The 129,431-nt window shown below is 42.3% G+C and overlaps 7 protein-coding genes and 1 pseudogene across 16 annotated transcripts in view; 4 read left to right on the top strand and 4 right to left on the bottom strand.

Annotated features, from left to right (window-relative positions):
- Nucleotides 1–1,307: 1,307 nt before the first annotated feature.
- On the bottom strand, nucleotides 1,308–4,005 carry mRpL14 (mitochondrial ribosomal protein L14). The gene is made up of 3 exons (XM_022843344.2): nucleotides 3,840–4,005; nucleotides 3,462–3,564; nucleotides 1,308–1,950 (listed from the first exon to the last, which is right to left on the bottom strand). The coding sequence occupies exons 1-3, from the start codon at nucleotides 3,878–3,880 to the stop codon at nucleotides 1,678–1,680; spliced, it is 417 nt and encodes a 138-aa protein (XP_022699079.1). The 5' UTR covers nucleotides 3,881–4,005; the 3' UTR covers nucleotides 1,308–1,677.
- A 3,908-nt stretch (nucleotides 4,006–7,913) lies between these two features.
- Nucleotides 7,914–13,972, bottom strand: LOC111266143 (importin subunit alpha-3). 4 transcript variants are annotated; one of them, XM_022843342.2, is made up of 2 exons: nucleotides 12,390–13,547; nucleotides 7,914–11,485 (listed from the first exon to the last, which is right to left on the bottom strand). In XM_022843342.2, the coding sequence occupies exon 2, from the start codon at nucleotides 11,372–11,374 to the stop codon at nucleotides 9,764–9,766; it is 1,611 nt and encodes a 536-aa protein (XP_022699077.1). In that variant the 5' UTR covers nucleotides 11,375–11,485; nucleotides 12,390–13,547; the 3' UTR covers nucleotides 7,914–9,763. The 4 variants fall into 4 exon arrangements, 3 of the variants coding, with proteins under 3 accessions (XP_022699077.1, XP_086826920.1, XP_022699076.2); XM_086970794.1 differs by having other exon boundaries at nucleotides 12,719–13,547; XM_022843341.2 differs by lacking the exon at nucleotides 12,390–13,547 and adding an exon at nucleotides 11,711–11,742.
- A 349-nt stretch (nucleotides 13,973–14,321) lies between these two features.
- Nucleotides 14,322–18,702, top strand: l(3)72Dn (UTP4 small subunit processome component l(3)72Dn). The gene is made up of 4 exons (XM_022843343.2): nucleotides 14,322–14,868; nucleotides 15,769–15,950; nucleotides 16,457–16,773; nucleotides 17,171–18,702. The coding sequence occupies exons 1-4, from the start codon at nucleotides 14,612–14,614 to the stop codon at nucleotides 18,305–18,307; spliced, it is 1,893 nt and encodes a 630-aa protein (XP_022699078.1). The 5' UTR covers nucleotides 14,322–14,611; the 3' UTR covers nucleotides 18,308–18,702.
- A 7,397-nt stretch (nucleotides 18,703–26,099) lies between these two features.
- Nucleotides 26,100–79,704, top strand: LOC111266141 (uncharacterized). 2 transcript variants are annotated; one of them, XM_022843339.2, is made up of 14 exons: nucleotides 26,100–32,116; nucleotides 52,302–52,473; nucleotides 58,487–58,810; nucleotides 60,004–60,993; nucleotides 61,302–61,497; nucleotides 62,876–63,035; nucleotides 63,227–63,395; nucleotides 63,824–64,101; nucleotides 65,362–65,615; nucleotides 65,879–66,457; nucleotides 66,865–67,097; nucleotides 67,265–67,555; nucleotides 67,894–68,712; nucleotides 78,920–79,704. In XM_022843339.2, exons 1-13 carry the CDS (start codon nucleotides 32,084–32,086, stop codon nucleotides 68,067–68,069), a joined length of 3,855 nt encoding a protein of 1,284 aa, XP_022699074.1. In that variant the 5' UTR covers nucleotides 26,100–32,083; the 3' UTR covers nucleotides 68,070–68,712; nucleotides 78,920–79,704. The 2 variants fall into 2 exon arrangements, with proteins under 2 accessions (XP_022699074.1, XP_022699073.1); XM_022843338.2 differs by having other exon boundaries at nucleotides 70,103–79,704.
- Nucleotides 79,705–87,614: 7,910 nt separating this feature from the next.
- On the top strand, nucleotides 87,615–88,895 carry LOC111266142 (putative histone H1.6). Its single transcript, XM_022843340.2, has one exon. The coding sequence runs from the start codon at nucleotides 87,713–87,715 to the stop codon at nucleotides 88,319–88,321; it is 609 nt and encodes a 202-aa protein (XP_022699075.1). The 5' UTR covers nucleotides 87,615–87,712; the 3' UTR covers nucleotides 88,322–88,895.
- A 1,478-nt stretch (nucleotides 88,896–90,373) lies between these two features.
- On the bottom strand, nucleotides 90,374–100,326 carry LOC111266139 (cytoplasmic aconitate hydratase). The gene is made up of 7 exons (XM_086970796.1): nucleotides 99,156–100,326; nucleotides 96,339–96,504; nucleotides 95,806–95,956; nucleotides 93,888–95,559; nucleotides 93,167–93,414; nucleotides 92,724–92,941; nucleotides 90,374–91,490 (listed from the first exon to the last, which is right to left on the bottom strand). The coding sequence occupies exons 1-7, from the start codon at nucleotides 99,263–99,265 to the stop codon at nucleotides 91,359–91,361; spliced, it is 2,697 nt and encodes an 898-aa protein (XP_086826922.1). The 5' UTR covers nucleotides 99,266–100,326; the 3' UTR covers nucleotides 90,374–91,358.
- Nucleotides 100,327–102,476: 2,150 nt separating this feature from the next.
- Nucleotides 102,477–104,255, bottom strand: LOC111266140 (ATP-dependent RNA helicase DDX19A pseudogene; annotated as a pseudogene).
- A 700-nt stretch (nucleotides 104,256–104,955) lies between these two features.
- Nucleotides 104,956–129,431, top strand: part of RhoGAPp190 (Rho GTPase-activating protein 190) — a 59,804-nt gene continuing 35,328 nt past the window's right edge. For 2 of the 6 annotated variants that reach the window (XM_022843333.2, XM_022843332.2), the window contains exons 1-2: nucleotides 104,960–108,658; nucleotides 125,202–125,574. In XM_022843333.2, coding sequence (XP_022699068.1) covers nucleotides 125,422–125,574 — 153 coding nt within the window. In that variant the 5' untranslated portion in view covers nucleotides 104,960–108,658; nucleotides 125,202–125,421. Of the gene's footprint in view, nucleotides 108,659–123,403; nucleotides 123,489–125,201; nucleotides 125,575–129,431 lie in introns of all 6 variants that reach the window. The other 4 variants (XM_022843329.2, XM_086970795.1, XM_022843328.2 and 1 more) reach the window with 4 other exon arrangements.

Below are 129,431 nucleotides of genomic sequence, written 5' to 3'. Positions count from 1 at the left end.
ATATAACTAAATAATTTTTAGATGACTTTTAGATTGATTAAGGGCTTCTATATTATCAGTCTTATTGTAGTATCCAAGGAGCTAGGGTAAAATCTTAAATGTTGTTTGATATCCACATTGTTCGGCACGATTATCTACATTGCGTGGAAAAATGAGTGGGTATCATATTATTTTAACTGTTGATGCATTCAATGTGTCAAATGAAAGTTTTAGTCTTATTAAAATGTTTCTAGTTCTTTGGTCATCGAGGTTTTAATGGTGAGCCTCCTCAACGTTAACAATCTGTTACACAAACGTCATATCCATGCTGTTGTGATGGGTAATGGGTGACGGTGGAGGAATAATGAAATGCAATCATACCAGATACTCACGGTGCTCTTTTTCTTTCCAACAAATGACTTATATAAATTCAGCGATAAACAGTTGACACTGATCGGTTCCTTTCGCACTCCAGCTTTTTTTTTTATAAAAAGCTCGTTTTTTATGCTATCATCGACCAAATATTTGACTTCGTAAAGACTAAACTCTTGACGCTCGTGCGGCTTTCGTAGTAACACGTGACACGACATTAACTATTATCCTCATGATAACATGAAAGGCCTTTGGAAATACACGATATTTAATATATCGATATTGTGTTGTGTGCTCGGAAATCTTTAGTAGGCGCCGTATATCGTATGCATAAGTTCAATTCCGGAGCCTAGAAACTCAAGAGCCATTAATATTGATATAATTAATCCAATTACGTTTGGAAAAATTATGTTCATTAAATTACTGCAATGATATTTAGTTACTCGTTGAGAAGCAAAAGGAATTATGCAACAGCGCCTGGATTTTTTCGAGATCGCTATTCTGTTACAACGAGCATTCATATTTTGAATCGTGTGGTATTATATCATTTTCTATAAAGGTCATCGATAAATATATATATATATATATATATATATATATATATAAATCATATCTTATTTTTGAGCTTTTTGTTGCTAAGATAAGGTTAATCTCCAGGCTCTACATTTTAATGTAATGTGTTTCTAATATATTTCAATTCTTTTTTTTATTCAATTTTTTTTTTAATTTTATTCAATTCTTTTCCAAGCTAGAAACCAAAGTAGACAAATAATCTACTTTAAAAAAAAAAAGACCTCTTAGTTATCGTTCGCTATTCTCCGTCCAAATATGGACAAACTATATCTCGATTTGTGCAAATAATCACAAAGCAAAATTATTATTCGTAAAGAAAATTAAAGAAAAACGCTTTTTGCTACTGCTTTCATGCTAATAACAGCAGCTAAGAGCCCACGTAATTATTTCCACCGTAGCGAGAAGCATTAATTTATTATATTTATTATAAAAAAAAGGTATCAGGCAAGGCTGAAGGATACGATCCTAGTGAACTTCAAATTTCGTGTAATAAAGAGTTTTCAAGCAATTAACCTAAATATTTTAATAAACTACTAGATAAATACACTATGCGATACTCCATTTTACGCAATACAGCTTGCTTTCCTCTGGAATACATTTACAAAGAATCATGTACTTGGGCACAACCCTATTCTGTGTGTCAACGTAAAATACTACTTTTATAAGCTAAGACGACAAATATATTTAAATCAAATTGGTAGTTTATGGATTTCGCCCAGAATACTCTGAAACGCTTACAAATCAGACAATATTTCATACGAATCGAGTGGCGATAGAAATTAACTTATTGAAATCGTCTTTTTTTGCGCGTAGACACATAGGCAAAGGCGCCAGAATCCGGTTGCCCAATGGATTGCCCGTGTCGTCTATCAGAACGACGTTATTCGAGTCAAAACGAGGTCGCATCACTTCTTGTTTCTTCCACTTTGCTCCGACGAGAATGCCCTTTTTCATTTCCCCCTTGATAGCAAGAAGAACCCTGTCGCCCAGCTGAGCTTTACCAACATTATTGTATACGTGGATTACCTGAAACAAGCAAGAACAGCATTCAAATCGAGAGTCACATAAGCGCTCAGTACTATTCAATATCGACTACGAAAGGTATTATAGTACTAAGCTGTTACAAGCGAGTTCGACGGACTTTAATTTAAACTTTTTTTTTACTACGCATCGATCGCAGACGAAATTTGGCTGGTAAATACTCCAGTCTTCTAAAAACTTGTGAGTAGAAACCGGCCAAGTTTACCCAACGAAAAATAAGTTCAAAAGAACACACATTCTATAGTTTTGAAAATCAATGCTCAGTGGTTAAGTTTCTGCTTCCTGAAGGGCACGGCATTGCGGAAATTAGAAGGTATTAGGCAAGGAGGCCTTAAACAAAAGGATAATACGTAAATAGTGCACACGATTCAAAAATTGAGCTTGTTATGTTGGAGACCACGAAGAAGGTGACCAGAAGTTGTGACCTGAAAGACCAAAACGCATTACCATGATCGAGCAAGCTTTTCACGAAAGCAGAACTTGGAGCGTAAGGGTACTCTACACCAAAAATATTATTTAATAGTAAAGATGTAACGTGCTACAGAAGTATGACCCAAATATTGGTAATGTGTAAGCTGAGTAGAAAATAAGTCCGCCGCGAATTGACTTCAGACCAGTTGGAAATGCTTATGATGTACCCACGTATAATTTCCGGGAATTTAATAGACGAAAAACGGTCGCCATAAGCGAGGCACGGTCAAATTCCTACCGTCAGCCAAAGAAGGACCAGGCGAGAGAATAACGTCGCCTTAGCCCGATATCTCGACCTTCTCAAGAGATTCATAGACCGTTTGCATGGTAATCAAACGAGCGAAATCTGATTACTTGATCGCAACCTCATTGCTATGCCTCAATTATTTTTTAGGTTGAGTGAAAGAATATCTAACGTTGACCTTAACCTAGATCCATGTAATTACAGGGTTTCCTTACCTCAAAATGGATAACTGATGGGAACATAACCCACTCTATTTATTTCAAGAGTCGTATTTTGCGAGAATTTATATACGAAAACTTACATGACAGGTATATGGCTGCCCAGATATTCAATTTCAAAGTCTGCCGAGTTCGTTTATAACAACTTAATATCATAAAACAAAGAAAAGCAAAATATCGTCTGTTTTTGATAAGCGTGTGTGTACAAGCTGAATGTTATATTTCACCGTTGTATTTTTCGCTTACATTTATCGTATAGCCTGTATATTTTCTCGTATGAAATTATCTATAAAGATCAATTCTCTATCGATTATATATATAGAGCCTCTATAGAACCAATAGTCGACGTAAAATTTATATGATCAACGTCCATCAACTATCGAAACCTATCCTTTTGATAGACATCGACCGATAGCAACCAATTTGATTGTATTCATTCCAAGGAAAAATAATACACTAAATATAGTTTCAAGCCATACACTCGCTACTAGACAAAAACATCTTGAATTACACACAAAAATACTATGTGCAAGAAACGTCTATTCTCTGCGATAAATACCAACCTTTGGAGGTTTACCCTCTAACATGGCTTCCTTGCCCAACTTCGAATTGTCAACTACACGTAGTCGACACATTTTCTGAATATGTTGCAAACAGCTTGTGGTGCTGTAAGAAATATTTAGACGAACAATTTGAATAGAGATTCTCTTTACAAAAGAAGTCTAACTTTTCCTGTAGGTGTGTACCCGGTCACTATGGGTGAGTCAGGGGTATGATATGTCGTTGCTGATTTAGCACAACAGTTCAAAATCACTAGTGTATGTATGATAAAAAAAATTAGCGATAATTTACCGGCGACCGGTTACGACTGATCGTCACAATAAATACGGTTCATCACATTAATACGAAAGTACTAATATTTGATTATCCTATGTACGAACCTGAATGCTTGCCGGTGCATGGCTCCCAATATTGCTGACATTATAACATGTAATAATACTCACTATTGATGTAGTTATATTCTAAAATACAACAATAAAAAAGTTGAAACAGTCTTATCTCACTATGCGCGATGTAAACATCCTAACATGTAAACAATAAATTGTCCGGGATGAATGAACGGATTTTTGTCTTGCATCTTTACGGCGGGCACTCCTAAAATCAACTCGAGAAAATTACGTAACTATTTAATTATAGGTTTTGTAAAATAACAGTGCAAGTCAGTTTGGCACAGATTAGAAGTCACCTTTAGCAGAACAACTACGCTATATATAGCTGGGATAGCTGTCCCATGTCTGCTTAAGTATGACCCTAAATCCGCTTAAGACCGCAATCCGACCTCGTTCAATCTTTGAAAATAACTTCTAATGATGTTCGTTTTTCTTTACTACACCACGCTTCTCGTGCGGTATGGGTGCCGAAAAAGTGTTGACCGCTTTTAAGCGATTATTTTTTTATTTTAAAATAATTACTAAATTAAACATGCGCCATTTTTATCGATGATTTTCTGCAGTTCTTCTAGTAACACCATAATCTCATTATTGTAGACCACTATCTTCGTAGTTTGTAGAGGAAAAAGTGCAACGAGTAATTTCTACATCCCTCTATTGAGACTAAATTAACACCACTAAGTTGCTTCTACAGAGACCGAAGCAAATGATAGTCTGATGGTGCAAAATTTGGGTTATGCAGCAGATGCATTAAAATTTCGCATATAAATGCTTTTAATTTTTGCCAGGTAGCTAACTGTAGGTGTTCCAGTGCGAATCATGGTGGCGCTTCTTTTGTTCAACAATTACAGTCGATTTTTCCAAATGACCAGAGCATTGCCACAAATTGTAAAGTACATTTCTTTTCGGCTGTTTATTTTCACATGGTTATTGTATATAGTTTCGTATTAATCAGCCGTGATCAACCGCTTCAGAAATGGCGCGATTTCATTACGTATTTATAGAGTTTCGCAAGTGGAAAGTGAATGATTTCTTGACTTCGAAACATGTAGTTCCTTTTTTCAGGCAGCTTTTTTTATGTAATTAGAACTGTTTAATGGTGGGTGTTTAGTTTCTTGGTGATACCACGGCTACTTAGTCATCGGTCTTACTCAACTTTCGCAATATTTTAATGAATTTTTTTCGTAATCGGTTGACTACCACAAGGAGCATCCTTCACACGGAGATTTCCAGAACAAAAACGACGAAAAAAAAGAACTATCTTGACACCGTTTCTTTTGATATGCATCCTGATCATAAACAGCACCATTTTTTTTTGTGCGCCTATGTATGCGTAATGAAATTAAAAAATATAGCGAATTTTTGCAAAACATTCACTTTTTTAAGGCTCTCCACCTTAGTTTAAATAAGGACATTCCAACATATTTATTACAACCAAATATTCGTTTTTAAATGATATCTACGATTCGACGGAGCTTAGATTATTTGAGGTAAATGACTTTTTCGTCACCTAGATAAAAAACGGTTAATACTTCTTCAGTAAACTAATACATGATGCCCTAAATAACATTATTCGTAATTGACAGTTGTTAATTCTTTTTACGTTGGTGGCGTCCCTTGGCGTTTACGACATGAATATACCGGAGATAACAAATACAAAAAATTATTTTTTTCTATTATTAGCTATTAATATCTGACCTATTTATTGCAATCAGAGCATCGACGATGGACTAAAAATAAAGAGAACATTCAATTACTGAATGGCGGGGGACTAACAACCAGGTTGAGTACTCATTATCATACCTATAATACGTGGTCGTAAAAATAAAATTTCGTGTACATTCATTATGGTGGTTTCAAGTAATTACTTACGAAAGCTACAAAAATTTGTCGAATACATTTGTCGAATGGACAATTCAGATATTTTGAAGTATACCCGGATCAAATAGCCGTTAGTCTGCTAATCTAAAAAACCTAAACCTATCTATTAGAAAACAAGCATAAAAAAATTTTTCACCGATATAGACTATGTAAATCAACACCATTTTTCATTCCATAGCTAGTTCTGTATTGGTCATTTTTGAATTTATTTATTAGTTATATTTCGTTATTACGTTAGACAAAAATATCATCCTTCTTATATATGTTTTCTGTACATTTTCATATTTGTTTTTATTTGTGTGTCATCGACCGTCCGTGGATCGACAATCTGTACTTGACACCAGCAAAACCTCTCTTGTGTGTCTTACTACATTTCACAAATGGTCTCCTAGTTTGTAATGTTTTATTATCCATTATTTTTTCTGACACAATTTGCTCCTTTGTTTTCGGTTTGCTTCCGGCTATCGATATCGGTCGTCTCGATGAATGCATAGGCAAAGCAGAGACTGATACATTGGCATCAAGTTTTTCTATATATATATATATATATATATAACCCCACCCCGTCCAACATGACGTTGGCGTCCTCTTCTAGACAAACGGCAAGAATGAACTACAATTATAGCGATGATAACATACATAAAAATAAGCTGCCTTAATTGCTCAGAATCGGAGCAAGAAACTTCAAGCATAAATCCACACTTAGCATTAAACATAAAATATTTTGGCCTATCCTTAGATCTCCGCCGTACTTTGCATTGAAACGGAGAAACAGGTCATCAAAACTTTGCCGTACAAACGGAGACAGCTTTGCTCTTACCTTAAGATTTTTGCTGGTTACTGGCCCCTTGGAGGAAAACCGTCAAATGTAATGAAGAACACGTCACAGTTGTTTCTCCCTTTCTTATACCTATAGCAATATCCGTACATTTTTTCGTGTTTGTGAGTGGTTGTTGTCGTCGTATTTGATAAATAACATACACCATCCCGAATGGGGCGAATATCGTGATTACGGCATGTGACGCACATTTCTTGACGAACTATTTCAACCCTTCAAAAACCTGTCCTATTGGACTTCTGGTTGTCGTCATGTCACCACTGTTTAGCAGATGTTTAATAAATAGCCGAGCATCTCACAGGCATCACGGATTCATGTTTAAAAAGTGCAATAATTTTACGATATGATTAAATAATAGCCGCGTCTACGAATAGCGTGCTTCTTTTGTCAGGTTCTACAATTTCGTGCTTTAAACGTTGTTCGATTATTTATCAGTACACATGCCCCAGTTGCCCTGCTCCATATTTGCCCCCTATTTCAATACATTCACAGTAATTACGATCGTTTGTGTCAAGCACGTCATACAGCATATTATACAGAACATAGTTATGTGTGTATTTGACTCTTGACATTATTTACGATCTATTGTGTCACGTACTTATATATATCGGCATTATAGTAATCATTCTTACATGTATATTTAACTATAACAATATATAGTAATACGACCAATATAAACAAGTGGATAATGCGATATGTGCTATTAACCTATTTTTGTTTTTCCGCTTCTACTACATCCATATCTGTCTTGTTACAAATGTATTTACAAATCTGTTACGGATGTTATCTAAATTCGAAATTTAAAAGCAAGCGAGCATTTGCTTTTAGGCCTTTTTTCTGAATAATCTGCATTTGCTTAAGTTTGGCTGTTCACTGCCTCTCACTTGAGCACTATATCATTCAGTCTGCACTCGCTTTATATAGCTGTATCACCTTCGTTTAGTTATTCCAAAAGCTATTCAACGTTATAGACTTTAATTCCTTGCTCTATAAAATATGCTAACCCGAGCTTCTTAGAGGGTCGCTTGCCTTTTGTTTTTCTACACCAGCCTTGTATTTGCTAACAGTCGTCATACGCTTGGTCTTTCATAACGCAGGAGTTTACGCTAGTGAGAAATTTTGCACGTTCGCCGGGGGCTGTATTTTCTATTTGTTTACGTGTCTATAGACCGGTCACAAGGAAACTGAACGGACATTTATAAACCAAAGAGGATATAACGCTTCTTAGAACTCAATTATCCTTTATGAGTTTGTTGTTCATCGATCTATCGTCATATCGCCACTTACAACTATATAATTACACGCACATATATAATTATAATAATCGTAATAATAGTTCTACAATATACATTGAACTCCACAATAATCATCGATTTTTTATTTCTCGTCGAAAACTTTAAAACACCTGTTTTATCTGTCAGACTTAAAAAACATGTTTCCATTTTGTAACTCAATAACATTCTCTGATGAAGCTCCCGATTGCTGGATCTTATTTAGAACAGTCACTTTTTTCATATTCCACTTTTACGGGCAAAATCTGCCATAACGCCATTACGTTCGTTGTTTACGTTGCATTTTTTTTGCATTTGTTTTTGTGGAGGCGTGATACATTATTTTCATTTTAATGTTATTATCAAAAGTTCTAAGACAGAGCACACGGTTAGAGGGAGAAAGAGAAAACACATTTCGTTCCATCACTAAAGAGGGTTTTCATGAGAGACGATTTATAAGAAAACATTGAAAAACAACTTGTTCTCGTTTATTTCACCATAAACAACTTATAAGGACGCTTCCTCAAGGAATACCAACGTTTTCGTGAATTTTTTGTCAGGATAAACTTTCAACCCCACGGCTTGCAGTAAACTGTTGGTATTTTCGGAGTGGGGATGGGGAGGGGGAGGGGGCAGAGCGGGAGTTTAGTGCCACAACACATTGATACTACTTGTGTTCTGTTTCTAGCCAACTAACAATGCACAATCAGTCAAGTTCTTCAAAAAAAAAAATGGACAATTAAGTTAGTTTTACAAAGTGGCAGGGACGTAACGGATTTTGCGCACAAGCCCATATCTATCCAACAAAATTATTTATTCGCAATATGTTTTGACACAAGAGATTCACAAAGATGGTCGTACGTGCCAGCTTTGTTTTCATTGTGTCCGCATATGTGAACAGAGGTCTGACTAAATAAAAGTAACCTATTAGCACTGGGTACGCGCTTCGCACCTCTCGTTAACAAATCATTCGCGAAATTAAGCACAGCAAAATGCCCCCACGGAAAGGCACAACACAAGGCTAGATGCTGAGTTAACTGCAATGAATGGACAGACGTATGGCGTGCTTTTCACGGCCAAAAGTGGCATATTGCCACACCGCAACAGCGTTTTAGTATTCATCCAGGTCGGTATCGTGGATCGCTTGACAGCTTTGTTCATAGCTTTCTTGATCCAAGTCCTAGCTAAATTCGAATTTCTGCTTTAGGCAGTGTTGAGCAGTGATTAGTGTTTCACGAAAGCAAATTCAAGAACTGTAATCACCACGCAGTCTCCGTCGCCGAACGGCCGCTGCTAATACTAACGAAAGATGTGGGGCGTACGCACCATCACAGTCGCGGCAAGATTTGTCTTTACTGTTTTTTTTTATGTATACAATCGTGCAAAAACGAGAAAACCATATCTCAAATCATGTGCAGCTAAGCTAAGGCTTCTAGAGCTGAGCGATTCCCATTGCGTCTTCACCTAAATCTTCCAATTTTTCTTCACAGACACCGATTTTTGTACTCGCATTGTATTGGTTTATATTCATCGTTACAATCTAGTGTCTAATTAGCGATCACAGGTCCACACTATTTTATTGCTTCATTTATTACCGTACAATGTATTTTTAGGTCACAATTCTGGAGGGGAAAATGATTACTCTGTCTGGTGGTTGTTATTTATATGTCAGTTAATTGCCGCGGGGATTAATTATCGGTCTGTTACCAGATTCAAGGAGGCTGCACATTTATCTATACAAGATTTACGATAACCAGCTTCTTGCGAATCGTATCCGCTTCCAGTCGTCAGCTATGACAGCCCAGTATTCCCTGCCTAAAGCCTAAATGAGGAATGAATAATTGGTTACGACCGAAGTCGCCCATGTTAACAGTCGCGTGTCAGGAACTGGCGCGATGACCGTGACAGCTGCGGGTTGTACCTAGCTAAAACTGGAAACCTTGCTGAGGCATATTCGTATTCGGCTCAAACTGATAGCCCTCCTGTCCAACCTCGGGCATCAGGTTCTGATCCTCGTCTGCTTCATCTGAGAAGTACTGGTCGATAATGTCGTATGCCAATTTGTAGATCTCTTCATTGTCCGAGTTCTGTAGCTCTTCGATCTTGTCGAGACCGCCGCACTCTTCGATCTGGAAAACAACTGCGGAATAATTCGGTTCCGCACCGTTTGGCTGCCGGCTCAGCCGAAGTAGATTGGTTAGGGCGTCAAGGACAACTTGCAAAACTTGTGGGTCACTAACAACTAGCAGATTACACAGGGGCGCTACGACCCCGTGCTCGATCAGAGATTCGACTTGTTCTCGTGAGCCAGAAATGGTCAGATTAGACACAGCCCATGCGGCCTCTTTCTGCGTTAGAAAATCACCAGCCGACAAATGATGCAGGATAAGTGGCAGCAAACCCATGTCAAGTACGGCCTGGACCTGGTGTTGATTACCGGCGGTGATATTCGACAGAAACCAGACAGCCTCTTTGTTAATCTTCTCTTTCGGGTGTTTGAGTAGATCATGGAAATAGTTAAGGGCACCAGCATTGAGTAGGACCTGCGTTTGTTCGTCAGTTCCCGTAGCAATATTGCCAATGGCGCGGAGTGCTGCTGTCTGAACTTTGACCTCTTTGTGAGCAAGGTGCGGAACAAGGTTTTGAACGAGGCCATGGTCGATGACCATCTGTATGACATCATTGCCAGCATCTGTCAGATACGAGATAGCCCATACCGTGTCGACAAGGATGTTCGTATCTGAATGATGAATTAACATTGCAATTGCTGGCAACAGCTCGAGCACCGTTGGCACTGGCGGTGGTGGCTCCTTGTTTCGGCAGAGGTTGACCAATACCCAGGTAACGTTACGCAGGAACGACAACGACGTTTCCGCATTGATAAACCGCAGCAATGGCTGTACAACGCCTAACGTGATGCAGTAATCACGTAACTGGGGCCCATCTCCGATGATGTTCCCTAGTGCCCATACCGCTTGCTCGCAAACGTTGCCGTGCGGGCTATTGAGAAGATCGAGAAACAACGGTACAGCGCCGACTTCGACCACGGCTCGAGTCTGTTCCGAAGTTCCGGAAGCTATGTTGGTTAGGGCCCACGCAGCCTCAAATTGCAGGGTTGGCTGCTCGTTCTGGCCTAGACAGTGAACAAGTATAGGAAGGACTCCTGTACGGATCAGCTCGTCGATGGGCGGATTTCTATCGGACGACAAAAGTTTTCTCGCCGCCTGAACTGCAGCTAACTGAATGTTTGGATCGGTGGACCGCGCATCAGTGACAATAGCCTCCAAACGTTTAGCGGCATCCACGCCTTCGGTACCGAGGGCACCAACTTCGTCTGTGTCATCTTCGTCACTGGCCCCTGGCACCATTTCCGGAACGTTCCGACGTTTCAAAAGAGATTCCTCGCGCTTGTTTTTACGCAGTTCAACCGTCACTTCGTTGCGCCGGCGGCGCATTTCCTCTGTGTCCTTGCCTCTGTTTTTGTAGACCCCCAGACGGCCCGACTTGTTGGCATCGTCGTTTTTCTGCGACGACATTTTGATTTGTTGGGAACGCTCCTCACTTCTGATGCGAGTACGATGAACAATACGAAAACTGCCAAACTTGGTAGTACACACTGGTGGGGTTACTACTTTGATAAGGCGCACCTGCAACACAAAGCAATAGGGTGACATAATTAAAGTGATTAAGTTTGTTTACTGGATTGTGGAACAACATGGTAGAAGGTCTAGTAATTCAATGATCTTATCGTTTTATTATAGCCATTTTAAGGTTATTTAGTCGTTAATATATCACCTAACTGTGCTGCCGAGACGCCTTTAGGTGTCTCGTATATCTACTATGTATATCTCATATCAGATATGTGTACCTACTATTTTAATGCAGTAAAGACGCTTGTTTCCACACGAAATGTCCCGATGCATAATCTTTGATTGTTATTCCACTCTTACAGGATAGTAGAAGCGTGTTGTTTGTAAATAGGATACCGTAAATAAAACTGGTACGCTAACATGTGGACTATTCTTGGCATCGATTTTCATTGCTGTTAAATTATGATATTGCCTTTCTATAATTGTTTTGTGCAAGGAGAAGGATCAATTATTAGACCTAAATCAAATAAACATTTTGCAGTGTGATCACGAGTTGCTAAATACCTAGATGAAGCAAATGACTACAAGCAGATAAATGTGGTTCTAATTATCTTGAAAGCTGCGTATCGGACTTGAGAAGTGATGGATTTGTGCTCAGTAGCCTGCACCCACTTTAGATTCACTCCATCCTCAACAAAGCACACTTGCCCTTATCAATCCGAAATCGTGGCTTAATATTACCTGTGAGTAGAATTGTCATCAGCAATATGCTTTAGAAGAGATCGGATTCAAATGCAAGTCATCTTTCCTTAGTCTGAGGCTTCTAGCCATTGTATTTTCTTCAACTCGGAGATATATCCTTCATCGACAGAACGCATGATATACTATAAACTTTCGGACAGCCCACATACATGCTACACGAGAGCCATAGTCATTCACTACCAACAGCCAACACACCTACCTTGAGTTAATGTTAAATCGCGATTTCAGTTAACACAAAACCAGCTGGTTTCAGTTGCGAATAATGATATCGCCGGTTAGCGTTCGGAGGTTAGAAAGCGCGGAGATCGCTAACGATCCCTGCTACCGCTAGCGGGAACAGCTTTCTCAAATCCCGTGCCAATTAAAATAGTCACAGTCTTGCAACGCCGATAGTGAACGATCTAATTTTTCTGGATTTCAGTAGAGTTCAACACGGTATAGCACGGCACGACACAGCAAAGCTCAACACGGCTAGCTAATCGACGTCCCGTCAAGCAAATAGCTTAAAATTAGCCAAGAAGTGCCTACCGGCGAGCGTGAAGAGGTCCTCGCTGCCTCGGGCTCTAGTTGCCTATGCCACGGGCGGCAACAAGATATCAATCGCGTAACGTTCCAACGCCAAACGAACGAGGGGAGATTCAGGTTTAAGTCAAACTGCTGTTGCGTTTGTTGTTCGCTGCTTCTGCTGCGAGCGTAGACGACAATCCACCAGTGAGGCTGTTATATACACACGGACAGACGGCCAGACGCACGACAAACAGACAGCTTTTTCTCGCCACCGATTAACGAACTTTGCATTTATATTGCTAATAATCGAGGCTGTAAAGTGGTAATACGATATTTCCCGTACCGCTGTTGCGGCTGCCTTAGCAGGAGTCTGACTTACTAGCGAACCGTAGTTGTACGTGCAGCTGTATGTCCGACACGAGGAACTTGTCTGAACATTTGTCTGTTGATGACAACTTCTCAGTAGTTGTCGATAGTCCGTTGATTAATCAACAGAGCTACAAACAGACCGGTAACTACACGGCTTTCAGTGTCGGAAGTCACTACACAAAGTGCTGTTGTGGCCGATCGACATCAGCACCACTTGCACAATTAGAAAAATCGACACTATACGACCCTGGGTGGATAGAGATAACCCACAGCATACCATCAAACATCGGCAACAAGACCACAAACAATCACAGATACCAGAATCTCTCGTCTTGCTGTCGATTGGCCACCGATACCAAAGCTGCTGGTAGTTAGGAGGTATTTAGCTGAAGTCCGTATGTCTATCCATCCACCGAAATGCTGGTATCGTCTGCTAACATCGAGGTCTGGCGGCCTACAGAGAAACTTTCCAGCCAGTGAAAACAGCGACTGCTTCTGCTGCTGTTGCGTCGTTGTCGTTTTACTAACGCCGAATTTGACAGACGAACTAACTGACTACACTCAAGCGGTTGTTTCTTTCCCCTCTAAGAAATTTTCACATGGTGGCTGTCACTTGTTGCGTATTGGTTTTTACGAACCTACACTGTAGATAATCGGATACGCAAAGAAAACTCAGCAGCGGCGATATACATAGGACTAAGGTTAGGGGGCAGTCCGCGGAAAGCAGAGTATCAGCAACACTGGGTCGATAGAATCATTCTCTTTTGGGAAATAACGAAAGGACAGTAAGAAGAAGCATATGCTCATTCGTCATATAAATTAAATGAATACAAGCAAATAGTGTGATAACTTTGGCTGTGTGGTTGTTGACCTTAATAGAAAAAAAAACTAGCAATTTTGTCGATTTTTTGGTTGCCAGTGTACGAGTACTTCGGTGGCACGGTTGTAGTCATACATTAAGGATATAAATCATGTGGTGCAGGTGTTTTGCAAAAACTAATCGCTGAATTTTTTTATTCATGTATTTAAGTGTATATAAATATAGCGAAGAGCTTTATCTTAATTTGTCACCAACGGCTGGCCTTTATTCGTATCTAATATATCACACCCTTATGTAAGGCTAAAGCAGCCTTGATGAGTTTTAGCTCCATAGCATTAACTCCGAAAGGTGGAGTGGAAGGCGTCCATTGCGTTAAACGTTTGTTTAAAAACATTATTTCTGGGAGAGGGTTTTTGCGAGCACGAACATTCGCGTACTATCGGCTATTATTTTTGTCTGCGCTGCACGTGTTTGACCGCGGCAGTGGCCGCCAAGAATATCGAAAGAGGCGCGGTCTTTTCTCAATAATTTTTAAATAAGAAATTTCTCCATATTCCCGCGAAGTATGCAAATGCATTGATTCCCATAGACCCCTCTTCGCTGTATCGCACTAATTAACTACGTTTCAAATGATCAACTACACGTCTAGTAGTAGTACAAGTACTTGTTGTCAGGGTGGTGCTATCGTCTTGCGACATCGTGCGTGACATATCCTGTAGACTGTAATGATAATGTTGCACCGAATTCGAGTGTACAACCCGAGCCCGGTGGCAGCCAAGTGTATGACAGGAACACCGGGCAAAATTGCCCTTGGCCGTGATGACGGCTCTATCGAAGTCTGGTCGACCAGGAACTCACTTTTTTGCATAGCTCAATTTGACTCGCCCTTCAAGTGTGTGGAAGCGCTGGCATTCGCTAAGAGCGTTCATGAGGAGAAACAGCTGACGTTATTCTCAACGGGAATCGATGGAAGAATAATCAGGTCAGCCTTGATTTGCTTTATTTTTTCTATAATTGTCGTCATTTATTATTAGACACTTTCGTTCCAAAGTATTGCTGCGTCTCTACGACAGCATTTTTACGCCGAAAGATGGGTGTTACCTATTGTGAAATTAGTTATGTAGTACTACTCGTATTTTAATAAATACTGTACTGTATTATATTATAAATAAAAATAGTTTCACTAGGTGATTTAATAACATTTAATATTTTGGTCCGTAGCAATGCGGCAGTATATCTAAAAATTAAGATTGTAACGCATGCGTTGTCCTCCTTGTTTTAAACGTTCCTTTATTCCTTAATAATAGCTCAGTTGTAAAATATAAATACAGTAAAAAATTATTCGAACACCTTTTGTTTCTCTATGCTTATTAACCATTAACAAGTAGTTATGCTCAGCGTGAACTTTGCCAACTGTACGTTGTCTGAAAAAATAAACTGTTTTCATGAAATAATCAATAAATAATTTTTCTCCAAATCGGAGACCTATTTTGATTTACTGTAAGGTCGCCAGGGTGGACCGCATGAACAGATATAGGTAATACATTTTTTTGTTTTTCTCAGCGTCGCTCAAGTAACGAGGTAACCTTTTGGTTAAGGGTTTTGGACACCTTTGTTGTTTTTGTTAAACAAACCATCCAAAACATTAACAAAAGAAGTAATTATAAAGTGTAAAGTTAGCCACGATCCTGTTTATTTGTTTTTATACCAGTATTAGCCAATTTCAATTTTTAAGATCGATTCATCAATTGTAATTGTAACTGTAATTGTAAGCTTATTTCTAAATAGGAGCAGCCAAAAAACATACGATTTGTTCGATGAAGCTAAAATAAAATTCACCCGAACTTTAGAATGAAGCGTAAAGATTTTTCTCAATTTGTAGGTATAATGGACAAGGAAAGGTAGAGGAAGCCTTAATGATTTCCGGATCTCCCATCTGGTGCCTGGCTACATCTCCCTCTGGTAAACGGCTTGCTGCTGGATCAGAGGATGGGTACGTCCACATCATTGACACAACTCAACACGTAATGGTGTCTACAAGAAGGCTTCAACAAAAGATAGTCGGTGAGTTGACCTTCTGATATTTTATTATTTCATAACTAATTAGATTAGTTTGAACGGGAAAAATATACACATCAACTCGGCTTTTTAGCCTGTTCGCATTATTTACTCAGGTGGGTTTTTATGCAAATAGAGTCATCATAAATAACCGGTTCTTCAGATACCGGAAATAATAACCTGTAACAGTGTAAAACTGGGGAAGGTCTGGAAGGACTAATCTACATTCATGGTAAAGTTATAGTCCTTGCCTTTTCATTCAGGCATTAATTCTTATTGATATTATTAACTACTATAAGCTCTTCAATGGATTCGATTATAAAACCACAATTTCACACATCCAATATTGGAGTGTGCCGCGATCTGTCATTGAAAAATTGGAGAAAGAAATATTTTATGAAACTAAATACAGATCACATTGAAAAAGATAATTCGGTGATGATTTTTTTAGATGAATACGTGTCATGATCTGTGTTTGTATGTTTCATGTTTGATTCTCGACCTAAACACAGGCCGCATTCTATCGTGTCATTGGTTTCCTTGCGAGGAAAAACTTGTGACTGGATCTCTAGACTCGCTGAAAATTTGGGACGTCGAAAAGGAGCGCGCTATCGAGAATATGACATTATCACGGGTCAACCGCAAGGATCCGTCGCTTGTCTTCAGTGTTGTCGTTGTTGAAGAGGGACGCACTATTGTTTCAGGCGATTCTTGCGGACGGATCATCTTTTGGGACTCGCACACAGGCAGCCAGATCCAGAATTTCAAACTGCATGCGTCTGATGTATTGACTATGCACGCATTTGATGATGAGGTTTTCGCAGCGGGGGTAAGTTTCAGAAAAAAACCTCTAAATGTGCGTGAAATATCCCAGGTTTTATTGTTGTTGTTGTGTTACAAATGTATACATTATTAGGTATGTTTTTCTGGAAATGCGTAGAAAAAAAATCCTACCCAACTTCTGGATATATTGCTTTATTTTAAATCCTAATGAGAAAGGCCTAGCGGGCTTTGTGATATCTGATCTATTAATATGACAGATTACCAATTAATTAAAAGATACCAAAAAAAAGTATCTACAGAAAATAGGCTCATTCACTTCACAGCTTCATGTTTGCTCTTAATTTTTGTTTGTATCATTTTCGCTGGAGTCTCTGCATGGCACTGGACAAGGAAGACAATTTAATTAGGCAGTGTGTGTCTGGTATCGTGTTTTGTCTGTTTAGGTCGATCCCGTCATTTTTCGACTGTACCGCAGTGAAAACCGCTGGCTACACGAAAAGATCATCCAATCCCATACACATGACATCCGTGCCCTGTGGCTTCAGGATGATCGCCTTTTTTCGGTCGGCGTTGACGCTCAACTTGGTGTTATTCATCTGTCATCGCCCAACAAACACTTCCAGCGAATCCTTCCGCCAAGTTTTTCCCGTAATGTAGAGTGTGACGATAATCTGCTACTGTTCAACTACGGTACCCATGTTGAGCTGTGGACAACACAACCTGGAGAAAAACTCAAACTGCTTGTAAAGCTCAAGGCATCCATAAGTTCGCCATTTCGCGTGGTGCACATTTGCAGGACCTCATTTGCGGTAGCAAGCGCCACAAAAGTGATGATCTACAAGCTATCACTATCCCGTGACAACCGTCTGGAGGGCTGCGAGAAGATCTATTCGAACGAGCTACCAGATGATGTCGCCGTTCGGAGTCTCCTGCTTAGTTCATCGGGCAGGAGGCTCTTTATCGCTTTGCAGGACGGTCGCCTGATTTTAGCCAACGTTGCTGAAGAGACAATTGACACTAGAGCGCGTCTAACGGGAGCATCTGTGACGTGCTGCGCTGCAGGGCCGCAATTCGTCGCTTTTGGCGATTCGCTTGGAAACGTCACACTCTATGATCACGATCTAAAGCTCAAATGCAGTTTACCGAAACACTCGACCGCTGTCCCACTTGCAATGCATTTCGAAAATGATCGATTGTACGTTGGTTATGACGATCTAATTTTCTATGAGTTCTGTACAAGAGCAGAAAAATACGCGGCCTGGAGTGAGAACTGTCTCAAGGATCAAAACTTCGAAGCGCGAGTCACCCAGATCCGTAAAGGCATGCTGAGCTCCGACGGGCTTCGCGACATTGTATTAACTCCATCAAGCGACGTCCTGCTAGGATTCGAGGCAAAGGTGTGCCTAGCTAAGAAGGCGCTTCTGCCTACTGATTGTAAACAAGGCGTCGCCGTTAGTCCGGATTTTTCTAACGCGGTTAGGCTTTGGCGCCATTATGATGACGTAGCCGTCTGCGAAATTAGCGGAAATCAGCTCGCATTGAATTTACCACCAATTCTTAAAAAGAAACGATTTGTTTAAGTATCCGAATCATTTGGACTCCGTGGTATGGTGCCTGTCAGTTCTGTACATATTTTTTCTGTGGGATAAATCTAGAATATTTGAGCGTTATATATTTGCTTTGGGTTATGAGAATGTCACAGGATTATGTGCGGATCGCTGTGTGATGCGAGTTTAAATAATCAACCCTCAGCCGTTAAGCGTAAACAACGATATGAGAATTCAATTAATTTCTCATTGTGCTAACCATGTCATACGTTGTCGATAACGGAAATATGTGCGGTGCAACGGCGAAGAAGGGGGTTAGTGTAAGATAAAATTTCACGTTGTAGGTACATACAGTGTCACGCTATTGGTCTATAGGTAGGTTTATCAAATAAAGTTAATAATTGTTGGTTAGAACCGGTACAGCTTCATTAGTTTGTTCTATTTCAGTAAATAGTGAATGGGGTAGCTAAATATTTTAGTAGCTAATAAAAAATACCGGACCGTTAAATCAACGAGATCGATATTCAATCTTTGGAGACTGTTGGAGAAACTTGATCGTTTGCCATTTTATGTCGTTCCCCAATCATTAGCAGTTCTCCTATTTATAAAGCTGTTAAAACTTTTTTTTTTATAAAACCGGTATTTTTTAACTCTGTAATCTTTATCATGTGATCCAAGGTACCTTATTTACTATATCTTTTTAAGGGTGTTCCGCTCTGGATTTATAAAGTTAGCGAAGCCGATACAAAGTGGTCAAAGATTCTTCTGCCAACAACGGATTTTAGTCCTCCTCCTCCTGCTAGCCTTCATAACACAACCAGCTAGTTTGATTTTATTTACTAACATATTTTCAAAATTGTATGAGGCATCCCCGTCTCAAGTCATCTCGTAATAGACAATTTTTTCCTCTAAACAACGTTATCTCCCTTAGAGTTGTTAGTTGCGATAAATCTCAAAGCCCATAAGCATATATCACGTTGAAAAATAGCTCCAAACGCCGCAGTGTCGAATGGGTCACCCACGCATTAGTTGATGATAGCGCATGTCGACAACAGGTGTTGTTTAGAGGGGGCCGTCACACAGTCTTCTTTAAACTTACATGGTATTCGTTATAAATAATTGATTTAGATGCTTCCGTAGATGCCGCATCAAATGTGGCCACTGCGGTTCGTTCTTCTTTCCAAGATCATTCCAAAGGTAAATGTCTCTAGCAATGGTTGCTAAGCACGAGTATGTATCAGGATAACCATATAATGTCACCGATGTTGCAGAGGTAAGAACTTCGCTGTATGAGGACGGAGGTAGCCGGGATTTGAACCTAGCCATAAACAGAGACTTTGATCCTCTAGTGAAAATCCTAATCGAAATTAAAAAAAAAACAGAAAGCAACAAATATAGTAATTTGTTCTCTTATTAGGGTACTTTAGATTGCTCATATTGGGCCCCTTTACGCCTGAGAGGTCCTTAAGACACTACTGCAGCAGTACTAGCAAGACCTGCTGTGAAAGGATTAATAAGAGCGCCAAATCACCCAATTTACCATTGAGCGTCGTAAACTACTTTGACTATACATAGCTATAACCTGTTTAAGTATTGAAAGCCAGAAAAAAGTACCGGTCCGTTTGTGCTACACTAAAAATAATCACACCCACGAATCGAGATATTTTGACCGCGTTGCCAATCGTGCTTGAGTCAACTTCCAGACAAGCTTCTCCAAATGTGTATTGGTTCTATTTCATTTGCCATTTAATAGTGTCACCAAAATGCGATTTCCAAGGTAAGGGGTTAGCACGACAACGCGACAGCGTCTTTAGTAAACTTTCATTAGCGTACATTCATAAACCTGCGCATCGCAAATAGAATATTAGATTATAAAAGGCATAGCCCTTAAGGCTTATGTGCGTTTATGGCAGTTTGTTGTGTCCTTTGAACGTTTCAGTATAGCTTTTTGTTTTGTTTGATCGTGGCGAAGTGATATACTAAATACATTATAGACAAATAAGAAATGCATATCTCGACGTACCGCTAAATCGCTCTAAGTATCATGTGTTTGGATTGTGTGTGTGTGTGTGTCAACTATACGCGCCTCTACCTACTATACACATAGCATCGCACCGACGGCGGTCGTTTTAGAGCTTTTGGGCTGGGGCGAACCTTAACACGGGTCGGGCGTCGGATTTAGCAGCGATCCGTCGTTAAATATACCGAGTTACTCTCACTACTGGCGCTGTTGCTGAAGCTGGTCTATGTTCTCGTCGAGGCTGTGGTTGTCGACATAAGTTAAATGATGCTTTATCCGGCATCGCCTGTTTACCAAAGCAGTTCATTTAAAAAGGAAATCCCCTCTGATGCGCATCTTTCCCCATATATCAAAGCGTAAGTCGGAAATTGCCATCACCCGAATCATCGTTGCTGGTCAGCGGCTTACATGCTCTGTTTTTTTACCTTTGCTGCTTTGCAAGTACTACCGCGACGAGAGCAGTAGTGCCCGCTAGCTATCTTTGAGGCAACCGCGTGGCCCACAGTCAGTCAGAACAAACAGGCATCTGAACGACCGTACAGCATGATGCTGTACTGTCGTTCGAAAATTCCCTTTAAGCGTGTAGCGGCTCAGCGTGTGTCCTCCAGCTCGCAGCTAATAGGGAAGAGTCGTCATCGAACGCTTGTTTTTGCTGCTGTTACTGCTGCAGTTTTAGTCAGCCTAATTGAATCTTAGGAATGACCGTGTAAGCGGCAATTCAGCAATACAGGCCGCTAAGCATGGGTCTGAGGTTAGTGCTGTTGCATTTGCCGCTGACGCTGGCGTTGTCACCATAACCCAGCGCCAGCTTTACCGACCCGAACACTATAAGGCCTTTATCCTTCATTCGGTTTCATATACGGCTAAACCACTTTCGACAGCGGTCATTGAGTCTTGTTTGAGTTGGCAGGCCATTCTTACAAAAATAACTTTTGTTTATGACGTGTCTCACCTATGATTAGGGAAAACAGAAGCACCTCGTACGAAATATTTGAATGTACGTCAAATATCTAAGTTTATAAAATGTCATATGAACGCACGAAACGGCATTGTGCATACATCGTTTAATCGGCGACATAATTATGTACGCCCCTTGTTCTACGAAATGAGTGAGTTTCAAGCTAAAGAATAAACGAGAAGTAAGCGAGCCAGTTCTTTGATATCATAAAAAGTATATATTTTATGGCACTTAATTTTTCAATCCAAGTCTATGTGAATCTCAATAATTAAGCTTTTATCTAGAAAGTAACTTATATAACACTGGTTCTTTACAACAAACCCTTGGTTTTTTATAATTGAGGAGGAATAAAATAGGGAATAAAAACTATCGACTTAAAGCAAACTCACGCTACGACCTCTTTAATACAGCCTCTTTAAAAACAACTATCATTATTACAGATGATCATCTGTGTTCCACTTGATACGCAACACAATGAAGGTTTACGAAGAAAATACAACTTCATTCATCAAGGCCCCCCATATACGCACTACCAACCTCCAAGGACATTATATTCCACACAAAATACTTTTGGCTCATTGCCAAATCATCGACTATTGTAGTTCTGTTCTAAAAGATATCACGGCGCTCTCTCTGAAACATGACACAAAGCGGAGCGTGACGAAAAATCAAAATAGAACCTGATTCGTGACATAAAAGTTTTTTTCTTGTAAAAATTCTTTTAGTCTCTATTAAGCCATATCTTTCAAGCGTGCAAATGCATCTGTACGCAGATGGAAGGCCTTACTTCAATGCACCAACTTAGGCGTAATTAAGCGTTGTTAAGGCACGGCCGAATAAGGATAGACAATAAGGAAAAAATTATTTTCTACTAAGTGAACATTGCACATTGCAATTAAAAAGCGGCAGAGGACCGTATGAATACAAGCGGCCATTGTACTGCCATACAAATCTACATGAAATGTCTAAGTTTCCTACTGCAGATGTTTAAAGTAACTACCTCTGCTTGATACACACTGCTAAAAACGGAGGTTTATTGACTCACAGTCTTCGACAAACGCTTCGTTTGGTATTGTGGTTCATTTTTGGTCAATTGTGATTTCTAAATCTTTCAGTATCATTGGTTTTCTGGCATAGATTATTTTTAAAGTATTACCACGAGAAAAAGCGTATTTGGTGTCAGGTCTGGGGAACGGGGATGAAATTCTATGGGACGTGCCCGTATAACCCATTTATTTGAAAGATTTTCATCGAAACATTCTTTTACATCACGATGACAGGGCACAAATGCTTCACATAATCGTGATGAATCGTAAATCGCATACATAGGCTGGTGGTTTTCGCGATATATATATATATATATATATATATATATATATATATATATAAAGGACTAGAAATCGCTGCTTCAGGCGATGCGTACTACACAATATATGTGAATAAAGAAAGTAATTTTTGAATTTGTCTTGTTCACTCACGCCGAATCTTTTTCATTAGCTACTATGACCTTATCCGTTGATGCATTTTCTGCAACTAATCGCCTTTAACTCGAAAGGTACAGATGTTAGAAGCGTTTAAACCCAGGCTTCAAACTTCGACAGTCTTTGCACCGATTCACCATCTTCTTCACCTGAGGGTATTCACCAAAGCCGACATGATAGCGCTTTTGTACCCGCTGTACAGGTTTTCCAATGTCTGCGTGCCCACTTGTACCCCTAGAGGTATACATCCGAGTGGCAGGACACAATCGCGACTCCAGCCTGGGCTTGCGCGATGCCTGACAGCGGTGTGACGCACAAACCCGTTGACGAGTACGAAACCAGTAACATCTGCTTCTAAATCAAATCTAACGATGATATCGCTTGAACGAGAGTTCGACCAGTGCAGTCTTTTGACACCCACGACCTTGACGTTTTGCAACTAGACAAGCTAACGCGACTCCTTTGTTCCCCGCCACATTAGTGTACGGAAACTGGCCGCTGTTAGCGCTAGGACACCCAGTTTGGAAACGACCTTGCACATAACAGCAGACACAGAGGCTTGATCTACTACGCATGCTGGCTGACCTTATCGATCGACCTTCTGTCACGTATTGATACACTAGCCACGTGCAAGCCTTGCAAGGTTCATGATTATCTCTATAGGTACTCTACTGTGTGGACCAGTAGTTTCCGTGAAAGCCGCTCGAATGAATGAGTTTTGAGCTCCTCGTGCGTGTTCCATCACAATCCCCTGAATAAGTATTCGGCTGGGAAGGCTATGGGATGGTCCATAACCAAGCCCAAGGAAGTATATGAAGTATATGGAGCATACCATCTTGTGGCTTTGTCGTCGGCAGGAACTCGAAACATTTATATTGATTTCGGCAATCGGAAGAGTCGAAACCGTTTATTGTAAGGCAAATCGGCTTGCACTTGACATTGCCTACCGACGGCATCGTACCTGGTGAAGTAATTCGTGGGGCTATTTATGCGTCCAAAGCACAGATTTTAGGGTTTGTCGGGCCCAATACAGCGAAGCGAAGTTAGTGAATCGATGAACATTTTGGCCTGACGTATTAGTCCGTCGCCGAGTTTCGGCCCTGCTAGAAGTCTGGGCATGCGCCATTGCGCAAGTCCAAATGAGAGGTTTGAAGATATATACCATTTTTTAACAATACTTCACGTAGTTAGTATGGTACACCGATTACTAATGCTTGAGGATGCTTTGCCATTTCAGCCGCAATGCATCGATTCGTGTCAAGCAAGAGGACCAATTGACCCGTGCTTCGAGGCATCTGCGTGCTTAATTCGAAGAGCCCTAATGTAACAAATATCTATCGCACTTTACGCGGGATTAACACCATCAAATCGTACCTGTGTATACGATGTTTTTGTTCCTTACCTTCTGTGGTACTTGGCCAAAGCCAGTACTCGTTCTTTGGTAAGCGACCTTTCCTAACAGATTCATCCGCCATGAATTCCAAACGACCCCGACTGAGTTACAAAAGAAAATTACCGTCGCTACAGCAAAAATGTTAATTAGATGTCCTGACGTTACCATCTTTTGGATGTTTACCAAGAAAACTCTCAGCTCGAGTTTCATCCCCGGCTAATCTAATAGAGTTTGCTTGAAACCCACAAAATCGCTGAAATCTCATCACGAAGTCGCGAAAAAACCGTTCTGGCAAAAGCTTTCGTACAACTTTACGTTAAAGCTATCCCATACATCCCTTTTATGGAGTCGAACCAAGGTTGGGTTATTTATTAAAATGCGAATTTATTCGCAGTTATTTAAACTACTAGATGAGACTTTCAATCAGTCAGTTGTTCTGCCTACTAACTCTTTTACGGCTGCATCCATAACGGCTATCTTCCTACCGCTGCTACCAATCTATATAAGCCGGCCAATCTTTTCGCCATTGATAGGAAGGAAAGAGCATTTATGTAACGTTGCGATAGCTGCGACAACCAAGCCTCTAGTTGAAAGAGACCAGGTGTCGCTGTTCGAAGTCCCGCCAACAAGACGTACTACACAACTCACTGAGCAAAAAAAAAGTCACGTGCGTATTTATATATACGTGCGTTGGTGAAATGTTTAACGTGTTTGTTAAACTAAGGGTTTAAATACCGGTGTGAACATTATATATAATATGTATTAGTAATACTAGCAGTAGTACAGACTTCGTGTTGATACGGTATCTGAATCACTTGGTGGTGATTGTGAGGAGCCCCTTTGCACCCGAGCCATGAGCGCACGAAAACTTGCATGACTGACCATTGCGAAATCCCGAAAATCTTGAATTTTCTTTGTTGCTGGCTATATCGATACATCCACGTTGCGACATTGGCGCACTTTACCAATGGAGAATTCATCGGCACCCGTATGAGGGCCAGCCAATTATCAGCTTGTGAAATATGCAATTCGGTCTACGATTTCACCTTCACCACGATCCTACCGCTGCTACTTTTATTACAATAAGCGCAACATTGTCTAACGAGAACCCACCCTTATCTAACTAAGAGTGCATTTGTCGCTGCCATCCGGTTATCTGTCGACCGGTTCAGCGGGTTGTCGTCGGCTCGGATCAGTTTTTAGCATCAAGAGCGATCGAAGAAGCAGAGTAACGACGACACACAGCAAGAAGCAGCGCTGCTTGCTGTTAGTCTGAGCGTCTACTCACTAGCAGACAGCGTTAGAAAGACCAACAAAACAGCTGCTTGCCGGACAGTCGAAACACATACGGACATACACTTGGAGCGAGAGACCCAGATATTCGCACGTCGATACAGCGGGCAGCCGGCAGTTACAGCGCTCACGCACGCGCGCGCGCGCACACATACACACACCCATAGCCATAGTGGCAATGGCCTGTACATCCAGTCGCTTACAAGCCCGATGTATATTGACTGAGCGTCCATAGCCGTTCCCATTATGGTGTAGCAGTAGCAATGCGTTTAGCTAGAAAATTTAGGAACACAGGTGGTGTAGCTTCGAAACCGGCAGTTGACATAGTTCGTTTCGCGATGACGGCAGCTAGCCGTTTTACGCAGTGCTTTACTATGCTAGTGCTGGGCAGAAAAGCCGACAAGTTTATCTGACCGCGTGTAGGCATCATCTCTTTTAGATGAACAGGTATGAAGGCGGCGGCGGCGATGGGCGCAGCTGCAGTGGCGGCACTCGAGCCAAGCGGCAGTAGTTGAAGCATCAAGCAAGCTGCCCCTCTACCCACCGATAGCAGTGCCACTCTCAGACAGAAACTCATACCCTTACCATCGCTGTGGTTAGTGGCCGCCACTGTTGCAGCCGTTGCTAGCACCAGCGTAGCAGACACCGACAACGATCACCGCGGGTCAAGTTAGCAGACAAACAGACAGGCAGGCAGGCAGGCAAGTAGTCAGTCGAGGAGGATAGAACTTGTCGTCGGCGGCAGCGGTAGCTGCTGCTGCTCATCATTTGGGGCTCTGCTACGGCTGTTTGGGCCACAGCGGCGAAGATCTGCACAGCAGCGCCCACAGATCATTTTGATACATTCAGCACAGCACACACTCGCTTGGAACGGAGAACGCACAACGACGAGACGGAGCCAATAACAACTAATAGCAACAGCATTAGAAAGTGCTGCTGTTCGTCGTCGTCGTCGTCGTCGTGGTGGTGGTGGTGGTGATGTTGGTCGTAGTGCTGACGATGATGTGGATACTGTCTGGCTAGCAACGACTGACTATTGACTGCTCGTCCGGCAACAACAGCAATCGTCGATGACGACGACGAAGCAGCTAATAGTTGGCCTTTAGAGAAGACAAGTCAGTTTGTGCTGATATCGCATGCAGATGCTGGCCGTAACTGGTTTACGTGCAACACTGAGCGCTAGTGAACTGGCCATTGGACAACGGCAGTAACAACAACAGCGACGACTACTACAACAACAACGGCGACAACAACAACGACAACAACAACAACAACAACGACGACGACGACGACGACGACGACGACGACGACGACGACGACAACAACAACAACAACAACAACAACGGCAATAAAAGTAGAACTGGTCGTAAATAGGAATCGTTGCAGCTGAGCTAGCCATTGATCGTTGTTATACAACGAGAACTACGACAAATACTGCTACAACTACGGGCATTCGAAAACTCGACAACACAGTCATATAGCAGTAGGTAACGAACTGACCGCGGACGGAATCACATAGCTCTAGGCTCGCTGTGTGTCGACAGGGTGGAAAAAATCGACTAGTCGGAAGAATTGTGATATAGTGATCAGCAAGGGGTGGCAGGGGTGTGCACCTCAGGAGATGGAGCGAACAGCAGCATGAAACGTAGCTGCCACTTAGTGAGGCGTGGGGGAAGTGGTGCACTGTCCGATAGTCGAGTCAACCAGGGCCGCCGTTATTTGACAGTAACAGCAAAAGGAAACAACAACAACAACATCATCAGCAGACGCAGCAGTAAAGGCCTTTGTCAGGTGCTTTTTCATTGTGGTCATGTCGTGATCGTGCTCGCGTAACAAATGCTCATCGATGATAGATCACAAGGCGAGATAGAACCGATAGACAACAAAGGCAGTGACGACGAAGGCGAGCCTGAGCGAAACGGCCATCACGAAAACAAACGGCAGGACAAGTCCACAAAGAAACAGCGGTCACAACAAGCGCAGGCACAACTGTGCGCGCCGCTTTGCTGCAAATGCAGTTTATATTTAATCAATAGGCAATTATTGCAAGGTAGATTTACTACAGGTGATTGTGTTGCTATTGAGTTATAGCGTTAAAACGCCACACGGCGGCCCCATAGCATGGTGACGACAAATCCGGCAGCGAAAAGAATAGCGCGCATCAAAACAAGAGTACGAATTGTCGAAACAGAGCCGTAACACGGCAGCAACGGCACAAATCGAAACGAGCGGTCAGGGGCAGCAAACGATTGCGGGGCAATTCGGGCCGCCGAGAAAAGCATCAGCACATCAAAACAAGCCTCGGTGGAAGGAACGGCTACACGAGTGATCGGAGCTGAATAGAGAGAGATGTCTAACAGGCATCTGCGAATATCAGTACTGAGTGTATTATCATTGACTGGAACGAACCGCAGCTTTTCGATGCCAACGGGTGGCGTTTCGAGTTCTAGTCGAATTCGATAATTCTCGTAGTCAAGGGGTTCGGAACGTCATCGCTCTATCGAGCAGTAGTGCTCGTGATTCACGCGACAAATTGTCACAGACAAACGATTCGGTTTGACCATCGACGACAAGCATTCCTAGAAAATGCTTGCCTCCACACGAGACAGTGAGGAAGAGGCTTGCTTGTGTCGGTCTCAGACTGACATATGCATTTGACGATTTTGCACGGCGCGTCCGAAGTCGTTCAAATAGCTACTAAGCAAAAAGACGACGTTATTAAATAGCCAGTGAAAATAAACCTGTTGGCCGGCAAACGCTAAGCGAACGGCGGGGGTCACACAACATACGTGAGCGGTTGTTGCTGCCGTTGTTATTGTTATGGTTGTTGTTCAAGTTCGTTTTCTTTACACTGCAGCACTTCCACACTGCGAATAATAAGCTCTATGAAGACACCGTAATAATGTACCGATAATTATTGGTACTTTTACTAAAACGGAGATTGGATGTTCCACCTGTGTCCGATCTTGCCGGCGACCCGCTACTGTGATAGCTACAGCGAATCTATCAGGAAAAGCTGCCTCTTCGTTGACAGATAGCGGTCTTTTCAGACTATCCGAGTTAGTCTGACAGTGAATTTTTCTTTCGTAGCTTCCACCGTCGTCGTTGTCAGTATAAAGGTGATTTATTCACGCGGAATATAGTATGTGTTATATAGTCCGGTGAAGTATTTTCGTGTGAGCCCGCAGCAACCGGCCGGTGCACCAAAATTGTTGGTACTACGAACGCAGCTTTGGGATCGCATAGACAAGGTCCGTTTGATACTAAATGCCCTCATCGTGTCTGTTGTGACAACGGCGAACAGTGCAGAAGCGGCTGATCTTTCCTTACCACAGACACACAAATAATACGAAAACGCCAGCGTGTCTTGAAGCCTCGACTGAATTTCGTGGTAATTTAAAAATCATTGTTTACTGTACAAAGTGGCCATCCAGACATACGAGAGTCGTCGAATATTGTATTTTGTGCAATCTCGTCGTCGCTCAATAGTCTCTCGCGGGGTAGCATTACTTTTTATATAGGGAACGACGAAATGAGCTTAAGGCGAACATAGCGAGGGCAGACTGTATTCGTGTGTGGCTATGCTGCTACTAAAAATCACTCGTAAAACGCTGTCTTCCACATCCAACCAGCAATAGGAGGCCAGAAGCCAATACGCGTCTCTTATTAGTCCTGAAGAAGCTGCGGTAGAAGCACCAGCAGTAGTACAGCGCGCACGTCATATCCACGAGTATTACAAGCATAGACAGGGCCCCCTGCCAGGGCCAATGAACAAAAAACAAATCTGCTCCCCATGTTCTCTTATGCGAGAACGTAGCCTAGACCATTTCGGAACTTCTAATCTAAATTAAAGACAGTCTCGTGGTTCAGGTCTGTTACGGGCAATCTCCGTTGCCTAACGACGACTTGGTAGCTCTCGTCAGAATGGCACTGCTTTCTCCAGATCGGCTACGCTTTCATTTGCCAACGGGCATCGACAGAAAGGTATAGAAAGAAAGTAATAACAGAGAAGGCTTAAGAAATCGACAAACGCTGCAGAGTTCAGGGTGTCACGAGAACGCGAGCGCACGTTATTCACTGCGAAGCCTGGCTACGGTACGTTGTAGCGGGCACAGAGTGTATGGATAGCAGCCACTTTAGAAACGCGTTGGTAGGTGGCAACTGAGAAAAGCGAAGACGACAGAAGACGGCGCAAAAACGAGTATAGTACGACACCGGAAGAAACCGCTTGCTCACGTCCTAGACAGACGTGGTAGCAACGGAGAGCTGGATAATTTAGATCAGCCGGCGGATGTAACTATAGCACTGTCATAAGTTGCACCAAAATCATTAGCTATCATTTTTGGGTCTATTTTCGCCGTAGAACAAGCGGGTTTATGAGCTATCTCGGATCATTCACCTTGCCTTCTATAGCCACAAGCAACCTGAGCTTTCTGTGAGATACCGTTAAAGGAACGTGTCATCGAACCAGACGAGCTGAATAAATATGCACAACGGTGTCAGCAGCGTGGAAGCGTAGCCTAGAAAAACCTGAGAAGACGTCCATAGCTCTAGGCACGGTCCTCAATGGCAGACGTTTCCAGATGCTTTAGAAGTTGACCTTGTTTCTTGTCGCTTCTTACCGAGCTATTGCATGCCACAATTGCTGTTTGGAAGAAAGAGTGCATAACTTAATTCAATGGAGTGATACGTCGAGAAATAGTTTACTTAATGTAAAAATAATCGCTAACATCACGACCCCTGTACCATTCGTGCAGCCGCCATTTTAACTAATTAAATTCACGCTAAAACAAGTCCGTCTTCCTTGTTTATATAGCGCTGTTTGGTTTTCGCTAAGCAGTCCGCCTGAGAATTGGTTGCCTTTGCGACCACTGATGTTTTTCCAAGGAGCCACTTGAAGTTTTGCCGGGGACAATCCCATCACAGTCAACAACTGTGACAAAGCGCGACGAGCAGAAATAGAAGACAAGGGGTCTTCTTGTCGAGGCAGTAACAAGATTGTATAGTCGAAATATCTGCGCCGTTTTCGCTGTGTTTTTCGCCAATACCGAGCATTGTAAATTACGCTCCGAGCGATATACGAACTCTTTGATTCTATGAGGTGCCTTGCGCTGCCGCTTGCAATGGAACGCGTGCTACAGTCTTAACAATTTGCAGCAACAGCTATGCGTATTAGATGATCTGCGATGTGATGAAGGGAGAAGATCGACTTTATACCGCCATCAGAATCTTCACTGCGACTCCAACTCCATCTTGTCCTACGGATTCACCGCGGCTGAGAGCTGCCAACACCATTGTGCGCGCAGGACAACATCAGTCGCCACGGGAAAAGCAAGGACCAGTGGAGTGAGGCTCATTGTCTACTTAACCAGAGGGCTAATGCCAGAGAAAACAAAGGAAATCATTCACAAAGAGTTACAGTCCACTCCCGCAATCACCGGTTTACCCCTTCACATCGCTAGTGGACCACACTCACTCAGGGGCTTACCCGTCTGCACAGTGATCTGCGCCTATATCAGAATACGTAGTGTGTGGGTGCTCGGCAACAAGCTGGCTTTCACTACAGAGCGCGTCTGGTAATATCTATTCGTTGATATAATATAGCAAAAAAAAACATAACAAGACGTAATTTTCTTCCCAGTTTTCTCGTACACGTAACCTGTAGTATCTGTTGTGATACACTGAAAGATGCGTTTGGGTTCAGGTGTTTTTCTGATGCAAGGTTAAAACCGAGCCCACGCAAAAAGCATACTTGAAGCTCGAAAAAGAGAAATATCCCAGCTGTACTAGCCGCAGAGACTAGAAGCCGTAAGCTGAAGTTGAAAAGGGAAGGCGAAGAATAAGCCTAAGCTGTTTCTCTGGGTGACTTGTCGACCAGCACTTCTGATACAGTGTGTTGGTTGACGTCGAATCGTATCCTTCTGACTGGCTGGTTATAAGAGACCTTGGCAGGTATGCACCATACGCAGGATCCATACAACGCAGGGCGCAAACACATCAACGTAAATCCACCTTTCCACTACTTCACATCAAAGTGTCTATGCTGAAAATATATGGCTTAGGGTCGTGTTTACCATTTGGTTTTCGTGCCTCTGATTAATCGACGCCAGCAATTTTCTGGATCAACTGATATCTGTGCCCCTTGTGCCCATCATCAATTCGTATGTTCATAATAATTGCCAATGACAAGTGAAGTACACGAAGTCTGTGAATAAGCAAACCAATGTGCGAGTATTTAAGAAAAAGAATAAGAAGAAGCAAAAGGATGTCATACGCGAAGTAAAACCTTTCGAAGGACAGAAGAAGTCCAGTCTACTTTGTTTCGTGAATTTGTGCAACAAGTATACGCCATACTGATGGATAGCGGAATAAAGTCAACCGAGTATTTGTCGCCCGAATCGTGACCGCCTCTGGGCTTTAGTGTTATATCTACTGCTGCTTCAACTATTTGTATAACATTTTTCATTAATGAGAATAATACCCATAATAATAATAGTTTTGCAAGAACGGAGTTAACAATTCGATCGAAAAGGGATTACAGAACGTGGGGCCCTCCCTGGTCGGAGGTAGGGTCACGCATATAAAGTTCGAGTGCAATTGTTCCGAGCATTAGCTACTTTTCAGTCACCGTCAATAACAGCCATCAGAACTCGAAGCACACAAGATGTGGGGCTCGGAAAAACATATCCTTGATGAGGTGAGTATCGTGGGTGTATTTTTCTAACTATTTTTTTGAGCTTTCGTGTTTGAGCTACGGTGAGACATATCTCAACCCGTTTCTCCTATTCGGCCTGTCATGAAACGATTAGGTGGTAGGGTTAGTTATTGAAGACACTTTTTCAACTAGCGGCTGAAAAAGTGTTTCAACGATTTTTATTTAAAATACTTCAAAATTCTGTCATAGAAAACACTTGCAAAGAAAATCAAGTCTAGGTCCGAATCTACGTTACCTGACGCACTCTTGAGATTAGCAGACAAAGAGGCCTTTGCTGTATTATAACCGTGATAGGTTGATCAGGCATCAGCGCAAGGGCAGTGACCTGAAATAGCAGAGACATGAACGTATTATTTTTTTTTGCTTATAATTTCCAGAAGGCTTTTTTAATTTGCCCCTGTCTTTAGAGTCGATAAAAGTGTTCTGTTGTTCTCCATCAAAGCTTCAATTTTTACCGGACATTTGTTGCAGTAATTCAGTCAGATGGCCAATAGAGGACTTAGATTTACACGTCTTAGCCATTCGATTGCGATGCCTATGTCCATTGGTTACAATTGCCCAGCAAGAACATTGCAGAAGGGTGACATTGACTATGCCAATATTGTTTTCAAAATTCTATCTTATTGTTTATACAAAAACGCGTGTCGAAAATGATTGAAGGTAAAACTTCGGTAACATTGTCTTATTTAAAAGTAGAATGAAGAGAGCAGAATTTAAAAGTTTTTCGGTAAAATACACTACTAATTTTGACAACAGCGACTTAATTATATCAGAGGCGGTTTAAACAAAACTTAACGAAAAACAAACGAGAAAATAAAGTAGGCTTATTTAACGTATGGGCACTTTTCATCTGCTATAGTCTGCTCTGCACGTTCATTTAAGTATAGCAGTTACCCCCTGGATTAGTTTTATCGAATAAATTCATTAGATACGAGGCTGAATACGAACGAACCAAATGTTCGAAGTGTTTTGACCGATCTACCGTGATCAGATCATAGTGTATGTTATTATTTATATTATTTACAAGTGTTGCTACAAATGTATTTACAAGTGATTATAAAACGCAGTAAAATATGGATTAAGAGGATGCGTAAAACTATCGGAGTATAGCGAATGGCTACACCATCTAAAAGACTTGCGCTTTGACTCTGACCATTATTAGGTCATCAGATAGTTGCATACAGTCTACCATAGACCGCAAGTGTATAATAACAAAGCAATTAATCTGAAGTTTCTGAGGAGCAGGCCATTGGGACTGGGATAAGCTGAAACTTTTTGGTAGACGTCTTTCTCTGTCAACGATTGCGTACAACAATACACAAAAAGCATTCAAGCGTTTTATATAACCGCTACATGATACATGTTTAGATTCTTCATTAGACAAGTCTACTATTATTATCATAACAAGAAGATATCTTTAGGCCTACTTGTTGTTACTAAAGTTGCCGCCGGCAACGCACGGCGATCGATGTGATGTAGAAATCAGTAATGAGGTCGTTCTCCTTAAAACACGGAAGTAACCATGTCATACCCTCACGGGCCGTTTTCCACGGCTCCTACACATAGTCTATAACTTCTTGCCTAGAATGCACTATCGTGCTATGCCCACTTACTGTATCGTACGGGACAGCCTTGTTTTCTGCTGCTGCGGCCGCTGCAACTACTGGTTGGGCCGCTTCTGCAAGCATATTTACAATGTTAGCTGGACATCTTTCGAATGTTTTCACACGCTTTCAATACGCAGTAATACGACTAGTATCAGGGCATTCATTCATTGCGTCCATGAAGGTTTACCCGGTCAGGAATGAACATTATGCTCTATTAGGTTGGTTGACATGGCCAAACAACTAAAACGCGCCTCTTAGGAAACGCTACTGACGGCGAATAGGACAACAGTCCAAGCTGTTGCCCACGGGCTAAGTAGTACCTGATAGATGTTGTAATGCGCAGTGCCGATCAAGTATGCCAATAAAAAGAGGGTGCGCCGAACAACGTATTATTCGAATGCGTCTGCTTTTGTTTCTATCGTTCTAATTGCCTGTCTGTGTAATCTAATACGTTGGGCCCGATTGCCGGCCGCTCATTCCGCTCGGACCTTCTGCGTCTAAGCAAATAGACCTACATGGACCGGTCAGTACAGTGGTAGATCGCGATCGCAGTTCAATTGGAATTTGAAACAATGAAAACAGTACTAATGTGAGCAGGCACGTTCACCTGTTCGTCCACCAATGCCCCTAGTTCGCTACTTTACGTCTACAGGCACCAAACCCACGGCTAATATAGGGGCAGCGTGAATTGATTGATATTAATTGGAGGTAGGAAGAGTGGCTGCGACAACACGAGCGGCCGTATGAAGTATTTCGGTGAGCGGTGACGGCGTCGTCGACAATATCGGTAACGGCGGTTCACCGCGCGAAAACAAAAGTTGTGGGGAGGACTGTTCCTGAATGGTGGGACTATGTGTTCTGTCTATCTGTCCTCCTCATACAGGGTAGATACGCCTCTATGGTTAACGCAGAAAAGTCTAACCTATCAATGTGGTGAATCCTACTCTGCGTTTCGTTATCGCAACGAACTTTGTTTTTTTTTCCCTGAATAAGGTCGTCAACTACTTTTAGGGAATACAGTTTTCTTGTACGCTACGTGTGCATGTCTTTAACAGGCGTATCGAGTATCCATAGGTAAGGTTTCTTATTAAAAGCTAACCTGTAATGTTTTGGTCTCTCTTAGAAGGATTTTCAATAGCGCTAACTTAATGTTAATCTACAGTAGTATCAGTGGTACAGCCAATGTATGATCTCTGTTATATAATTCCAAATCCACCAGCTCCTGCTCTCAGTAGATTCATGCAAATTGTTAGTATTGCCTCACAAGACAAGGCTGTATTGTTAGGTGCAGTAGGTTGTCATAGGACCGGCCGTTAGACGGGTGGTCTCATACTCTCGACACCGTGCTGTTGCTTCGACGAACTAAGGTCTGGTGTCGTGCAAGGATAATTGTACATATCGTTATTTATGTGCATTTGAGCTCGCTCATGGACTAAACTCAATTTCCGATGACATCATACAACTTGGGCGCCTCTCCGTCAGTGGACTGTCCGTTACGCGCGAGCGTGGCGTATATAATACATATAGAGGGAAAAAGAGCGTACCATACAGCGCTTTCAAAGAGAACTGATGCTGGACTGCAGGTTTGCAATAAAAAGTGAATTTTCCACTTTAACGTCGAAGTGTGTAAACTATTGCTATTTAGTATCCTTTCAAAGCCTGCCACAGAACCTGTATTCCATGCTGTTACCTATCCTATGCCGCAACAGTAGCCTGCCGACTATTACTAATGCGTCGCATATACCGTTGTAAAAATCCACAGAAAAGGCCATCCTGAAAAGTATGAATGAGCGATATTTGCGATCTATTGTACCAGTCCTAATTACAAGAAAATAAAGCAGAAGCAACAGGACAATGAAAAAAAGACTTCAGTCGAAGAAGCATCGACGATGGCCGGCGTACCCGTTAGAGGACTGGCCGCTTCATTTCTGCGAGCTATTTCCTGTCATTGGAATAAGAGTGCGTCATAACACCATAATAGAAGTGTAGTCTAAAGTAGAAGACAGAATGTTGATGTCGGCTCTATTTTCTGCAGCTTCTGCTCTGTATATAGACGCTTCAGATGAAGGCTTCCGAGTACGAGATGAATATAAGCATATATAAATGATTTATTCACTGATTACGGCGTTAGCCGTCGTGACTATTTCGATAGCAATATTATCCAAGCGTATTTGTACCTCGTCGTCATAAACGCCACTACGCTGAGCCCCGATTGCTTACTGTACGCCGTTGTTATACATTTATTTTGCGTTTTGTTATTGTTGTTAGCTATTGGGATGTAAACATTGCATTGTCCTTTCGCCTATAGCGCGACAATCGTCACAGTATAGTGGCAGTTAATCGTATAGATAGGCTATTGCCTGTAACGGATTTCTATCCTAAACATTAATTAACACAGAGAAAAGTAGGTAGTTTCCAACCGGGCAGCGGTTTCTCTATCTCGTTAATTATAAGCTGTATTCTCGCAATAGCCTTGCGCGCTGTTTGTTCATCACATCGTCAATTGACAGATAAACAGGAAGACAACCGTAGCTGACCGTCTTTAGCGACCTTATTGCCGTTTATAGCTGGTGGTTCGATTGCTGTAACTAATCGTCTATTGTAAATACGATAAACATATTTGCCATTTGGAAATTATTCTAGTGGTGACTGTTCGCTAGGTTGCCGTCTGCAAGCCAAATGGCTGATTGCTTAGTTCACTGCGAAAGCAGCAACTATTCTGCTAGAAGTACCCCTCGCCCTCGACCACCAGCCATTGGCCTGTTTGCGTTAACGTGCGACAGTGGCGGAATTTTTCAAAACGCTCACACTCATTCGCAAGTGGCTTAATTGCTGAACATTCGAGCAGTTCAAACTAACATAAATAGAATATCTCCAATGTACCGAATGTTTCTTTTTATGCATATACACTAACGAATAGTCCCAGGCAGTAGCCTAACTACAGTTGTTTACATCTGCCATCGACCACTATCGCCTACAGTCATTACCACATGAGCATTCACCGTCGGCTGCGCAGCGCATTTCCATGTTATCTCCTGGTAACAAAATTACCGTGTTAATACTATCTGTTGCGCAGGAGGCTTTTCAAACGTGCTTTCCATCGTGGAGAGGTTTGGATGCAGCATATTCTGCGGGAACTGCAAATGCTTCAGTCGTCACTGCGATTTTTGCCTGTGCTATTGTTGTGCTTGCTGTTATCAAGTGTAATGTCGCTTTGGCTTTTGGTGCTGCGGTTTTAAAAAAATGGCCAGCCGGCCAATACTTATGCCGGTCAACAACGAGCCGTGAGTACTGGGTGGTTCGTATGCTGGGGTGTGCCACGACCGATCGGCGTTATTGCGCTGTTCGGCGCGAGACGACGGCCGAAGGATTATACGGAGTGACTCTAGACGAAGGAGTCATGAGGTTCGTGGGAGTGGCTGTCTGTGTGCTGCTTGTCAGTCTGTGGTGCCGGCGCCATTGCTGATCGATGGGAGAGCACCAGAGGGAAGCGCCAGCGAACACAGCACTAGCAAAGCACACTTAGTGGCACAGTGACATCGAGTCGCACTCGTGGTACTGACGGCTTCGTGGGTGCCGTTAAGGAGGCAATTGCCATGACGCTGACGGCTTACTAAACGCCTATCAGGGTACGCATACTGGAAGCTGCTGTACCGTGCCGCTATATTAAGAGCAAATAACTCTATATATTGGTGGTCATTTTAGTAGGATGTACAGTGCAGATATTCGAGCGACGACTTCAATCGATGGCGCCGTTTATCAGGTGTGCTGCGCAGGGCTATGGGGTGCCACCGCAGGACATTTTCACAATGATACGAGTCGCTGAAAATGTCATTGCAGAGGCAACAAAACGGCATGGGACAGGATCTATAATAAAAACCTAGATTTTGATAAATATGTAGGTTTACGAAGGATTCTTGAAGACCATATCGAAGTATTACCTTGACATTCAGAACCAAGACATCTGTACGAGTCTTCAGATGATTCAAGTGATTGAGCTTCATCCATAGCTCAGTACCATCAAGCAGTGAATCACTGCATAGCACATGTGACATAATTGACAACTAGACACTGCTCAGCGTCTAAATGATCGTACAAATCCGAGCGTGAACACGCTTTGTTTCGTGCCGGGAGCCAGCCAGAACGGAATGCCGTATAGCCGTATATAGAACTGGACGTAGAACTCAGGAGACATTAAGGATTATAGCTTGCTATAAAGGAATACTCGACGTTGTGCAGTGAACACCTGGATGTAACGAGGTTATCGCTTACGATCCTTTAATGAAAGTATCCCTATGGAGATTGGCGTTCATCGTAGCTCATTTAGTCGAATTCGAAGCTTTGTTTATTCGAATCAAAGAGCAGCTGATTATTTGATTAAGACGCCCATAGTAACGTACCAGTTAGCTTCGATTTTGTACAAACTGAAACAGAGATTTCGGATCATTGTTGGGCCATAGCTAGCAAATCTCTAAAATGATAACTTTAATTGGCATTATTTTAATAATATTTGAAGTAATATCCATGCATGACGTTATAAAGTAATATTTGTGAAATGCATTGATGTCACAACGCAACGTTTACTTTATTAAATGCTGCTACCAAAGCTACCTGAGACTTATCTTGTGTATACTTATATATGTCTCGTAAAATTGAGTAGAAACAGGCGACGACTAGATGTATAAGGCGAATATTTGACATGTTTTTCTTAGCATAGCGGGTGCGCAAATAATACCTCATGAGCAAAAACTATGGGCACGTTAATGCGGTTCGATGAGCTTAGCGGTTTTCACGAAGTTTCACTTCATTTGCTGTCAATGGTGGCATCTCGAATATCGCTTCGTTATAATAGATTACCGTATTTATATATTTATATTAACAGATACTAGAAATAACTAGCCTAGCTATCTACGCAGTTGTCGTGTGCATAACCCAAATGGAAGCTAGTACGAAAACTAGTGTTAGTGAAAATTTACGCAATTTAAGCATAGCTACTATAGAGAAAATATTGAACATCGTTGCCAATGCAACAAATTTAAGTGTTATATCATCTTCACTTATATAATGTGGTAAGTTATAATTTTGTCTTCTGTGAATGTCGCTATATTCCCATCAAGGTATAATCTCGCTTGTGATCGGTAGTTGCGGAAGTAGTTGCGACTTGGTACAGCCGGCCGTCGATTGATTCTCACGGAGTCGGTTGTACCAGTCGCCATTAACATGAACAACAACGCTAACGGCGGCTCGACTTTTATAACCGCTGAATGGCAGCAGGAAGACAGAATTCGCGTTTGAATTAGGCGGTAGCTGCGTCCAAAAGACGGCGCATTCGAAAACACTCATTAATGTTTTATGCGCGTATTGTGGAATTAGCTGTGGCCGTAATTTCCGAAACGACGGGAGTACTTCATTCCGGTAAACCTCGGTGCCAAAAATTTTAGTAACGAAAGAGAGACAAGAAAAGTAAACGCACATTTTGCAGAACGTAAACCACCGGGAGAGCGTTGGATGCCATGAGTACAAACATGGTATACTTATGTATCTAATTCATACAAGCATGTGTCTATACACTGGATATCAACCGACAGATCATAGCAGTTGAGAACAAAGCCAGCGAGGCAAGAAACGATGCCGACTTGACCGTGAAGTAATCGTGGGCGCGGTGTGTTTGCTGCTGCTAAACAGGCTGCGGGGTGGTACAGTCGAGTCACGAGTCATGCCAATGGGCAGGCAGTTCAAACATTTTAGTCGTGAGTTGTTCTACAATGGCTTGTGGTGCTGCTATTATTGGCGACTGCGATCTTGCCAATTCAATAAGTATCGGTCCCCCAAAAGAAAACCTCAACAAAGACAACAACAACAACAATAACAGGTACCACTAATAACAGGCAACCACTTGTATCGCAAGAATGGGCGACGTGGCAAAATAAAAATGGGGTTAAATACAGGCTGGTCAGCAACACAAGCTTTGCATCCCGGGCGCACGTCGATACCGGACGGTGGTAGGCGGTATGAACACGAGTTCTCACAACTTCGTTGCTGTTGGTTTAATAAATGTTATGACGAAATGGCCAGGATTAGCTTGATTAGTATGTGGACAGGCGGTAAATGCTGAATGGCGATTGCGAGAAGTGGAAAAATATAAGGATTAGAGTGGAGATGTAAAGATGAACGAATCTTGCCTAGAGCAGTGAGTGGGAGCCTTACATCCTTAGTCTGCGGCAAATTTAGTAGTATTTTGAATGGATAAGTTCGAACTGCATCGAACTCTATACAAGACATATATTAATAGATAAATGACTTATATGTGGTAAAGTCCATATAAATTGAGTATGCAATCTGGAGTTGCTCGGTAATGACTGGCGCTGCGGTGCGATCTACATCAAAAATTAATATCTCATATATAGCAGAACCTAGCAAGAGGTCATAATCTTATGATTTCTTCTTTCCGAATTATGGCGCCGATCGATGGAATCTGGCAACCCTCCTGGGCTTTTTTGAATAATAAATTTGACTCATATTCTCATCGCAATCCATCAAAAGCATGTTCAATCGCCTAAGTTGACCATGACAACCTTTTTTTTTTTTTTCACAAGCCTATTATGCGTGAGTTTATCGCGAAATTTTCTACTAAAAGATTCGCCGATTTCAATATCAACATACCCTGCCACACCTTCGGGAACATCGCATTCGGGGCCGCCATCTGTCGTCCTACTTTAGGTCAGAACTAATATTTTTGGCCGATAACTCGAAGCAGTGCACCATAGACAGATTAGAGACATTACATAATTTTATCATACAGCTGACCAAACAGATGTTGGAATTTGCGTGCGATGAATATAGATATATATATATATATATATATACTTGTAGGTCTCTCTGCACGGTCAGCTCACTAGAACGTTGGTCCATAGGCAACTAACTTACATAGGTACCTATATTAAGGGCTTTTTAGAAGAACTGAGAGGCTTTGTATATTACTTCTGTATATCTGGCGAGTGTTAAAACTAGTGGTAATAGGTTAGCCAGGCAGCACCTGACAAAAAAAACTGATCTATTAAGGCCGGGATAGCCAATTCGTGGAAGTAGATGATCCTGGCAGATACGGGTCGTAGACAGAGCGGGGTATGGTACCTCTGTAAATCTAATTGTTTACGCCATTCTATCCAGCCAGCCTGTAACGCTATTTTATTATTATTATTTTAGTTAATAAATATCCAAAAATAGCACAAATAAAACGATGTGAAAAATGCTTTATGGTTTTGTCCACTTTAGTGGACATTTGGTGGACGCGCACGGTATACCTATCGAAAAACGATTAGTTTGTCCTAGCTCCCAGCCCCAATACTAATGGCTGGATACATAAATGGACATAACGTTCGCTAATAAAGGATGGTGCAAATTGAAGATTGGTATCTGTTCGCTGTGCTACGCATTAAGTGATACATGTATCTGAAACACCTTTGAAGAGGCACAGGAATACGCAGGAAAGAAAGCACAGGAAAGAATTTCATGGAAGGCTGTCAGATTTCGCTTTTTTCCTAGGCTGCTCCTAGAGGCGCTTGAGTTGAGTTCTACAGGCGAAAGAAATCCACAGAGTCAGTTTATTTTGGGTTAGTATTTGAGTTTTTGCTGCCGGGAGACTTCCGAAGAGATCTATCCAAGGTCATATTCGGGGTCATGTTAAACCTGGCTGTTCAAGTTAAATAAAGGGAAAGCACCCTTTTTTACGTGCATTATAAGGTCGCGAAACAGAAAATAGAGCAGTCATCTCTGCTAAATCCGTACTGTCTCCCTTATTTCCGTGCAATTTTGGTCGACTAGGGGAACTTAAATACGACATGGATACTCCGACGATTATTCGCTATTTGTCGAATTCTCACGGAAATTGTCGGCTAAAGTTCTCACAGTAATTCGTAACGTCATTGGCTATTTGATACAAATATCAGATCGTGTCATTTTTTACTCTTAATGATTCTTGGACCACGAATAGTTTAGCCAAAGGTCAGCGAGTTGTTGTTTTGACTCGAACTCCTCAACAACTGAAGTGCGCACTCGTGCGAAACAACATTATTTAACTAGGTAAGTTAAAGAGAAGGAACGGATGTCATTTTCTACTGTCAGACATTTTCCAGATCTGTTCGTCTATAAATATCATACATTTCTGCCTACCTACAGCAAAGTTCGCGGAAAGTTCTGTAGCACTCAAACTATACGTATTATCAATTTCGAACCAGCTCGTTTTTAATTAACAGATTTCTCAGAGATCGAACATCCAATACAAGATATCTGTCGAATACGATACCCATTCTGCTACAGGTTCCGCATTTCTTATGCGTTGACCATACATTAGTCGGTCAATCAAGTCACGTGCGACTGACACGTAGAAAACCGTCTAACCAGGGCTTTATGACACCATGATCCAGAACGTCTTCTCCGGAGGCTTTTTGTACTTACTTACTCATCCTCTATAGTAAACTACATAAAGAAAAGCTTCTTAGTAGTACTTAATTTCGTCCACTTGTCTCTTGTTCTCTCAACGTTTTTGGCTCTGCTGCATCATTTTGGTTGCGCAGCGCACATCAGTAGTTGCATTAGCCCTGTCACCGTCCATGGCTCACGCTCTGTGGCGGACGTTTAATGCGTCGTGATACATGAACACACGTTCATGTTCGCACGATACTATCGCTAGAATATCTTGTAATACTCAGGTGAAACGTATGTTCCTAAGTGTCGAGTCTTGGTTAGGTCTGTCGCTTGTTATGCTTGCCCGCCCCGGCTGTTTGACGTTGCAACTTGAAAACAGTTCGCCTGGCTGATGCGCCGTTCATATACAGTAGTATGATCGTACTACAGAAGAATGGCGGCGCTAGCGGTATGAACAAGAGCATTGGTTGATTTTTTTGTAGCCTATCATCTGCCCCTTTTTAACACTTTCCATCTATTCTTTTGCTTGCTATGAGCTCAATTCTATTGCAGCCATAGTATGAGCAGTACGCTACAGCAAGCTATTCCATGACAATGGCGTATCAGTGTCGTATTGCGCCACGATAGGTAACACCGCTTATTGATGAACGGCCCTAGACCATGCTCGGTGGACGAAATTGGTAACAGATAAAGGATAGAGCGACACTGGTGGTAGTCAACACTCTTGCGGGTGGTACTATTGGAGCGTGACCGTGGACACAACGCGATGGCAGAGTCGCCTGGGCAAAACTAGCTCTCCAAGTATCCATTCTCTAGCGGTACAGGCTTGTGAGAGAAGTCACAGAAGAAGCGAACGCTGTTGCTGCTGATGGCTAAAACAAAAAGAAGATAAGCATAATGGACCAAGTGGCGCGTGCAAGCAGCGACTCTCAGTCGTGTTCTCGAGAGTAGTGACCGGACAGCAGATTGAGGGTACTACGGATGTATAGATTAGCAAGCGATCACCGACTCCAATCCTGGCGGTATTTGTCTTTGTCTGGGCGTCATCGTTGTCACTGTTTTCGCTACATATATTGATCTGCTACAGTATGCATTATTTTACAGAGCCAGATCGATTTCGTTTCATCGAATTTTGGCTGTTGACGCGAAGCTCCAAGCCCTGGATGAGGCCAAAATGAGTGAGAGACAATCACACACTTTGACCATTCATTGTCGTTTGCTTGGCTGCCTTGTCGTTCATACGAACAAATCATCGTGGGGCCTATAAAAGAGCAAATAGTAAAGTATAGGGCGAAAGAGATCAATAACAAAAAATGTCTTCATTCATCTTTGTAGATAAACGAAAGGTCGCACTTTGAAAATAGCTACCATTACAATTTGGGATAAATACCCATAAAATAATAGTGTAGTGCATAAGACAAACGTTTCTGTGTATTTTTATCATTCCAAGATGTCAAGAAAAACTACAGTGAGAATGGATTAGTTTATTATGCAGCTAACGGAACGTAGATGCTTGTTAGTCAATTTAAACCCTATTTCTAGCTATTTTTCTCCCATTTCTTCTAGCTATTTTATATCCTATTCATCTACCAGCCTACCAACAGGGTACTTGACACTTGGTAGCAATTAACCTAACACGAAACGGCTCCGGAGAGTGTATATCCCTCGGAAGTAAAGGACAAGGTCACCTTGCGATTGGTGCTGACGACACAAACACGTAAGGGCCATCGTTTCCCTTGAAGCGTGTCCTGTTATAAGCATCATTTTGCTCAGCGTCTTCCTTTCGTCGCGTTACGCTTACTACTATTACTAGAGACCACTGTTCTAGTACTTCATATGATCTGTCGTATGTGTGTGACTGTTTAATTAATTAGGTATCTCAAACATATAACCGCTGCACCACAACCCCTGTCAAAATTCGTTGTTATTATTATGTTGGTACATGGTGCGACGGAACAACGTTTGTCACTTTCTAGTGCCAGATACACCCTAAACTGTGTTATTTATACTAATCCACTATTTATATATACGTCGAAATTGCGAGCTCTGATGATCCTTCATTCAACCTGTTCGCTGGTTCTATTCAAACGCTAAAAGAAACAAGTCCGCATTTGTTGACCCGTTTCGCTAATAGCGCCACACGACGACAGCGGCCATATACTTAAGAGGAACGTTGAGTAACCTGTTTGTCCTAAGTAAAAAAAAAACCTAAGCCTTGTAGAGTACGTGATCAGCCGCCGCCGGCGGCTTGTGTTCAGTCAGAAAGCCTCTGCTGGCAATCATATCGTTTCTCATCTTACTTTACCTCGTCCACGTTTGTTTTTCAGTGCAGCAGTCAATCAGCAATCATTTCTACTAGATGGCCCTGTAATAAACCTTTATTGGACTGGTTTCTGCTTTTTAGACCAATAAACATAGAATGTACACTTTTTCATTGATCCCATGCTGCATATATAACGAGACATTCATTTGAATGGGGAAATAAGCTTAACTAGTGAGGCCTCATACGTGTAGTGGATTTAATGAATAACGCGTCGCACAGGTTCCCGTATGTTCGACGACTAAGCATCATAGATGGACACTACTGGTCGAATGTCAGGGAAAAAGGGCAGCTGAACCAGGATGTCTATTAGCTGGCGATTATTGTAACGTCTGTAGACTGTGTTGCTTTGATTAAAACGACTGTCTGTACCAAAATTCGGCTGTCTCTTGTAAAAGACTCATAAGCTGGTTGAGGACCAGCGTAATTCATCTGCTATCCAGACTAGAGAACCGTGAGCTGGGCGGCTAATCATCTTAAAGGAACATCTAGCGTACTTGGAGGGTCACTTCTTTGTTCGATGTGTATGATGCACCAAACACACATATACATTATCATTCTCGACAGTGATAACAGATCTGAAAATGTATTGAGCTGTATAGAAAAACGTTTGTTGAATTGCTTCTAGAGCACAACTAAACAATAATACGTTTTAAAAAGACAGTAATTTTTCGTACACTTCCTTTCTACGCACATATCTGTATATTACATAGGCGAAATGCAGAACAGTGATCGCTTGACCTGTTGCGCATTAGCATTTTCTCAACCAGCTTGTAACCAGTGTTGTAAACACTTCATTCCGGTTTTGAAGGGGTCCTAGGCAATGTTTACAATGGTATTTCTCTTTTATTTTATTTATTGGAAGCAGCCTGCTGTTCTGTTCAAACAGATGAAATAAAAATCCTCTGGGAATAAGATCTGCCGCTAATCAACGATGTCACTGAAACAAAGCCTTCGACCTAGGGGCTGCGTGGATCGCATCTGGCCTGAGGACCATCTTCCAGTAGCAACGATATAAATAACAGACAAAGCATACGGACAAGTCCCTAAACCACTCCAGTTGATATGCGAAAAGGAGTCCGTGATGCTATTACACCAGGTACCGGAAACACCCGTGGTCAAACAGGTCCAAGCTAAAAATACGACCCGGAGCTGGCAGGTGACAGTAATCGCCAACACTTACACCGCAGTACACCGAATAACATAAATAACAACACGAATTTCGCCGGTTGCTACTGGGGTGTTTTGCTTAAGACAAAAATATTTTGTTCGAGGTATGGAAGACGTCGGATTCTAGCCAAACAGAAAAACGATGTTCTACTAATTAATGAAATCCGGGGACTGCTTTATTGCTGTCAGATAGAGCTCATTGCAGGTTGTCGGTTTACTTTGCATCGGCAGATTAACTATTAATTAGTCCGTTCTCGAGTAGTTATTATGTGGCTATGGCGAATGACCAGTAGGGAAGGAAAGTGGGCTTCAAACAAGGTTGGATAGACGTACTTGCATCCCACTGCGTTCGACATTTGCCTATAGGATACTGTAGCCAGTGTTACAAAGACCAAAAGCTTGGATATGTGTGAAGCGACCTTTGCTTAGGAGAGAAATATATAGCTCTTAATTATCATTGACTAGATAACTGTATAATGTTTCGTACCATATGTTCATAACGACTGCATAATTAGCACATGGGCGTAGCCGTCTGCGTCTCCATCGTGTTTCAGCGGAAGTAACAGCATCCCAGACGAACGAATATTGTAGACGAAAATAGATCGTTGCTGACGGAGCTTGCTTTGAGCACAATAACGTCACGTTCACTGCGAACTACGAAGCCACCCGTCACTCAGCGAATTGCTCGCCAAAAAAACTAATTAGTCAGACAAATCGATTTACATCAGTCAGTGACACCGACTATCGGACTCACTAGACCCTCTGATATATTCTTCACTCTGCTGGATAGCCCAGCGGAACAGATAAAACACTCCAAAGTCACCTAGCAACGTTAAATTGTAATAATGGGAGATCTATGGTACACACAATGCATTAAAATGGGATATCTAGGGAGATATCGTATGAAGGTCTGGCTTCTATGTGCCAGTGGATCAGGCTCCGAGGGCCCTTTGAAATTTGGCCAAACATTAGTTTTGCTGGGCATTTGGTATTTTGCTAGTAGCGAATGTGTTCGTGTTGCTGCGACATGTCATTGGGGAGACTAGAAATCATTATGTGGTTAACGGTTTGTGTATGTTTAGTGACTGTGCTAGCAGCCAACCTTTAGAAGTTCTTGTTTCCATTTAAGGGTTTTGGTTACACATAGACCGTAGTCTAAAGCAGCGTCTAATTCTGGCTCGTCGTTAGATGATGGATTGCAATTCCTATTGCTGCTTTACCAGTTGTTGTTACCACTGCCTATAGATCGAGCTCGTTCCGCATTCGGTGGAAGGACAACGACTTCGTTGCTTTTTTACCGGAACTCTAGTTGATGACAACTATAAATTATCTCATTTTGTTTCGACTTTACAGTGCTAGGTAAGGACGATTGCATTTAATTTGATCTGATGATTTAGCGACCACAGTTCGAGCCTCAGGCGACTACTCCAAACAGGTAGATCTGGTCGTATAGATGGTTTCGTGGTTTGCTTTCGTGCGGCGTTCGTCGTCAGGTTTAATGGTTACGCTGGGAAAACCGAGAGAAAAGGATTAGCATGATGGTTCTAGCTGGATAGAAAACAACCGTTTTCATTCTCTTTGTACCTGTTGTTTCCTCTTCCACGCCTCTGCGTAATATTGTCAGCTGTTCACCAGAACTGCTACTGTTTGGTATTCTGTTAGGTTGACTTGTGTTTAGATATTGGTTTTAATGTTCTCAGTTGGTATCGTTTTGCAGCACTCTGGCCGTGTGCACGACCAGATAGACATACGGAGAAAGTCGAAGTTGTGCTTCGTGTTCGGCAAATGGGTGCATACGCGACAGAATTCAGAAGTGCGCGCACGACAGCATGATCAATAGGCGGAATAGTTCTACCGGTTGGCAACAGTCGAAAGACGGTGTGGCAAGTCACAATTATGTCAATGCTTCGCGTAACTAAGAGGCTTCGAGTACGATTTGATAATGCGACACATCTGTTGAAGCCACTTCCAACAGTGAGCGAATTTGGCAAGGTTATCTGACCCAGTTTGTAAAACCTATATGTAGGTAGTAAACAGTAATATGAATACTGCATATTGTGTACAATAACATAGAATTAACGATGAACTTGTTTATGATACGATGGCAAGAAAAGCGTTCAGCTTACGGCTGTCCACAAACAGAACTTTTTTGTATTGGGCCTTGCCCACAATGAATACTGTGTTCTTGTATAATGGAAAGGCCCGCTGGTTTGCAAAACGACTTTGTCAATAAGACAAACCAATGTGGTTATTTGAAGTTAAATCGAGAAAAATGTATAATATTTCGGTCCGTTTATGTCAGCTTACTACTATGAATTTGCCGCTTCATCTTACTCGCTTCACTTCCTGTCCCGCAAGGGGTTTCTCCGAATAAAATTCATGACCATCCTTCATTCATTTACGATGCTTCTTGTACAGACTCTTACCTATACTTCAGAGTAATTAACCGCCTAACAACTCAGTATATATATATATATATATATATATTCGGTACGGTTGGATAATGCAGAAAAAACTGAATGAAATTCTATCTACCAGTGCGCAATTTGTGCGGTAGTAGTAGCAGCAGCAGCAACAGTATGAAATTTCAATAGCAATTAATATTGTTATTGATATCTCCTGGACACCTCTATATTGACGGAAACGGGATAGTGAGCGTTTTGTTGAAGGCCATCGAAGATTTCATTTATCCTCTTCTAACTTCTCCACAGTTGATTCGTCTGCTTCTCTCTGATGTTATAGCCGGCAAACACACGCCGGTTAAGCCAAGCAGCCGGGATTCTGTAATCATCAAGTAGTAATAACAAAAATGGCTATAATAGTAGTGGTCGCCGCTGCAACGGTACCAATCAGTAGCAAGAAATTTGGCAGCCGCGATCATCTCGCTACGACATCTTAGCCAAGAGGTTGAGAAGCAGCTATTACTGTTACTTGTTGGCCACTGCTCCTGCTAGGGCTGCTGTAAACATCGTTAAGTGTATCTGTTCGGTTTATGTATGCTTGAAAGCGAAACGAACGGTGCTTAACATAACTATGGCCGCGTCAACGTTAGCTGAAAGTGAAGGTCTGCTACGAGGTCCCGGCGTTGTCCCGTCCGAATAAAATCCTTCCCGAAATAACTCCACCAGCGCTATTCGCCCAGCAGTGCCGTTGGACTCCGCCAGCTGGGGGTGAACGAAGCCTTCGCGCAAGCAGCACCAAGTATCGTTGATCTTCCGCTTGTTTTCCAAAAGCGCTGGGTGAATCGCTAGTGTGCCCGAAAGGCAACCTTGTACAGTGGCAATCATGGCCGACGGGCATGTGCATAATCGTTATCCCCCTTTCTACAGGTCCGCCAATTGGTCAGACGACTTTAAAGACGTACCACGTCAAAATTTGCCAAAAAGATGCGAGATAACTACCACCTCTCGTTGGACTTGTAGAAGGAGGGGCTAATGGACTGGCAACTGTTACCGTCATGATTATCACCGTGCTAACCACTGAAATCCAAGGAGCAAACGGCGAGAAGAGGAATGACTGGCCTTAATTTGTTGCCTTGGTCTATGACGACAGTCTGCCAATGCTGCCGGTATCGCTGTAGCTGTCGTGGCTCTACTTGCTCCTTCCGTCGCTCTCTTCGAACCGAAATATTAATTGGATTAGGAATTGAGTGGATAGACTGAAATATAGCTAACAAGCTGCTGCATACATACATACATGCATGCATGCATGCATGCGATATGCTGCAGACACTGAACGAGCTAGCTAATTGCATAGGCGGACGAACTGTTCGATTCTTGCAGAATCAGGCTAGATGTTAATGGATATTAATAATATGTAAGGCCATATGCGTATGTAAACTACGGAAGTATGGATGCTGATAGAGCCAGATGCAATCAATTGCCATAGAAAAGTGATACTAGTCTATGGAAAGTTACACTAGAAGCGACTTTCTCAGGTCGTAATTTTAACGAATATCCTCCAGTGTTCTACTCCTAGGGACTGAGGCATTAATTTAATTTTAGGAAGTTATCGTTGTTTCGATAGTTCCATAGCCGATTTATTTATTTATGGACAGAGGACAACCGGGTCGTTTCCCTTGAGCTACCACCCTCCGCAACAATCAAAACTTACCTAAAACTATTATATCTTACTATTACGGTGCACTAAGCACTGCCGAGCTTCGTTATCTCGTCAATCGGTTGAGGGAAGATACGTATGCGTATGTATTTCCGGAACGTATACTACTTGAATTTGCCAAGTCGCAAGTCGATAATAACTTACATTATTACATATACTCTACATGATTTTGTGCAGCCCCATCTAGCGTGCTACCGGAAAATCTTAGCTAATTCATTTAACACGACTGGATGAATTAAGCACCACGGGGCACGGGAATTTTAAAGGATTGTGGATTTTACATCTGGAACCGTTGTTAGGCATTGCATCTATCAGGCTGAGAGGAATTATCCTTAGCTATTTGCAGATAGGCCGAAAACGACGGAATATAGGGGCAAGCGAAGGTCGCTAGCTGGGTAAGACCGGAAAAAGATACGTATATAACAGCTTCCGTTTGCCGAAACACTGTTTTCAAATTAGCGGTAAATCGTTACGTACGTGTTACGGTTCTAACCAGGAAAAAAACGTTGGCAAAAAAACGTTTTATTTGAAAGTGCTACCACTGTTACTTAGCTAGATTTGCTAAAAGAGATAACTGGATTGAGGGTAAAGTATCAGTCTATTTCCGTCGCTAGATTTTAAGAGAGTTGGGCTTAGTGTTGACTGACAGTGGATTGCATCTGTGCCGATATGGCATCTTTGAAGCAGGGGCTGTCGCGAACTACGACGGTTGGATTTTCGGAGTCGTTTCCTGATTTAATAACAGTATGATGTGACATAATAGATGGAAGCACATAAAAATCGGAGGTGAAAAATAGATCTGAGGGTGCCTCGATATGACTGTCCCATCGCTTCCGCAAAGCGGCGAAGTAATCTAGTTCGATTCATTTTGCGGAGTGATGTAGCCTTCACGCATTGGTTCTAGCATCTTCGTTTAGAGCAGTAAGTCTTTCCTATAGAAAAATCATATCAAACATTTTTGTACTCCTATATTCGCATACGTGTTCTACATCTTTGAATCGATAATTGTTGAGTTATTAAGTCTTTAAGAAAGGCCTTTCTTATATAGAAGACGACTGAACAAGCTGCCATAGGGCAGGCCGTGGCTCAGAATCAACTTGAACTTATCCATAACCTTTATTACACTACAGCAGAGTTCATAAAGGTAGATTATAAAAAAAAACACACACACACAGGCACAAGTGAAACATGAACATCAGTGCAACATTATTTGTGATGTTACGTGTATTTAAAGCTGTGGTCTGCTTCAAGTGGTTCTCATCTGGCCGGCTTCTTATTTAGCCTTTATTAGGCCGGCCCCAATTAGCTGCAGCGCTTCGGAGTGGCTTCGTTGAGAAGCTTGGTTGTGAAATGCGTTTTCTTTTTTCTAGGCCGGTCCTTCGTGTTCAATAGCGGCTAACATGCATGTGTCTAGTACAGCAGTCTAGTACAACTTGCCCTAGTTCTAGCGGTGACTCTAAGATGATGCGTTTGCCAAAATTCCCAGGGTACGCCGGTTCGAGACCAATGGTCAACTAAAATATTTTTATATAATATCATAGGGTAGAAAACGACTGCGCGAGCCAACCGGCTCAGCATTACTAGCTAAACAAAACACAACACTAGCATTGTATCACTGCCATCCAGTTATAGTTAATCCGTCTCTCTGAGAAGAGCTCTTCTAGTAACAGATGCCTCTGCAAAAACCTATCTCAATAATGTCATCTTGACTACTCCCAGGGCCCTCCGAGTGGGTTGTCTCATTTTTGGCCCTTCAATTTTGCTCTTCAATTGTATTCGATTATACTCTACCAAACCGAATTAGCTGACGACTCTGAGATTGTACTTCGTGATTTTCGACTGCTGTCTAACTCGGCGACATCCGGCGATCGTCGTGTTGGCTGTCAGAAGGCTGTAATCTCATATATTAGCTTCTTTTAGCGACAGCCACGAACCATACAAACGAAGCTCAGAGGAAGATCTGTCTGCCAAGAGAATTTAATAATGTTTGCCGCTCAATGTTGTGTATAGCAGTTGTAGATCGAGACGCAAACGCCGCCATGTCCTGGCATCTCAATAGAGGACGTTGGCTTTGTAAACGGAGGTTCGCCTTGCCTTACTGGGTCGCGAACAATAGGCCGAAGTTAGCAGTTTGTGTTTTCAATGCGCCACATTTGATTTTTCCACCACGCCGTCTAGGGAATGCCACCAATATTAGTTAGGGAGTTTCTTAGTTCACTAAATACATGTTCAGCTGTGTGTGAGTAACGTGTATTTTCTGTGAATGAACAGGCAGCTAGCTGCATTATATACGCTCCTACCTCGCGATGCAATCCAAATTGCACTAGATTTAGCACAATGGAAACTCGACATTGTGATACCCTTGCTGTGCCGAGTGTCGGGCCCCTAATAATTACCACAATAGGCATTTGTGAGGCAAAATTTCCCCCATTACGTATATAAAATTGCACAAATTACATAAATGTACATATATTGTCTAGCTAGCCAACACATTACGAATTAACGAGAGACGCTGTTGTTACAGCCAGCGCTGGTTCAGTCGATATTTCTGAACGACCCCGGCCAGTTAGAGAGCGAATTGGCCTCGTCGCCACATCCTGACGGACCGAATTGGCACGATGAACAGCGGCGAACCTTGGTGCACGCAGCGGCTTTCTGCGGTAATGTCCACATCACACGGATGTTGCTCCAAAAAGGTAAGCGACAACAAAAAGATATTGAGAGAGGGGAGGGGGGGGGGCAACACAGCTCAAGCGTGATGCCATCAAATGACTCAAACTGAGCTCCTGAATAAACGTAGCGATGCTTGCGCTGGTGCGGTCGGGGTTCAATTGCCTGAGAAAAAGTTAGTACAAAAGAGCAGCAGCGGAGGATTCTATAGATGACGCAGTTCCTTTTCGTTGATTATACCTGTGACGTAGTCTGTATAGCATATTATAGTCGTGTAATTATAGATACGCTTCCACTGTAGATAGGGTAACTGCCCGTAGATGATCAAGGCTTTGCTTTTTAGTCCAGATTGGCTTAACCCGACCGTCATGGTGCCATAATAATCTTATCTACGTGTCAATTATAACAGCCAATTGATAAGTCCTAGCGGTCGCCGTAGTCCTCAAGGGGTACGCGTATCAGTAACCCGTACGAATGATAATGAATAATGAAACAACGCTGGGGCAAAGCGAACGTCTTTGGGTTCGCGTCGATTGAGTTGTACGTGCGTGGTCTAATTCTAAAGAGATTAGGGTAATAGCCGACCGCAAGCACAGTACAGGAAACAGTCTCTGCCGGACGGATGAGTAGAAAAGCGTGTTACGCTCCAACCAGTATACCGCAACACTTGTCGCCTTCTTCTGGATGTTAGTTTGATGCGGCTTTTGGATAATACACCAAATTATTCTGTTCATACAAGAACCGAAGCCTGTGAAGTGACGTAAACGCAGCCCGCGTAAACGGGAAGTCGTTACTTACGATTCGTTGGTGCAATCTAGTGCATCTAGACGAAATTATTTCCGTTAACCCGTTTTGCAGCGCTCTGCCGACCCATCGATTAGCATTTTGTGGGTCATAGCTATTGACTTGAAACGGAAACAACACAAACAGAATATCTGCCAGCCTTCCGAACAGCTCCAATGTCGGCGTAATCATAGACTCCTTAATCATTTCTATAGTCAGCTTTATGACACATAGGCACTTTCTAGGCGTTTTACGTACTCTATTCGTCAATGTTGACGCTAGCCCCAACAAGGGAGCACTTCTTATTTGATCAGTACACACTGCGTGTACACACAGCGTATAGCTATCAACCATAATTATGCAGCCATCTTGCTCGTACAGGTATGTAATAGTTCCAGTCCAGCTATACCAATAGTATCGTATCAACCAACGCAACAGAATCAGCACTAGTGCCTTCACCCGTATGGCCATTTACGACACTCCATCTGATATTCTACTTAATAGCACTACGTAATAGTATTTAATAAGTATGTACAGGTATAGATATTTGTCTGTCATGCGGTTATGTACGTACGAATGTTAGGCACAATGAAACGCCATTAATCGTTCAGATCATTCCAGTGTCGTACATAAACGAACCGCCTCTATTGGACACGCACGTATTTATGGTACTATTAGTTGTGTTCCGTACATTTGTTCGTGAGCAGTGCGACGACATAGTAGTAAAACACTTAGCAAGGACACTTGTTTATTGGGCTGAGGTGTGAAGTCGAAGTGGAACGGGGAGTGGTGGAGTATAGGAGAGAAAAAAACTCTCTCTGCAAAACTCTCTACTTATATCAATATCTAGCCGCTTGTTTATTATATTGTTTTTGTTCCCAGTCCGTTTGTAGGATAGATCTCATGTTTTCATGTCTCAAAGTCATGCTTACACATAGATAATAGTATTCTACTGCTGCTGATCAGTTCCTTAACGTTTACTCATGATTAAGCGTCACGCGGGCACTATTCGTATGTAAGGCATAGTACTATGGGGCACATAGACTGAAAGTATTTAGTCAGTTATTGATTTCGAGATTTTGATCGTTTTTATCGTTACGAGTAGCACGGCGTAAACTTGAATGTCTCGGTGCGTTTCTGAGAGGTCAATCGTACCAGACCATTGCATAGGTAAAATTGCTAACTGGGTATTGTTCTGTTGGAATTTCTGCCACCAATAATGTCCAGCACGCATTGACTTCGCAGGTCTGACATAATCAAAGGCAGTCCTTTTTTTTTTTTCTATGAAAAAAGTTCTGATCTTACCGATATTTTTGTTCTATGTTAATTATGAGCATAATTTAAACTTGTCGAAGGTATACATTTCACTGGTCGAAGAGATATTCCGCCATTGGTACGCTCTTCAGCAAATATCCGGAAAAACCTCGTTCGATTCATCATTAACATTTGGTTAAGGTTAAAGCAAGCATACTATTGTGCATATCAGTCACGCACATCGGCTCCAGCAAGCCCGTGACGGTTTTTCCTAATTAAAATCTAGTGTTTGGCCTAACTCAGATCTGCTTACGCGAAGAGTTTCGATGTCGTATATCGACACTAACAAAGTTTTAGCCCATAATTAGTGGAAGGACACGGCACGGAGTTTGCCTGCGTACTTCGTGGAAATTCTGTGCTTAGATTACTTTTTTTTTATTTCCAGATTTGCATGAACCCAACTAATAGCCACTCTTGTATACCCATTGTGTGCCGCCTTATACCACATTCACTCTGATGTATGTACGTACGTACAAAACATGGACATTGCAAAAACCCCTTTTGATCGTTCGATTGAACTTGTGTTTGGCTCCATACAACCGCATTTTAGTTAAAGCTGCACTAACTTTTTTACGTACACCACGTGCGGCGTCCGAAGCCCCTTTCATTTTCCCGGCAGTAGCCGGCAGAGATCGCCAAGTGCCGAAAGACTTCTGACGCGCCCTCTTGTTCAACCAGTCCTTCGATGGGTGCCCCATTGATTATATTATCATACAATATATATATATATATATATATATATATAGAAAGAAAGAGGCAGAGAGAGTTTTCGTCCACGAGAACGTAAAACGCATACATATATAGATAAATATTGCACTAAATATCTTACAAGTTACACGATAGTTGATGATCCGATAGAAAGCGCTAACTGGCCGCCAGTTCAATGATCACACGACGGCTTGAGCAACGATTGCCATATTTTTCTTGTTTTCACAATGGAATTCACTCAGTAGCGGTCCGGGGTAGCGCCAGTAAGCGAGCCCTTGTGGAGAGCTGATGGTGTTATCTAATAGATATGTCTAACAAAACACATGAGAAGACCGAAATGCCGCTTAGTGGGTAAGTACTATATAGGAAAAAGTAATTTTCCATGGATTATCGTTATCTAATTTTTAATCTAGTCTATTCATCGGGGCTGGTGTTCTGTGTCGTTTATATAACGAGGTTTATTTTTAATGCGGCTAGTTGATGTAGGCCTATTTGGTGTCGGTCGATAACCACGGGTTCGAATCACTAAACATAGATAAAACGTTGACTGAAAGCGGATTTGAAGCCAGAAAAGAAAAAGCCAATTATCTGTATTCATTTGAACGCCTGGCCCGGTCGTTTTCAATTAATTTTTTTTTCGTCCTAGCCCTCTTAGGTATACATACAATGGGAACAATGCATCTATCCCCTCACTACCATATGCTGGCCGTCTGAGGACAAGGTTTGCGCGATCTCCCTTCACCTTTCCCAAGCATTTCCCACTGAAGAATATCATGTCTGAGTACATTCTGCTCTTCCGTTCGTCACAGGCTGTACTGCCTTTTTGAAAAGGTCGTGGCAGGTAATACTCTGGTTAAATGATAGGTCGTGTGCCCCTTTCCGTTGTACGCAATGTTCAGCGGCGCTCCACCGTTCTTTGGAGATAGGATGTTGCCTTATTGTCGGTCTCTGCCGATTGGTGTGTACCGTAGCGAAGCATGCACTGGCATTTACTGAGAGGGACAGTTTATGACAATGAATATAGTATTGGACAAGGTCAACACGTCGAGCATCAACAATACTTCGTGAATCTCAACCTTATCACTGAGTTATCAGCACACGCGATCTTATCAAAACGTGCTTTCAAAATTACTTCCGCCGAAAAACAGCTTATCGAGTCTCGACGTAAAATGCATAAAACAGGGATAATAAAAAAACATACTTGGGTATCCTAATGTGAAATGACTTTTCTAATCTGCATCACAAAACCACGCCTGTCAAAGGGTGAAAAATGTAGCGCTCAGCTTGAGGCATGCACCATATTTCATAGACTGTTCTATCATTATAAGGAAAACACAATAGAAGGTTGAAGAATATGTGAAATCCAACGATCTTGTTGGCATAAAAAATTTGAAAAAAACAAAATTTATTTACTGGTGCCGGCTTGCAGAATGAATTGAAATAATGATTCTTCTCGTCTCGGCTATCCTCTCTGTGTGACCAAGCTCCCAGAATCAGCTGTTCAGCATAGCGTGCAAGATTTACCTCATTACAAAGGATCCGCTTAAATGTTCGCAGCCTAATTTCTCCCTTGATACAGATATGTCCGTGTTGCCCTGGCAAATAGGAATTGCAAAAATAAATATCAATATAACTAATTGTGTATGTTTATAGCTACGACCGCTTATCTTGGCTTGCCACACCTAGCACATTAACTATCTACTCAGTTATTTAATAAATAAATCAAAATAATGATGTAAAATCCTTTAGTTATTTTTTAATCAAACTGCTCCGGGATTCACAGCTAGTCACCTTGTCATCTGCCTTCATATTCACATACCTCAATCACCTAAGCGATAAGCTGCTCATCGGCAAAAACCTTTGTTCATATAAACAACGAGCTAGATTCGATCCGTACAGTCCTGTGGGCCTATGGCCCTGCTTTTCAATAGCATCTCACTAATACAATAGACAACAAACTAATAGGCAATGGGTCACAGCAGCAGCAGCAGCTTGTCTCGTCTCGGCCTTTTTAGCTAGAACAAACCTCGTGAACTGCATGGAGCAGATGTTGTCATGGAAGATCGTATCGCCATGTTTAAACACCGCCGTGTGTGTAGATCTCTAGCAACAGCAGCAGAAGCAGGAACCGCGCGCATTATATAAGCGGTCGGTTGACGTCGAGACCGGGTGTCTTCTATTTGATGCGTGCTTACTTTGGCCTTGTTGTAAGAATCTCGAACATATAGTTGGCAAGCTTAGACACACACTCACGCTGTCATCGTAATGGCTCTGCTATTGGCTATAGGATTTTATTTGGTTTCCTCCCTCCCGGTCTTTCAGCCTTTCGTGCTTACTAGCCTAGTGTTATGTCTTTAGCAACCTTGACATTACAAACTACCTCTTCCTCAGACGTACGCTAACGTATCCAGCTGGATGTATGCGATGCCGTTCTGTCGACACCGTACGGCTCGGTCGAGCCAATGTTATCTATCCAGAGGCCTAGATTTTTCGAGCTTGATGGTTCAGTTACTTCCCAGAGCGGCTCCCGCGTAGGTAAAGAAACAACCGCCCGTGGTGGGTTAATAACAACTGGGGTTATTAGGATATATAATACGTGCATTAGTTGATATTGTCGAGCTTTGCTTGCGGTGCGATAACGAGGTCAATTGGTACATCGAACACTTCTTACAAGCAACCCCCAATACAATAAAAATCAAAATAAGATGATGCAAAAAGAAATGATCGCAGAGTATTTCGACCTTTAATTCCGGCGCATTCTGTCAAGCAATCATGCAGAGGGTTGGTAGTTCACGACCCATAAGATGGCACTATATAAAAGATTCGTGGGTTTTCCGTCAGTTTTTGTATTTATCGCTGGTTTTTATGTAGCAGAAAATGGCGCGCGTTGATATAACAGTACACAACATAGACCGATACGAGTAGAGTTAACTGGTAGAGAAATCTTCGTTACATGAGAACCGCTACGGCGACAGCTATATATATATACATAATGGAGTGATGAAAAAGAACAGCAATTGTACACAATTCAGTCTTGTTCCTTTAGTTACAAGATTAATAACCTAAATATAGATCTATTTGGCTGTGCAATGTAATATAAAAAGCACAAGCAACATTCACTGCTAATCTGAATTTCGTTTCATTTTCGTGTGCTTAACTTCGTCTTCCATGCTGGCCGTTACCGCTGCCGTTTTATGTACGATTCTTGCTTGGGTCTGCACAACTAATTTCTAGGTGCGCGGGTCAATGCGAAGGACGTATTTTGGATTACGCCCCTACACCGAGTCTGCTGTCGTGAAGAAGTCCCGGGTGCGCGTGAGGAGGAGGCTCTCAAGCCAGACCTGATGCAAGGCCTTGATGTTGACAGACCCTTACCGCCTAATCGGCGAATTCTTTCAGGAGGAAACTTTCCTAGTCCGTATAAGGAGCCCCAACCCCTTGTGACGATCAGTCATTTTACCAATGGGGCAACATCGGTATCGACACCAATTTCTGCGTCAAACGTTGTCGCTGGATCATCTACTGCCGTCATCAACGGCAACGCTAGTTATAATCATGGTAAGAACGCACTGCGGTGATTTGCTCATGACTTGGCAGTTTCATTCCTCCTAAATATCTGAGGTGTGTAGATGGAGACATTTCAACATTTAAAGAAAACGAGAATAAGAAAGGCCGATTAATAATAATAATATCAGGGATCCTTTGATTAAAGAAACTTAGACAGGTCCCAACTTAAGATCTAGATAACTCCGCAGCGACAAGGGAACTTGCTGATAGAGACAGGAGATAAGTTAGGGTAACTTCAAGCGTTTGTCCGCGGTATAACGATTAGAAAAGACTACTCACATGCAGTACATTTGGGGTACATTAAAAAGTATTACATTTCTTTTCCACGTCCAACCATGTTTGTAGCGTTAGGTTTCCGTGCTTGCAGACCAAGAATAAATTTTAGCTGACAAAGCTTGGTCTGAAAGGTAGAGAAACCTCAAAAAATTCAGCATTCTTCGCAGCACCTTCGCTGACAATTGCTTTACTTACTTACGTTCGATGTGAGCTATTTAATGATTGGCTTGACGTCGCAAGCACTCCAAAGACGGGGTCGAAAAATAACGTATTTTAAAACCGAGCACTTGTGTGCCTTTCAGGTCATGTCAGTTCTTTGGCATTGACTTGGCCTCTCGGTCCTGTAGTTTGATAAGGCTAACAGCTGACGGTGGGCAAAGCTACTCAAAATATCAAATGGCCTTCATTTGCTAGCTACGACGTACGTTCCTTGCCCAGTACGCCACCGGAAATTGACTATGCCTTAGAATTGCATATGTGGGTACACTTTGCATGGGACTTGTTGGCTGAAGATATGTGAGCAGACTTGTAATATACCTAAGCGTGATCGCTTGTAAACGCCCGTCGTTCGTATAAAGTGTACTAACGTAATTATATGGGAGAAAAGGTCTTTCAGCTTGTATGCGGTTACAGACTCGATGTAAGTCCTGCCAGAAAGGCAAATATGTAGGGGTGAATACAAGGAGTTATTTAGTGCTTTACAACGAATAATATCAGTGCTATAATTACTAAGCGTTATGCTCTTAAAAAGATGTCGTTGTTTTACTAACTGTCGAAATACAAAAACTGTAATCCAGTCGACATGTCGTGAGCTATACAATAGCATCTTGAGATAGAGATATTCGACCTGGTATTTGATAGAAAGGTAACTTAAAGAAATTGTATCGGTGTTCAAATTTGTCCGCCAGATCAAGCCTTGCTCGATTGGATTCTGGGTAATGTACCTGACCAGTGCGGAGTGAACACTTCAGTTGATCCACACAACCCACTGCTGAACGCCGGGGCAATGCTTACGACTTTGTCGTCAGCGTCCTCACTGCCGCCGAACGGGCGAACAGATCTCGGAGTTACAACCAACCCACCAATGTCATCTTCATGGTCAGCAACGAAAAGCAACGGCAGCAATGAATGGTATAATAATTGCGGCTTACCGAATTCGTCACGCAACGAAAATTCGATCGTCGGTCTAGTTCGTTGTAATTCACACTCGTTCCAGTCGCATCCCTTAGCATCGGCCACCACCTTCCAAACGCTCAATTTGGCCGGTCTTGACGACGAGGAAGACTGGCCCGATTACGGCGAAACGTGCCGAGTACTGCTCGAGGCTGGTGCCGACGTTAGCGCTAGAGATAAACTGTGGCAAACACCTCTTCATGTGGCGGCAGCAAACAACGCATTGACATGCGCCCAAGCGATTCTCGCTCACCAGGAACGGCGACAGGCCGCCACGAACGGGTCAGCTCATTTGAAATTTAACTTTCTCGACATATCGGACAAGTTCGGTCGGACGTGCCTACACCACGCCGTATTCAACGGACACGTGCAAATGGCGAAACTTCTGCTCGATCACGGCGCCAGCCCGGATATTCTCGATAAGAAACAGCGGCGTCCCGCACACTATGCAGCCTTTCTTGGGCACGCCGATCTTCTACGCCTGCTTGCGCAACATGGCGCCCAACTTGAGGTGTTCGACCAGGATCGGCTCACGCCGTTACATGCGGCCTGCGCCGGGGGACGGCCTGGCGCAGTTCAAGCGCTGTTGGCAATGGGGGCTCGCCTCGACGTGCCCGACGGCCGAGGTAACACGGGTTTACATATATGTTCGCTCAATGGGAAGTCCGAAGTTGCATCGTGCTTAATCGCGGCCAGAGCGCCCGTATCAGCCAAAAACGCGCTAGGTAAGTTTGGCTATTCTGTTCTTGAGGTACGTGAGCGAAGATGTGCTTATAATCGGCTGATTTGAAATTCCGACCAGCTGGGTAGCTTTCTCAGCAAATGTATAAGTGGTCAAATCGTGCAGACCTATTGGTTTGTACATTATCATGTGGAAATGCAAAGTTCTTCGCAGTATCTTCGATTGGTTTCTTCTTATTTACGTCGTATTTGTCAGCATCTCTAATGTGAACACTGTTTTGCTATGTTCTCGGCTTGAGCTCGCCTAATTTCGTCTGTGTTGCACGGCTTTTCTGTTTGCCCTACATTACAGGCTATACGCCACTTCATTACGCAGCAGCCTCCACTCACGGAGGGACGTGCGTTGAGCTGTTGCTGGCGATGGGCGCTTTAGTCAATGCCAAAAGCGGATCCGGACGAACGCCACTTCACATGAGTGCCATCCACGGGAGGGTCACAAGGGCCCAAAACCTCATTAATGCCGGAGCTCAACTCAACACGGCTGATCGGTGAGAGACGAGGGACATCTCGAAATAGTTTTAGCATTTGGAACAGGAATGGGCATTCAGAACGAGGTCGTGCCCATAAACTTATCTATGTGAAATTAAATTTTCGGTATTTCTATACGTGTAAAAAGTACGGTTAAGCCAGGCGTTTGATTGTAAACGATTCTCATATTTTTTAACGAAAGAGTCGTTGCTAAAAGGTCATTAGATGGTGTGTAAAGCTCGTGGAATAAAAACAGTCCAATAGCTTGTTATCCTTCATGGCTTGTTGTATCCATCAGTCCAATATCCTTGTTATCTAATCGGTCCACATTTACGCTCACGCACAGACGACCTTTAGCCGTTTATCTATGCATATTTAGTGTTCTGCGTTTTTTTTTTACCTCAATGTTATTACTAGAGCCGATTTGCTCAAATCGCTCGACAAAATCTGACAACGACCGACGACTAAGAAATAAACAGAGAATGGCTAAAGCGACATTATAAATCAGTCCGGTCGCCACGACCGTGGCAAGCTACTGGATATATTTATGCGTGGTTATTTTCTTCGGAACAGCGCATGACCTTATAACAAAGGTAGCCAGAGTTACACTGACTGTTTGACGTCAGCAACTCATCTATGACAGGCTGCCTGACATCAAGGCACGGTTTTGGTGTCGTCCCATAGTCAACAATTATCAGCCGCGCGTGATTTAGGCCGATTTGCTCCAGCCAAATGGTAGACAGGTGAATGTTTCAAACTTTACACCTGCCCCAGCAACACAGACAAGTGCTCAAAGCATAAAAGAAGGTTTGTCTATTCCCGCTTCTATGTCAATAGACAAACACGTTATCATTACACTATCACAGTAACTATCAGACTACACTGTATCGTTTCAGGAAAAAAACTCATACCCTCGTAGCGTTGCTGCACTACTTTTAGCAGTTGTTGTTTATTTCTTTCTAGTTATTTCCACCTTTGGCGGTTAGAGCACACAAAAGATACCCACTCGTAGCATTAACATGACTTATTTAATTGCTAAAACCGTGCTTTATAGGTATTTAACATTAACTATATGCTGACGTTGATCATGAAACAGAATAGAAAAAAAAAAAGGTAGAAACCTAGAAGTTATGGAAGTGAATTATACGAACCACGACCACATATGCTGTTAGCATATAGGCGGTTTAGCTTCGCTGGGACGTTGAGTCTATACTGAACTGGTTAATCGAGAAAAGCTCGTCAATACAACTTATGCAAACAGTATGAGATTTTTATGGAAGTTTGCAAATAAATCACTCGTTAACGAACTCTATTGGGTCTGCTCATAATACTGCAGCTATTGCCATTGATCTGCTATTGATTTTGTGGTATTTTTGCGTTCAATATCGTTTCATACAGACATGGTCTTACCACGTTACACATCGCCGCTCGGTACGGCCACGAGTTGCTGGTCCAATGCCTTTTAAATCGGGGTGCTCAGGCGAGTCACACGGCTCGTGACGGAAGCAGTGCGCTGCATCTGGCAGCGCTTTATGGTCATTCCGGCGTTTGCCATAAGGTATGACATATCTATGTAGGTCAATTATTGTCCTAACACTAATTAATTAGGTATAGTTAAAATGTGAACAGGAACAGCTGAAAGGGAAGAGAACTTGTCTTCTTCTAAAATTAGTTTTTAGTTGTTGGAATAGCTTCTAGTAGTATGTTGGAAACAGATTCTGAGTGTGGCCTGCTTTTTGCATCTTTCAGCTGGTGGCCGGAGGTGCCGATATTTTGGGACGAGACAACGCAGGCCGGACGGCAATCCACTGCGCGGCATTTGCCGGAAACCTGGAGCTGGTTTCCGAATTTTATAACTTCCTCGGGGAGCAAAAGGTCACTAAAAGTCTGTCCTATGATGTCATAGTCGACTCGAACGGTTAGTTTTATTAGCGTGTTAATATGAAAATGAATGATATTGAAAAATCGTTGCAATTCAAAAATATTCCTTTTTCTTTATTCGTTTTTACATAATGGTGAATTCGATTAAAAGATGTAGGGCACTGTACATTTTCTATTTAGAGATTTCTTCACTTTTATTATGAAATTATCAAATATTTTTTAGCAGTGTTTTATTCTCTATATGTATGTATGTGTATATATATATATATATATATATATATATATATATATATATATAGGACAAAAGTTTTTCAAAAAAAATAATCATAAATAGTCACTTAACAGATAGGTTTTATCTTACATATGTTAGGTTAGCAGAAGATGTACAAGCGACTGCGATGAAGACCTTTCAATTGTTCCAATAAGCATTACAAAATTTTTCAATTATTAATCTATCTTGTCCAGGACGCACCCCTCTACATTACGCCGTGGCAAATCGGCAACAGCATCGTGATGTTAACTTACTGGCATATCTCAGCCACCGTTCGCCTCTCGACGCTGGACGTCCCGATGTGGACGGGCGCACTCCGCTCCATCTAGCCTGCGCCCTCCAGGACGATCTATACGTTAACTTTTTTCTTGGACTGCTCAAAGCTGACGAATGGTGTAAACTTCTAGACGTCTCAGGTGCAGGCCCACTTCATTATGCGGCCCACGCCGGAAACGACATGGCGCTCAAGACGGTACGTTCATGTCATCTTTTAGATCTCGAATTCAAAGTAGCAGTAGCAGATCTTCTACTAAAAAAATGCTACTAACATGCATAGGAACGCTAATTGAGTTTGCACTGTCGCAAAAACAATGCTAACTTACGAAGATGTGTTCAGCGCACTTTGCGCTCCGACACCCGCATAGAAGATGCAATAGCACGAGAACAGGGGCTAATATAGGTGACATCACTTGACCGTTGCCATTATTTTAAAGTATCGAATTTGTTCGTATATGCTCACAGTCGTTTTCTAATTTTAATATTACAGATTTTAAGCTAGATTTTATGCTAACCTTGCCCACCCGGAGAATATCGTTTCGCCATTTATTCCTTCAAGGAACGAAAGAGCAGATACAGTAATTTGGGTGTGTCACAGTTAGTAACGTTCTTACGTAGTAAGCACAATCATTTGGATGCGATGAACTCAGAACTTTAGGATTAAAAAACTCTCGAAGGATAGAGCCAAAAAACGAGTTATGTAATATATACAAGCATATATGTTTGGCAATTGATGTGGGTGAGCGCCCTAGGAGAGGCTCAAGTACAGGTAGGTCTGTCTATATTCTCTATAACGGTCATATATAAGTGGTCACGGAAAAGTGTATTAACAAGCTGTAGCAGCTATGGGTGCTAAGGATTAGCAAACGGATAATCTCTCCCGCTATGCCTCCCATATGACTATAACATAGATAAATACACCAGCGCTCATTTCGATATCACAGGACTGCAGGATATCCCTTTTTGCACTGCTGCTTCCATAATACCTCATCGGGTTACATGACTCCTGTGTGGAAGGTAGCAAACGAAGGACGAAGGCAGATTTCAGATATTTTTCTTCAGGTGCCTCTAGTATCGACGACCATTACGCATTTTGCTTCATCAAGTTTCATTCACTATTCGAAAGTGGTCTCCGGAAAATGCTATTATGCTAACTGATACGGTCGTTCATGAACAAAAGGAAATCTGCGGTTTACATTAAATGTGGGTGCATCGAACTTCTAGAACTTCAAACTTTCGGTTCCTATTGGTGCTTTCGATTTGAGCGGGTATTCGATCTGTCGACAAAAGCAAATGCCGTAATCCGTTCGCGTGACATGGTCCGATATTTGTCAAGTACTTCGTCAAGGACATCCAGGATGTTTCATAATGCTTGCTCTCTCAGTTGTCCTGTTTCCCAGGTGCTTTCCCAAGACGATAATATTATGTGCTTTTTATTTTCTTTTTGTCATTGTAGATTCTTTCCCAACTATCGAATGATGATATTCGTACAATCATAGGTTGCCCTCCCATGGCTCCGACACAAAGGCTTTCGCCCGTGGAGTTAGCAGCTCGCAGTGGTCATCTTGAGTGTCTTCGCTTGCTCCTGGAATACGCTAGCCAGTGCGAGGAGGATAATGATGAACACGGTCGAGGGTCAGCTGCGCAGTCCTCAGCGTCGTCCGCTCAAAGGCCGGATCTTGCTCTAATAATTGCTGCTAGACACAATCGGTAGGAAGTTGTTGCAACAGTATGACCAGAAGAACAGAGCAACTGAGTAGGAAATTCTATAGTGCTCAGCCGCACATGCATAATTAGATTAAATAGGTGGTAGTTTCAGGCTGAGAAGAGATGAACTAGCATCACCAAGCTGCTTTAACAATGGTAATCATTATTGCTCGGATTAAGACACGCGTTTATTCCCGGCATTAGTAATATTAAAACATGATTGTGAATGGAACTACTGTACAATTTGAATGCGACTGTTTCCTCAGGGAGGATTGCCTGTTATATCTGCTCAACTGCGGCCTGTACGATGTGAACGTTAGCGATCGACGGGGTCGCACTCCGCTAATGCACGCGGCTATGCGGTCGTCAAGTCAAACAATTCGCGCCCTATTAGAGCAAGGCGCCGATGTTCGGATGCGTGACAACCGGGGCCTTGGTGTACTTCACTATGCGTTCAACAATCCGGAAGCGACTCGCGAGTTGTTGGAATCCGGGGCTCCGATCCTCACTAAGGTAAAGGTGCCGTGCAAGAGTCCACTTCACCTGGCCGCACTTACTGGCAATGCAAAGGTTTTGCAAGCTCTGGCTGAGGCTCTACAGGCAGAACTAGCCACAGACTCGATGACGGCCAGCGTGACCGCTGCCAACGGTTTGTCTTTCGGTGGGCGTCGGTCGCTCTTGGCATTACGAGACCCTCAGGGTTATTCAGTTCTTCATTATGCCTGTTATTCAGGAAATCGCGAGTGTGTCACATTATTGTTGCGTCTGGCTGAGGAGGAGATGAGCGAGGACGCAGAGATGCACGTCGCCCCGCGAGCACACTTCAGTGAACTTCACTGTGCAGCGTGAGTACATTGTTTGTTGTATTGCTGGGTCGACGGTTTTCAGTGCCACGTAGGCACTGCATCTTATTTGTGGTAGACTTTCTTAACGATCACTCGGTCTTCCCAGAAAAGTCTTTTATTGAAGTGATTCGAAATAAGTTGATCTTATCCTGTTAGAAAACTCAGCTACATCCCTGTTCTTATTCTAGAAATTCTAGAAAAAAATATTTGTTCATCGGACGAAAAGTTAGGGATCAACTCTATAAAAAATAATATCGGGTAGTAAACATCCAAATGAAAGTGTTGTACTTGATACCTATAATTAAGTATGTCTAGATACCAGCTTGGTTAATATATGTAAGTATCATCTTAATAAAAGCAGCAGAAGAAATAAAACTAGGTAAGTTCTTTCGAACGTGTCACTACAGGGGCCACCTTAACGGTGTATCATTATTGGAATCATTGATCAAACTGCTCGGAGGGCAGTCGGTCCATGCCCGAGACGCCAGAGGACGCACTGCATTACATGTGGCTGCTATTCGGGGAGTGTCGAGGAACTGCGACGCCCTAATAGCACGCGGTGCCCGTGTCGACGAACGAGATAACCTTGCCTGTACACCGTTGATACTCGCTGCCCAAAATGGACAGTGTAATGTAATCGGTAAGTTCCTCTGGCCGTCGAGGCAACCCTTTATATATCAGTACATTAAACATTGCTCACGAAGTATGAAGCTTATAGATCAATTCAAATGAAACTAAGCAATAGAGTAGCGTGATTGAAAAACCTTCTCTGTTGCTAACAAGTAAGAACTGGGTATTTTTTCACAGAACTTTTGTTATCCCGGGGTGCTGACCCGTTAGCCCAGGACTGTAAAGGCGCAACGGCGCTTCATCGGGCTTGCTTGGCTCATCAAGAAGCCGTAGTGCAATTGTTACTTGATAGACCCCACACGATAACCGCTTTGATACAGGCCGATTCAGCTGGTCTTGGCACGCTAGTCAATTTGGCAGATAATGAGGGCCGGACGCCCTTGCATCTGGCCGCTCGCAACGGCCTTGTGTCCGCCACCCAGCTGCTCATTCAGAATGGGGCTGACGTTACAGCCAAGGATCGATTCGGTAAGAGCATTTCGTTTGCAGTAAACAAAAGTACAGCTATCGACTGCGGGCACATATCAAATGGTAATAAAAATATTCCTCGAATAATTGTATACCCTATTATTATAACTCCTTGTAACTCCTTACACGCCAGCTGTACGCTTGCCAACCCGCTATCATATTTTTTAACCTATTATTTATCACAATGTCAACGGTGGATCATTGCCAGTAGATATTTTTGTAAAACAATTATTGTGTTCTTATTTGAAAATAATTAATGTATACACCCCATTTTCTCTGCGTTTTATGGGTTCAATTTACAACACTTTCTTGTGCCTGCGTACCTTGCGATTTCCTAGGCCACACACCGGCATTGTGCTGCGCGACTAACGCTCAAGTTGCACGTTGTCTTAAGCTCATCCTCGACGTATCACCTTTGGCCTTTGCTGCCGGGACGGTTACGGGGCCCTCGGCCTGTCCAGATATGCCCAGTCCACCACTCAGTGAGGAGGAAGAGGAGAATTTTACCCACTAGTCGCAAAAAGCAAACACTTTAAAAACAGGATCAGCGTCTTTAATCAGCGTTATATGTATAATTTTCTTCAAGGACAACATTATAGACTATTCATCACGACGACAATTGCCCACAATCTATCGACTGCAACCTAAACAGAATCCTCCCTGGAAAACGGAACCAAGGGTACGGCGTTATAAATGAGCAAAATTGTACCTAAAACATTGACACGTATAACCGGCGCAATCTTAAGCATCCAGGGCTGTGCACGTCTCGAGACGAACTTCCCGCTGTTTTGCTTTGAATGTAATCGATGGGCCAAGGGTGCGTCGATTCAGATTTCTGGATATTTTTTCATTGATAACAGTGAGAATAATAAAAATAGCAAGAGAAATAAAGCAAAACCTAAAAAAACGATTTTATAAAACGGGCCACATTTTTAACAAGAAATGATTTGTGGTTACTGGTTTAAATATCATAGATTGATCGGTGACCGAGTTTCGAGTGGGGAAACTGTTTAACACAAACGGCTTCGGGTCCAGAGCCCTCAGGAAGCTATGCGTAATCAGTCAAATGAACGAATTACTGTAACATGTACGTGGGAACGTGTGTCGCGTGTTACCATGGCCCTTCTGAGTTCCGAGGCGCTCTTAATCTACTAAAGGTCTGTTCTTTTTAATGATGCACAGGAAATTCATCAGCGCAATGCTGAGCGGACGAGTGTAAAAAGGTGATAATGTTTTTCTTGTCAGTCGAGTGTGAAATGCTTCTTATGTGTTAAACAATCAGATGCGTTTTTCAATTGCGTATCGGATGATCGCTACCACTTCACTGCTTCTACAGCTGGCATAGTATGTCCATGATGTATAAGTTAGGAACGCGTCGACTTTGCCTGGCTATACAGAAGCTCAGTACTGATCCACCTAGCAGCTACTACGATTATCCTTATACACCATGGACACCCACGTAACCATTGAATCTATCAAATAATAGCCTCGTATGCCAGTCCGTCCCGCATAAGCAACGAAACAAATACACACACATCTCTACATAAACAGAAGAAAAATCGAACAAGCCATTCAACTTCTCGAGACGGCTACAAAAGTTACCCCCTTTTTCATAGAACCATTGATCCTGGGTGGAAAATGGCGCGATCCGTCGTGACCTCGGCGCGATTACGCAAAATTTACTATGACAGTGCACCAAGGAACGATACACGAACACTGACGGCTGTTACCGAATTCGTATTTAATAAGGTCGGCGTTGTTTAATACGGTCCTTATTATTAGCGTAGACGACGCCTGTGACGCTTATTATTAACTTGTTCAATGGATCTACCCGCGCCAAATGACAACGACAGCAGCTGTGAGTGCTGCAGTAATGTTGACGTCAAAAATGTCTCTCTTACGATAACGAACGAAAAATGCTCCTAAAAAGTCTAATAAACAATAGATGTTACAGCAAAGGGGATGAGCACCAAAAAAGAAAGTTTCCGTCTTGTCACAACTGCACGTTCGTTGTTAAGTCGTACAGACGGGCAGGTGGCGACCGAGATAGTTTGCATCTGTGAAGCCACTTGTGACGACACATCCTTAAACTTATGCATGTACATGCACTAACTAAGGTTATACGATTACTGTGTATATCATAATTATTTCACTATAACTGTGGTGTCTATATATATATATATATATATATATATATATATATATGTAGAATCAATCGTATAACTGATTCTAATCATAATGAGCCAAACACTGTAGTGTTATGATAAAACAGTTAAAGTGTGGGGGTAGCAAGAGGTCAGGGTGTTCGAAATGTGATTCAGAGGATGCCGATCGTTTCTTTTTTGTAAGTTATCTACGAGCATATTCCACCTGTGATGGACTGCGGTGGGTGTCTATGGTGGACACTGCCTAGACGACCCACTCGACTTTCGCTTTATGAACGAGAATAACGCATGTATAGGTTTTGCCCTTTGACAAACACTTTTGACGAAGAACTTGAAAGTATTCATTGATATGCCCTTCCTTGTTGCAATCATGTGATTCAAGGAGATGTCGCGGCAAATGTACGGCAAGCGGCGGCCGAAACACCGCGCATTGCAATCGTTCGTGCTCGACGGAAACGACCGGTGGACCACTCACTTATCAAAGCGTATTTATGGCCTCGAAGCCAAGGGGTGAGAACCGGTTAGGAGCCCTTCGCGTAAGGACGCTATCGAGGACAGCAAAAACGAGAGTGTTAAAAAAAACTGATCATCAACTGCAATTACATCGACTACAACAGCATCAAACTAGGTTGAGATTAATGAGAACAGCTAAAAGCAACGCTGCGAAAATATAACGGTGTCATGACAGAATATAACGACGTAAACACGAGAAGACCGTCCAAACGTTGCCTTGCCTTGCCTTGATCAGGGTTCTGATCTCCAACTACAGTTTTAGTTTACATAATATAGGGAATTTATTTTAAATACATTCATCCATATACTTAGATAACGTATTACTATTATCATACATATATCTAACTATATCTGTATTGGGTCATTTGTTGTGTGCGAATGAAGTAATGATGATAACGAGAACTAATCTCGCTACAAATACGAGCAGAACTACTATCACTAGTTTTAATTAAATATTATTGTTTTCGATTAACTATCATACATTTAGGTAGCAATCGGATCACGCGACCCAGTCTCGTCTTGCCATTATTTGATATCTTACGTGTTATCTATGATATAATTAGAACGACGGCAAGATCCGAATCGTTACTGAAATGGCGCTGCCGCAATTGATGAAACAGAATCATGATAATTACGGTAAAAGCTTGGAAAAACAAAGCAGATACGACTAATCTGTAGACAGACAGGTGGGCACATCTGCGGCCTTTAGAAAAATCAAAGGGGCATCGTATTGAGTTGTAGTGGAAGGTTTTCCGTTGTCCAAAAGTCAGTATCGAAATGATTCTATAACAACTCTATCTGTTAAGAACATTGCTGAGCAAGACACATAACGAGGGGGCAATAATGATTATAATCGTATGCTGTTCTGCATGATCGAGATGTTAGGAAGAATACGAGCGACTGTAGACAGAACTTGAATGCTACCGCCGGATAACGTTCCGCGCAATTTAAATGAAGCAAATAACAAACACAAAGCATTGACGAGTATCGAATAATAACAGATAGTAATTATAGACCGCGATCAGGTCCGCCAGCGCGTGAGCCTGGCGAATATCCACACTGAGATGTTTGATTGGCTATTTGAATTCTGCACCGTACGTCTAGTCGTCTGCTTTCGCAATATACTGCCCTTTCACTTTCTCTACGAATAGGATAGGACTGTATGTATTTGTAAACAATGGAACCCTGTTTACTTGTTTTTTTAGCCAATCTTAAATCGAAAACGACGAAATTTCACGCAGTAATAGAGATACTCATGCATAGTAATCACTGTTTGAGGGGAGCGAATATAAAAGAAAAAGATAGACAAGAATTCAATAGTGAGAAACAAAATTCCTAAACGATAATCTACAATCATGTTTGCCATCGTAATTCAATACGAGCTCGTCCCTGTCCGTTACCTATTCCCACAGTCGTATAGAGATTTCAAATAATTACCTACATCATTAAAGAAGCCACACTGTTTCGGACCTTTTTTGGTTTAGGGATCTAGGACAACGATGATGAACGACTGATGTTGATAAAAAAAAATATAACTTGGCTTTTGTCGGAAGCCATATTGATCATCTACATAAAAAGGAAAAACAACAAGCAGACAGACGACCAGAAGGCGCCTAAAGAACAGTGGATTGATGGTGATGACATCGTCGAACGTATCGGTGTCTTGCTGTTCGATGGTAGCACAATTATAGCACAATTGATTATTACCATTGATATATATATATATATATATATATATATATATATATATAATCGAATATGACTAAATATAAATAAAAGAAAAAGACTATATATTAATATTACATTAACAATATTAGTGATAATTGAATGAAGAAGGATTACAGATTGCAAAGAACGCAAAGATCGGAGGAAACGTTTACAAACCTTTTAACATAAACAAAACTCAAAAATAGGCCGTAACGATGAAGTCACTGGACCAGTGTTAACCGTTGGACGTGGAAGAGATATGAACCGCAACCTGAACGTATAATTATCTATAGTAACATTTGCTTTAGGGACAAGAAACTGGGCCTGTGATTTCGGGTCAAGTAATCAGGCAATCACGTATCATGTGTGCATATATATATGGTCGTATGCTTTACCTGTATGTCTTTGTCCGCGGTACTTGATATGAGGCTTAGTAACGAAACTATTGCCTGCGGTCGAAGACCTGTTTCAGTCGTACAATGTGGAATCCTGGCGTCCTGTGTGTGGTAAGGTCAAGTTAGGTGGAAATTTTCTATCATATAGGGTTGAAGTGAGCGAAATTGCTAGAATCAGCCTGCAGTGAACTCCGGTAGCCGATTAAGTCTGACTAACAGTTCGACGTTTTAGGAGAAGGACCAAAAATAAGATATTTCTAGATCTAGGTGATGCGACGAAGAATATCATTAATCAAGTAATAACACATCGAACTAACAGGGGTAGACATAACAACAGTGGCTGACAACATCTTAGATCTCTAAAGAATTCTGGTAAATCTAGTTAACGAATTCTGTCTCAGATGAACGAAGTCGACTAGAGTGTAATAGACAGCTTCGAACACAGCCTTCACCAATATGGTCAAACGAAAAAGGAAGACAAAGTATATATATATAAGAAGAAATGGTCTTATTCAAAATTCTTTCGGATTTTCTTGCGGCTAAACGGAACGAATGATGACGGGGTGGGTACGCGAAGCCGGACAATAACCACAAACAAACGCTATTCTTTGCTTTTTGTGCTTATGTCAGTTGAAACGATCTGACATAATACTGATGCATAGGATATGCATGACCGCGAGGTTAAACGATTTATTCAGCTTTCCGTTACTACCTTAACATTGTACATCACGAAAAACCTATAAATTCCGGACGTAAATATTAGCAGTGCGAATGTATATATATATATAAATATATATATATATATATATATATATATATATATAATTTGTCTTTAAAGGGTCTGGTGAAAGATTTAAAGCGAACGAATGCGCTACCATTGTCATCACACATACTATAACCTGAAAAAGTAAGCGATGCAGTCGATTCTCGGTGCTGTGAGCTCAGATTTACTGCGCTAGATCTCAATGTGCCTCTACTATATACAACCGCAGAATCACGACCCTATATTTCATAGCTTTAGCATAGGGGTTGGCGGATCTTAAACCAGGAATATGGGAAATGCGTTTACGGGTGGAGTTGACGAAACAGAATTTGGTGGAAGGGCTGAGGAAAAACCTGGCCTAAAAAAGCTTTAGATACTTCACCGCTCTGCTTCGACCGTTTTATGAGGGCATACGACTACGAGAATAAACCGTTTACGTATATGCCCTGATTCTCGGCGTCACCTCTGACCAACCTAACCAAACTGTGGATCCAATATTTAGCTCATTATAGTAATATATAAGCAATGAGAATGACACTTATACCATTAAAATTCGTACGTCCATTGATTGAATTTGAGATAGAGCCGGATAAAGAGAAGTTTTTCAAATCCAACTTAAATTGACGCTAAGTTGAAAACTTAAGTCAGTCGGTTCGATTTGTTGAATCAGTTTGTCAAGCTGGTTCGCTAACTATGGCTGACCACCACAGTACATCGCGTCGGTAAAAAAGAGAGCGGCTGAGGTTGGCTGGCGATCAGAATAGATATACACCACAAAGGCTTATCTATGTGGGCGCGCCATCATCCTGGTGACTTGGTTGAAATCAGATGAGCATCATTCAGGACGTCGCTCATGTCCCCATCGAGATGAGTGTACGATTTCCTGCACGCAGGCGACATTTTGGTGGTCAAGAAAAAATACTAATGCAGAATAAACAGAGTTGTAAGCTAGTCTTGTGTTACAGTTAGCACGTTAGGTATGTGTGTTTTTTTGAGTAGTCGTCGCATTCCTTGAACAGGAGACACTAAATAATGGATCTATAGTAAACATGCATATACATACACTCCGTCAAAGTGACGCTATTCTAATCTCTCAGCGTAACAGTTGACCGTGAAGCAACATGTAGAAGAACACTAACCACACAATGTGAAGAAGTACATTGATAAAATGCTATCAAAAATGATTTAAAAAAATTATAATATTTTATTATTATATATCCTCTAAACAGACATACACACACGCTTTTACACGAGCATTTATAATCAGTGTATCCATTAATAACATCCGTATATCGTATGAACGATGGCAAGACTGATTAATAGAAGCCAATAGTTTATCGCCGATCCCCATTATTTGGCCCCAACAATATCATGCTCTGGCTGGACGTAAGTGGGGTCTGTTAGAGTTCAGGGGTCACGATCTGTTAGGTCCAGCAGTGGCCTGGCGGAACGAATTATGTCTGTGTTACAGTACCACGGATACGAACCGAAATCAAAGAAAAAAACATGATGTTGACTGTTGATCAGGGCTCGCGCTCGTGAGCAACACTAATAAATCTGTTTCGCATATATAATAATAGAAGAGACCCGGATGCAGTGTCAATGTCTCGGACGAACCCCGGAAAGAAATTTTAGCACTGGCGTCTAGTGGATGTTTTGGTTCGATCATTCTTCTCTAATGAGGATGTTCACAAAAAAGAGAAATAAACGCCTACAACGATGAAAAGATATCGACCGATATTTAATGGTCAACACAGAACAATCGATTGAACGGGCAAATTCGACCAGCGTACTCGAGTGTGCGTATTTTATGGCCGATTGCTTTCAATCAGTCAATTCTTTGGCGTGGAAAGCTTCTGTGATCTGCACGGTGCAATGTCTTTCTACACGAATATAATTATCTATCAATAAACTAGTTATTCCTATTGCTCCTCGAATTTTTTTACTATGATAAAGGTTATCATTCGTATTATCACAAACAACATTACTCTTCGCGTGACTGTATTACGTGCTCCGCAGTATTTTCAGCAGTGCCTCACCCGTGGCCATACAAGACTCTAGCACCCATTCCTATCGCGATGGCTTTGTATTAAAAAAAACCGTAACAAAAATGACGATGCATAAGGAAGAACCACTCTGAATTAGCAGTAGCGGCGACGACGACAACAACAACAACAACAATTACTACTACAAGTACAACAACACAGAAAAAAAATCCAAACGAATCAGACAGCTGACTGCTAAATATCTGTTCGAGTGGCCATTTGCAATTGTCAGATTATTCATTACTGTATATTAATACGATTATATATATACTTCTTATAAACACGACCGTTGGTGATTAAGTGTGGACACACGTACGTAGCCTAAAATAAGCATTTAATAAACGATACCTTGGAAAACAGACGACACTGTTTTGGGAGAGCGAATACTGGGATAGCTTATGACGCCGTCCGACACTTGAACCTACCGGCGATGGCCAGGTCGCGGACCTCGATCGGAAAGTACTTCTGTTTTCCTACTACAGTGTCCCAAAGTTCGATAGAAAGGAGTGATTCAATCATGCGAAACAACCATGTCGGAGCAACGTGCATATGGAATGCATATTGTATCATGAAGCGTGCTAGTACGCAAAGGTTTGATGAACGGGACGGACACGAGCCTATCCTATACCCACGTGTCAACAAACAATAGACTAATGGCAAGCAAGAGTATCAAAACACGACTGGTTAAACAGTAACGACACATACACACACACACATATTAGACCCATGTAAGATTTTCTGTTGTGCTGCAACCTATATATATATATATATAAGGTAGTACCAGAGGTTTTTGCATGATGTTAATCGTTAACGTGCTCTGTTCCGTTTCTGGGAAACGAGGAAAAAAGGCTTGCAGTATTTAACGGACGCATACACTCTCCACGGCAAAGCAAAACAAACAAAAGTGGTAACGCGTACGATCACCTATAAACCCCAAGTTGAGACTGATGTAAAATATCGTTAAACTAGCTAAGATGGCTTGATTTTGATAAGTTCCACGAAAGCATCTCATATAATGTAATAGTGTACATATTATATCGGACAGACTTTCTATGATCATTGGTTTCTGTTGTACTAACTATTTCTGAGTGCTAACTCATTGTGGTAAGTTGATCTGAGCTAGATTCATAGCTCGACAGATCATTCATTCTGCTTACATTGTGGTGCCGTTTTACTTTTTTAGGCTGTTATAATAATGAGTTCAAGATTCACCTGCCATAGCACGGTAAGCTAGATCAGATCATTCAAACAAGTTCAATCTTCCATTTTCTCCAAAATGAATGGTCCTCAATGATTGTGTCTCTAGTGCTTGATGGATAGAAAAGCCATGCTACGCCTTGAATGAGCTGAAAACATAAAAATAGAAACAAACTCTGCTAAATCTACCGATGCAGTCCAGGCCTCCATAAGATCCGCACTCGACGAGCGCTACCCAGTTGACAATCGCACGCCTTTAGACACGTATTCAGGATTATGGACTCATATAGCTACATACTTGAAACGCCGTAGTAACATATAATGATTACTATATGACCGCTGTACGTCGATTGTACGTTGTTGGGTATTTGTATTGAGACATCCTTGGCGAAACATCCGTGGCAAAGGAAAAACCACACCTCGTGCTCATCTACGTAACATTGATATTCTTACTAGCATGATCGCGATGTTCAAATAATGCGCCTTTTGTGTGTATGTTCCATATTGACGGGCAACGTTTGATGTCTTTAGCTTAGTCCTTTCACCGCTGTCAAGCATATATGCATAGGGCCAGCATATATCACACAATTTCAACGCCGTTTATTTCGATTATAGCATGGCGTGATAATTGTGTGTGACGTAAAGTAATTATATATAATATATATATACACATTTATGCAACTTGAGGTAGAATACCTTTGGACAGGTCAAATTAGGAAATGCATTAGGGATGGATGAGGTAATAGACAAGTTAAGAAAGTAAGTAAGTGAGTTATATGGTAAGTTGATGCAGAGTCCGTAAAAAGGTGCCAACGAAAAAAACTTACGCATGCGCATGTTTGACACGAACAGAAAAAAAGGAGGTGAAAACCGGCCTTTCTCGTGAGAACGTGTTTCCATTAGGAGTCAATTAAGCATTGTTTGGCGGTGGGCTTTAAACACGAACGATCAGTCATGTTACGACGGACACAAACGGGAATCAACCAATACACACAGTTAAATATCGTCACCAGCAGAAAGCTTATAACGGAAAAAAACGACAGCGAAAACGAGATTTACTAAAAAAAAACCTCAAATCGAAAACGGACTTATTAATAAACACTGACAAAACACTAAAAACTGTAGAGGGCAACGATTGCATCGAACTCGGCGGACGCGAGAATGGAGATCATTCACGATATAGACATGCAGAATTACATGATAATAGCCGGACATCCTTCTTCTAAGGAGTGATACGATGGGGTTATGTTAGTCTGTCAAGCTGCTTATTGTACCACATAAGACCTCTTACCATAACTAGGTTTCTTCCCTGGCCGACAGTTAATTCTAGTCAAATTCTAAAGTTTTAGGACGACTTGAAAAGAAGTTATTTATGACAAAATACGGAAGTTCCAACCGAATAGTTTGCAATGAGCTGAATTGTATTGGTATAAAGTCAGGTGCGATTCAGAGTATTCTCAACTTTTTATGGCTAGGCATCGGCGTAGTCTTTCCTCTTTGTGCTGTTTCTGTCCAGCGAGATTGTGGCCGTTCGATAATCCAGTAGCGCGACATTTGTTCTTTGGGGACCGCAAACAAACTTTGATGTTGGCAAATGCTTTAAATCTTCCACGTTTGTCAACAAGCAGATACATGCACGGATTCTTATTCACCGAGACATATGTTTACAAATGTCTAAACGTAACCAACGTTCGAACGATATGAAATGGTCACAGATATCAACAAAGCACAAAGAGGTCCTTTCAGCTAATAGCTAGAATTCGGACTCTCTTGGATTATTAGGAATCTTGGAAATTAGTTTTTGAGCAAATTATTTATATATAATTACACACATATGTTCTATGGGCAAGTCCTACGTTGTTGTGCTGCTACCATCGTTATCTAAATGCACATGTGCGCGCGGGACCTCTCGAACGTTTTGCCCCAAATGACGGCGTCCCTACCGTCTGATAGTACCAAGACTAACTGGATTTTCTGTAAGGGCCTATGCACTGGTGATTTGTGTGATTGGCCAAAATGAGAACGACGTATCCGTTTCCGTCTATGCATGCCTCTTCAAAATCAACACATTTTCGTTAGTTTATGGTTGCAGGTGTGGGTATCTGTGTGGGTTTGTGTGCAAAAAGAATCCGATCGGCCCCGGCGACAATAGCAAACGCAGAGGAGAGCCAGTACTAGAATGTAACAGCAGCGTTAAGGCAGCTGAATGAGCAGTGATGTTGAGAGACCACTGAAAAATCATTGGACATTAGATGCTGACCGGGCAAAAGATTCTATTGGCTTCAATTCCGCAAGTATTTATCGATCGAGGAAAATGCGCAAGAACATTTTAAAAACGAAATATATAATAATTATCTAGCGCCTCGCTGCAATACTGCTTCTATATATAGTCGATTAAACCGCAAAGTATCTCTAAAAAGTGATGGGCAACAATTACGTGCTAAGTAAATGTTGACGAGCAACCTATTATGATGTAGATACGTACTGACGGTGCAAAGACAATTACTATTTTGACAAAGATTTCATTTAAACCCTTTATTTGTACCTAATGACTCATGCATGCACGTCAATTGTTACAGTATCATTCGCATATACGTCCAATGTGTAGTGGCACTAAAGAAGCCGAAAGATTATGCTCAAGGAATGGGGCACGTCGAAGTCTAACCCCCCACATCTGAGGAATGGTGACAACAACTCACAGAAAAGGAGACGCGAGTCACCGGAAGGCAATCAGCGACAACAACTGCAATTCAGGCTTTCGAATTAGACCGTATTCGTTTTTTTAATAGAGGCTGGTCCCTTTTGGACCAGCCATCGTCGCTGCAACCGACACTCGGAAACAACGAGCTCTTTCTGTAGTGTCTTTTTAGTTGCGTATAGAGCTAAGAGGAGCAGCTTTATCTACATAAACTTGACAAAGTAAAAACAAACGAACACACACAGACACATCACGACCACGCAAGAGGTAATACGCATAAGTATATGAAATAAGAAGGTCGCTACCTATCACGGAAAACAGAAGACGTCGAACAATAAAATTTCTGCAAAGATGACTACGGTTCACGGGTGAATGTATATCACCGTAAACAGAGACAGCATTAGGGGAAAACCTTATGGAACTACGGTGACGATTAAGTTCCACAGAATATACATGCAAACAGCAACAGATACTCAGGAGAAGAGAAAATGGACAATGCAAGCAAGATGGGCACTATGTTGGTGGATTCCGTTATTGTAGCAATGGGAGTAACGAGAAGCCGATGATCGGTCACAGCGATGCAGTAGACCTGATAGACGAGACAATTGTACTTGAGCATTCAATGAATAAAATTTAATTGATGAAATTAAATAAGCAGACGAAAAATTGTGGACTCATTTATATATTCTTAGCTTGAAATACGAACAATTAATTGAACGCTAAAATGTATATGAACGAAAAGCTTAACTCTTAGAAGGATATTATTAGTGGCCTAAGTTTGATCTAGATTTGGTCTTCATCAATCAATAGTAACGGATTAATTAAATGAATTTATACCGTTTGGAGCAAATGATCGGGATTAGCCATAAAATGCCAATCGATCGACTATTTATTTCACTGTTAATCGAAATATTTATCCCAATGTGTTGTTATATATATAGGTCGGTAAAATTGAGAAAATCGATGGCTTGATTGTTTATTGTGTGTTTGTTATTTGCTATTTAGTTCATGTCCTATGTTTATTATCTTCTGCGATGTGTTCGTAGGAAAAGTTAGTTTAACTTATTTTAAAATAGGTATTGCATGATTTTACCCTAATGTCATCGATAGTTGAACCTAGTATAACTGTGACCCCATTGAGAATTGCTTATTTTGGCCAGATGGTCAGGCTAAGCAAAGCACGTACACATCGTGTAAACGTGGCATCATAATCGCAACGTTTGAATCCTTAAATGAAACTCAGAGAAAATCAGAGGGGCAAATGAAGTAAGCCGGGTACGCTGTTTTTGGTTATTCCCATGACGATATATCCCACTTATATTCGTTTTTTACTTATTTTTTCTTACGACAGCTTTTAATTCCTCTGCGCAATAGAAACGGCCGACCGCTGCAAATGAAGCTCGCAACAATATACACTGAATCATCAATACGATAACTGTTACCAGCTAACGTGTTTATATTTCTATATAAGTGTGCTTTTCAAACTTACACTATTAGAACTGTTTTGTATAATAAGTATAATGTTCCCTGGCCTTTCTAATGCGATACTTTCTGTTTGTACGAACATATTTCACACTAGTAGTGACAATTTTCGTCTAAGAAAATGTCCATTATAGCACTTGTAAGGCATTACGAAGCTTGGCCATGACTCGTTCAATCAGAGCTGCTTTGCCCAGCTACCGACATGATTGGCCCAGTGGCTAATTTATTTTTCGTTGGCGATCCCGCTGTTGTTAATTAGCCGTTCCCTTAGCCAGACATCATTATACAGATAGTTTTGCTACGAAAATAAAGGTCTCGAACGGCTTTTCGGCCTTCGTAATAGCTACTGCTCGATCCATGCTTAAAACTCCATAGACATAGCTCATATTGGGTTGTTCAAAATTCCACTACGAACATAGCACGTTTTCTGGGTGATATTGGACATGCCTGATTCTTCAAATAGGCCCGAAGAAGTCTTAAAATTGAAATATTTTTAAGTAAGCGATTAAGTCAGGTCGAAACGTTTATGGCTTGAGCGAACTACGCAGTTAAACTTGATTGCGCATATGTTTGTGGCAAATAGGACGTTGTTTGCAAACTAAAACATTTTGGATTAATAAGAATACAAAACGGTGCTTAAATGAATGAAATCCATGAGGTAGTTATGCTAAAATTTGTATGGCAGGTTTCATACAGCAGTCCCCGTGATAAATTAGTAGGTAGCGTATTTGCCTGCCAATGTTAGGGACACGTTGTGGTCTAGGTTCGAACCCCGGCATAGACGGACTGCATTACATGCAGCCCTCTGTCTGACGCAATGCCTATCTAACGGCGATACCTGACGTCAAACTCGAAACACCGGGATTTCATACAACAGGTAAGCCAGCTCCCGACAAGATGGCTGCCATGGCAAAGCTGTGTTCCCCGCCTCGATTTTTTTTTAATTAAGACCCCTTAACTAAAACAATTTATAAGTGCTCCGTGTTGCCTATTGCTCTATGATCCTTTCCAAATGTATTGAAGTAAGCTTTACAGAACTTCCTGGCAGAATAGGGAAGTTTAGTTTGCGAGACACGCCCAAAAGTTAACTACAACACCATTCTTTAAATAGTGAGAAATTCAACATGGCTACTAACTCGAGTTTTTTTTTAATTTAGGACACATACAGTCGTACACAATGCATCTACTTTAGGAAAGATCAATAGACTTAATTCTATGCGAAATTGGCCTCAACCTTAAGAAACGCAAAATTTAAACGTAAACGACCGTCCTGGCACTGTTCAGCTGTTCCTGGGAAAGGCTTTTACTAATATTGTTATCGTGTATGGTCTATTACCTCCTATCTGCTGATCCGAAAAATGGAAGTTCGCCATCGAAAGAAACTTTTGGGAACTCACGATATGTGTGATGATAAGTTATCGTTGGGGCCCCTCAGACTGACCTTGAAACGAGGCGTCAAGGTCAACTGGTTACAGTGAGATGAGAGTACCGGCATGTCCAGATCGTCGCGGACACAAGCTTTGCCACTTTGCGCAGAGCTAAAGTAAGTCAAAAATAGCAAATATTATTCAACAAAAATATAGTCATTAAAATAGGCCCACAACAAGATTATTAATTATACTCCTAGAAAGATCACGATATTTTTCGTTTCAATCCGTTCTCATTTGTTATTTCGCTAAGGACTGCCGAGGCCCTTAATGAGTACGCTTGGACTGAAGCATAACCGAGGTACAATAAGGAAGTAGTTGTGATTAAGTAACAACGATTTTATAGCACTAGCATTCTATAGGGAACTACTTACTAACTGATAAAATATGTCATATTATACGAAAGCTTAAGCTGTAATAACCCTGTAATAAAGGTGTAACCCTGACAAATTGTAATATCAACATAATTTTATACCATGTTATAAAATTACGTGGTAACGCGCGGATTTGACCTTATTTACTTTTTTTTTTGTACTAGTATCCAACCCTAGTTTATTATATTGTAAAACGATATATACCTAGAAATATTACTGTAGAACGTAGATTAATAGAGTATCCATATCAAGGCGTAGACGATAAATTGATCGAGAGCTCAATGGTATCCTATGATAGATGTTACAGATATCCCTATATGCTACAATCGTAATTCTGGTACAACCTCGGTAACAAGATGTTTTCTCTTGGCCGACCGTCGGTCTGGGATACTATATAACTTCTGTGTCTCAAGCCTCGTTCAATTTTACTATTACAGAAGCCATAAACTACGCAGTGTCTGCCCTTACGAGGTCTGAACGAGGTACCTTCGTGCCAGAATAACAAAATGATTAGCTATGGTATTTGTGACAAGTGTTCCTTACTCAAGTTTTTGCGTCAATGCTTGTTGCCAAGTAGAAACGATTACACGGTATACTACGACGATCATTTATCATTGCATACTGTGTGGTATTATACAGACGCTAGTGTAAACAAGTACGCAGAAAGCCATGCCGATTTTGGTACGATTGCTAGCGATATGTTTTGAGAGATGTTTTGACCACTTTAGCTCTCTATCGTGGTATAATGTATGCCCTATGATATTACGAAATACTGATATATTTGTTAAATAGAGATACAGATGTGATGCGGGACCATCAGCTGAGTGTGGCTTGAGCACGCTTAGCTTGCGTCCGAGGCTCCGGGTTTTTGAAGCTCTCTTTTTTGTCGCGTATACTCGTACTCTCATAAGATAAGAAGAACTCCACCAAATTGCAGCCTCAGAATCTTTTTAGGATATACTGTTACGTTAATTTAGATATGATAAGCACAAGTTTTTCGAATCAGTCGGTTACACATTTGTCCATGTGAACGCCCGCACCAAAGAGTGCTTTTTTGTTTTAATCGACATAAATTGAGAACTTGTGTAAAAAAAACCTTAACCGATTTTTTCATGCAACATTTTATTTAAAGTGCCATATCGCCATTTCGCGTTGTTTATGGTCACCTTTTAGATTAAAGATTTGACATAAAACGGCTTACTACTAATTATGCTTCATTTATTCAGAGATTACTTATTTATTTTAATTTGTGACGATCAATTTGGCTAAAGAACCTATTAACTAGAGATCTATTAAGTATTAGTCTTCTCTTTGCTACCGGCTCTGTGTTATGTATTACCAGCTAATGTTAAAATAGGCACTTTCTGCGCTCGCATCCTGATCGAAGACGCATATCTGCACACAAATACAAACGGAACACCCGAAGTAGCAAACCTTAAGCACAACTCTCAAGGTTAGTCCTGACCTGACAAAGCTTAGAGAGTAACCCCTCTTCCTCGCCTGCCCTGAACCCAGCTGCACGCAGCAGAGCGACTCTGCCTGCAACAGCGTAGACGCTGACATTACTACAATAGCAGCAGCGGCAGCATCGCAGAAGCTCCCGGTTGAGCTTGCAATGGAACGCCTGCGGCAACCGCTCAGTCAGCCAAGCAAAACAGCGAGGTTCAAGCAGTGAAGATGTTGAGGTTACAACTTACTCTGATTGTGGCGGCGCTCGAATTGCGACCACGGCAACAAGAGCAGCAGCAGTAGAAATCAGTAAAAGGCAAAAAGTACATAATCGGCGAATGGTGCCTCGCTAGGGCCTCAATATTTGCACCGTCACCAAACGTGGCGGCCAGCAAGAGCGAAAGCTACTCAAATGCTGCTACAGAGATAGCCGTCGCTAATCGCTGCCTGCTACTTGATTTCTGCAATAAACGCAACCGATGCGGACAACTATTGCGGCGCTTGTGAAACCTGTTTGATTTCAACTAATCAAGCGCATCACGATGGAAATATGGGGTCTTCCGTTACCGCCGCGACAACAGCCAATGGTTTTGCTCTGGTCAGAATAGCTGAAAACAGCGACAAGCGTAAAGGCAAACACAATTTCCATTACAGGCCGACTCCTAAAGCCTCGAGCCATACTTTACCATTGCTCGACTGGAGCCTCCTTAGCTACCGGGGGCATCTAGGACGTTAATTAGTTACGACTTGTTTGTTAGTTCGCCCATTATTGGTGGTCGCAGATTTCTTTAGCTTTTATTAGCAGAGAACACGGCGGTGATACGCTGAGTTACCAAATCGACACTCTACTAACTAACGCGTATGCGCCGAAACAATTACATATCAGCGAACAAATGCCGAAGGACAGCGGATACCGGACAGCACGGCGACAAACGCAGACGGCTCTTTGGGTATTTACTGTCTTGATGGCTGCCGCAAAGACGAAAACTCTGATCGCATACGCGCCAGTAGTCGTCATAGTTGTAGTTAAAATAGCAAATCAAACCCACGCAATTCAACTGTATGTACAGCCGTTAGCATAAGCATTTACGTCCAACAAAATGGATCATAAACAGATAGATACATCCCAAGCCAAACAGACATAAACATATGATATCCAATTCGCGTAATTCTGTTTCGAACGCACGGGACTCGTATCACTTATAGTTCGTAGCGGATTCTCTGATGACGCTCTGTCGTTGCTTAACTAACTCGTCAATCCTAATTTTCCACGGGGTAAGTTATCGCAGATCAGAGCGGGATGGGAGAAGCAAACAAGGTCCTGATCCCACTCGTCCAACATCATTGTTACCACATAGAGATGGCCCCTACATGTAAGCTATACGACCTACTAGAATAGAAAGCAGTATGAGTGGCTATACTACATGCAGTAATGTCTAACTTGACACTCGTAACTAGTGGCCGAAAACGCACGTCAGCTTATACGGATTCCGACTGGACCCTTATTTTAGTTTGTAGCGTTACAATATAGAGGGATCAGATTGGCCAGGCACGTCATCAAGTTAGTTAACAATCCAGCATTCCTAAATCAAGGTCATGGTTAATTAAATTGCCTAAATGTTTGAATTTTACCAGCTGTCGTTGAAGAATAGGGACCATTCCCACGGCTAGCCATGGCTCGAACTCAAAATCGTAGCAGGCTAGACGTCTCTCAAGCAAAAACCTTCCATGCGGCTTCAAACTCAAGCGGTTTCCGGTTTTCTTCGCATATATTCTAACGGCAGACATATTCTTCTATCAATTATCTATGAGTCGCACGAATAACTTATGCACTTATTTACGTATGTAAAACATTTGTCCTTAACAAAAGGCAAATTTCGAGCTAAAATTCTGTATTTTTTTTGCCGCAGTCGCGTTTTGGGGCTTTAATCGGCCATCTCCAGTCGTCTTGATACTCGGATACCGTCTACTAATTTTAAACCTGGGTCGATATCTCTTTTACTACTATTCCCACCCTATAATATTTGATTGATGCATTTGCTTTAAACATTTGGGAGTTGAACCAATTAGATTTGCTATCATACAACACAATTAAATATTTGTCCAAGCTGAGCAAGGTAAGAAGAAAGCTAAGCTATAAAAAGCAAAATATCCCCATATCAACATGGCCGTTCCGTTCCAACTCTGCCATCACGTCAATTAAAATAGATGAAGCACTTTGATGATTTTACCGATTATTAATGAATATTATCGCTTAGAAATATAGAAAATGATGTATAGCACAATGGTCACTAGAATTCCACTACGGTCAAGCAGACCTTGCTCCATAATTGACAGAGTTTACCAGATGCGATCGTACACTCAAAATTGAAACAAATATCTCGTATGAAATGATATCCACATCCGGTCAACTCGCTTACAATAAGTACCATCAAGCTACATGATTTATCGAAGCGCTACTCGGACGTATCGAGCCCATTTAACAGAACGGCCGCAATCCTTATACAACTACAGTCTGCGCGACGCAGTGGCAGGATTTGCCAATGTTCTCAGGCCCGTTTCATTGAGTTGGGCATTTCAAAGAAGGCACAAACTACCTACGGTCGGAATCAAGTCTCCATTCAGCAGCATGAGACTATTATCATGGCTAACAATTAGCTAACAAAATATTGCAACTGGGACCTTCTCAAAAAAAGACGTCTTTCGGTTGAGGCAAGCCTGGCCGTCAAGTGATTACTGGCCGACCACGACAAGCTAAACTGGCCTGCCTTCTCTACTAAAGGGTATCACGAGAACACGATTTTGCAGGTTGCGTTTTTTAACAATATACGTATAAAAAAAGAACGACTTTATCGTTAACTTCTACATGCATAGAACTCTAATATTCAGTAAAATAAAAGTGGAAACAAGGATAACCGAAAAACTAACGGCACTTCGCAAAAAACAAGGCGGAACCGCTTCTCAAGTTCGACTGAACGGATGGCCACACCGCTCCTGCAAAAATCCCGTAGACAAAGTTTAGATTCAATTTTCTTCGATTTTCAGCCACTGATTTGGTTCAAAGTTGCGCCTTTTTCTGCGAAGTTACAATGCTTCAAATGCGTCCCGGAAAACCCTTAAAATGAAGCATATTTTTTAGTTATTTGAAGTAAGCAATGGGGTCAAGCCAAGCTGTTTGTGGCCCGGGTTGATTCCACCCAGTTGAAATTTCGACTATGTGTATCTTTATTGGCTGCAAAATTTTTTGCAAGCGTGGATTTTGGATGGCCGAGAAAACAGTGAACAAAATAATAGCACAACCATTGAAGTCGATGCAGTAGTTTAGTTAAAATTTGCATACAAAGTTTCATATACTGAATGGGCCACCTCCCGACAAGATGGCTGCCACCACGGCAGTGTGCTTCCCGCCTTGAGTTTTTTCGAATTATAGCCCGCTGAAAAAGAGATTTCACGTCCGATTTGTACCCATTTGTAATCTGTGATCCTTTCCGAATGTATCTGCATACGTTTCACACAAGTTTCTTGCACCAGGACGAAGTTTACAGCAGTTTTGTAAGATACAGTCGATTTTCGAATGCGACGTCATTCGTCAAATTTCTAGAATTTCAACAGAGCTATTGGGTCGATAATTTTGAGATTTAACTCAACTGTAGTTGAATTTCTCGTCTACAGAATGCGACCTTCGTGACAAAAATCCACAAACTCGTTCCCAGATAAAATTGGCCGCTAGCCTGTTAAGAAACACAAATACGAAACATAAACGGCCGCTTTAGCGGCGCGCAGCTGTTCGGGGAGAGCGCCAGCACGCCCGGGTGCCTTCGTTTTCTTTATAAGAGGCACTTTGCGTTGTGGCGGGCAGTTGGTTCCCAGTAGTTGAGCAGAGAGGACGCGAGAGCGAAAAACCTGGCGTAGTTGTTCTCGGTCGTTCGACCTACACAAAAAATGACCATGGATGCTGTTGTGCCTGCTGCCGCTCCGGCTACTCCGAAGAAAGTCAAGGCCGTTAAGCCTAAGGCTCCGAAGAAGGTTTCAACCCATCCTTCGTATCAGGACATGATCAAGAAAGCCGTCGAAACTCTTAAGGACCGCGGAGGATCGTCCCGCCAAGCTATTCAAAAGTACATCCAGGCCACATTTAAGACTTGCGATGATAAGGTGTCGCAGGCACACCTCAAGATTGCTCTGAAGCGTGGTGTCGAAACCGGACTACTGAAGCGTGTTAAGGGAACCGGTGCGTCTGGATCGTTCCGACTGGCACAGAAAGTCACAAAGCCTGTCCAGCCTAAGGTTGTCAAAAAGCCGAAGGTCGCGAAGAAGCCGCAGGCAGCAAAGCCCGCTGGTGAGAAAAAGACTGTCAAGCCAAAGACTGTTAAGGCAAAGGCCCCAAGCAAACTAAAGCCTAAAAAGGCTGTGGCGGAGAAAAAGGCTTCGAAGCCGAAAATGGCCAAGAAGCCGAAAACACCTAAAAAAGCTTTGAAGCCTGCAGCGAAAAAAGCCGTTACTCCTAAAGTAAAGAAGTCCGTCGCAAAGAAGGCCCCTGCCAAGAAGTAGGTGAACTCACTGCCTCTCGGCTTGGCCTGCCTACCAGACAGCCTTCTTAAGCGAGCCTCTAGGAAGCGGCCAATGGCCTAGAACGTATTAAATAAGCAGACAACCACTTTCATTATCACCACTACGAATCATTTTGCATTCATGGTGCTGTTAACGGTGATACCAGCTTGGACCAGTAATGGGCGTTTGTGTAGAGAACCCAACTGGTCTAACGGTTATTTCATCGACGGAAATTCATCTGTTCATCCCCTCGTGTAGACGTCACCGAAAATTGCCGATAATCAACAATCCATGCTACGTTAACACATAGTAACCATTGTAAAATGCATCAATGTTGATAGAAGTTGTATTTGGCTATTGGTGGCCGCCGAGAAGTTATTTAATGTAAATATGTTGTACATACATATATTTATCATTATTTCACAGACAGAAAATAAAAGCTTCCCCAACGAAGTATCTCACAGGCAGAAAATAAAAGCTTCTACAACGAAGCGTAGTAAAAAATACATATATTTATCATTATTTCACAAGCTGAAAATAAAAGCTTCTTCAACGAAGCGTAGTGGAAACCAAACTTGACTGTTTTCCGATCGCTAAGGTCTAAATCTAGTTTATTAGGGTTCGCAAGAGCTGTGTTAATCAACCATTTCGTATTGTAAGAATTCGCGACGATCACCCACTAGGTAGTTGCTGACAACACACAAAATAAACTCCTTCACCTGTGATTTATCTTAGTCCTACGTTAACACTTAACATAGGATTTAATGATCAGGGTTCTAATGGTCTTAAGCAGTGGGTTTTGGCGGGCCCGGGTCATCTCTTTGCCAACACTTCAGTGAAGCTCAGGCTGCCGATGGACCACGTGTTCTCCCTCAATAAAGTTGAAACGTGTCGTACGCGTACTATTACATCTCAGTCTACTTAACGCCAAGCCAAAGGCCAAAGCTGGTAGTTCGCACCAGTCCCGAACAGGCTGGCGTCCCTTAGCCGGCGAAAAGTAAATCATTCAAAAAAGGGACGCAACCATTGCACCGTAGCATAACAGGTACGCTCGTCGAGCACGAAGATACAAACGTGAACATACACATAAATGTACTGTGATGAGCCTAACAACAAAATAGCGTCAGCGGCCTATTTGCCTGTATAGGTGCGACAGCGATGGGGACAAATGAGTGAAGGTTTCATATTGGGATTACTAGGGAACTGTAAGTGAGTCCTAAGGATTGAGTTTAGCGTTGTATATTATTCGCATTGAGATAAAACGTTCTAGCTAATTGCTAGCATAGAAACTGTTGGGAACAACACCACATACGTGTATCTGAAACTGCAGAAATCGTCTTTGCCTACTCAGTACCTAAGACGGTAAGTTATAAATACAGCAATATATCATTGTTACATAGTAAGCCTATTGAAAAAGCTGGCAGACAAACAAGGTTAAGAACGCTTGATACAGGGAATTAAAATTTTTCTGCATTGCGCAATATTGTAAACTATCTAGCGCTAACAGAAATTGGATACACGCTCTTTATTTTTTACTTATGGGTTTATATATGTTATATATATGTATATAGGTATATAGGTTAGTGTGTTTAACTACAGTTTGCCGTCTATTTTCAGGTGAAAATGTCACGCCATATGCTGCAATACTGTGTTAACTGAGGCTAGTAAGTTGAATCTAGCACGTGAAAGAAGATCCTACAAGAACGCTGGATATCTTGATGTTGTTTGTTTATAAAGAATCTGCAGGAAAATTTTTTTTGGCTTCTATTAATAGAAAAAAGAAAAAGTATGGATAGCAGCAAATTAGTTTTTCCTACTAATACATTATACGTAAAAGCTATATTTTTTTTAATGGTTTAAAGAGCAAAATCAACGCTCTGACTAAACATATGTACATACATCATCAAATCATACACACACACACACACACACGAAACCAGCATAGTGTCTGATGTTTTTGAAAATCAGCAAACAAGACGGACCCATCCGCTAGAAAATGAAAAAAAAACCATATATATATATATATATATATATGAAGAAAAACAACTCGCCTCAATGTTATACAAAATTGTCCGTTTATTACGTTTCAACATTTGTGAAGAGACAGTATGTCATGCATAAAACATACTGTAACGCGAAGGCACGTTGCAGCCCTCGCTGTTTTTGATTTTCTTTACGTTTTTCTTGTTGACCATGACTCTGTTCTGTCTGCAATAGTGCTAGTACTATCCAATAATGCAATGTGTTACCATTCACCCATATTTTGGTTATATTGTTGTTGTACAGCTGACCGTCCAGCAAAGTGTACCCATTAGCTTATCATGCAATTAAACGGTCTATAGCACTCTGTGTGATGGTTTCGCTTTCTTCCAACACTCCATTATAAAATACTGGCCTGCTTCATATTAATATAACGCAGATATTTTAACATGTGCATGTGGTCCCGTTCCAGGAGACGTACACAAACATCGCTTCGTCTCATTGACGGGCGATGCCCACATGTTGCTGAAATTATCACAACGTCAGTTTTACCAAGAACACCTTCATAGGACAACTTGCGATTCATGTATAAAGAGAAACCGCAATTAAGCCTTGCAATGCAAGTTGGCTTTTCACCATACACTTAGTTCATATCTAGTGCATAAAATCCTGGTTTCTAACTAATGTGGCCTCTGTTTTCTTGCTTCTGAGTTGAAATTTGTTTACCGATCATGAAGCTAATCACCGAGGTCCGAATCTCGAGATTAGTTCGAAACACTGCCAATAAACAAGCAGTTTAACTAACCTGTAGCTAATGGCAAACGTGGAACGCTACTATTCAGGCTTAGTAACTCAATCGTATACGGGTTAGATCGCTGTATCTGTAAGGAATTTTTTTTCAGTATATTTCCGTTGCCCCAGCAAGGTTTGTTTACGCTTTAAGCAGTTATATATATTAACTGCTGCTGCTGCTGCTGCTGTTGTCGTGATCATCGTTAGGTGGTGCTGAAGATAATGTTAATAAAAACGTAGTGTTAGTTTGTTGTGCTTGATTTCTTTACTTTGCAAGCATCTGCCGGAGTACGTAGTGCAGAATACCGCCGTTCTTGAAATAAGCTAGCTCGACCTCAGTGAAGAAGCAAAGGGTAGCCTCGAACGAAATTCCCGTACTCACCTTCACCTGAACAATCTGAAAACGGGCGTTAAAATCAACCATTATGCTATTTAAATATGGAGTGCTGCAATGCAGTTTGATCGTTCACATGGCACCGATGAACTATTGTAGAGAGAATATGTTAAAAAAAAACGTAAAAACGAAATTAATATTTAAATTACTGTAACAACGACATTACGTATTAAAATGAAAATATAAGCTAAGCTCAAGAACATCGACGTTTCTTGTGACAACGAAACCTTGACGGCACTAAAAGTGCGCGCCAACTTCGATCAAAAAGTAAAACGACACTTTTCACAATGGGCTATAATCGATTATAAAAACGTAAGATTTTGCCGTATGGTGCCGTCAACTGCGGGGTTGGGTCGATGAATAAACATTGCTTCTCAGAATGTAAATAGTACCAGTAAAGCAGTAACGTGAAGGCTAGCTTCCTTAAAATAGAACTATAATAGTGGATGTCTGGTAGGTATTTTTTTCTACTGAATAGAAAAACTTCAACTGACTCAGAATCTGTCAGGTAGAGCAAGCTAATGTTGTATGCTCAGATCTCTTCGAACGAACACTCACAGTGTTCGGCAAGGAACACTGCCGCTACCGATGGTAAACCTCACGCTCGAATAAGACCTCAGACCGAGCTATTTTACTATACGACCTTGCCAACTAACTTTCAGAAGGTGGAAATTAGGTAGATTATATATATATATATATGTATTCGTGCTTCGCGCATGTTACATGATAAATTTTGGAGCTCAACAACGGTTACCTTATTTAATTTCGTACTGTGGCCGTTAAAAACACTGCAACTATGGAATTTAGCATATAATAAAAGTTCGATCCACTGGTTCGAAATTATTTACAGAATAATATGATTCGTTGAGCAAGGCTTGGACAATGTTTTTCCTGTGGGGCGTACGAGACTATTTTGTTTGGGAAGAACAGATGCGCCAACAGTTAGTCTTTTACGACTCAAATCCGTTATAAAATGTATATTATCTAAAAAGGATACAACCTTTATTGCAATTCATAATCTTTAGGCTTAGTTAATAACATTTAGCGCTTAACAGAAATAAGCTGAGATATATATGTATATATTTTCATTTAAATTAGGTTGTTATAGGATAAAGAGTAGGAATCATTGCTGGGCTTCTACATTACGTAAGTGCAAAATAATCACCAGCATCTTACAGGTGATTCTCTATGTAAACAGTTAGCTCGTTTTTTTATGTCAATGAACATTTTACGCACCTGTCTTGGGGCGTGTAACGCCTCCGGGGTCAGATCAATCGAGAACTGCTCTTTTCCAGTAAGAGCCAGGCTTTCTGCGTTCTGTCCTTGAAGGAACTGCAACGGCACGATGCCCATTCCGATTAGGTTTGACCTATGAATTCGTTCGTAACTTTCCGCAATCACCGCCCGAACTCCTAGTAGGTATGGACCCTTTGCGGCCCAATCTCGTGAAGATCCTGTTTAGTCAAAGGAAAATATACATAGTATGTAGGACTACGGGCAACTATTTTCACATAAAAAAAAAACAACAAAATAGCTATTTCTTGTAAACGTCAGACACTTAAACAAATATTGATAATTTCTGCTAGAGGAGCTTGCTAGCCCGGTGGCTCGGTTAGGGCAAGGATTTCGACCATCTGGCTCTATTATAATCCTTCCCTGACATTTAGGGCTGAACTTACCAGATCCGTATTCTTTGCCTGCCAGAATGATCAGCTGATCCCCGCTTTGTGCGTAACGTGAAGCGGCATCGAAGATATCAAGCTCTTCGCCCGACGGGATGTGCACAGTGCGAGGACCTGGTTTTGCAACAAATTTATTGACAAGGCGGATATTAGCGAACGTGCCACGCGACATGACGTCATCATTACCGCGGCGTGAACCATACGAGTTGAACTCACGCGGTGCGAGGCCTCTGCTTGCAAGGTACCTGTAATTTGCAGTGAAAGATTGGACACGTTCATTGAACAAAGGTCATGCGAAGGAAGGATCATCGATAATTTTATATTTTGCACCGATTCCCAACATCAAAACGAAGTTCATTAGGTGAGTTTTATTGAAGCACAGAAACGACAGGGATTGCAGCTCCAGAGTTTATTAACTGTTTAGAAATTGTGTGAAGAACTACGTAAGAACTACACAATTGTGTTCTTGCTGAAAGCAAGTTTTACGTAAATGTGCGCTTTACTTTTTTAAAAACGCTTGAAGAGTCCGAGGTATTTTCTGCCTAACCCCGTATAAGGAATTACTTAGAGAATTTAAAGTAGAGACAAAATAAGCTTTTACAGATGAAAATTATTTGCTGTAGTTGGTTAGAACCGTTTACATCAAAGAGTTTGTTTATCTATTTAAATGGAAATGTAATAAGTCGACTAAAACTTATCGATAATTCGTTGTGGTTACCTGGCAGCTGGACTATTGCGCGAGATGGATCCAGCCGGCGATATATGGTCCGTGGTAACGGAGTCGCCGAGGTTGGCGAGCACATATGCATTCTCAATGCTGCGAATTGGCGCCAAATCGCTAGCCATTGCGTCGAAAAATGGAGGCCGCTTAATATAAGTCGATCGTTCATCCCATGGATAGAGTAGATCTTCAGAAGCTGTCAATGCTTGCCACTGTGCAGAGCCGTTCTGAATTTTGGCGTATACCTCATTGAACATGGTGGGAATGACATACTTCTGTTCAACGTCATGGATTTCACTTCGAGAGGGCCAAATGTCCCGGAGGTAAACATTCTGGCCATCAAGGCTCTTACCAATCGGATCCGTTTCAAAATCAATACTAACGGTACCAGCCAGGGCATACGCTACAACTAATAGCGGTGAAGCCAGGTAGTTAGCCCGGGTAAACGGGTGTACACGCCCTTCAAAGTTTCGATTACCTGAAAGTATGCCACAAGCTACCAAATCGCCTTTCTCAATCGCTTCGGTGACTGTCTCGGGCAGCGGGCCAGAGTTACCGATACAGGTCATGCAGCCGTAACCAACAATATTGAAGCCGAGCTTTTCTAGATAAGGAGTTACTCCGGATTCGCGCAGGTAGTAGGTGACAACACCAGATCCAGGCGAAAGTGACGTTTTAATGTAAGGCTTGACAGTTAGACCCTTCTCTACGGCCTTTTTTGCTAGAAGACCCGCCCCGAGCATGACCGACGGGTTGGATGTGTTCGTACAAGAAGTAATGGCTGCGAGTACGACAGATCCATGGTTCAGCGTGTACTCCTTCCCCTCATAAACGAAAGACACAGTAATCCTCATCTTGTCTGAAGCGATTCCATATCCCTTAAAGCTGACTTTGTTTGAAAGGCACTCCTCAAAGTCCTGCTTCATAACCGATACTGCCACACGATCCTGGGGCCGTTTCGGCCCACTGAGCGAAGGTACTACTGTGCTGAGGTCCAATTCGACAACCTGGGAAAACATGGGGTCCCGACCCTTGACATAATCACGAAACATGTCTTGAGCGCGGAGGTACTCCTGAATTCGGCTAACGCTTTCTCCATCTCGGCCTGTTTGCTTAAGATATTCGATCGTTTTTTCGTCGACCGGAAAGAAACCTACCGTTGCACCGTATTCCGGACACATATTAGCAACAGTGGCGCGATCAGCCAATGACAGTTGCGAGACTCCGGGTCCAAAGAACTCAACAAATTTTCCCACCACGCCAATTTGTCGCAGATGTTTCGTAATCGTAAGTACGAGGTCAGTCGATGTAGCCAGAGGTGAGAGCTGTCCAATGAGCTTGTATCCAACTACTTTAGGCAGTACCATAGAGACGGCCTGACCAAGCATAACGGCTTCGGCTTCGATTCCACCAACCCCCCAACCAACAACGCCTAAGCCGTTTACCATCGTCGTATGCGAATCAGCACCAACCAACGAATCCGGATAGAGAACTCCAGCCTCACTAGCAAACACAACACGGGCGAGGTACTCAAGGTTAACCTGGTGCACGATACCAGAACCTGGTGGAATGATTTGCAGGTTGTGGAGAGCCTTCGAACCCCACTTAAGAAAGCTGAAGCGTTCGGCGTTCCGCTCGAATTCCATGTCCATGTTTTTCTGTAGAGACTCTGTTATGACGAAGTAGAAAAGTAATAAACAAGACAGCAGAAAAGTAAGAATCAAAGCGCTTCTTAGTTTCAGCACAATACTTTAGTTTATACATTAGTAAAATACAATGTCGTGTTCAGCTTTGTACGCTTTTCCCATTTTGACGTTCTTTCTTGCAGCACGAGATTTTCTTCTACAAATTGTAGAAACATAAGTATGATAGGCGTTCCCACTCAGCACTGGGGAGCAATAATAATAATGTTTACCTGGTGCGTTAGAGAAATCGACTTGCACTGAGTGGTCGATAACGAGATCGGTCGGGCACATTGGATTAATCATCTGAGGATCACCGCCCAAACGCTTGACTGCGTCACGCATCGCCGCGAAATCGACTACGGCAGGTACACCGGTGAAATCCTTGTCATCGTACAGACCATACAGTGTTTATGTTAATTCGGGGTTCGGTACTGAGGTCTTTCATTATGAAGTAAACGTCGAAAAACGAATTATCGTGAATTGAGATTATTATAAACGCATGCCTTATCAATTCAAGTATTCACTCTGCTCTAAAAAAATCGCTTGGTCACTCTGGTTATGAAAAGCGGTAATCTCCTGTATTTTCCCTCAGTTTATCTAGCTCTCGCAATTTGATTGACTGCATCAGTCACCAAATTCCGCGGTTCATCACACTTAATATTTAGCCTTTAGATATTTTTGAAGAAGCAGATGGGTTGCTTCAGATTTTGCTCACAAGTCAACATCATTCTGTTGGACTAGCAACAAGGATCCAATAAAATACCTGAAGTAAAACTCTTGCTGGTTTGAAAGCGATTTCGACTCCATCTTCTTGTCTGGATTTCCAGTCAAGAAGGGCCTCGACGTCGCTCTCCTTCACGTGGAAGTTGTCGCAGTTTCGAACCGCACTTTCAAGTAGGACACGTACGGAAAATGGTAAGTTTGTATACCTAAAAACATTGGTAAAGCATAAATTGTTAGCAAACGTTATCTAGCAGCTACCTTAGTTACAAACAGCGAGTCAATTAATTACTAAGTTAGTCACAAATGAAACTAACGAACGTATCGTAAATATTGCCTTGCATAACACCTAATTAGAGGTGTGCATGTGAAATCGCGGTAGGTTTTTTTATCATCCCAATGGAGGCCCTTAAAGAGTAGGAGGTTTGTATTATCTAATAGTCTATTGTCGCAGCAAGAAAAGAACATGCCTTAATGCATGATGGTGAGCTTCTCTCAGTGCTATACAACAAATCAGTAGAAAAGCGATAGTCTTGTTAGAAAGGGTTGTTAAACTTTTGGGCGTGTCTGCAAGCGTAGAAATAAAAGGTCCTTGCTTAACGTAGGCGACAATTTATTATTTTTACAGCAGTGCCATGTACTTGCATTAATACAACTATTTCTATTTCAAGTCTATAGGCAACATGGACCGTCGATATTGCACTTAGGACAAAAATAGCCTGACCGGCGATTTGCTTTTTTGAGTGGATTGAAGTGTTGTATACGTGTTCCTTTGTTTTACGTTATGTTGTCTCAGTGAACCTAAGTTTAGCCTTCACTCTCTGTCTGTATATCTCGCAGGTCAGAATCGGTAGCGATGTGTCATTATAGACACAATAGTCAATTAGCTGGTGGTCACGCTAAAGTTCAGTCGATCACTGGTCGTTGTCAATCGCACAAATACTTCGCTATTATTGTCGGTCATAGCCGAAGATTTCGCTAGTGGGTAACAGCCAATGCATGAATCTAAATCTGGTCCTCGATAGCTTAAGTCGACCCATGAATAAGGCATCGATGTGTCGAGGGGGTTACATCTTCCTGAGCAAGTAGTAAGTACACTTTGTCGCGGTTCGAATACGTTCATGGGACTCGTACGTCTGGTTATTTCTACAATTAAATCTGACTAGGAGATTGATTCGAATTGATTTTGTCTCGCTCATGCAAAACGACAGCCAACTAGAGCAAGCTATGCAGATAAGAGTGAGCTCACTTTTTGATCGGAACGGTCTTGTCTGCAATAGAAACAAAAACACATGTATTTTATTTAGTCAGCAATTTCAGATCCGTGGCACTTAATTATTAAGCAAAGCCTACGCCCTGGTACATTTACGTTTATAATAGAAACGCTGTCTTAAGCTCGAGTCTTGAAGACATACCAGGAAAAATAGCGACAGATGATTTGCTTATGTATATATAGATACATATATATATATATATATATATATATCTACGTTTAGCAACGCATCCGGCTTGTCCAGCCGTCATATTATCCCATAGAATGACACAAATAATCATAGAGCTGAGTAAATATTTCGAGCTCTACGTCCGGTACTGCCTACGCCGAGCATTGCTTTAAACCGCTGGCTTTCCCAGTACGAAATGAGGGATATCCGTGCCCAGTTTCGCCCACTCGTGTCTCCAACTTTAGCAGGCAAATGCGTGCTGTACCGAAACAACAAAGCTAATGACAATGTTATCGTGAAGCCAATATATTTCCTATTGCCGACGGCACTAAATCTACGTGGTCTATTGCATTATACCGGGTATGTGGACCATTTCGTTTGTCGGTATCTTTCAGATTCGATATCAATTTGTGGTCTATTTTATTAGTGTGTTCAAGCTAAATTCGAGCTGAGCACTGGTTTGGTTAAACGGCCATATGCTGGTCGAACTGGTTCTCTAATTGACTTCGACTTGCCGACTGTTCTTGTTAGCTGCCCGCCCCCTTTTGCTTCGATCGATGACCCCACTAATCCTAGGGGGGCTTTTAGGGCGCACGCAGGCTACGAGGATGCAACTTCGCGGCATCCAGAAACCTAAGACTGTATGCCGACGTGAAGCTAGTGATTTGGGATCAGAAAATGGTAATATTTACTTAGCACGAAATACCGTAAACCGGCGAGCGATTTAATGATTATTATACATGTGTTGTTGATTGCTCCATTTGTAAGTAAACTCAGTAAGGCTAACGACAGCTGTATAGTTCTTCTACACTCTATGTCATCTGTTAAGTTAACGGCTAGCGAAAAGGAATATTCCAGCGGTAACTTCACTCCTCTACTTGAGCAAAGTCATTTTTTTGTTTCGCCTCTGCGAGCGAAACCATGACAGTGCAGAACAGCGGCAGTTGTTTATACTGCAGGTCGGACCAGCTGAGTTGGCAGTATAAAAAAGGACCGGCATCCCCATTACGTGATGGAAGATCTCATCCGACTCGACATGGCTGGGACTACTGGCTGAGCTTATTCGGCAGGCCTCCTGGATTATCTTTCTACTATTTACTATTACTAAACTAAAAACTAAATATTACTGTAATTAACGGCGTTATCACTACGAATGGCCCTAGGATACAATCCGGTTGAAAGACACCGATCCGCGCATTGCGCTTTGTACTGCGCTGTAAGTGTGTGTGCGAGGTATCGGGTATTATTAGGAAAAATTACTAAGGCGTAAAACTTGAAGATAAATTGGAAACAAGGAGTGATTTCAACCCACGACACTGTGTAGTCAATGTAAAACCACGTATAATACAATTGCATAGAGAGCCTATCGCATGTACATTTATGTGGAACAGGTTTATATAGCACAAATTAGCACCTACCGGGCATCACCGAGCTTCGGAAGACTGTAGTACTGATACTGCTTTCCGTTTATTTCAATGTTGGATAGGCAATGCGCGAACGGATTCAAGGTATCCTCAATCGACGACATCCTTCTTGGTTTGCCTTCACTGACGTTCGTTACAATAGGCTGATCAGACTGCGAAAAATTCACACCAGCGTTCACTTATCCTATGCAAGAAGCGAACAGTTGTGAACACCTTATTTTCTACCCTATTTACCCTTAATTGCAAGACAAATCCAAAGTACTGAATTCTACAGTGGCTTACTCTCCGTTGGTGACAAGCCTCTAGCCCAGTCTCTAATAGCACCTTACACTATTACACCGCTAGCTGTTGTGCGTCCTCTAAATCGAACGTACCCAGCCGCACGTTCAGGCTTTATCGTGTACCTGTGATTGTAGTTGTTTTTAATTTTTGTCGAGCTACCACCATACAAACGAACAGGGAAACAGGTTTAAAGACAGCCTGCTTGGCCCGAACAAACCGCTAACCACCCTCAACGAGATCGATAACTTAGTTCTGTTTTGCCGCTATGAGTTACGACAGCTAGTGGCTCTCTCCAATGAGTGGACGCGACAGATCGCAGGCGGCACGTACGCCAGCTAGCACCCGAACCAGTAGCAGGCTCCCTGTTAACGCCGTGGCAACACCGAACTTCTCGCCAGGTGGCCACACAAATGACGTATGAGTTGATGTGCTGTGACTACTGCGGGCAAGGCTGTCGTTCAGCGGCCGTTTCAGCAGTCATCGATTCTATCCCTGCTGTGTTTGGAACCAACGTGGCAAGGCTGTCGGTGTTGGTTTGTCGCTACACTTAGCACATAACTGACGCTGCTTCTTTCACCGCCGGCAATGTTTTTACTTCTGCTCCCTCAATTGCTCGCCGGCTACACCGGCGCGATATCTATTGCTAGTGCTTGGTCAATGTCATTAGACCACCATGGCAAGTCGCTCTTCCCTTGTCAGCCGCTGCATCGCCCGGCCGCTAGCAGAGCAGGGGCGGCGAATGAGTATTGCGAACGACGGTCAACGCTGGTGTCGTCGTGGGCCTGAGGGCACGACGACACTGCTGATGGTTGTTCGATACGAAACAACGCGATTGTACGCGACATACGATATAGTACGATGGCAACAACAGCAATACCAATAGTGAAGCCAAACATTATAATACAGACGTCTGATCGGTGACAGATGGCTTGATAGCCTTTAGCGCACCGTATGATGAGGAGAGGTTACGCGGAACGACCATAGGAAGAGCCTGAGTGAGCTACATGCCCTCCTGGCGGCCGCCGTCGCTGCTGGTCAGCTTCGTCGGGCTCCATGACTAAATGCAGAAGCGACATCCCGAGAAAAACCAGATTGAACGAGGACAGTGTGATAGAACGTTCACTGGTAGAATTTCTTCATTTAGCACTCGCAGAGGCCAGCAGACGCCGAAAGATTGAGCTCAGTTACTTCTACGTCGTATTGCATATACGGCATAAGCGCGCGACTTGATTAACAAATCCCAGAAGTAGAGTAGGTAGAAAGAAGCCAAACGCTGCCAACAAAAAGTTATCAGAAAAACCGTAACGATGATCGGATAAAAATGAGAGTTTGCAGACAATGACCTATTTAGAGGCTACCATTTCGCAACATAACAGTTATACGAACAGTTTATACCTATGTATTAAACAAAGATTTAGACGGACTTTGGAAGCAATCAATGGACACACAGGAGACTACTCAAAGAAAGAAATTAGCGAGAATATGACATTGCGGCAACCGTTGTTCTTGGCGTGGTGTCGACTACAACAGCCAGGGGACTTAGCTAAGCCTCGGCGACAAACATGACCTGGAATAAGAAGATGGTAAATGATATTAGCTGGCCATAAACAACGAAAAAAGGGCGACCGTGACGCAACGGCTGATACAGTTAGATAGCAAAAGTGAGTAGCGGCACGTACGTATTGCGTTAAGGAGTCCACCGCTAGTGAAACCGGGCTGAGCAAATGAGAAAGAGAAGTTCTGGTTGAATGAAACATGGCGCCGTTGTGCACATGCCTCCCTAATTAGACTACGGTAACAGACTATGTGGAAGGCGCTCTGACGGTTGCGAAAGGATACAAGTAGCTAACTCGGCAAGTGTAGCTGAAGAATCGAACTGGAGGCAACTATTTTGTCTTGTTCGATAAACGCATTGCCGACGTAATCTCAAATTTAACTCATACATGAACGCGAAACCAAATGGAGTGTATATCTACTGGTAAAACTCATCCAAAAAATGGCAATCTGCGTTTGAGTTTTGTAGTAAGGTGACCGTGTATTTAAATCAAATAGAATTCTTTCTTTCTTTTTTTCTAATAGTGAGATCTAGTGAATTAGAATGCATATGTTTACGGAATATCCTTGTTAAACCAAACATATATTTGAGGAGATATTTTTCTCATGGAATTTTGTTATAGACGTTTATAAAAAAAAAAAAAGTCTATGATGTCTATGTCGTAGCGATCAACATCCACTCGACACGCTTTACGAAACCTGTCGCCAATTTGAGTCGCTCTATGTACTTCTTATCTGTATCAAATTAATCAAATTATCAAAGAAGAGGTAATGAAAGGCGAGTATTTTGTCCTCTACCTTCCATATTTAAAGGTCAATTTTCTTAAGTTAAATCTTATGGAGGAGGCTGTAAGTCCGTGTTCGAATTATGAACAGAAAATTAGCTATTCTTCAATGTGTACACGTCGGATGAGTTACGATTGAGATTACAAACTTCCTTGGTTGTTAGCAACCTACAGTTTACGTTCCTCTCATTCGTTTCCGAAAAACCCGAAATGATTATTTGGAACCCAAGCAGAAGACTGTACGTATTGACGCTTACCGTAGAAATATTGGATTTCCTCGTTGCACACAAAACCTTAAGATTCCAGCTAGTCTAATCTCACAAGCGAATTACCACCATCCATTTCTGATTCACTGGACGAATGCCATCTCTTCGAGCTGGGATTCGATTAACTTTTCATGTGCTTCAAATCATGTGCTAAACGCAACGTCTGCGGGATCATGGCTGCCACAGTGGACAAACAGGGCCACTTATCTAAATTTCTGGGCTTCACAGGTTCAGGAAAAGCGTAGTTAAACAGAGACTATTCATCAAATCAGAAAAGGTCAAGGCAAAAGTCTTATTTAAAAAAAAAGAGTACTTGTAACAATCCTCGTGAAATTAGAGCAAATTTTCATAACTAAACACGACAGATAGCATAATGTAAAAACACTGAAATTAAAACAAATTTTCGTAACTAAAGACGACAAATAGTATAATGTAAAAACACACGATAAATTAACGTGTATGAATTTATTATGGAACAGCAGAATTCATATGTCTATTTCCAAGACCATTACGAATAAATGCATCTTGATTAATCTCCCATGTCGCCTTCGCTTAAAGCAGCACTTACGACAGCTGAAATCTGATATAGAAATATATTATGTAACATATCGGTATTAATCATCTCACTTCCCTGCCAGGACTGTTTTTAAGCGCCAGCATCTCCTGGGACCCCTTCGGTGTGCTCCATGAGCCCCATAACCTCATCGTCGTTGTGAAAGTCAACCTTTGTCATATCAATCTTAAATACCTGCTGGATTTGGTCAACGGCTTCAAGTTCGTAGTCTCGTTCCGGATGAATTAAGTTAACAGCTGTTCCCGGTCTTCCGAACCGGCCCGATCGGCCAACTCTATGATAGTACGTCTCTAGATCGATGTTTTTATCACGGAATAGGGGCAAATCAAAATTGATGACCAGAGAAACCTGAATAATGTCAATTCCCCTGGAGCAGACGTTGGTTGTCACCATGACTTTTTGGTGGCCGCGCCGAAAGCCGTCGATTGCCGCCAATCTTTGCGTGGTTTCCAGATCGCCGTGCAACTGTGCCACATTCTGGCCTAGCTGCACCATTGTTTCTGTTATACAGTTCGCTATGCTGCGTGATCGACAGAACACTACGCATTGGCCAATGCTGAGGCACTGATACAGGTTAGAAATTGCCTCGAGCTTCTCTTCGTCACTTCGGGTTTCCATGTAGAAATGGCGTATATTCGACAGTGCGAGCTGGTCGTGTCGCAAGGTGAGCTTGACGAATGGCGTACCAATAATGGCATCTGCAAGCTCCATTACTTCGTCGGAAAACGTCGCCGAAAACAAAAGCATTTGGCATCCTCCCGTGAGATTTAACTGTCGATGTATGTTGATCACGCTTCCGTAATGACCACTCTCGGCTAACATGATGTCCGCTTCGTCCAGAATAAACACACGAATCTTCTTCATATCGAACAGTCGGTATCGTAGGGTCCAGTCGAGCAGTTTACCAGGCGTGCCGATTACAACATGCTCAGTAACTTTCTCTTCTCGGCTCAAAACTTGGCCACGGACAGCATGCCGGATTAGCACGTGGGGCGTATGAATAAGCATGCGTTTACATGCCTGAGCAATTTGTTCTGCCAGTTCAAGCGTGGGCAGTATCACGAGAATCTGTGGCCACCGATCCTCTGGCCGAACCCGGGTCAAGGCAGCGAGCAGGAACGCCGCTGTCTTTCCTGTACCTGATTGCGCTTGCGCCATCATATTCACTGGCGGATCCTCAAAGAGTAGAGGTAGGGCAGCCTCCTGAATTCGAGACGGCTTCGCAAAACCCATTCTGCAGATGGCGCGATACAAATTCGTATTGAGGCCAAGCTGGGTAAAATCGGTCACTGCGTGTAACGACGACTGTACGTCAGCAACTTGCCTGTTTGATCGGAACTGTTCTACAGAATACGTACCCTGATGAAGTGAACCCATCTTGAGCAAACGGTGATCGGCCATAGTGGCTGCTCACGGCACCGGATACTTTCTTTAAATGGTAGCTTCGCCGATCTTCACAATCACCATATCACGCACAGACCGATAACCAGGTCATTCTAATGAAGTACTCCGTAGTCACAACAACAAGCGCAAAAAGCATTTTACGAACAGTAAGCGTAAGTCTCGAGAAACGCGTTCCAGTTGTCATACATTTCGAAACCAGAGTTTGGCCGGAAGTTTACAATAGCTTGAAAGCGTTGTCGCATTCAAATACCGTTCGATGGTTACGACGGCCCAATTTATGAGTCTATGTTCGAATTTTTTTCGCCAATTTGTAAACAGTCGCAGTGCCAGTATTATTAAGCAAATTAATTCTAACGCGTGCTGAGCTGTCTGATATACTCCTCTCATATCAACGTTCATCGATTGTTTTCAACGATCAACCTGAAGTTATCGCGCGCAACCCAAAACTCTAAGGCATCATAACTTTTAATCGAGTTTATTCGCGCTGAACGTTCGGTTGATTTAACAATCGCACAACCTAATAGCGCCTTTCTTAACGCCTTTATCTCCAGCCAACGCGGCTGGTATAGTTTCGCGGATATAGTTTCGACCTTCGATTGTTCGGGACCGTGTAACTTACAGAGCTGACAATTCGTCGACTATTAAGTTAAGCGCCGGGCTGGCTTGAAGAGGAGACGGTACAGTTAATTTATTTATTACAGACACTTCGCATAATTATGCGATACGTAGAAGTAGGTGATAAAAGAAAAATGGAGATTAGTGGTAAGCAAGTTGTCTTGCAAGGGACAAGCCCAGTCGCCGAGGCTGAGCCTCTCCCAAAACTTGCTTTTACTAATTTTCGGTTAAAACGTAAAGGTATTTATCAAAATTCCTATAAAAATAGCAAAATCTAGCCTAACTTTTAGTTTGGTAACAAAGTGAATTTTGGTGAGCATCCTTAATTTTTCATTAATCCATTTCGCCTTTTCTAAACAACGAACTAATCAATGACCAAGTTTTTTTATTGAAGCTTTTCGCTTTGAAGGTTACCTTTGCTGATTAAGGAAATGTCGAAAATGTTTCTTTGATGGAAATAGCTTGACTGAGCTTTACCGGGACAATAAACTATTTCACTTCGGCCTTTGACTAGGTAAAGTTCATGAATTGAGATAACCGAATGCACGGTCAAACGGAAGTGTGACTGGCAGAATTGCATGTTTAAAGGATTTATAAAATGATGACTATTTTCATTAGGGAAAGTTCAATGAAACCCCATTTATAGTAGAAAATTGGCTTAAATTTCCAGGTACATTCCTGTGGTCTAATCAATGCCAGTTAGAATTACCATCCAAAGAAGGCTGGATGTATCACAAATAACGAAAGAAACAAACTGGATGTTTTTATGATTATTATATTATATAGTATTTAACAAGCTTATACAGAACAAGCATTTTTGTTATACATTGCACTGACTATCATTTATAGAGGTGATATTTTTAAGTTTTCGAAGCAACAACAAGTCATTTCGCCTGTTTCACTTTGATAGTGTAGCCTGATAAACACAAATTGCTAAGTCGGCAAATCAATTGTTCCTACATAAATAAAAAGTGTGTTTTTCACGGATATGCGTTGCACCCCGTTAAGTAACACAGGAAAGGGATATTTTTTATTGCGCTTAACGTACGTAAACCTTCGACCGGAACGAAGCATTTCATCTTTATCAGGTAGGATGTGTGGCTTAATCGAGTCCTTTGAAGCGTATCTCTTCTAGGCAAAAAGTGATATTAGAAATGAAAGTAAGTTCAATTCAATCAGCAGATTCACTGACTGAAATGCATTAGTTAACCTTGAGGATTGTTTTTGGAAAGCGGTGCCAGCGTGATCATTGTTCTCTTTACGCCTCAACGTATTTTTGTAGCATTAAGATCATAACTGTTGTGAATAAATCTATTACGATTATGTTTCGCTACTTCCTCATCCTGACCTAACAATGCCCACACAATGCAGACGCTTTTCTATTGTTTTTCCTTGCAGTGGGGTGTGGAAAGCGGTCCCATGACAGCGCAATGGTAGTGTGGTTTCCCGCTGAACTTGTGGATACGTGAGGTGGCGTACGTTGGAAACGAGCGTACACACATCTCGTTTCGTGCTTAAAGCTAACCGATTAGAGCCATGCTGAACACCAATACCGGACATAAAACTCAAACATTTCTTAGTGGTAAGGAGGGAAACGAGAAGCATCCAGCCTTCGCGTCTCACCATTTATAGGTTTTACTCAAACAACTTAAGTTGTAAATGTGTTTTGCAGCACCTTGGATGGTCCGTTGAAACCGTGCATCCATCCAGCGCACCCAGTTTTCATAACTGGTGCAGTTATTTTTGCTACGGCGGCGGTGCGTTCTCTGCGGCGCCACAATTTTAAAGCAGACGGCAAGACCATGCTTTCGCCCCTTTTCTCTCCATCACCAGATCAGCGATAGCAACGGCGAGAGGTGGCATCGAAGGGATGACAACAAGAAAGATGGCGGCGACAGTACTACGTGTGCTCATTGGGCAATAGCGCTCACTGTTTGTGCTCCAGAGGCCTCTACTTGTGTGGGAGTGTCAATGCGATGGTAATGTTGGTATGGAATGAATTGCCTACTTTTTATTTGCCTGTGCTGGCCTCCTACTGACCGCATTTGCCAGCCTCAGCAGGCGCAGGGGCAGCGAGCTTGCAGTAACAGTCATACATGGCATTAGATTGAAATCGTTGTAATATCGTGATCCTGCTGTGCTGGTTTGCTCGTCATCGGCAGCAGTGATCGGTTGCTCCCCACTCAGTTGCTTGATACTGCTCAAGCGAGTGATAGTGGCGCTTTCTGTTGCTACGAGCTCATAGCTAGTAAGCAAACTGTATCACCCTGTACGAGCTATATGTCTATCTGTCCAGTGAATGGAATAGCAGCAGCAGCACGGAGCACTCGTTTAGCGAGAGGAGGGCACAAAAATGAGGCAGCGGCTGGGACAGCCGCAGCAGTAGTCGGAGTCCCAGCAGCAGCAGCAGCAGCAGCAGCAGCAGAAAAACATCGAGCTAGCAAGAGTCCTCGTAGACATCGTAACTGCCGAACCCGTCATCCTCTCATAGGCAGTAACAGCAGCTAGGCGCGACTAACAGCAGACCCTTCTGTCTCTCCTGTGCTGTGCCTACGAGCGAGAACAACCAGGCACTGCAGCTATAGGGCGGCTATGTGTAGTCCTCCTGGCGGGTTGATTGGCAGGCCGCTGTGTGCCGTATCGTCGTCTATTGTGTGTCTAGTGCGGTCCTCGAAGACGGCTGCCGGCAATACTGCAGAGAGCAATAGCTCAACAAACAAAAGAGGGCTGCAAGCGAATTATGAGTGCTGAACACTGAAGTCGTAGCGAGCAATGCTGGTGGATGGTGTTCATGTTGTTACCACAAGCGCCTCAGCAACGCCTGGTCTCGCCGGCGGCGTCGTTGGCCGACCAGCAACCGTCTAGCTGCTGGCCGTAACAAAGGCTCGTTAACAGTGTAACAACGGCGTAGGTTACGTTGCTGTCATTACTAGATAGATGTCTAGTGCAAACAAAAATATCCCATTGACTTAAACGAGACAGAAAGAACGAACGGCGACGCTTCTGCGTCTAGGTCGCTGGTGACTAGGCGTGATTGTAATCGTCGTCATCCTCGACGGCGGTGACGACGACAACAACAACAATCACAACGGCGTGAATTGCCGCGCAAAAAAACGAACCTTGCTGATTGAACGGAAACAGTAACGGCAAAATAAGAAGTTGACGAAGACAACAGAGAGTCAACGGTGAACACCAGTGCAGTAAAGTGATGGGCAATAGTGGTCCACATTGAGTTCCCGATGGAGTATCTCGAATAATATTTGCTACAGAGTAATGCGCCCTTGTCCATTTATGTTGGTGACGTATTAGTAAGGCTATGCTTAAACAAATTTAGCAAGAAACAACTAAGGGGTGGTCAAACGCTATTAATCGCCTCTACCCCCGTTCCACGTAGTTGTCGGGCTGGGTTGCAATATTCGGCCCGCGTCGTTGTGCCACTAGAAACCGTTAAACGAGCGTAAGTCGCACAAAAGTTCGTCTTAAAGGAATTCGCCGGTGCAGTTGGCACTAATTCGTGTTTTGTATCGTATTTTTCCCGGGCGTTTGTTGAGTGAACAAGCAGTTTCAGCGTCAGTAGTGAGAGGTCGGTATTTGTGGAGGGCACCTTTTCAGCTGGCATCAATATCGCGTCACGGGTTCCGAGTGTCTCCTCTGTTCTGCTGCTTTGTATATATTTTACGCTCCTTTTTACGTGCTACAACGTTGCCAATTACATTGAAGTTAATGTGGAGGAATATCAATGGCCAGTTGCGGGGTCAGAAACGTTTGGAGTACAGTGCTAGGTGATATGGTGGGTCACAGATAAAAAAAAAAAAATAAGGGAAGTCGCAAATAGGCAACAAGCCGGGTAACGAGTGCGTGGTAAGGAAGAAACTACTTGAGTAAAGCTTCCTGTTGGCAATCGCAATCTATTTAGGGTGCGGAAGAGAAAGTTGGCAGAATCAAGTGCACTGATGGTCGTATCCAGCTGCTGTGCGTAGTGGTGGTCTTCGATAAGGTGCACAGCCGTCGGGCTAGGTAAGTAAAAGGAGTTCAGAGCAAAGCATACTCGTAGTTACGTCATTGTCACTGAAACGTATGTGGGCTGGGCTAGAGAGAACGTTGGGGCAATGGGCGTTTTTCTATGTGTGTGTGTGTGCCTGTGTGCGTGCATATATGAATGGATGCGCGAGCGCATTATCAATATTTGCACGCTGCTATTATGGTTGCTCTTCTGTCTCATTTAGGCTTGATTCATTCGGCTAGGTCTTCACTGTTGTCAGAAGAAGCATTGCCCTGCCTTACAAGACCGAAACAAAACTTCTCATCTTGTGAGGCTAACTTCGAAACATGAATACATACTGATGTGCATTTATCATATACACAATGAGCCCACCGCATTTACGAGACACTGACCGACAAAGGTACCGTGAATAGATCCGGCAATTGTTCGAACTACATCTAATACACCAAATATTTTGCCACTGTCTATTGCGTTTTCTCGAGCTGCAAGTTGCACTTAGTGCATCTACTATCCACTATATAATATGATGATGACATAATAGCCTGGACAAGTTAAGCAGCAACATATGATTTTATTTGAACTGATGGGCGCCGGTGGGGAAGTACTGGAATCGCTTTTATCCCATCGCTAGCGCTCTGATCATCTCGCCACAAAAAGTGTACCACTGGCAATTTTTGACACTTGGCATGAAACTTTACTCGAACATAAAGAGAGACGGAGTGGCCGGACAAAAAAGCCATTCGTCTTACGGTTATGGACACCGCGCCAGTGATCTGTCGCTAGCGTTGTACCACCCACCTATAGCGTCTGTTGACAGTCGCTCAGAGATGGCAAGAATGGGAGCAACCCTCGATCAACGATCAGCACCGCCGGCTGTTTCGCCATTACCACTGTCGCCAGCGCGAATTATGGAGTCCGAGTGCTGCCAAAATTAACGGCTATCAGCGCCAACTCAAGAACAGGCGGGGAAAAAATAAAACCGAGTTAAGACTAGGAGAGATCTGCTAGTGTACGTTTATGTAATAGTGTGTTCATTATTGTATTACGCTCTGGGCATAACTAAGGCGTGAATATTCTGATCATGTCCATGGGGAAGCGAGACCTTGCGACAATGAAAATCACGCTGGCAGTAGGCAGCTTCGTGCGTTCAATGCATTTGTTCATTTGTCTTCCGCGAGGAATACAACGCTTCAAAACGTTCCATGCCTATGTCGCTCACTCCAATCAACTTGATCAGATTATCACAAAGAGAGACTTTTCGAATGGAATAATACTCCTATTGGCATTTATATACGAATTGTATGGATATTATGGAATTTCGCTCGAAGTACAAATGACGCTGTGTGGCGTGGGCAAAGCCAGGAAAAACGGAAATTCCGTTAGAAACCTTTAGCGGAGCTAGCAACTTTATAGTTCGTCAGGGACTTAAGGGTGTAAGGGGCGAAGGGGATCTGTTGACGTTAAACGAAGGAACGAATAAAGCACAATTTTCTTGGCTGTACGAAGCTATACTTAGGATTTAAGTCGAAACTCGGTATTTGTGACTAGAGATGGGCCGCGAAGAAATATAAGGAGAGCGCTGACGGTAGCACTGTGGGAGCCTATGCACCTGAAAAGGATTAGGTTAGCGAATACCCAACAAAAACAGGCAGCAGAAGGTTCGGCTCTTGGAAACGTTACCTGCGAGGCGGCGGCAGAACCAGCAAGAAAGTCGAGCGGATATTCGGGGAAGAGCCGACCCGCCACGATTCTGCGTCATTTCAAGTGACTGTCGTACCCACTATTGCCAGTTCATCCTATTTGGTCAATACATAGTAATAGAAGACTGTTGTCCAAATCAAGTGCTAACTTAAGCCCACTTTGTCTGCTTCTCAGTGGAAGTTGTCAATTTACGTCTTAGGTAGGATAATATAGCTAAATCGACTTCTATTAATATATCTTTTATCTAGGGAATGCTGAAACCGTTGAACTGTAGATACAACCTCTCATCCGTAGAATGCGAAAAACATTTTTCTAATTATTTCTTGTTTATGTCTGTATAGGTTAGTACATCTAAATAACACACCCAACACATATACTTGATTAGTAAAAATTGTATTTTACACATGATTTAGTGAGCGTAACGTGAATCTGCTCAACGATGCATATGATTTCTATTATAAGGGTTGTTGCAATTGCGCTGCCTAGGTCAAAGCAAACTGTGTACACTCTTTAGTACTAATTTTGCGTTTGTTTGCGTATATTTTCCGCATGTCACTCACTTTTTAACTGACAGAGCAGGCCGGATACGTGTTAAGGTGACGAGAGAACGGTAACACACAGAGAGAGAGAGACACTTCTCGGGCGTTTCCCTTAGTTAATTGACGCTGATCGTGCTTGGCCCTGGTGTTGGTGGACTGTCGTTACTGCTTGCGTTAGCATTTCCGCTAATGCTTTTGCAGCAGCTGCCGCTATTCTGCAGAACTGTATGGCTACGTCGTCGATCGAAATATTATCTCCATATATTGTAGGACGAAAGTTGTGATAGGGAGTCATCGCCGAAGTGCCCGATCCTCTCCTTAATAATAAGGTTATTGCCGCCATCATCATTACCACGCCTATTGAGCAGGGCGAAAGCGTGCGCCTGCCACTATAGATAGCTCTAACGCGTTTAAGCTGCATTGTCGACCTGACTCCTCCAATGTAAATCTTCCCGGTTGATCATGCAAGGGTTTTTCTCGATGTGTAAATGCGAGAGTGTCTGCGTACGAGCATTCAACCTGAGCGCATGATTTCAAAGCTAAAAAGACGGCGTAAACCGTTTTTCAACGAGTATTGCTTTGTTTCAGAACCAATTCGCGGGGGAGGATAATTATTAGTGTTGGTTTGTTCGCTGGCTCCGTGTTTCCATATTACTAGCTTGTTGGGGGTATTTTTTTTCTATGTTAGTGATTGTTTTGAGGACGTGACCATTTTGTCTCTGTTTTTTGTCCGTAAGTCTGCCTGGATGCTTGTGTGTGGTGCGGACAAGCATGGGCGGTTGCACACGTTTTTGTTCTCTATATTACGAATCCGTTCATTGGCAGCTGTGCTCAGCGAGCATGTTTTTCTTATAAACAGAACGAGAGATACTGACATTCTCATTTAAAGGATACCCTCGGGTGTCTTAATGCTATGAAATTGAACTTTATTACATTATAAAGAAAAAACGGGTACGGACTTTATCACATTCGGGATCGTATACAGCGCGGAATATATTATTATAAACGATTGCTACAATATATTTGTTCAATGAAGGGTCGTTTCCTTGTAGAAACGCAACGTACACTTTCTTATGGATAGCTGACAGATACCGTACCCCAGCGGCAGAAGCATATAAATTACTTTGTCATTGCTGTCAACTTCATTATAAATGTTAATAATAAATTTATCTTTGGCTAGTCTCTAAAGCCCACTTCAGCGGACCATTTCTGGGACACGCATTCTGGCATCTCACTGGTTTTCTTCTTTAACTCTGTACCACATAAGCTTACGGTGTAAAAGGCCGCCATTAATATTCGCAGCGTAGACGAGTGACGGGCGGCACTTGTTCTCTAATAGGAGCAAAATTTCTCAGGAAAGAACCTTAGAAAGAAAGCTTACAGGAAAGAACCCAAAAGATCGTTACGGTTATTAATATGTTAAACATTCATATATATATATATATATATATATATTCTCCCTTGATTGATAATCTAGAATTATCATTATCATAATATTACTATTATTTACTTTATTCGTTATAGCATTTTAGCAGTGTTTATACTCAGACTTCGAACGTGTTTATTTATTTCTGATTCAGCACTGCTTGATGGTTGTCTACAGTGTCCCGTTCTACCGGTTAAAACTGTCGCCGCTCTTCGTTTCAAGACATAGTACCGCGCTTTGATAACCGCGGCAAGGTTAAACCGTAGATGGCAACCGAATATCGTTATCTTGCCTTTCCGTTACTGCTGAACGATATCAGATACATCCCTTGTCGTTTGTCCGTACCGGGTGCAGTGAAGATGCCCGCCATGATACACGAAGCACAGCAGAGCAATAGTATGGTCATCAATACCAAACTGACGACGATGTCCCGGTATTAAAATTAACAAGACTGAAGAAGAGCAGTGGCTTTTATTGCCGTTGAAAAATCAAAGAAGCGACTTAGTTAATTCCCCAACTTGTTAGATCTGTTAATTAGTTTTGTGCTGGGTACACTGCGCATGCCGTGGATTTATTAGCGATGTTATCTGTAGCAGCGTAACCGGCATATAGTAGATACACTATTGCCACTTTCTATCCATCATCACACCTACCTGGATCAGACACGTGAGTTCCTGTGCCCAATACCAGCCACATGATAGGAGCAGCGCTTGCTCGGTTGATACTTAGCATGGTGTCCTAAATAGGCTGGCACCGCTACACCAGTTTACTGGGATCACTTGCTGCATTTTCTTGTCCTCGATGCGATTTTCATGACATGATGCTGCGCGATCCGACGCCATGCCTATGTCAAGCGACGCTTGGGCACCGTATCTGCAAACTCCAATCTAATTACACGATATTTGCCACTGCGAATTGTCACACTATCCATACGGTCGTCGTCTATGGCACGCTCCTTCTGTCTAGCCGTCATAGCAGTCGTTGTAATTTTTGTCGTCGATATTTCGCTGCTGCCACCGAAAATATCGCAGTTACGGCCAACGACTACTATAATCAACAAATGCTGAGGCTAGGTTCATTCGTTTCGGCTGACGTTTTCGAATTCTCGCGCACTCTGTCTTTACTCGTTTGACGTTTCCTGGGCGTGTACTCATATAGAAGGATGGCATAGAAAGCACAACAAAAGATCACGTGTTGAATACGAGAGACATATAGATTTGGAAAGATAGATATAATTAGTTAGTAAACAATAAGTGGCAGATAAAAAATTAAAAAAAAAAGTATAAAGTAAAAAACAAAAAAAATGGAAAAAAATCAAACACGAATCAATTCATGAACACTTTTGTTGAGCGGAAAGCTTTCATCGCGAATTGAAAGGAAATCGCGCTAACTAAAACAGCTAGAAAATAATCTTAGCAAACTATAACCTGGCTCATCGATAACATAACTATACGGTTTAAATATAGATACTATAGATATTTATATTTTTAGTCCATTATGCATCTTTAGCTCTTTGATGCTGTTGGGCAGTGCCTCGCTGTAATCAGATTTTCTGACTTACTGGTGGTTAAGGCTGTTGTCCCTTATTCCTTACTTATATAGTAGACTAAATGTGCATGTAATCAAGATAGCAGGACCTTGCTGTCTAAGTTAGTAAAGGGCCTAAGTAGGTGCAAATTGATGATGCGATTAGATTAGTAAAGAAGCTCTGTTCTATAACTCTCAATTGACCATTTATGGATTATAGCAGGGATACAAGTAATTTTTCTGGGTCTCCCTATGTGTTTACCTAACGGCTTCCAGCATATTCAGATCGAATCATGTGTACCCTTAGATTAGCACGGCGAACTACAAGCCTCTCCAGTTGAAGACACATATCTTGGGGAACTTAATTCGAGGCACTCTTTACTGTCGCTGTCTCCTCTAACACGATCACCTTTATGCGAAAAAATAACGAGAAGTATATATGTTTCACTAAAATATACTGGTTATATCATAGTCATTGACTGTAATGCTGGCCTAAAACTGAAAAATCACTAAATGCGGCATGAATATGATATTTCGTTCTGTTGTCTTGCGTTCCTTCGCCCTAAATGGTTCTCGTCTCTCTACAAATAAAACTTATGCTGGAAACTGTTTTCCATGATAGCTTTGAATTTCATTGTTCGATTCCAGCGTACAGCTACCATGATCCGGGATCCTTTTTTGAATCGTAGAAAGAAGCCGTGACGTATTTAATGTGAGCGCCACTTTGTCCCGAGTCAAGAGTTCGCCAGATAGCCAGACTTTTAGGCATTGGGGCTGATGCTGCGCATTGGCAGTGTAGGAAAGAAAAACAAAAAAATATCTAGACAAAGCACTGGTAAGGCAAAGTATTCACACTCCAGCTCAGTCCCTACCACCATTGCACCTGCCATTGTTTATGTCGATTATACAGTTTGATCGACTAATATATAAATGATTTTGTATTTTCTTCATTTTGCACTTCTTGAAGGCAGGGTACATTCATGGTACATTACGATTATGTTCCCGTTACCTGCATTAAACTACCGACCACAAACCCACATCGTCAACCCACTTGCCCACGTGCGACCTACGAGTGACTTTTTATCGATTTTTTATTTTTTTCAAGAGGCAAATCAATTTTAACCTATGATTTTTTTCTCCATACATGGTGTTGTTGCAACTGGCTACGGTAGAATGCTCCCCATCTTACGCTGACGCACGTAAACTACGCTTTTTTCAGGGCTGTATCGTATGACGCGCTCACGATAGATTGAAATGGAGATCTCCCCCCTCCCGATGGTTAAACGTTCTGAGTATAATTGTTTCAGACAGCCCGTTTCAAGCGCTGCAGCTCTTTGTTCCCTTGTTTTCTTACATATTAACCGTAGATGTGGGCTTCTGCAATGAAGGCAGTAGCATCAATCACAGCGCTATTGATCATGGCAATTTTTGTGAGTTATAATGTCAACGTAATTACTATCTGACTTGACGACATGTGTCATTCGGTAATAATGAAGTCCGTACTTAGCTATATAGCAGGCGTGTGACGCCCATATGTTATGCGTCCGCTATCCTTTGAAGTCTCAATAAGCTTTGTATTTGTGATAACCGTTACAGTAAAAACAAAGGATGCACTGCCCCGGCTTCATCATTTCAACGTACTCAAAAGGCTACGGTAGTTGTTATTGCTTCTTCTTTTCTGTCGGGAAATTATGAAGTAAAACATATGTTATTGAACGCGTTTATAGGCTGTGTGTTATAAGTTGCGAGTTGCCAAGCGCTATTTTTATATTCGCCAGTGTCCCCGACAATCTTATCGAGCAGCTACGACAATGGTGCAGGTTAAGTTTTATTAACGAAATGGTCTGTGCAAACTTGTCGAGGGTTGCCTTTACTAGGTTTAGACCCGCTAATCACCTCGAACTCGTTGGGCGGCCAGACACAAATACGAGTCGTTAGTGTTGATGACATGATTAATATTAAAAAAACACGACGCCAGTTACATCTATGGGCTCTCTTGGGTATTCGAAAACGTAATAGGTCTTGTGGGAAACGGAAGCATACGCTGTTCAACATATATACGTGTATATATCAAATATATTTGTTAACGTCTTATTTAACCTGCAGCTAAATTGTACACATCTGTTTAGTTCTCAACGCGCTAGTCTGGCAGGCAAAGCACTATGTTGCTTTTACCCCTTATCGGTTCCAACACCGCTTCGTAAGTTCTCTAACAGCTGTACAACTCAATGTATTTGAAATATGCATCAACGTTTTTGTAGCTCGGTTTTCTCACTTTTGCCCTTCCAGGCTTCAAGTTCTTTACCTTTTTATTGAGCAGTGTTCCCGGCGCTTGTTGGTCACGTTGCGTGAACTTCGAACGGTCCCAATATGTAATGCTATCATATGGTATTACAATATATGCAATATTGTCGTATAACATACACGCAAGGGTGTTTAACATACCAAAATGCATGTTCTTCGCCGCTCAATTCCACATGATCCTACTTTTCTTCAATCTTTTTGCGAGTATTTTTTTTTGAGCAACTCTCGATAACTTTGATTAGTTATCAGGTGGTTACTGCCGAGTAAAACGGAGTTACTGCAACAGGCGCAGACGTAGCCGCCGACAATTCTCTAGTGTAACGAAGAGGGACCGATGGGGTAGGTCCCAGTAGTATGGTGTAAGCAAAACGCAGACCTCGTGCATCCGTAGTGATGATAGTTCTCTTCCAGATGTTCAAATAATGACGGTAACAATGGAAAATTGCAGTATGTGCTACTGTGGACGCCAGTCGTTCCGATACTGTCAGCAGCGACTACAGAGCGTATCGTACCCTAAGTACTGATGATATCGAAGATCACAGTAAGAACCACCGAATAGACAGGGGATGCGGCAGTAGTGGTTCTGAGCGCGCGAACAGTTATATCGTGACTCTTCACTGACTTGGTTGTTCTATCGGTGTTCTATCTTCGTCAGCGTGGATGATTACTTCAGAGCTGTAAAAGTTACGGATATGTTATATTTTATACTCTATTGTAGTTCTCCCAAAATATATCACAAAGCATTTCACTCCCACAACGCTGTAGTTATATGCAATTTCACGTCGGTGAAAATAGTGGGACAATCACAAAAACAAGCCACAGCAGTAATGCACTGGCGTAGAAATACCTCAACGTCCCTAATGTGTAATTATGTTTTACTGTGGTGATAAAAGCGCTCGCCTAACAGCAGAGGTGTCAACTCGGCATGGTTACTATAGACTAGAAAAACAGCAGAAGTAGGAGGACAGCAATGACCAATGAGTAAGTACTGTTATAGCCGAAGTCTACCGAAGGCAACGTGTCTTCTGAACAGTCAACGAGGTCTTTTTTTGCGAGCCTGCTAGCCACCGCACAGGAACTATTTGGCGGATATAGAACAGTAGATGCCGTACGTTAACAGTCATTTCGTGATTCTCATTGCCGTTGCTCCTGCGAATTATTAAACACGTTATCCCAGTATTGTCATTATAGACACACAGTGGAAACTGCAGTGAACGTCAGTGTAAACATGCTGGGCTAGGCGGGGTTTAAATCGGCAGCAGCAGCAGCGAGGCGGAAGTTGGCTAGTGACTAGCTGCATTGTACTTGTACTAGGTCACGGACCTCTCTTGTCGCGCCTGTCGCGAGGGGCAGACGCGAAGAAAGGAACGCGCACGAAGCGTGCAAGACGATCACAGTAGAAGTTATGTCGTAGTGAACAGACGGAGAACATATTCGTGTGACTGATTCATTCACATGCTCATTTTAACAATAGTCAGTTTTTTTTGCAATAGAAGATCCGCAGCTCTTATTGATCCCCGCTTTAGCAGGCGTCATACAGTACATGGATAACGCCTTTTTGTTTCTGAACTCGCAGGGTCGAAAACGATGTTCCTCAAGAATATGTACCCACAAAAGCCTAATTGTCGATGAAGCGAGGTAAATATGTGTGAAGTATTAATATCAAATACAAGGGCAAATTTAATGCTAAACGTGCTGTCGTGTTATTTTTCATGTCGTCAAGCTTAGGAGCACGATGGCTCTGCGTTCGCGGTCGCTGTATTTATTTGCAGACGTGCATGACCGCCGCTCGTGCCGAACAATTTTAACAGGGGTCCAGAAGCAGGTTTAATCGATGAGATGTGTATAATAAACCCTAAGAACAAATTATGTCCTGTTGTCAAACGCGAATCCGGCGAATGATTAATTGAATCCCTCATAGTGAACCTTTACGTTTCAAAAAGGAAAACAAGCTTCTTCCCCGATAATGTTTTAGGTTAGAGCAGTCTGTGATCACAGCTCCACCAGTTATCCTGCCCATACGAGTGCCGATAGCCAGGCCATATGGATCCGGACGCCGATCCGTGTCGTGGCATATATCACAAGCTCTAGATGCAGCGCGTATTAAAGGATGCATTATCGCGCAGTGAATATTTAGGTTCAACAAAGGGTGAGGGAGATCTGTCTTTGACAGTGTAATTATTTAGTTGTGTTTCGTGGTGTATTATGGCTTTGAAATACAAGGTAGTGTTTCCTATTATTTATCACTAATATCTATGCGTTATTCTTCCGTTTCATGACGAAACCGAATACAGTAACGATGCCGTACTATGAAAAGTAATCGGATCCTATCGTCGCGGTGATGATACTTTTGTGGCACTATTGTGTTGCATGGAGTAGGACATGCACATAAACATGTTTTGACAGATAAGTAAGGCCCCACATTAGTCTTACCCTCCTGAGTGAAAAATGATGGGCTAAGTGTTTTTGTAATACTAAGAATAACGGCATACATCCACTAAAGAATAGAGGTTTTTGTCGCCAGGAGGTTTCGCTGATGCATGCTCTGCTTCCTGACGTCAGATTTCAACCGCTGTTCTTTTACTAGACGGGCTTACGGCACCGCTATGAAGCAAACAAATTAGAGCAAGCTGTACACATTTTGAAAACAATATTTTATTAGGTTCATTGCAGTATTCGAGGCCCGTCGCACGGCTTGTGCGAAAATGACCAACCGGAACTATTTCATTGCATCCGGTAACAAAAGATTTGAAACACCGGTTAATACTATCTTCAAAGTAGCCTAACTGAAAAACAGTAAATCGGTCGAAAGCTGCAGGCCGCAGATCACTTTTATACTCTCAGGCAAAGCGGCACACGACTCGAAGCAAGGGTTTATTTCTGGTGCAATGCAGTATGGTTCAGCAATATTTATTCTGCATGGAAATCTTTGACTACGTCGTAATTGTTTGATCTTGAACAGGCAGACGGAACTGAAATAAATGGTAAAAAGTAACAATCTATTTATTGTACCGGCATCCTCTTAGCTTGTCACGTGTGACATTTGTTCGAATTGACTTTCAGTGATTCTTCTCATATGTGAAGAAGTCTCCAGAGTAACCATTCGCTGTCGGGATAAAGCGCTGCAAGGATTCCGTCGCTGGACTGATCTGAGATCTTTCCAACAGACCTAAGAGGTCGCAGGTCTTTTGTTTACCGGTGTTAGGACTTTGAACCAGCGATAGTTGGCGAGCCTATTATCCCATACACTATCGCACATTGAATCAACTAAAGAGAGCTTGCGCACTTGTCGTTCATTCACTCTAGTGAAGCAGTGTCATTTTTATGTTGCAAGAAAGTGACTTGGAGCCCAGCTAGTCATATGTGACTGTTGTACGGGATGTAGAAACCTTCTAGTTGTATTTCCAAATATAATTCCCCAGCTGTGACGCAGCTGTACGTACGCGCTACATACGGATGTATTTTGCATTGCAGATACTTGGAACATATGCAGAGACAGTGAACTTGCGGCCCTTTTGTGTGTCGCTGATCTTCGTAAGGCATTAATAGAATAATATATGGCGGAATAGAATCGGCTCGAAGCAAAAGCATCATAAAAAGCCGAAATCACACAACAAAACACCGACTTCGATACAGCAGAAAAAGCTGCACACTCAACTTTTGAACCGTTAAATCGTCGTTTATAACTAGACTGATACACCCACCAGACGGCTCGAAGCTACGCCAAAACAAATCTGGTTACTTGCACTTTTTCTTAGCAACTCTATATAGACCCTAAAAGCTATACGGGCCGGCAACCTTTTCAAAACTAGCGACTGAAAAAAAAAGAAACCGATCGTATGTAGACTGCAACCGACCCGTTATGGACTAGGGAGATTGTAATAGCTCTATATGCCATATAAATCTACGATCCGTTGTTTCACAGCACTCCAAATGCAGCTTCCAAGGTGCGCCTAACCATATTGGGCGATCCACGGTCGCTCTCGTAAGACGCTTAAGCGCGATACCTTCTTTTATATTGCTGCTGTTGCTTCTTTTTACTACTAGAATTGTTGTTTATTGGTTCATTTGTTTTAACGCAGTTCATCAACATCTGGAACTTCTCACGTGGCCCGTGAAGCCGCCACTGGAGCGCGCTAGCCTTTGTTCGGAGTTTACTATAACTGCGACCATTTCTAGCGGTTCAATCTTGTGTTGGTTCGGAAGGAAAGCTACCGATGTTTTTCGGTGGTAACATATGGTTGGATTGTTTCCTCGTATTCGGAATGTCTGACCATTTCGTTTTGTCGATACAAATTCGGCTCATTTTTTTTCAGACGTTATGAACTCGTTTCCTGCGTTGAGAAATCGACGGGGCGAAGGTTTTTCAGCTAGAGAATACTAATAAAAATAGAAAATAATTCCATAAAAATATCTAGACAGATAAATGCCTACTGATCGTAAGTGAAAAACCCCGCAGACTCTCTTTTGCAAGCACCCTGTCACACTTGTGTACGCATTATTATATTATTAAAACTGCAGTATGAATAACAACGGGAACAGGAGAAAGCGTTAATAGCAGCGCTGGTGGGGTACGATGACTATAAGAGGCAGTGGGAGTGACAAGACAAGGTTAGGGACCATGGAAACCGCCGGAGGGCTTTTGCACGATTTCCTATAGTACTGTTCGCTTATAGTACTTTTGTTGCCTGACTGCTGCCCAACCGCTAACGCTGGTGGAATAACGTCGCTGAAGCAGGCTAAACCGTTTCGATCATTATCATCATCTTCGCCGTTTGGTCATGGGAACCTTGGATGAAGCGTAGGAATGATTGTTCGCCTGACGGCGGACTCCACCAACGATGATCCCGGCGAAAAGTCGAATGGTGGTCGAATAATTCTATGGGCCAAAAAAAAGGCCATCTGCTCGTAGCTGAGGTTGGCAAAGGCTTTGAGGCCTCTCTATATCCGTCTGGCTCCTACACAGTAGAATTGCGCAGCCCCTTACGCGTACACGGCTCGTGTATAGGTGAGGAAAACACGATGGAACGAAGACCAGTTGTACGCTGACTCCCGTGCGTAGACCTGGCATACGATGAAAGGGGTGTAAGGCATACAACTGGGGATCTATGAGACTCGGATTCGGTGTGTGGATCACGAAAAGACCAGATCAATCTGGCTGGTAGTTGGAATATCCCTCCCCATACGCCCTACCATCGCGTAGATGGTGCGCAGTATCTTACATTGATGGCCGTGTCTCACTCGACGCGCGAGGGACGGAAACGGTGGGCATGGCCTCAGGTCGTGCTCCGGGGACTCAGCTTTCTATTGACCTTTTCGTAGAACCACCTTTTTCAACAGTAGTAAGAAGGATCACATGCATGACGATGTTGATAGCTGCTGCTGCTGCTGCTGTTGTTGTTATTGTTGCTACCCATGGCGCTCTAGCTGTCATTGTTCCGATATTGATCAATAAAGAGATGACGATCATTACTCCAATTAGCACTCTTGCCCATATTTGCTTTTCTGTGACCACTGGGTAATAATAATAATGTTATTAGCATTCTATAGTTGTCCAAATTTTTATTAAAACGTAGTTATGACTTTTTTTTTTGCATCAGTACGGTTTTATATGGTGTGGTGCGCTGATAAAAACTAGGCTTTAAAGCATTTTAAAGCAATGTATTTAGAAAAACGGTTGATCCATTGACAACAAAATTTATCTATATATATATACACATCAGGTGTATTATGAACACCGGATATGACTGATAGTTTTTGAACTGAATAACATCGGAGAAACGGCAGTAGTAAAGCATTATGTATCCATCTTGCCTGTGATAAGACAAGTCGGGTTGTTTCGCATTGGAATTCGGTTATCTATTGTGACTTAACGACGACTGCCTTTGTCAAACAGATCATGGCTAATCTATCGAACTCGTTCCTCAAATAAACAATAGAAACCCTCAGCCGTCAGTTTCGAAATCTACTCGATTCGCAAAGAGATACTGCTGAAGAAATTGTTAGATCAAACGGCGGCGTCTAGCGCCATCAAAGCGTCTCGTTCCCTGGCGCTAACTTGTAGCTTACAGCGGAAAGCAGTAATAGTTGCTGGACGAAAAAAAAACAACCAGAAGTTTGCAAATAGATCGCATTGTATGTTATCGTAAAGTGCCTCTTTGTTCTACTATCGCTTCTCGCTTGAGACTTCAGAAAACAAGGGTACACGAATGAGGCTGATATAGTACAGCGAAAAAACCGTTAAAATGTCGAGGCTTAAGAAAATAATGACTGAATATAAGTTTCGAGCCAGATAGTTAATGTTGTCAGAACGCTGTTGGAAGAATAACTCTTTGTCAAGTAGACAGGTTACACACGAAGCTGCTATTTCAGTGGGTTTTCTCAGTGAGTGACTTCTGGCATGAGTTTTGCCGATATAATCGTAGATGCCTCAGACGGTTGTTTTGCTGCTTCCGAGTTATGTAGCGGAGAAGGGTCGAGGGTATTTACCTAATAGGTCGTACTCGGGCGGAGGATTTGCACATGCGAATTACCATGTGCATCAAACGGCTTTTGTAGACCCTGCGAAGAACACGTACCGATATTCTGCCGCAGTTAATTACGACAGCGCCGCAAGTTGCTCATTCCACAGTATGTATTATATAGCAGAGTCGTTAACACACCCAAGCAGCCGACTAGGTTTTCTAATACGGGCTTCAGTAAGAAATTGTTACGGTATGTTTGTATAATTGTCGATTTCTATATAAAATGAACGATAGTGTCTCTGTGACTTGGTGAAAGAGTCCGTCCCTTTTTTCGAACAGAGTGGGAAGCTGAGCTAGTGGCTGACAACTGTGACGTGTCCCGAGTCGAGAAGTGTGTCGGAGCCGTTTCTGCATGCTTGTGCCAGAACTCTAAGCTGCGATCCGGTTTCCCAGTCGCTTGGACTCACTGGGTTGTGTAAGTTCGAGCAGAGATTCCTCTATTGTTTATACTCGTAAAGAATACTAACTGAGGCTGGCTGAATGTGCACGGCCGATGTGGCGTTGGCCAATAGCTAACCCGGAGCAATAAATAATGTCTGGCAATCAATTGCCTGCTATAGCTGGCTGATGTGCAGACAGAAGGCAGAAGGTAGGTGGGTAAATAGCGAACTAATACATTCGATAGTCTTCTACCTAATTTAATAGATCTTTGCTGAAACAAAATCAGTGATGTATCCAACAGCTGAAGCAAAATGCACCAACTGTCTTCGAATCTGTTTTTCTTTGCTACTGATACAGTAATACAGAAACGGGCGGAATCAAAAAGACACTGGACGCTTATCAACAGCCTGGTTTCTGACGATGATCCTGAGCATTTGAGCTGGTAAGTGTGTAATGTCGGGTAGTTCGTTTAATCGGGAAATAAGCTTTCTTTTTTAGGGTTTACTAGCAGCCACAAATATAACTAAATAGTACATGAAATAACTAGTCCAAGATTGCCCTCGATTTTCGTCCATTTGTAGCGATAACGTGCAGATTTTCGCCAGCGAGTTGATCGCTACTCGAACAAGCAATGAATAGAGCCTCGCTGAGCTACCGCGAGAACGTTTCTCCACTGTCGTGTTCATATAGCGCCCATAAAACAGTGTTTTTTCAGTCAAATTATTACCTGGCAACTTCCAGTAAAATATTTAACACCACCGACTCTGGATTTAAACTCGGTGGGATTTTGGCTATTTCCTACAGCTTAGCCATGTTGGAACCTCAAATCCAACTGAATCCATAAGAGTGCACGCGGACGAAGCGGGCGTCCGAACAATTAGGGATACGAAACATTACTATAGTCTGGCCCTTTCTGCCGTCTCCTTCCTTAGCTATTTGTTGTGTCGAATTTCATTAGTGTGCATAGGCATGGTAACCAACACAAGATTTTTCACGACCTTTTTCGAATGTCTGTGTGTATGTATATGCACGTCTGTACGTGTCAATGTTATAGTACGGCGTGTAAAAAAAATATACCGAACGCTGCCCCTCGGGGCCAATTGCCTTTCAGCAGTGTTGCAAGTTCGAGCACTATTTTACCCTGTATTTTACTTGGTACGGCTCATTGTATATATGTAAAACTAACGACAAATATCTAGAGCAGTTGCTTGTAAATAGAGTCGCATTCATTGAACATCTGTCTCATGAATAGAAAGTCAATGCAATTTTAATTAGTTGTTTCTAGTTTAAATCGTTGGGAATTGATTTAGAAGGCTGGCTATATTGGCTCCCATGGTTACGATATTTTCAGACTTATCAATCGGAGCTGTCATCGTCTCTGTACGGCGATTTGCTCTTGGGTCTCCTTATGAACAACTCTTGAGATTTTTGTCAATGAGTCTGCTCGTACGGACATACATTGAAACATTTGTAATGAAAAAGCGCTTACTTCGATTGTATTAAGACTTCACCTAAGCTCTTTGATAATGGCTTATCACTCTGAATCAAGTTGAGCTCTACAATCTCAAATTTGAAGTTAAACAAGTTAGTATAGTTTAGGCGAAAGACGTCGTTGACATGTTTGGCGTACATTTAGAGGAGATAAAAACTGCTACACTTTCAATGCTAGACACATAATGTCTGCGTATAGTATGCATGCGTAACTGGGTCGTGGGAACGGAAATTGGTTTAAACTTGCAGAACCTGATAAGTTTCGAGACACTTATATCGAAGTCTGATTTTCCCCAACGACGCATAAATTCTCCACTATTTCGCTAAATAGAGAAAGCCATCTACGGGGACTCAAGAGCAATCTCTGTTTTCGTAGCCAAATTGGTTAAGCTGCCAGCTCGGTAAAGTAGAACTCAACGACAACGCATCCAGTCAAAAACGCCCTTTCTTATATCCTGATTAAGTTGTAAGTTTATAAATGCTACGCTATTTTCCTTACACTATTGCCATATACGTTATATGATCGATCCATAACACTTTCTTAGTGAGATATCTTTCGGAGTACTAACATGCAAACCTAAAAATCGTTTTGATAGGTGTGTACAGTCATGCTGTACTTAACTTGTTCCTAATAGTTTGGCTGTCCTGTTCTTTTCATTTTCAGATGGCCAGTATACGATCATAACGCAAGCCTCCGGAGCTCGGAGTGCGAAGCAGACGTAATCAGCACGGGGCAACAGACGTAATCGTGGGCCAAAGAGAACGTCTACGTGGAGGAGGTGTTGCTTTCAGGACACCCCCAGCAACGCCGTCGAAGCTGCTGCAGCAGCAACTATTGGTGGCTGCGAAACAAACATCAGGCGTGTCAAGAGGACTCTGTCAGGATGTCGGTGACCACGACCTTGAAGAAGATCTCAGCGTCGACGACGGGGCGTCGCGGCGGATCGTACCACTCAACTGGTGGCCCGGAATCCAACTCTGTCGTTGAAAAGCGCACGATTACGGTTGCAGTCATTGGCCTTTCTGGCACCGAAAAGGTTCGTGCCCGTAGGGAATGTTTTGTTCCTTCTGCTCTTGTTCTATAAGCAAAACCGACTTCAATCATGTTGTTGATTATATCTCAAACTGAGGTCGTATGATGTGTTGACGTTGTGACGAAACCAAGGCTTCCTATACGTATTTTTTATACCCACATACATAGATACCTGTAAACATGTTGTTTTATTTATTGGATCTAGTACAAGCGGCAAGGCTAAGTGGTTTAGTTTGTTAGACATCCTATTCTTCGAACGACGAGAGGAACGGTTAAACACGGCCAGATATCTGTGTGATGCTCTGAGTAATACGCGGCCGATTGAATGTTTAGCCTCATTGATGAGAGCCCCTAAGAAGCTGTTGCTTGCGCCTGTAGTCTCTTTTGCATGTTCATGCACTCTCTTATCAACCTTACCGGAAAAGAACGACAACAAGCCAATACACACATTAGCAACTGGTTTTGATTACCACCCCCTACAAAACAAACATGATATAAAGCGGCTTAGACGAGGGGACGCTCATCGAACTGGTGGCTCATCGGTTCGTGGCATAACATATCAACATTCCTTAATTTGAATGAATACTATTTCAAGATTTTCTCAAAAGTCTAGTAAGAAATAGGGAAGAAGGCCAAACAAGTACCAGGAACCAGCGTTACCAACCCTTGCAACTCCTAATGGCAAACCAGTGCAAACTGGAACATTCTATGGACGTATGATGTATAGACAGTTCGTTCACGCTTTTCCTGTTCAACGATATTTCTAAGTTTAATATAAACGTCCACTTTCAGAGCTTTACATCTACACGTTACCTAGGGAGATAATGATAGTATAAATGTATGTATGTATGTATGTATGTTTACATAGGAACGTACATGGATATCTGCATACATTTGAATATCGTCGACGTAATACCAGCGTTCCTCTTTAACGGGTCTGTTTTAAGAACTACTCGGTTACGATGAACGTTTCGTTTAAGCATCTTTCTATAACTGGATGTCTGTCTCTGCGATGTTGTGCTTAGTGAGTAGATGGTACGATCCCTTTGGTTTTTTGCCGGCATCGACGAAGTGGCAATGGCACTGAAAACGAAAAGAAAAAGTACCAAAGTTCGAAGGCTTTTGGCTGAATCGATAGCGGTCTCTACGGCTTCCACAGCCGCCGCCGGCGCCACTGTTGTTTTCGCCGCCATCAGCAATGGTAGGGGTATAGGGGTATATCGATTTTTCGGACCCAACGATAGTAGGCTGAGCGCCACTAACTTTCACACGGTGATAGTGCTGATCATGATGAGTTTACGTCCGACTTTGATCTTGCTGTTGAGCTGGTGCCTTGCACTCCGGCATGGAGCGGGGTCCGGCGCATCTATCTGATAGGTCGGCGACGTAGCCATCGAGAGTCAGAAATACAGCATCTTCGGATCGAAAAGAGACTTCGGCTAGCGGAAGTTGGTCATTAGCACAGTATGATATAATCGATTTTTATATTATAGAAGAATATAGAGAAACGGTAACGTAGGAACACGTGCTTGCCAGCTGCTATATTTGCTAAGACCGTCTAAATGCTTCAGGCCGCGGTGTTCGATTCACAAAAGGGAGTCAACCGAAATTCGAAAACCAACCAGCAGTAATGCATCTTTCCGGATTCTTTCCTTATTAGATATTTCAATGGATTTCCAAGGTTTCGATGGGTCTACCTCGCCAGTATGTATATATAGCGCCATCACATTTTGTCTGGGTAACATCGCCAGAGAATACGTTATGGATGAGTGTAAGCTGCGCGCTTTCTCCGTAACGTAGTTATGTTACTCTATACACTCATCGGTTTGTTGTCTGTGTTTTATCGGTTAGCTGTTTGGTGGTCTCGAAGACGCAACAGAGCGAATTATGCTTCCGTTGCCACTTCTGTTACTGCAGTGAGTGCTATCGCCATGATTATTAGTGTATGCTGCCACTGCCAGGAGCGACAGCAGCGCTGACGGTGACTCATGGCCGCCAGAGGCGCAGGCCAACCCAGTTTGCGAGAAGGCGAAGAAGAAATGGCCTGCCTATACGACTGCTTCGGGCGGAGCACTACTATGCGTTTGTTGTCGATTCAGCATCAAGCCGAAGAGAAATTCGTATGTATGTCCTTACGTAATAGTGTACGTGATATTACGAGGCCGCTTTCAAAAGTCTCAACGTACACGAAGACAACTATATCTAAATAATATATAAGTTTGCGGACAAATACGTTAAATGTAACGGGGCTGGAACCTGTTTTGTTTGTGACCAATACCAAGCCAGTAATTCAAGTCCAAAGCGAAAATATGGGTAGGAGCGGTGCGATCTGTCAGAACATTGCTGCTACACTTGCTTGATCTTGAAGTATTGTAGTACAATATATTTTACTACCTTACCTATTACTTACTATATATTGTACATACACACACATATGTATGTGTGTTGAAAAGTTTAAATTATTCGAGCTTTAGATTATATTATCAGGTTTTGTTATGTAATTTATATTTAAGTTTCAGTTTCATGAAATGTACAAACCTTGACTGCAGTTATTTAAACTTTTCCGCGTTTTAACTATTGCACCTCAAAGAACATTTCATTTGGGTGTTGATGCTGATTTTTGATTAATTGCGGTTTGCTGGCGTAGGCTGGTCAAGGAAACGGCAGGGTATTCTAGACGATTCTCATCAAGATGGTACAATTTTTCGTCATAATGGTCGTGCGTAGGTGACCCGTTCTGTTGCACACAGAATTTGCCGTCTTCATCAAAGTCTTTCGGTATACATGCTTAAACAGATTCTTGCGGAATATTCAAGCAATCCACTGGTTACATATATATATAGACACTGATATAACCCGAAGGGGGAATAGGATTTGCATATTTTCCTTCTTTTCCCTCTAAAGCCACTATTTTTTTTCGAGAAAAAGCTGTCCGATTCGCTTGCAACTAGAGACTGAACAGGAGCCCATGCAGTTAAGTACATAAAATCTGACTCATTTTTGAATGAAAGTTGAGAAGCAACAAAGATCATATATTTTTTTTTTATTACAAAACTAGCTGTACGAGTTCCACTTAATGAAAAGAAAAAGGTCGCGTATGCATGTCTTCTTTTGTTAGGAGTTATTTATTCCTTAAGATCATCTAGTCCAGCATGCATTTCAAAGTGACGCCAACGACATCTTCTACTAGCCTGGATTGTCCGAGTGTAAAAAAATTCGATGCACTAGGTACTGCACAACGAGCGATAAATAAACACCTTGGAAAATCAACCGATATAGTCTGATATGTGGGTAGAATAGATGCATTTCAATATTGACCAAAGATAAAGAGAAACAGCGCCATGGCAACGCGGCCAGCGTCACCCAGGCCTTAATGGTTCCATATGGATAGGTTTATATATGTGTCTATATGTGTCACGTCCTAGTGTGAGCGACATTGGATTTTTTCTATCTGATAGCAAGCAGTTCACTGCCGGCCAGACACAGCGATTCTATTCGTAAGCATTTTAGCAGCGCTATGGTGCGTCTTCAACGATTTGCATTTTTCGGGGCTCGAGCTTTCTGTTCGGTCTAGCTGTTTATCTTATCGTTAGCCCTTTGAGAGTCTGGGTGCCAGCTGACCACTATTGGAATATTAATCAAGACTCAATCAACGTATTATGTTACAACTATTAAAAACAGGAAACCGTTGTTTTAAGGAGGCGATGAAATCGTCTAAAATCTGTTCAAGTATTATAAAAGGTTGTAGTATGGACATTTTGCAATAAAAGGGTAAATTAAAGGTAAGCTTGGCAGAGAGAATGTTTTTTTGCATGTATTATGCAGGGACAATATAGCTATGTAGTCGTACAGTAGCTATAA

The sequence above is a fragment of the Varroa jacobsoni genome, unplaced genomic scaffold, assembly GCF_002532875.2.
Source record: "Varroa jacobsoni isolate VJ856 unplaced genomic scaffold, vjacob_1.0 scaffold_1058, whole genome shotgun sequence".
Taxonomy (NCBI): Eukaryota; Metazoa; Arthropoda; class Arachnida; order Mesostigmata; family Varroidae; genus Varroa; species Varroa jacobsoni.
This window is presented reverse-complemented; position numbering and strand designations above follow the sequence as displayed.

Coding starts and splice junctions, on each gene's coding strand:
- LOC111266143 (XM_022843342.2), bottom strand. CDS start 11,374: ATGTCGTCGCAGAAAAACGACGATGCCAACAAGTCGGGCCGTCTGGGG.
- LOC111266139 (XM_086970796.1), bottom strand. CDS start 99,265: ATGTCGTCGATTGAGGATACCTTGAATCCGTTCGCGCATTGCCTATCC. Junction 95,957..96,338: donor CAGCAAGAGTTTTACTTCAG/GTATTTTATTGG, acceptor TACGATGACAAG/GATTTCACCGGTGTACCTGC. Junction 91,491..92,723: donor CGTTACACGCCCCAAGACAG/GTGCGTAAAATG, acceptor GCCCGTTTTCAG/ATTGTTCAGGTGAAGGTGAG.
- LOC111266142 (XM_022843340.2), top strand. CDS start 87,713: ATGACCATGGATGCTGTTGTGCCTGCTGCCGCTCCGGCTACTCCGAAG.
- LOC111266141 (XM_022843339.2), top strand. CDS start 32,084: ATGTGGGGCTCGGAAAAACATATCCTTGATGAG. Junction 32,117..52,301: donor AAAAACATATCCTTGATGAG/GTGAGTATCGTG, acceptor CTGTTGTTACAG/CCAGCGCTGGTTCAGTCGAT. Junction 67,098..67,264: donor TGGACAGTGTAATGTAATCG/GTAAGTTCCTCT, acceptor ATTTTTTCACAG/AACTTTTGTTATCCCGGGGT.
- mRpL14 (XM_022843344.2), bottom strand. CDS start 3,880: ATGTCAGCAATATTGGGAGCCATGCACCGGCAAGCATTCAG. Junction 3,565..3,839: donor ATGCACCGGCAAGCATTCAG/GTTCGTACATAG, acceptor TATTTCTTACAG/CACCACAAGCTGTTTGCAAC. Junction 1,951..3,461: donor TAGAGGGTAAACCTCCAAAG/GTTGGTATTTAT, acceptor TGCTTGTTTCAG/GTAATCCACGTATACAATAA.